Source organism: Maniola hyperantus, chromosome 25 (genome assembly GCF_902806685.2).
Source record: "Maniola hyperantus chromosome 25, iAphHyp1.2, whole genome shotgun sequence".
Taxonomy (NCBI): domain Eukaryota; kingdom Metazoa; phylum Arthropoda; class Insecta; order Lepidoptera; family Nymphalidae; genus Maniola; species Maniola hyperantus.
The window spans coordinates 1,170,370-1,314,548 of record NC_048560.1 but is presented as its reverse complement, the minus strand read 5'-3'; the positions used below and the strand labels follow the sequence as shown (position 1 = coordinate 1,314,548).

The 144,179-nt window shown below is 37.9% G+C and overlaps 4 protein-coding genes across 8 annotated transcripts in view; 2 read left to right on the top strand and 2 right to left on the bottom strand.

Annotated features, from left to right (window-relative positions):
- The window catches only part of LOC117993766 (thyroid receptor-interacting protein 11-like), a 71,247-nt gene extending 20,957 nt beyond the window's left edge, over positions 1–50,290 (bottom strand). Inside the window, exons 1-2 of one of the 2 annotated variants that reach the window (XM_034981590.2) lie at positions 49,971–50,290; positions 43,546–43,599 (exon numbers count right to left, since the gene is read on the bottom strand). In XM_034981590.2, coding sequence (XP_034837481.1) covers positions 43,546–43,599; positions 49,971–50,141 — 225 coding nt within the window. In that variant the 5' untranslated portion in view covers positions 50,142–50,290. Of the gene's footprint in view, positions 1–37,268; positions 37,411–43,545; positions 43,600–49,970 lie in introns of those variants that run through there. The other variant, XM_069507080.1, reaches the window with a different exon arrangement.
- A 1,550-nt stretch (positions 50,291–51,840) lies between these two features.
- Positions 51,841–62,132, top strand: LOC117993846 (zinc finger protein 699-like). Of its 2 annotated transcripts, XM_069507141.1 has the most exons (4): positions 51,841–52,254; positions 53,085–53,849; positions 54,613–56,081; positions 56,625–56,764. In XM_069507141.1, the coding sequence occupies exons 1-3, from the start codon at positions 51,958–51,960 to the stop codon at positions 56,065–56,067; spliced, it is 2,517 nt and encodes an 838-aa protein (XP_069363242.1). In that variant the 5' UTR covers positions 51,841–51,957; the 3' UTR covers positions 56,068–56,081; positions 56,625–56,764. The 2 variants fall into 2 exon arrangements, with proteins under 2 accessions (XP_069363242.1, XP_034837602.1); XM_034981711.2 differs by lacking the exon at positions 54,613–56,081 and having other exon boundaries at positions 51,847–52,254; positions 56,625–62,132.
- A 688-nt stretch (positions 62,133–62,820) lies between these two features.
- LOC117993801 (zinc finger protein 59-like) lies at positions 62,821–140,655 on the top strand. Of its 3 annotated transcripts, none has more exons than XR_011238185.1 (3): positions 62,821–63,080; positions 72,154–73,064; positions 140,620–140,655. XR_011238185.1 is itself a non-coding variant. In XM_034981665.2 (2 exons), exons 1-2 carry the CDS (start codon positions 62,910–62,912, stop codon positions 72,970–72,972), a joined length of 990 nt encoding a protein of 329 aa, XP_034837556.1. In that variant the 5' UTR covers positions 62,821–62,909; the 3' UTR covers positions 72,973–73,170. The 3 variants fall into 3 exon arrangements, 1 of the variants encoding a protein (XP_034837556.1); XR_011238184.1 differs by lacking the exon at positions 140,620–140,655 and adding an exon at positions 127,757–127,815; XM_034981665.2 differs by lacking the exon at positions 140,620–140,655 and having other exon boundaries at positions 72,154–73,170.
- On the bottom strand, positions 73,320–119,046 carry LOC117993876 (cuticle protein 21-like). Its single transcript, XM_034981749.2, has 6 exons — positions 118,973–119,046; positions 112,113–112,147; positions 96,191–96,310; positions 93,914–94,000; positions 75,307–75,528; positions 73,320–74,662 (listed from the first exon to the last, which is right to left on the bottom strand). The coding sequence occupies exons 2-6, from the start codon at positions 112,131–112,133 to the stop codon at positions 74,543–74,545; spliced, it is 570 nt and encodes a 189-aa protein (XP_034837640.1). The 5' UTR covers positions 112,134–112,147; positions 118,973–119,046; the 3' UTR covers positions 73,320–74,542.
- Positions 140,656–144,179: the final 3,524 nt, after the last annotated feature.

Below are 144,179 nucleotides of genomic sequence, written 5' to 3'. Positions count from 1 at the left end.
CATTTGTCCTTGCCGATTGTCGTTCACTCTTTGGAACCGATGTTAACTGTTACCTTCATACTTCGCTATGTTGCCAAGCTAAGGTTAATGCTAACATACTAGCATATTATTTCTTTTTATATGTTCTTCCTAGCTAGTTAACCCGGTCTGACTTCGCTCGGTTAGAATTTCTGAAAATCCTTTCTTAAGTGGAGGTCTTGCTAAAAAAAATTTACGAGACATTTCACCGCGGTTAATAGCCTCATCTGGTGACAGAAGGGCTGGCTCATTTTTTGCGCAACGGATAAGCCTGGCTGTCCAGCGCGGAAGTGCAGCCAGTATTCTTGGCACCATTCCACGCGGGCATAATTTGTATAGTAATTAGATAAGGCTAGCTTTAAGTTTTATTGTAATACTAGCTTATGCTCGCGACTTCGTCCGCGTGGACTACAAAATTTCAAAACCCTATTTCACCCCCTTAGGAGTTGAATTTTCAAAAATCCTTTCTTAGCGGATGCCTACGTCATAATAGCTATCTGCATGCCAAATTTCAGCCCGATCCGTCCAGTAGTTTGAGCTGTGCGTTGATAGATCAGTCAGTCAGTCAGTCAGTCAGTCATTCAGTCAGTCAGTCAGTCAGTCAGTCAGTCAGTCACCTTTTCCTTTTATATATATAGATTTTCATTTAAAAAAACCAAAATGAAAAAAAATGGAGGTTGTTCGTGAGAATCTTTTTTTATATAGAAGACTAAGATGAGATAATTTTGAAAGATACCTATATTAAAAGTGGACGGGAAAATTGATGTCAAAAAGGCATCCCATATATACCCACATGAACATTTTCATGTTTCCAGATCTATGATTTAAGTTGTATGTTGATATGTCAGTCAGTCAGTTTCTGTTAGATACAGCTTGGAGGAATCACACCTTGGATTATTGGCTAGCTACCTTGGCTACCAAGTGCCAACAAGAGATTGGTTCAAACATTAGTAGATAACATTATTTGATGGAGATTTTCTTTAGTTGACGATTTACACTTGACTGCAATCTACACATGACAACAAAGTTAAAACTTTCCAAAAATAAGTAATTAAAGTGAAATTAATTAGTAAAGATAAATAAATTACAAACCTAATGGGTAATGCAATACCTAATAAATTAAACAATTTGATAAAAATTTTTGTTAAGGCGAATGACATCAGCACACAATCTAACACCCCATATTACCACAGTTTACGACAGTTAGGTAACTTCTAACAAGGGGTGCCAGCCAGGTAACCTCCCAGTGTGCCTGGGTGCCGGTGGTCCCTTTTGGATGCATCGGGCATCCGAGGGGAAGAGCAGTATTCGGGCCGGTGCACCCCAGTGACAGGCTAATAATCTCTCTTCGGGGATATTGTTATCCATGGCTAATGGCCTGGCAGGGGGGGAGGTTTCTCCGCGTGTCCCTCTGACTAGCAGAGGGCACAGTGGACGAGGCGGAGGATGGCTGGCTGGTTAGCTGGCTGGCTTCCAGGAGAGAGGGATGCATAAACGCATTTCCCATCGTTAAAAAAAAGGTAACTTCTAACAAAACGTCGAGGCTTCGACGTCGCTGGCAGGCGTCAAATGTTAGTACATTTCACGTCATCATAGCCTAATATTTGACATATCGTCGATTCAAGATCAAACCGAGAGTTCCCTCACTCTAGTTTACTCTGATATTACTGAGAATGAGAAGAACGGTCTAGTCTTAACCACTGAACTATCACAGCTCTTTTTAAGAGATCTACAGAGCGTACTTTGACTTTGCTTAGACTTAAGACAGTTAAAACGGGACAGACGTATATTTCTCAGATAAATCTGTCTCGTTTTAACTCAATAACTTTGCTTTGCTCATACTTTGGTTAAGTCTGAGCAAAGTCAAAGTGCGGTCTAAAGATCTCAGCCTAAGTGCCTGCATAAGTGATAACTGAAAGTTCTCCATTATGTTCCCGGCGATATGTGAAGTCTGCCAATCCGAACTTGGCCAGCGTGGTAAGCTATGGCCTACGGCTGAAGACTAATTCTGAGAGAAGACCCGTACTCAGTAATTGGTTGAGGTGATGAAAGTATTGGGACGTTCGCCTTAAATGATATATTATGTATCATGTAGGTTTTTTTTTGGTTGCTAATTGATCGAGGTGACACTTTTTTTCATGGAAACGAGTTTTTTTAAATTCCTACTTAAGCTACCGATGCGTGAAACAACGATAAACCCGTTGGCAACAACTTGAGGTTAAATTTAACTCGAGTTTTTTTAGCCTTAATTGATAATAATGCTTCGGCATAATTAATCGAGCATGTATTTTAAACTAGCTGATGCCTGCGACTTCGTCCGCGTGGAATGAGGTTTTTAAAAATCCCGTAGGAACTCTTTGATTTTCCGGGATAAAAAGTAGCCTATGTCACTCTCCAGGTCTTTAACTATACCCATACAAGAAATCACGTCGACCCCTAGCTCCGTTGCGACGTGATTGAAGGACAAACCAACAAACAAACACACTTTTGCATTTATAATATAATATATATAATAGTGATGCTATGCTTGGAGTTTCTCTACGTGATCAAATCAGAATTGTCTCCTCTCAGAGTTAGAAGGGATTTGGCCATAGTCTACTATGCTGCGAATTACCATGTGCGGATTGGTAGACTTCACACACCTTTGAGAACATTATGGAGAACTCTCAGGCATGCAGGTTTCCTCACGATGTTTTCCTTCACCTTAAAGCAAGTGATATTTAATAAATTAAAACGCACATGACTCCAACAAGTTATAGGTGTGTGCCCGGGATCGAACCCCCGACCTCCGATTAGAAGGCAGACGTCCTAACCACTAGGCTATCACAGCTTGTCTATCTATTAGCAGACTATCAGTACCCATATTATAAATGCGATAGTGTGTATGTTTGTTGGTTTGTCATTCAATCACGTCGCAACAGAGGAACGGATCGACGTGATTTTTTGCATGGGTATATTTAAAGACCTGGAGAGTGACATAGGCTCCTTTTTAGGGTTCCGCACCTCAAAAGGAAAAACGGAACCCTTATAGGATCACTTTGTTGTCTGTCTGTCTGTCTGTCTGTCTGTCCGGCTTTCTGTCAAGAAACCTCCAGGGTACTTCCCGTTGACCTAGAATCATGAAATTTGGCAGGTACGTACATCTTATAGCTGACATTTGGGGAAAAATCTGAAAACCGTGAATTTAGGGTTAGATCACACAAAAAAAATTAAATTGTGGTCAATGGTGGAGCCTGACTCGCACTTGGCCGGTTTTTTTTTCGGAAAATCGAAAAGTTCTCACGGTATTTTTAGAAAGCTAAATCCACGCGTACGAAGTCGCGGGCATCAGCTAGTATTATAATAATGTGAAAGTGTGGATGTTTGGATGTTTAGATGTTTGTATGTTTGTTACTCAATCACGCAAAAACGGCTAAACGGATTTGGATAAAATTTGGAATGGAGATAGATTATACCCTAGATTAAGACATAGGCTACTTTTTATCCCGGAAATCAAAGAGTTCCACGCGGATTTTTTCCGACCTAATTCACATTATTTCAATTTCTCTAGGGATCTCTAATTTTTTGAGAATTAAACTATAGCTATAAACCTTCCTCTTGAATCACTCTATCTATTGGTGAAAACCGCATTAAAATTCGTTGCGTAGTTTAAAAGATCCACGCGTTCATACATACATACATACAGACGCGTGAAGCGAATGAAGTTTACTCTAGGAAGAGAAATATAACTTGAACTAAATGTGTGGATATTAGTTTTCATCTAGTTCTATAGTAGGTATGTACTAGAGTTGCAATAAAGCAGTACGTGCGTCAACAATGGCCTATAAAACGGCCTATAGCGACTGACGGATCAGGGTTCACTTCCTGGTTTAGGCATTTACGTGGAGACTGACCCCTAGGTCATCTAGGGTTATTTTCATTTAAAACTTCATTTAGAGCGACCTTCCTGGCGCAGTAGTCTTTGAGTGGAAGGTCTAGGGTGCTATTCTCGGTAGGAGTAATTTAGGAATTAGTTATTTCTATTAATTCTAAAAAAAAAAATCTAATCTAAACATCACTTGAAACCTGCACGCCTGAGAGTTTTTCACAATGAATGAATGAATTTTAGGGATTGAACTACTGTGAGTGATTTTCATTATAAACTAACGCTAACTAACGATTTTTATTGCACGATTGCAGGTACAATGATGGTGTTACAGTGGGTTATTTACAGCTACAATCCGCCATACAGTGGGCATGCAAAATTTATTTTCTTATTATCTATTATTAATAAGCTATTTTATAACTTTTTTTTTTAGAATCATAATGTTCAACAGTCACATATCACATAATAATTATCTACCTATAATATATTAACCAAGAAATAATTAAAAAAATAGTCAATATAATATAATCACATCAAGTCAACTCTAATTAAAATACCTTAAGATTACTATTATTAAAACTACATAATTATAAACACGTGAGTAAAGCCGGGACAGATATTATTTAGAATGAATGATTGATTTTTTTGCCACATTTCTTATGCCTAAAGTACAAAATTTTCTACTACATACTATTTCTTACATTTTTATTTTCTTAATACTAGCTAATGCCCGCGACTTCGTCCGCATCGAATGAGGTTTTTAAAAATCCCGTGGGAACTCTTTGATTTTCCGGGACAAAAAGTAGCCTGCGTCACTCTGCTGGTCTTTATCTATAATATATAATGCAAAAAATCACGTCGATCCGTAGCACCGTTGCGACGTGATTAAAGGACAAACCAACAAATAAACACACTTTCGCAGTTATAATACGGGTAATGATGTTTACGGGCGTTGCTTCACCCAGACCTGAGTTAAGCCAGCTAAACCCAGTTTGCCGAGCGGTCACCGATAACAGATAAGATAACCTCAGTTCAAATAATACTTCTACTTACGACCGTTATGAATGCGGTGTGTCGAATTAAAAACCGGCCAAGTGCGAGTCAGGCTCGCGCACCTAGGATTCCGCATTACAGTCGTTTTTTTTCGTCATTTTGCATCATAAATCAAAATCTATTATGCATAAAAATAAATAAAAATCTGCTTTAGAATGTACAGGTAAAGCCCTTTCATATGATACCCCATTTGGAATAGTAGTTTTACTTTGAAAGTTGAAAATAGCAATATTTTTTCATGAAAACATTTTAATTTTTTTCTTGTGATGCAACGACAAAATCACGGTTTTTAGATTTTTAACGTCAGATCTGCAATAAAACCTACCTTCCTGCCAAATTTCATGATTCTAGGTCAACGGGAAGTACTCTATAGGTTTCATGACAGACAGACAGACAGACCGACATACAGACACCAAAGTGATCCTGTAAGGGTTCCGTTTATCCTTTTGAGGTACGGCACCCTAAAAAGACAAAACGTATGGAGGTATACGCGCAACTTTGTCGTTATCTCATGAAATATTAGGGAAAGTACTTAACTGTCGTAGAAGTTAAAGACGCATTTGTATAACCATTTTGAACAGTAACAATTTGACACACGGTCGCGTCGCCGCGGACAATGCGCTTGCGCAACGCTAAACGGTGGCTGTCAATTATGGAGATCTGAAGAAACTACGGGAACCCGGTCAAGGTACTACAGATCAACCTGAACTGAAGTTAGGCAGTGCTCCGACCGCCGACGATGAACGAGAAACGAGTAGAACTAGAAACTATAAACGAGTTGGCGATCAGCGGGAAGCGACTTCTTCTTCGCTCTGGGCTGGTTTCCGCACTTAAACGTTTCCGTCTGTTGTGCGTGCGGGAAGCGACTGTGTAGTTTCGATAGTTTTGTCGCCGGGCTATAAGCGAGTGTGCAAGTGCAACGAGCGATTACCCGCGCCATTCGCCCGCGGTCGCGTCCTGTGCAAACCTGCGCGGGCGTTACACCCGAGCGAGCATCGCTGAATTTATATAATACTAGCTTATGCTCGCGACTTCGTCCGCGTGGACTACACAAATTTCAAACCCCTATTTCACCCCCTTAGGAGTTGAATTTCCAAAAATCCTTTCTTAGCGGATGCCTACGTCATAATAGCTATCTGCATGCCAAATTTCAGCCCGATCCGTCCAGTAGTTTGAGCTGTGCGTTGATAGATCAGTCAGTCAGTCAGTCAGTCAGTCAGTCAGTCAGTCAGTCAGTCAGTCAGTCACCTTTTCCTTTTATATATTTAGATATAAAATTTATATATAATTTAATTTAGAGCTTTCAAACCTCGTGACTTTAGCTGCCAGTCGCGAGCCTATTGTTTAAAGTAGCGTGCACTAAAATTTAGAGTATTCAAATGTAAAATTCATATTCCATCCTTTTTTAGCAATATCAAAAAGAAAAAGATGCAGATACTCTAAATTTTGTTTAGAGAAACTAAATATAAGGAGCCGCAGCAGAAACAGCTGAAAACGGCAAGCGGCGCAAGTATGCCTCTCTTATCGAGAGTTAGGTAGGTACATTTTTGTTCCGTTTGCCGTGGAAACCCTGGGGCCATGGAGTCTTAGTGCTAAAGAAAAATTACGAGACATTTCACCGCGATTAATAGCTCATCTAGTGACAGAATGGCTGGCTCATTTTTTGCGCAACGGTTGAATTTTTAAAATCCTTTCTTAGCGGATGTCTACGTCATAATAGCTATCTGCATGCCAAAATTCAGCCCGATCCGTCCAGTAGTTAGAGCTGTGCGTTGATAGATCAGTCAGTCACCTTTTCGTTTCATATATTTTTAAGTGGATAATGCAGTAGGTTCCCAGATCTTTATGATACAGATTTATGAGTAGGCTCTCATATTAACTGCACTCGCGATGTTGCATTTATATGACATACGCTAGTAATGTCAGTCAGTCAGTCAGCTTTTCTTTTATATACTATTTGAATTTTATATATACACATAGATATAGACTACCTCTGTGCTGGTTCGGAAAGCAGATCCTACTGAGAAGGGCTGTCAAGAAAAACATTTCTATTTCTATGAAGACGGCCTTGTTTATAGAGTTCACGCAATTACAACGTTGGTACTAGACCCTTCTAGGTATAAGTCCAAGAACAGGTTTATTTATAAACAAGCAATTAAAAAGTAACTAAGGTATAAAATATGTAATTACTAATGAGGAAGTTTCAGGGACAGCTTCAATAAAATTTTCATAGACGTCTCTTGAATATTTCGCATAGGGCGCCACGAAAGAGGAAAAATAATAGCTATATATCTATATTATGATCTATGCTTTAATGTTTAGGTCGTGTCAATCAATGACGTAGATGAAGAGGAAGAGCTAGCGTGCACTGCAATTTTCCTTACGTTTCTTCCCCACAAAATCTGTGAACTATAATAGAAGTAATTAATTAATTTCGCATCCGATTTAAATATAAAAATTTAAAGCATATATGATAGATATAGGTATTATTTTCTATGGTGGTAATATCGTATTCGTCTTCAGTGGTGGTAATATATCCAGCGCCATCAATTAAATTTTTTTCGAACGTTGCCTCGAAACCACCTCATTATTAAAATAGGTAATTAAAAATATACCTCGACATCTACGTAGTGCCAAGCCATGACAGCGGATATTTGCAGCATCTGGTACAGCCCAAGAATCACTTGCAGAGATTTCATTTTAGGATAATTTTCAGTATAAAAAAATCATCTTCATTTTAGTTTCAACGTTATCATAAATTGTTCACTAAATCTATGTATAGAAAAGTATAATCTGGTTTAGCTGACTGACTGACTGATACAGCTCAAACTACTGGACGGATCGGGCTCAAGTTTAGCATGCAGATAGCTATCATGACGTAGACATTCGCATAAAGGATAAAGGATTTTTGAAAATTCAATCCCTAAGGGGGTAAAATAAGGGTTCGAAATTGGTGTTCATTTATAGGTTTTAAACGTTTATTATATACCTCGAACGTTGTAAATAGGTATATCAGTTATTAACACGCTCTATAAACTATTGGTATTTTTAGGGTTCCGTAACTCAAAAGGAAAAACGGAACCCTTATAGGATCACTTGGTTGTCTGTCTGTCTGTTTGTCAAGAAACCTAGAGGGTACTTCCCGTTGACCTAGAAATTAGAATCATGAAATTTGACAGGTAGAGATCTTATAGCACACGTAAGGGAAAAATCTGAAAACCGTGAATTTGTGGTTATATCACGAAACAAAATTAAATTGTGTTCATGGACAAATAATTAGTATTTTCAACTTTCAAAGTACGATTACTATACCAAGTGGGGTATCATATGAAAAGCTCTTTCTTAACCTGTACATTCCAAAACAGATTTTTATTTATTTTTATGCTAAATAGTTTTTGATTTATCGTACAAAATGTCGAAAAAAATGTGACTGTAGTACGGAGCCCTTGGTGCGCGAGTCTGACTCGCACTTGGCCGGTTTTATAATTTACTAGCTAATGCTTGCGACTTCGTCCGCGTGGACTACACAAATCCCTATTTCACCCCCTTAGGAGTTGAATTTTCAAAAATCCTTTCTTCTGCATGCCAAATTTCAGCCCGATCCGTCCAATAGTTTGAGCTGTGCGTTGATAGATCAGTCAGTCAGTCAGTCAGTCAGTCAGTCAGTCAGTCAGTCAGTCAGTCAGTCAGTCAGTCAGTCAGTCAGTCAGTCAGTCACCTTTTCCTTGTATATAGGTATTTAGATGTAACGTATGGTCATTGCACGGGTTTTAGATTTCGAATGACACATTTTATCTGAACGCACCGCTTTATTCCAAAACATCATTAAAATCATTGTTCACTGATCATTTAACTACGTATTAATTGTATTCAATGCTGTAACAAATTCTTCAATTACACGATTATTTAGAAATCTTAATTAATTTTTATAATTATAACTATGTTTTTTTGTTGTAACATTAATTTGATTTATCAATTTGCTTTTTCTGGTATATTTATTATAATTTTTTTTTCTAGCTTATGCTCGCGACTTCGTCCGCGTGGACTTAACAAATTTCAACCCCCTATTTCACCCCCTTAGAGGTTGAATTTTAAAAAATCCTTTCTTAGCGGATGCCTACGTCATAATCGCTTTCTGCATGCCAAATTTCATCCCAACCCGTCCGGTAGTTTCATCTGTGCGTTGACCTTTTCCTTTTAATTTAGATTTACATAGTTCTTTTTAGCTTTAACCTTATCAAATTTTAAGTCAACTGCACGGAATTTTGATCATGTATACTGTGATAGGTTTTAGATAGAAAACGTTATCATAACATTTCCTAAAACTTTTACTGACGTTTACTAATTTTTAAACACTACACCACGTTTATTGTTATTCACATTTTTAGCTTAACTTATTTTAATCCTTCATTTTCTTTCTTTTAGTTTTAGTTCTTTTTAGTTATAGTTTCACTTGCACTTCACTTTTTGAAAGATCAAACACTGAACAATACTCGGTCTTTCGACGCACTCACCGCAGCTGTTCCCTTAGTACAAGTTTTCACATCGCGACAACGTTGACGGATTTCGACTATCGAAATTCGAAACACTATGACGTCAAGAGTAATATAGTAGGTCTACATTTAACTATCCGTTTTAGACTCAATAGATAAGTAAATTCAGTACGATAAAACGTTTTTGTTCAACTTTTCTGTTACGAACCCTAGCGGCAGCGGTATGGAACCTATTAGGTATACCTCGTAGCTTTTTTTGCTGATGGATGAAATCTTAAGATAGCTGATCTCTTGGAGAGATCGGGTTATGTGGGGTTCCCATCCACTAAAACCCTCTCGGTCGCCATCCCTGGCTCCGAGAACTCTAACGAACGTCCACCGGTTCTACTCTTGCGCAACGCCTATTGGGCTCATCCTTGATAGAGAGTCCATACCTTAGTATTGTCGACACGTTAAAGTATTTTGAAATCTATTTATTTATTTTTATTTATTGACACTTTATTGCACACAACACAAAGTAAACATTGAAAAAAAAAACACAATACAGGATCTTATTCTAATAGATGTAGCATGCAAAGGCGGCCTTATCGCTAAAGCGATCTCTTCCAGGCAACCTTTGACGAAAGGAATCACGAAAGCATGGGTTGGTGCGGCAGCCGAAAATGGCCCTAGTTATTATTATAAATTAGACTACATACACAGTACATTCTAATAATACACAAATATATATAATTATATATACCCATATACATGTATCTATAATATACTACATAATTCTGTTTACATAGATAAATAATAGTTCTTCAAACGATTTTTGAAGGTGTTTAAGGATTTCGCCTGACGTATTTCAGCTGGGAGAGAATTCCAGAGCTTGACACTGTTAGTGGTGAAAGAGTTACCATAGTATACCGTGCGGCTTTCTATCTATCTATCTAAGTTATGAACTTATGGAGACGTCATAGTATTTCCAAATCTATCAAAAGACAGCAAGAGAGTGGGCCCATTTTACTTCGACGTTGCTAGTATTTCGTTACTCGAAATCTACTAACGTTGTCGAGGCTTTATAGTTTCGAAATCTATTAACGTTGTCGAGTCGTTTCAACTCATGTTAAAACCACTGGTAGCAGCGGGTTTAGTTTTCATAACACTAGCCTTTGTAAACCCGATCGCATGTTGTGACTGGACTAAGATGAAAATAATAACTATTGTCTAAGCGATGTCGTAAGTGATATATCATATTCATGTTTTAGACATCATCATCATGACCAACCCATCGCCGGCTCACTACAGAGTACAGACCACGGACCCACGGGTCTCCTCTCAGAGCGAGAAGGGTTTGCCCATAGTCTACCACGCGGGCTAAGTGCGGATTGGCAGACACCAGTTTGAGATATAGCATATACATATTATTTAAGCAGTGATATGATAACTGATAGCCGCGTGGCTAAGGGTGAGATATATAGAGCGCACTCTGACTTAGCTTAGACTTAAGACAGAGTTAAAACGAGACAGAGCTATATCTCACATAAATCTGTCTCGTTTTAACTCAATCCTTTGTACCCGGAATCTAACTATTACTATAACTACATGCATACAGTTATTATAGACTAGCGACCCGCCCCGGCTTCGCATGGGTGCAACGCAGATACTAATGTAGTGCCATTGCCTCGGAAACTCTCAAATGAGAAGATTTTTTTCCGACCTAATTCACATTATTTCAATTTCTCTAGGGATCTCTAATTTTTTTTGAATTAAACTATAGCTATATAAACCTTCCTCTTGAATCACTCTATCTATTGGTGAAAACCGCATTAAAATCCGTTGCCTAGTTTAAAAGATCCACGCGTTCATACATACATACATACAGACGCGGGAAGCGACTTTATTTATACTATGTAGAGGTAATCAAATAGATTCAATTTCACATGACTTTGCGTCCTTCGCGACTGCAAAAGCGTAACGAGTCGCGTGCTAAGTAATCAACAATCTAAATACGACCTTAGCATCAGATATGTAAAGTTTAAATTTCAATAACGAAAAGGTAATGACGAATCTAATTGCCAATCGGATTTAAGCTCAATCGCATCAAATATAGAGTGCAGTTTTGATTATCAATAACCATAAGCAGATTGGTGTAAAATTAGATAAAGATTGTATGAATGCAGTTGTATTATAGGTTATTCTACGAGGTGTTCGCTCACTGTACATTGAAAACCTCTAATGACATGTTTGAAGGATTTGTCGAAGCGAAACGTCTTAAGTACATTATAGATGTTAATGATTCAAAATCTTAATGACATGAGGATAAGGTTGATAAGGGAAATATTTGGTTTAACGACATGACGTTTGCCGATGATTTAAAGCCCGGTCCATTCACAGTGCATGGGCCAATGTCACTTTGTCTAAAATAAAACTAAAATACATATTCGAACAGTGCGCGTTATAAGTCCCGCAAATTGCTAATGCGCGTGGCCGCCATTTTAGTGACGTCAGCACTAGACTGAAGTTTCGAGCTGATGGTATATTTTTATTTAAATATACGTCAAACGACGTCATTTCGATGTTAATGAGACATGGTTCCAGCGCTATAGCAATTTGCGGGACTTATAGCAGTGATGACATAATTATTATGACGTGGGATATCATAATATGAAAGGGTTTTACTTGAACATTCTAAAAGAGATTTTTATTTATTTTCATGCATAATAGTTTTTCATTAATTGTGCAAAATGTCGAAAAATACGACTGTAATCCGGAGTCGGACTTGCACTTGGCCGGTATTTTACTTTGCCGTCGATCTTCTCATAATCACACACGCACACCTAGTTAGGTAATTACAACCCTATACCCAATACCCATAGCGTGCGTAGCGGAAACTTGACAAGTCGGTCATGGCAACGTGTTTATGTTCACCACGAGTTATCATGAACAACCTTGGCGCTCGCCATCGGAGCCCATGGATGCATAATGCACGGCTGCAATTTGCGAATGCACGATAGATAGTTTTTATGCCGCATGAAAATAGTAATGCGTTATTCGTGTAATGACTGATGGTAATATTTTTATTATTTTCAAGTGTAGGCTAATAGTTTTAATAAAATTGTTTTATGTAGTCACGACTTCATCAACTCCTAATTTTCCCCCTTAGGGGTTGAATTTTCAAAAATCCTTTCTTTAGCGGACGTCTACGTCCTGGTGACTGGTGAACTATCAACGCACAGCTCAAATTACTGGATCGGGCTGAAATTTGGCATGCAGTTAGCTATTATGACGCAGGCATCCGCTAAGAAAGGATTTATGAAAATTCATTCCCTAAAGGGGTGAAATAGGGGTTTGAAATTTGTGTAGTCCACGCGGCCGAAGTCGCGAGCATAGCTAGTTAGTGATATGGTGGACCGAAGAGACGTCAATTCGACTGTATCAAGTCATCATCAACATGTGGTCACACTGCCCCTATCTGGTGTCTAACTAAAGGGACAGTTTAGACCTCAAACGCTAATGTTACAGACCAACTGACCTGATCACTAACCGCATGCTTAAAAATGCAGGGGCGAATGGTTTTTTAGGGTTCCCTACTGATTATTGACCCGATAAAAACCACAGTCCGCATTTATGAAAATGTGGGTACCAGCTTATTTTAGGATACCATATTTAAAAATCTCTTGGGAGCTCTTTGATTTTCCGAGATAAAAAGTAGCCTATGGTCCCTACTCGGGATGCAAGCTATCTCTGTACCATATAGGTAGTAATGCTTGCCGGGCGACTGCGTCGACGACGGCGTGGATTTAGATTTTTTTTAAAATCCCATGGGAACTCTTTGATTTTCCGAGACAAAAAGTCGCCTTTGATGATTTTGATTTTTGACTTTTTGACTATACCAAAAGACAAAATCAGTTAAACGGACAGCAGTAAAAAGCTAGCACAAAGACAGACACACATTTGCATTTACATTATTAGTATGGATTAGTATGGATTGACTGGTTGGAAGTTGGAACGTGTCGCTAGCCGATTATGTAAGGTCTTCATAACTTTGAAGGTGAAACATAACTATGCCACGATAACTATAATATTTAATATTATAGTTAGTCCTATACCTACTTGTTTGCGGTTCTGACATTGTAATATTGTGGTATTGAATAAAGTCCCTTTTTACCAGACTAAAAGCACCAGTCAAGTGCGAATCGGACTCGTACACGAAGGGTTCTGTACTATTGCACAGTGAAATAAAAAGTACACTTTTTATTTATTTTTCATTTTGCATGGCGACCATTTATTTTGCCATTTTATTTTTATTATGACTGACTGACTGATCTATCAACGCACAGCTCAAACTACTGGACAGATCGGGCTGAAATTTGGCATGCAGATTGCAAATCGCTATTACGTAGGCATCCGCTAAGAAAGGATTTTTGAAAATTCCTAAGGGGGTGAAATAGGGGTTTGAAATTTGTGTAGTCCACGCGGACGAAATGGCGAGCATAAGCTAGTTTGTTGATATAGCGGCAATACACACTCTGTGAAAACTTTAACTCTACCTATTACTCTCTCTATCATGAGATAGGTAGGTACATCCCGCTGAGAGACAGACGGACGGACAGAGGAGGCTTAGTAATAGGCTCCCGTTAGCACCCTTCGGGTATGGAACCCAAAAAAAGAGAAATTGCTGTTTCTCGCCGGCTTTTCTCGGTAGAATTTTCTTCCCGAACCGGTGGTAGGGTCTTGGCAAGTGGGACAGGCTGTGCTACATGAAATAAATAAATTCATTTCATTTAGTAAACTTTCACGATTGTATGAAAAAAAGGAAAGGTTAACTAACACCTAATAAGTAGGTACCTACCTAAAAACATAAATCGTGAGAGGTCAAAGATCTTTGTCAGCCCTAGCACAGATACGATCTATTTGGGCTGCAAATTGCAAACACCAGTCTCGGTTTTTATCTAGTGCTTTGGTCTAAAAGTGTGGTGTAAAATGTTCACTGTTCATTAAGTCTAAATAAAATTAAAATAAATAAATAAAATTTCCCATACAAGCAAGCACCTACTAGCGTAATAGCAAATGGTTTAAGGAAGTAATAACTCCCTCCAATAAAAACCTAACACCAAATAAACCGTGAACTATGCGCCCGCGCAGCCTTTATCGTTCAACAAACTCTACCCTCTCTCTCACTCACGTTCGTGCTATACAGGATGTTTCTTTAACCAACTTCTAAGTTTTTAAGTGCATTTTGTTAGGGTTTTGTACCCGAAGGCTGTCAATGGGACCCTATTACTAAGCCTCCACTGTCCGTTCACCTATCTGTCTGTCAGCGGGCTGTATCTCATGAACCGTAATAGGTAGAGAGTTGAAATTTTCACTGAATGTATAACAACAAATAATAAAAAATCAAAATGGCCGCTATATAAATTTTAAAAAGTACCTACAAAATTTTGTACGATTCTAAGGAACACTTCGTTTGCGAGGTATCAACTATACATACAATACAATTTTGGTCTGGTGGGAGGCTTCGGCCGTGGCTAGTTACCACCCTACCGGCAAAGCCGTGCCGTCAAGCGATTTAGCGTTCCGGTACGATGCCGTGTAGAAACCAAAGGGGTATGGGTTTAATAAAAACTGCCATACCCCTTCCAGGTTAGCCCGCTATCATCTTAGACTGCATCATCACTTACCATCAGGTGAGATTGCAGTCAAGGGCTAACTTGTATCAGAATAAAAAAAAATAAAAAAAAAATACGCCTTACTCACAACCCTGAATGGGAAGCTGGAAGAAATCTCTGTTTAGAGATAAGCATTTCCAATGTAACATAATTTATTATTACTTTGTAACTACAATTTTGGTACATGAATAATTAAAAAAAAATAAAAAACAATTCCGAACTATAAAAAACAGTTTTCATGTCATACTAGCTCTTGGAAAGGCCTATGTCCAGCAGTGGACGCAAACAGGCTGATGGATTGGATTGGATTGGATTGACTAGCTGCTACCCGCTACTCGTACGCGTGGATATAGGTTTCTTAAAAATCCCGCGGGAACTCATTGATTTTCCTGGATAAAAAGTAGTCTATGTGTTAATCCAGGGTATAATCTATCTCCATTCCAAAATTCAGCCGAATCCATCAAGTAATTTTTGCGTGAAAGAGTAACAAACATACACACAAACTTTCGCCTTTATCAGTGTGGTTAGTGTGAAGAATTGCAGTTTTGAGAATTCGCCATTATGTCCTACGCACCCTGTAGAGCATCGGGCTCTTTCGCAGCGGCCATGTTGGGTCGGTTGCTAGGCAACGCGTTTGTTTACACGGTGCGCCGGAGTTGAATGATCGATGGTGTATGCAAAAATGGAGTATAAAATATTGTTATGGTTTTCGCTTCAAGTTATTTTTTTAAAATCTATATTATAAAGAGGTACTAAACTTTGTAAGTTTGTTTGTAGGACGTAATCTCTGGAACTACTGAACCGATTGTGAATTTTTTTTCAGCAGTAAAACCACTAAAACACTACATTATTCCTAAGTGACATATATAAACTAAACTATACTATACTCACATACTATAAACTTTAATAAACGCCTCTCTTTCGTTACAAAAGTTTTTGTCAAGTTACAAGACGTTTTGTTACAAGTTTCGTAGTTATCGTGAACTGTGCCAGAGTGAAGGCTACCTAGGGCTACCTGCGTCAAATGTACTAACATTTGACGCCTGCCAGTGACGTCGAGGTCTCGACGTTTTGTTAGCAGTAGTTCCCTAAGTGTCTGTGCAATAAGTCCCGCAAATTGCTAATGGGCGTGGCCGCCATTTTAGTGTCTGCACTAGACTGAAGTTTCGAGCTGATGATTTTTATTTCGGCTGGCGTCAAAATGACGTCATTCTGATGTTAATGAGACATGGTTCCAGCGCAATAGCAATTTGCGAGAAAAATTGCATGCATCGTTTGTTTAACACGACGCGTCGTGAGATGAGTTCAGAAGTGCGAACCATGCGGGTGGGTGGGCCTTCACGTCTTTTTGCTTTTATACCTTTTTGACTTGCTCTGTTTACTCTTCGAACGTGTTTGCGAATGATAAGCCTTTGTCGGTGCTCGGATATTTCGGTATTGGTCTTATTAGGGTTCCGTACCTCAAAAGGAAAAAAAGGAACCCTTACAGCCCACTTCGTTGTCTGTCTGTCTGACAAGAAACCTACAGAGTACTTCCCGTTAACCTAGAATCATGCTATTTGGCTGGCAGGTAGGTCTTATAGCAGACGTTAAGGGAAAAATCCGAAAACCGTGAATTTGTGGTAACATCACAAAAAAAATTGTGTTCATGAACGAATCCATACTAATATTATAAACGCGACTTCGTCCGCGTGGAATTAGGTTTTTCAAAAATCCCGCGGGAACTCTTTGATTTTCCGGGATAAAAAGCTTGTAAAAGGATTAGCCTGTGTCACTCTCCAGGTCTTTATTTATACCCATGCAAAAAATCACGTCAATCCGTTGCGACGTGATTGAAGGACAAACCAACACACTTTCGCATTTATAATAAGGGTACTGATTCTAAACCAAAGTCCCATTCTGCGACTTAACCCCACGTAACCTGTAGCATATTACCAAGTTAATACCGTGTTATTGTAATTTAAATGAATTCAAATCGCCCCTAACTGTCACAAGTAACACATGCTCTAGAATATTCTGTACAATGTGATGTAATCTTTCACTTTTGTTGTTTATCTGTTCGCCATCGGTTTCTCATCTTTTGTGACAGTTACATAATTGCGGTAGGTCCACATTTGTTAAGGATCTGAACACCTATATGCCACAGTTCACGATAGTTATGAAACTTGTAACAAAACCGTTTGTCTTGTCCGCTTTCGACTACACAAATTTCAAACCCCTATTTCACCCCCATAGGGGTTGAATTTTCAAAAATCCTTTCTTAGCGCATGCTTACGGCATAATAGCTATCTGCATGCCAAATTTCAGCCCGATCCGTCCAGTAGTTTGAGCTGTGCGTTAATAGTTCAGTCAATCAGTCAGTCACCTTTTCCTTTTACATATTTAGATAGCGGATTTGTAGAGCATTGTCTGTGTCAAAATTTCATATAGGTACGAGTGACTGAGACAACGCTCTACAAAGCCGAAATGTCATTTTAAAGGCCGACGTACCTACATTATTTTCTGTCGCGTAAGGTATAAGTATTCGTTGTCCTATTTGACTTTCCTCTACATTCCTTAGTAGTTCATTCTACCGCTATCCGTATTTTGTCTGTGTCATCTCGGCTATTGTACTTTTTCGGTGGCTTTTTGTTCTGTCTCTTGGTTACTTATGATAATTTCATGTCCCTACTCCCTATCTACCCGCTTGTGACTTGTAGTTGTACATCTTTTTAAAGTTTCTTCGGAATATTTGTCTTCTTAACACTTTTACATTCATCATCATCATGATCAACCCATCGCCGGCTCACTGCAGAGCACGGGTCTCCTCTCAGAGTAAGAAGGGTCTGGCCATAGTCTACCACGCTGGCCATGTGCGGATTGGTAGACTTCACACACCTCTGAGAACATTATGGAGTACTCTCAGAGGCATGCAGGTTCTCTTACAATATTTTCCTTTGATATTTAATTAAGTGCATAAAACGCACATAGCTCCGAAAAGTTAGACGTGCCTGCACGGGATCGAACCCCCGACCTCCGATTAGAAGGCGGACGTCCTGACCACTAAGCTATCAGCAGCTTCACTTTTACATTATGACTAGCTTATGCTCTCGACTTCGTCCGCGTGGACTTCACAAATTTCAACCCCCTATTTTACCCCCTTAGGGGTTGAATTTTCAAAAATCCTTTCTTAGCGGATGCCTGCGTCATAAAAGCTAACTGCATGCCAAATTTCAGCCCGATCCGTCCAGTAGTTTGAGCTGTGCGTTGATAGATCAGTCAGTCGGTCAGGGTGGGAGGTCGTATTGTCTTTCCGGCCCAGAGCTTCTGTGTTTTTAAGCTGTGTCTAAAACTTGCTCGTTTTCACGAAAAGAAGTCTATTTGCTTTGTTATATATAGTTATATAGTTATAGTTATATATAGTTTCGCCATGTCCGTCCGTCTGTCCGTCCGTCCGTCCGTCCGTCCTCGGTTAATCTCAGAGACTACTAGTGTTAGAAATCTGTAATTTGGCATGGGTATAAATATTAATCATGCCGACAAAGTGGTGAAATAAAATTGTGATAAATATTTTTTTAGGGTAGCTCCGCTACATGTAAAGTGGGGATGAAGATTTTTTCTCGTCTACCGCATAGTGTGAGGTATTGAATAGCTCTTTTAAAAATACTGTGGGTGTGGGAACATCATTTTTCGATTTCTAGATCCGTTTGCAAAATATGATATTTTAAAGTGCTAATTTTATTAGATTCAAGTGTGTGTGTGTGTGTGTCCCTCCCTCCCTCCCTTTATCAGCCAAATGGTAGTATATAGGAACGTGAAAAAATTCACAGCAGTAGTATATATAATCATTTTTAAAGGAAAACTATCATGGCTAAGTTGTGACTACGGAACCCTACACTGCGCGTGGCCCGTCACGCACTTGGCCGGTTTTTGTGTCACTTTTACGTGCCACTTTTAATGGGTGTTTCTTACATTACGTGATCCGACTACAATTCCATTGATGGTTTGAGATGCGGGCTATTCTAACACCTGTCAAGTGTGAAGCCGTGGCTGTTTTTAGGGTTCCGAACCCGAAGGGTGCAGACGGGACTCTATTACTATAACTCCGCTGTCCGTCAGTCCGTCCGTCTGTCCGTCTAGCATCGGGCTGTATGAGTATAAGAGTGTAATGTTTTCATGTTTCATGTATGCTCCCGAGTGACACTGGCTATAAATTTTTGAAAAAATTCAATATGGCGGCTGTATGGCACAATTTTCAAGTGTGAAGCTTTTACTTTTTAGTTAGTTTTTTGCAGGACTGTCGTGTTTATTTTTACCCATGCGAAAAATCACGTCGATCCGTTGCTCCGTTGCGACGTGATTGAAGGACAAACCAACAAACAAACACACTTTCGCATTATTATAATATGGGTATTTGAAACTGGTTCGTATAAGTGAAACCGTGTGGTTTACTCAATGGATAGTACGCCCGAAAATAATTACAATTACGTAACTATTGCGTCCTTCAACTGTAAGTCCGTAAAGCGGTCTGCGCAGCATGTACGCCACTTATGTCAAAACGTTGACATAATAGCCCTCCAAGAAACGTGGCTGCTGCCACATGACATTAATTTCATAAATGAAATTGATAAAGATTTTAGCTGTTACTCGAAATCTTCGGTAGACACCTCTGCCGGCGTGTTGCGTGGCAGGCCGTACGGAGGGCTAGCGTTAATGTGGCGCAGATCGCTCTTTCCAGATGTCACTATAGTGGATTGTAACAGTGACCGATTAATTGCGGTTAAAATTAAGACCCATAATTGTGATATGTTAGTATTTAGTATTTATATGCCCTGTGATAGTGATAAAGTAGATGATTTAATTGAGTTTACGAGCTGTCTCGCGCAACTTAATGCCATTGTTAGTGACAGTAATATAGAAGTTGTGTTTGCTTTGGGCGACTTTAATGCGCACCCTTGCGCCCGCTTCGGACGGGAACTTTTTGAATTCTGTTCGGCCGAGTCTTGGGTGTGTGCGGATGTGGATCTATTGGGTTTGAACTCCAATACTTACACTTTTATGTGTGAGTCGAGTGGCTCAAGAAGATGGCTTGACCACTGTTTAGGCACGGAGGCGGCGTTTAAAATGATAAAAGGTATAAATGTTGTCAATGACGTACACTGGTCAGACCACTTTCCGCTACTGATAGATATTAATATTGACGTCATTGTAAAAAAAATAGAATGTAACATAGGCAATACCCGTAACAATAGCAAAATTCTCTGGAATAATAGAAATCTTGATCAGATTAATCAATACGGAGAATATTGTTTTAGAAAATTAAAACTAGTTAGTACTTATACTAGTCATTTCGATAGCTGTGATAAAAATAACTGTGATATTTTAGAGTGTAAGCTTACTATTGACAATATGTATAATGAAGTGGTAAGTATTTTACAGGCTGGAGCAGAGTTAAGTTGTTCTCGTAGCGGTGCAGGAAATAAGGGTAGACAGATCGCTGGCTGGAACTATCATGTAAAATTAAGCCACGAACAAGCTAGACTATATTTTAGTTGGTGGGTTGACGTTGGTAAACCGGATCATGGATATATATATGAAAATATGTTAAAATTTAGAAAAATATTTAAAAACAAATTAAAATGGTGCCAAAGAAACCAAGAAATGATAAAGATGGATAAAATAGCTGAAAATAGAGATAAGAAGAATTTTCCAAAATTTTGGAAGGCCACCAAAAACCTCCAACATAAGGATGTCCTACCCGTATCTGTGAATAATGAACAGGACCCGAATAGAATCGCGGACATGTTTGCTAACCATTTTAAAGTGCAACCTATGGAAGTGGGTAGTGAACAAAATGTTGAGACCATTGTGTCCGATACATCCTTGCAGCAGAACTCGTCTGTTGATCTGAATAATATTTTCACTCCAGATAACATTGCGCAAACTGTAAGATGTATAAAGCGTGGCAAGTCTCCGGGACACGATGGCCTCAGCATTGAGCACATACTCTATGCCAGTGATGAAGTTTATCGGGTCTTGTCCATTATATTCAAGTTATGCTTAAAGCACAGTTATTTACCACAGGGCCTTATGAAAACGGTAGTAGCCCCCATCGTAAAAAATAGAACCGGCGATCTGTCTAACCTTACCAACTATAGACCCATATCGTTAGGTACTGTGGTCGGAAAAATCTTGGAAAGGCTCTTACAACCCGAACTGACCAGGAATTTTAATATTGACGATGCTCAGTTTGGTTTTCGTGCCGGACTCTCCACAGATTCGGCTATTTTAAGTCTCAAATATACTGTAAACTATTATGTTAATAGAGATACTTCAGTATATGCATGTTTTCTAGATCTAAGCCGGGCATTTGACCTCGTTAATTACAAAATACTATGGCGTAAACTTGATAGACACGTACCAAAAGAATTAATGAATCTGTGGAGATTTTGGTACGAGAACCAAACTAACTACGTAAAATGGGGCGATGCACTCTCTAGTGAATACAGACTAGAGTGTGGCGTTCGTCAAGGAGGGCTAACGTCTCCGGACCTATTTAACCTTTATATGAATGACCTTATCGGGAGGCTGAGAAGTACCAAAGTCGGTTGCCATATTGGTAACATCTGTGTTAACAATTTGAGCTACGCTGATGACATGGTGCTCCTCAGCCCCTCAATAAATGGACTTAGGAAACTGCTCAATATTTGTGAGCAGTTTGCTACAGAACATGCTCTCAAATATAATGTAGCAAAAACTGAAATGCTCGTCTTCAAAGCGGGCAAGGGTCCGGAGACCGTTCCGCCGGTATATCTGAATGGGTCGTCGGTTCGGGTTGTCAAGAGCTTTAAATATTTGGGCCATATTTTATCAGAAGACATAAAAGATGACAGAGATATGGAGAGGGAGCGCAGGGCTCTTTCGGTACGGGCTAACATGATAGCGCGCAGATTCGCTCGTTGCTCCGATGATGTGAAGGTGACGTTATTTAAAGCTTTTTGTCAATGTTTCTACACATGTCAGCTGTGGACAAAGTTTACCAAGCGCAGCTATAATGCACTTAGGGTACAATATAACAACGCCTTCCGCATCCTAATGAAGCACCCGCGTTTCTGCAGTGCTAAAGCTATGTTTGCTGCTGCAAGAGTCCCTGACTTCTTCGCCATACTCCGAGCAAGGACGGCATCCTTCTGGAAAAGACTGACACACAGTACAAACGCTATCTTGTGTGCTGTTGTAGAGGACCTTAGTAATCCTTTTACAAAGCATTGGTCCAACCTGCATCGGTGCGACAATAACACCTTTACTTAGATTTATTTTTTTAAATTGTTAGCGCCATTTTTTTTTTTTTTTACATTTATATTATATTCTAATCAATTCTAATATTAATTTAATCCGCTTCATACTGTGTATATTGTTATGGGTTGTATTTTCATTGCCTGAAATAAAAATTATTATTTATTATTTACTTCAACAACAAATTAACTACATGCGGGTGAACTGGCAGCCTTAACAATGGTTTCTAGTATATTTAGATGAAAGATTGTAAATCCTTACATACGAGAATTGAATTTTAACGAGTGTTTTTTTTAAAATAACTAGTTCGATCTTTATCGTCAACTAGAAATGAAAAGGTGAAATTGTTATGTTAGTTTGTTATGTTCATGTTTGACATGTTATTATGAGGTAAGAATAATAAGTGGATCTTAAGAAAAGTGATCAAATCAGAAATGAGGAGATCCGTAGGAGAACTAGAGTAACCGACATAGCTCAACGGGTTGCGAAGCTGAAGTGGCAATGGGCAGGGCACATAGTTGGCGACCTCGCACCGGAACCAAAACGTCTCAATACTTAACAAATTAAAAATAAAAATGAGGCTATCTAACATACACACAGGTCACATCACAAGAAAGGACGCCAGCAATATTGAAAAACTCATGGTCACTGGGAAGATCGAAGGAAAGAGAGAAAGAAAGAAGAAAGGTCAGCCCAAATAAATGAACCGGTCGTGTCACCTATCTGCGATGCAATCCGCGCGGCAAGAAACAGAGGGAAATGGAGGGAAAAACATCGAAGCAAAAATTGTATCTAGGGGGAGCCACGATCTCAAAATTGAGCGAGCGATGTAGGAAATCGGTTGTTTCATATCTATAGTCGTATCTAAGCAAAACAATTCACGAGATTTCGCAATCTCGACGCAGAACCGGTTCAAAAAATCACAATAACAAAACGGGACGATTTGCAAATAGCAATTTATCAACAAAGATTTCATAACAATAAAAATGCGAAGAAAAAAATGGGCAGAAAAATCTTGGTCAATGTATCTGTAAACAGTTTTGAATTTAAATTTGGTGATACCATTTTTTAACTCGATGATATATCAAGTTAATGCTGAATAATTTGTCTAGTTTCTCTTCCAGGTTTATTTACATTTTTTGAAGATGGCGTAGCAAATTCTAACATTCGAAGTTTAGTTTCCTTTCGGAATTTTTATTTTATTTTTTTCATATAAACGTTGATTTCCTTAAGCCAGGATTAAAGTGAAAAAAATTAAACGTAAAAAAGTTTTTTTTAAAGTCAAAGCTTTTAGTTTTATTACCAAAAGTGAGATATCATATTGCTAGGTGGACATTAAACGAGTCGCAGGGAGCTGTTGCATTCAGGCGGCGCAAAACCGTGGCGTGTGGAAGTCCCAACAAGAGAAGAGACCTAGCAGTGGACATCTATAGGTTGATAATGATGATGATATCATAGACAACCGACATACACAACCGCTATGTTAGGATTTTAGAAAAATCAAGCCAAAAAGGGAGTTAAATAGGGGTTTGAAAATTGTGTAGTCCACACGGACGAAACCGCGGGCATGAGTTAGTTCTTTAATCAGTACCCTTATTATAAATGCGAAAGTGTGCTTGTTTGTTGGTTTATTGGTTTGTCTTTCAATCACGTCGCAACGGTGCAACGGATCGACGTGATTTTTTGCATGGGGATAGATAAAGACCTGGAGAGTGACATAGGCTACTTTTTATCCCGGAATATCAAAGAGTTTCCACGGGATTTTAAAAAACCTAATTCCAAGCGAACGAAGTCGTCAGCTAGTTATATTATATTATATTTCTTAGGGAGGCCTTTGCCTAGACGTGGAACAGTACAGGCTAATTTCGATTATATTTCTTAGATGATTTGTCGTGGTTAACAAAATCTGAAGAAAAAGCGATCTGAAAAAATCTTGGTCAACGTATCGTATAACAGTTCTTAGTTTTGAATATAAAATGGACACTTTGAAATTGTAATCGTATTTCAAAGTGGATGCATTAGCATATAATACGGGTCACACCGATGTTTTTTGACCCCTGTATTTGCGTCTGTAGTTATATTAAACTTCTAGGTATAGGTATGGTTAAGGTATAAGAGTCTGGCTAACGAAAGATGATACTGAAAAAGCGCTGCAAATTTAAAAAATATCAGTATTGCAGCCCCAAAATTAGTATGACAGACCTGAAATAACCTAATTTGACACTTTATAATTACTTAGGTTATTCCAGGTCTGTCACAAGCGCAATGATCACAAGCGAGACTTGTTGGACGGCAGTAGTGTCTTTCTGCGAGCAAGTGCTCGCATTAAAGGAGGCGGCTGAACGAGAAAGAGAGCTGGATCCCAATGATTGAGCCTCAATAGCTCAACAGGTAAAGGAGTGGACTGAAAACCGAAAGGTCGACGGTTCAAACCCCGCCCGTTGCACTATTGTCGTACCTACTCCTAGCACAAGCTTTACCCTTAGTTGGAGGGGAAAGGGGAATATTAGTCATTTAACATGGCTAATATTCTTTATAAAAAAAAATGCTCATCCCATACGCCGTAAACGTCAAGGGCAAAGGAGGCGCCGATATGCTCATTACCTCGGGCCGTAAACCCGAGGAGGAAGGCAGGGGCATCCTGTAGGGAAGCCCTGTGAGGTATCTGTACCGCTGAGACGGCATAGTAGTATGCAAACTGCGTTCCTGTGCCGCCTCATCATGGCGCTGACGGGTCCGCTGGGTTTTAGTGGGTATTCTGGGTTGACAGTGAGTCCCACATACCTCCCCGGAAGAAACGTGGTTCAGCTGCGTTTCTTCCGGGGAGGATGCGTAAAAGCATTTCCCAGCGAAAAAAAAAAAAAAAAAAGGTCTGTCATACTAATTTCAGATCTGCCATACTAGTGAGTGTGAGTTAGCAACCAAGTTTCGGAACCATAGGAGCCAAGTTTCACTGATAACACGGAAAGTTTTTTTTTTAAATTAAATACACTTGCGTACACTCATGATCATGATCAACCCATCGTCAGCTCACTACAGAGCACGGGTCTCCTCTGTGTGAGAAGGGGTTGGCTATAGTCTACCACGCCGGCCAAGTGCGGATTGGCAGACTGAACTTTATGGAGAACTCTCAGGCATTCTCAATTGTAATAAGCTACCCGTGCGAAGCCGAGGCGGGTTGTCAAGAGATATACTACTTTATAATATTGTTAAGGAAGAGCGGTCTTCTGACACAGGAGTAGTTCGCCTACTCCTAAAAGAAGGCTCCAACCTCCTACAGCTACTGTAAACTTAAGTTATTTGAAATAAACTATAAACTATTAACTACTATAATTTTATTGATTAAGATCAAAACGCACATAACTCCGAAAATGTAGAAGTATACCTACCAAGTTCCTTGGATCGAACCCTTTAGGTATCCCTCAAAAAGTAGATCAAAACATTTATTATTATTATTCAGATACAAGTTAGCCCTTGACTGCAATCTCCCCTGGTAGTACTTAGAGTTCTCCATAATGTTCTCAAAGGTAAGTGAAGTCTACCTATCCGCACTTAGCCAGCGTGGTGGACTATGGTTTAAACCGGCATACCGGTGGACCTAGAGATTTATTTGGAGGACATATTCCTTGTGTTTCCTAGGGGTGTACTGTACGAACGAAGTCATGGGAATAAGCTATAGTCTATAGTCTAAAAATATAAAAGGAAAAGGTGACTGACTGACTGACTGATCTATCAACGCACAGCTCAAACTACTGGACGGATCGGGCTGAAATTTGGCATGTAGATAGCTATTATGACGGAGGCATCCGCTAAGAAAGGGTTTTTGATGATTAAACCCCTAAGTGGGTGAAATAGGGGTTTGAAATTTGTGTAGTCCACGCGGACGAAGTCGCGAGCATCAGCTAATAGTGGATAAAATATATACTCTTTTACTGTATAAGGTAAAGTAAAAAAATATATTTAGCAGTTTTGTAAGTATAATCTATTACGAAGCTCGAATAAGGGATCAACAAACAAACATTCTCGGAAACCAGCGGTATCTTTGTACTTGACAACATTTATACTAAACTATACCTTATCACATTGGCTTAGGGTCTTAAATTAAATGCCGACTGGTAAACATGTGTATAAAATAGACGTGTTCGAAAAGAATCCTTATGTTACTTGATAATAGAGTCGTAACTTGAATGCTGACGGTTAATACATATATGGGACAGTTGAGTAAGCGGTGTTGTATGTCCGTATGATTCTCAGTTCTCACACCTCAGGTTTTCGCTGTTTATGGGATTTTGTAAATTCCTTACTTTCTGCTTTACCTAAATCCATGCTGATAATAAGCTGTGGTAGCCTAGTGGTTAGGACGTCCGCCTTCCAATCAGAGTTCGGAGGTTCGATCCCGGGCACGCACCTCTAACTTTTCGGCGTTATATGCGTTTTTATTTTTAAGTAATTTTTTTTTTTTTTCTTTTTTTTTTTTTAAAAAGAATATTAGCCATGTTAAATGACTAATATTCCCCTTTCCCCTCCAACTAAGCGTCAAGCTTGTGCTAGGAGTAGGTACGACAATAGTGCAACGGGCGGGGTTTGAACCGTCGACCATTCGGTTTTCAGTCCACTCCTTTACCCGTTGAGCTATTGAGGCTCTAATTAAATTATCACTAGCTTTAACGGTGAAGGAAAAAATCGTGAGGAAACCTGCATGCCTTAGAGTTCTCCATAATGCTCTCAAAGGTGTGTGAAGTCTGCCAAACCGCACTTGACCAGCGTGGTAGACTATGGCCAAAACCCTTCTCACTTTGAGAGGAGACCCGTTCTTTGTAGTGAGCCGGCGATGGGTTGATCATGATGATACTAATATTATAAATGTGTGAAAGTGTGTTTGTCTGTTTGTCTGTCTGTCTATTTGTCTGTCTGCTACTCTTTCACGGTCCTTCCGTTCAACCGAATTTGACGACATTTAGTACAAAGATAGCTTGCATACCGGGGAAGGACATGGCTTCTTTTTATCCCGGAAAATCAAAGAGTTCCCCCGGGATTACAAAAACCTAAATCCACGCGGACGAAGTCGCAGGCATCATCTAGTAGCCTCATAAGGTCAGAGACAAGTCTAGTGGAATTCTGCGGAAATTCGCGAAAATAAATCAAGCGGAAAACGCGCGCGAAAACTTTCTACGGTGTTTTTTCCGCGCTTGTGGCGCTCTCCAAGTTTTTCAAACTTCCCAAAATGTGTTTTGATCACCTCACTGGCGCAGTGGTGAGTACTGTGAAGCGGGAGGTTTCGGATTCAAAGCAAATCAAAATATTTTATCTATTTTAAATCTTCTTAAATATATAAAAGGAAAAGGTGACTGACTGACTGACTGACTGACTTATCAACGCACAGCTCAAACTACCGGACGGATCGGGCTGAAATTTGTCATGCAGATAGCAATTATGACGTAGGCATACGCTAAGAAAGGATTTTTGAAAATTCAGAGGGTGAAATAGGGGTTGAAATTTGTGAAGTTCACGCGGGCGAAGTCGCGGGAATATGCTAGTTTATAAAAAATCAACATGTAAAAAAAAATCCGCAGTAAATTTTATATCCATACTAATATTATAAATGCGAAAGTGTGTCTGTCTGTCTGCTAGCTTTTCACGGCTCAACCGTTCAACCGATTTTGACGAAATTTGGTACAGAGCTAGCTTGCATCCCGGAGAAGGACATAGGCTTTTTATCCCGGAAAATTAAAGAGTTCCCACGGGATTCTAAATCCACGCGGACGAAGTCGCGGGCATCATCTAGTTAGGTATATTGTAATTATGATAGATATTTACAATCCATATAATTGCAGTCACGATACTTTTCATGAATACATAAAAGCAGACACTTAACATTATCTACCCCTCCTTCTGTTCGAACGTGAGGCACTGATAAAATGGCGGTATCGCTGTAAAAAAAAACAAAATGGCGAATGCAAATGGTGGAACATTTGGCGGGAAATGAAATTGATAGTGACGCTTTATTGAGTAGGTCTGTAGTCTGTACCTATTGTGAAGTATGTTATTGATTAAACGTTCATTTATTGCAATTCAGTTGATTTGTTCTATAACTACCCTACCGGCAAAGCCGTGCCGCCAAGCGATTTAGCGTTCCGGTACGATGCCGTGTAGAAACCAAAGGGGTATGGGTTTAATAAAAACTGCCATACCCCTTCCAGGTTAGCCCGCTATCATCTTAGACTACATCATCACTTCCCACCAGGTGAGATTGCAGTCAAGGGCTAACTTGTATCTGAATAAAAAAAAATAAAAAAAATATATATATATATATAAAAGGACAAGCCCGCGACTTCGTCCGCGTAAAATTTCTGGTTTCTCATGAGATCTGAAATTTTCCCGCTGCAAAAGGTCTCACTTACCTATACTACTCACTCAGTCTCACCTTAAGGCACGGAACCCAGAATACCTAAATGCCAATTTTCACATCCCTACTTCAAAAACATAGGATTTTCATCTAACTTTTCAACCCCCAATTCACCCCCTTAGGGGGAGAATTTCATTATTTCTATTCTAGTCCATACTAATATTATAAATGCGAAAGTGTGTCTGTCTGTCTGCTAGCTTTTCACGGCTTAACTGTTCAACCGATTTTGACGAAATTTGGTATAGAGATAGCTTACATCCCGGGGAAGGACATAGGCTAATTTTTATCCCGGAAAATTGAAGAGTTCCCACAGGATTTTTAAAAAGCTAAATCCACGCGGACGAAGTCGCGGGCATCATCTAGTTTATAATAAAGTAATAAAAAAATTGGAGTCAAATACCTATCCTATATCAAATATGTATCCTATAGGTTTTGTTTCCCTTTTCTTGACAGACAGGCAGACAACGAAGTAATCCTACAAGGGTTTCTTTTACCTTTTAAGGTACGGAACCCTAAAAAGAAACAAAAAAAGTATAAACATAACAACCGTAGTCCATACGCGCCCTGACAGATAACAGATAAAACATAACGGGTCACAGCACATTAGTTTCCCGCCTTTTTTACCGTCACCTGTTATCGTTATTATCTGTGGTACGTGTAAACTCTATGCTCTATTTGTTCTTTCTAATTGCACTCGGAATTCGTGAAGCGTGAGCCGGCAAGTGATAATAGTTTGAAGTACTTTTTAAATGGCGCCGAGGTCGTAGTGATGGGACGAGTTTGAGTATCGATAAAAAACGACTCAGGCTCGTGCAACGAGGGTTCCGTACTACAGTCGTATTTTTTCGACATTTTGCACGATAGAGCTACCTACCTGCCAAATTTCATGATTCTAGGTCAACGGGAAGTACCCTGTAGGTTTCTTGACAGACCGACAGACAGACAGACAGACAACAAAGTGATCCTATAAGGGTTCCGTTTTTCCTTTTGAGGTACGGAACCCTAAAAATGAACTTATTGTAAAATAACACGAGTTTTTAATATTTTTTGAGAAAGCTGTCGAACTAAATAACTAAAGGTATTTCAGTAAGATAGATTTAACTTAACTTGTTTCTTTGTTTAGGAGATTACAGAAGATAGTAAATACAGACATCCATGACAAAATGTTGATGACTTTCCTGGCGCAGTGAGTACTATGGTCATAATATAAGTGGTATAACTTGGATACGAATCCCAGCAGAGGCAATTTAATTTTTAAATGGTCTCTAGTCTGGTGGAAGATTTCGGCTTTGACTTGTTATCACCCTACAGGCCAAAATTAATGGTGCTAAGCGATTTGGCGTTTTGGTATGGTGCCAATACGTTAATGGATAAATAAAATACTAGATGATGCCCGCGACTTCTTCCGCGTGGATTTAGGGTTTTTAAAAACGTGGGAACTCTTTTATTTTTCGGAATAAACGTAGCCTATGTCCTTTCCCGGGATGTAAGCTAACTCTGTACCAAATTTCATCAAAATCGGTTGAACTGTAGGGCCGTGAAAAGCTAGCAGACAGGCGGACTGACACACTTTCGGATTTTTAATATTAGTAAGTATAGGAAATATTATGGATTATTAACATTTACAGTATAGGGTGTGATACATCACTAGCGGCAATCATACGGTAAAAAAAAAAAAATTTGAGTACAGAACTGAGTAAGGTCGATATCCGCTATCGTTGTTCATAATATCGAGCGTGTGGTACAACACTAGCGGCACTCTTGCGATAAATAGGTTCGAATCGTTAATTACTTGCTGAATATGCATGAAGGTTTCACTTACAATTGTTTAGTTTGACAAAGTTATACTTTAAAATATTGCAGCTGCGCTACACGGACAGAATGGTAATACGTGTTTTACAGAATACCTATATAAGTCCCGCAAATTGCTATTGCGCTGGAACCATGTCTCATTTACACCGAAATGACGTCATTTTGACGCCAGCCGAAATAAAAATATACCATCAGCTCGAAACTTCAGTCTAGTGTAGGGCTGCCATAATTGTTGAAAGGACGACCGAGACATCTATCCATATGCATACTGATTTATTTTATTTTTATTTTTATTGAAAAGGTTCGCTAGCGATTTTTACAAAAATGATCTTAAATTACATAAAGTTAAATTACATGACGTTGTATGTAAAATCATTTGAAAGCAAACACTACATGCACATTCACACACTTTACATGGAACAATTATTAATCATATAAGTAAAATAATACAAAAAGTAGCTAAAACTTTCCGAAATAGTGAAAACACAAAAAACAAAAATTATTCAAGGTGCAATGGTAATTGAATAAATCTAAAACTATAGTAAAGTTAACCTAGGAGTAAGAATAGTTAAAAAATAAAAAAAAATGTTTAAAAAGTGATAGATATTTCTGCGATTAATAAGTAAGTACTTATTAATCGCAGAGAGAACGAATCGAACAGAGAACGTGTCTTAACCGTTTGATTGTCTAATTAAGTTACTAATAACTAGTTTTCTAAACGTGCCAGGTGGATTTATGTTGATATCGAGTGACTGACATTAGATCTAGCAAATCTCTTCTTTGGTCTAGTGTCATCATTTTAAAATAGGTTAGTCTTTTTTTATAAGAAATTACTGTTTTGTAGATCTTCGCTGAGTATGATAGGTGATACTGCAAATATCGAAAGTGTCAGTCTGTCTGTCTGCACTTGGAAACTTCTTTTTATCCCGGAATATTAAAGAGATCCCACGTGATTAAAAAAAAAACTAAATCAAAGTGGATGAAGTTGCAGGCATTATAACCAATGCTGGATAAAAGCGCGAGCGAAGTCAAAAGACCACAAGCAGAAGAAGCGCCGGAATAGACTATCTTGTCATTTATATCGATGTGGTGACCATAAGCTAGTCTATAATATAAAAATGAATCACTAAATGTGTTGCTGATCGCAAATCTCGAGAACAGCTGAACCGACTTCGCTAATTCTTTTTTTATAATATTCCTTGAAGTACGAGGATGGTTCTTACGGAGAGAAAATTTGAAAAAATTTAAATCGACTGTTAGGCGGAACGAAGTTCGCCAGGGCAGCTAGTTTGTAATAAAGACCGCTAAAGACGTTCAATATCAGACTGACATTGAACGAGGTAAAACTAGGTAAAACAATTCAATTACAAACCTCGCGAGCGGTTACCATTGAATTATAAATTATACTCAACTGTCTGCAGACACGCAATACCATTGTCTAGATGCGATTTGTGAAAAAAAGAGGGACACATTTAATTGTCTATGGCGTCCATTAGACTGTAGGTTCTGCATCAATCAATTACACAAGTTTAAAAAATGTGTTAAAAGTATGCTCCTAAAAAAAGCATATTATACAGTCGCAGACTATGTAAACGATAAAAAAGCTTGGATTTGACTCGCTCCAGCAATGCACGGGGCTGCAATGGCTTGTATAGTACGGTATAATAACATTGTAAATTGAAAAATTAAAAAGAGCAACCGCCGAGTTTCTTGCTGGTTCTTCTCGGTAGGAACGGCATTCCGAACCAGTGGTAAATTAAAACTACCTGACTATTCATAAGCACTTGTAAAAAGTTTATATAAATAAAAAACATTCTGTTCTATTCTATTCAATCAATTCAGTCAATTATGAGTGATTGATGGATCATCAAGGCGATTTCGTAAAACCTGCATCAATCAATATTATAATCTCAATTGTTGTGATTGGCTGAATTTGTGCTATTCTTGTTGCAATAGTAGCCAATAGTGAGCCAGCGTCAACCAATCAGAAGTGATTGCGATCGTGACATTTTAGCTGTCATTCTACCGCAATCACGCAGCAGGGCCTCGTTGCCCTGTGGCAAAACTGATAGCCAAAACTATCGTCTAAAGGACGCCTAATAGATGCCTTATAAAAAAGATGACGGGGCGAAGAGAATCATATTTTCACATTTATTTTTATTTTATATGTCTTTCTGCGAACCTTAACCTAGTGCGTGACCTGAGGGCAAACCCGGAACTTTGATCTACAATGCAAAAATTGCGTCTAGCCAATAGCAGGAGAATGTTAGCCAATCAGAGGTGTTTATGATTACCACGGTGTAGCTGGCAAAGTTGCAGTCAAACCTAGTGGCAAGTGATGATGCAGGCCAACGTGGAACGCGAAGAAGATATCTAGAAGATGCTTATCCTATTCACTATTGACTATGTAGATACTGTATTAAAAGTGTAGGGAAAACAGCAAGCTAGTCTTGTACAGTACGCGGCAGAAAGTAATGTACATCGGCTATTAACCGAGCCGAGTTTCTTGCTGGTTCTTCTCGGTAGGAAAGGCATTCCGAACCAGTGGTAGATGCATCCGACTATTCGAAAGTACTTGTAAAAGTTTATTTGAATAAAAAAGATTTTTATTTATTAGACTGACATTTCGACTTTGTAGAGCGTTGTCTCTGTCACTCATACCTATATGACGTTTCGTCGGACAAATCTGCTATCTCCTTCTAAAGGTCGATGTACATTACTTTCGGCCGCGTACTGTAGACTTTTATTTCGATATATCCATTACACAATCACTAAAACTGTGTAGGTACGTACTGTTTGTATTTCTCGGAGAATTATTAACAAGCTATACCTGCAATGTTGTATCAGGTGGTACACACCTCAGACCTCTGACCAGCTGATCAAACTGAGACCAGCTTTCAAATATCAACCTTATGTAAATCTTCCGAGGGTAGTAAATACCCTGATTAGTAAATGCAAGCCGTTGATATGGATTGTACAAATACAATTTTCATATTCTTTGAATGGGTCATAGCCTCATAATATGGAGACTCAACCATGGGCTTTATCTAATCTAAATATATATAAAAGGATTGACTGACTGACTGATCTATCAACGCACAGCTCAATCTACTGGACGGATCGGGCTGAAATTTAGCATGCAGATAGCTATTATGACGTAGACATTAGCTAAGACAGGATTTTCGAAAAGTCAGCCCCTGAGGGGGTAATATAGGGGTTTGAAATTTGTGTATGGGATACGCAGTGTGGGATAATCTCCAGCCCGCTGGACCGATGAGTGATGACCTGAAGAAGGTGGTGAGGAGCGGATGGATGAGGAAGGCGGATGACCGTGTTTGGTGGCGCGCTCTTGGAAAGGCCTATGTCCAGCAGTGGACGCAAACATTCTGATGGATTGGATTGGGTTGGACGGGTGCGGACCTTTCACCTTGGCGATGCCTTGCGGTAAGATAGTAGAAGGGTGAAGGAGGAACCAGGTTTAATAGATAAAGGTTTAAATCATAGACTTAACTGATAGCTAACCAAGGTTTATACCTACACGTAAAATTTATAAGACAATAAATAATTTTATTAAGCATTAAATATTAATATGGTATCGTGATTCTCGTAAAACGAAGGTTAATATTGTATTAGCTAAAGTCGCAAAAACATTAAAATTTGAATACTTACTTCAAGTAGAAATAACTAATAATAATCTTCTGTATATATAAAATTCAAAGTCCTGACTGACTTATATATCAACGCACAGCCTAAACCGCTGGTCCTAGAGACATGAAATTTGGAGGGTGTGTTCCTTGTAAAGAGTAGGTGTCCAGTAAGAAAGGATTTTTCGAAATGCCACCCCTAAGTGGGTTTAATGGGGGTTTGAAATTTATGTAGTGTAGTCCACGCGGACGAAGTCGCGAGCATAAGCTAGTCTATTAAGTTGCAATTGCGGAGGTCAAATTGCCAGTACGCTTCGGACAAACTTTAACAAAGTTAAAAAAACTAGCCAAGTGCGAGTCAGATTCGCGCACTGAGGGTTCCGTACTGCAGTCGTATTTTTCTACATTTTGCACGATAAATCAAAAACTATTATGCATAAAAATAAATAAAAATCTGTTTTAGAATGTAGGTATAGGTAAAGAAAGCCCTTTCATATGTTACCCCACTTGGTATAGTAATTTTACTTTAAAAGTTGAAAATACAAATTATTTGTCCAAAACACATTTTATTTTATTTTTAGGGTTCCGTACCTCAAAAGGAAAAACAGAACCCTTATAGGATCACTTTGTTGTCTGTCTGTCTGTCTGTCAAGAAACCTACAGGGTACTTCCCGTTGACCTAGAATCATGAAATTTGGCAGGTAAGTAGGTAGATCTTATAGCTGACATTTGGGGAAAAATCTGAAAACCGTGAATTTAGGGTTAGATCACACAAAAAAAATTAAATTGTGGTCATGAACTAATAATTAGTATTTTCAACTTTCGAAGTGAGTGTCTATATCAAGTGGGGTATCATATGAAAGGTCTTCACTTGTACATTCTAAAACAAATTTTTATTTATTTTTATGCATCATAGTTTTTGAATTATCGTGCAAAATGTCGAATAAAAACGACTAGTACGGAGCCCTCATTGCGCGAGCCTGACTCGCAGTTGGCCGGTTTTTTTTTTTAGTGTGATGTGACCACAAATTCGCACTTTTCAGATTTTTCCCCTTGAGACCTACCTACAGGTACGGAACCCTAAAAACATTTCAATTTTTCTGAAACACTCTTGGGCATCCATTAAACGTCTATAATGTTTTGCGTGGCAATAAAGAATTTATCTATCTAGGTATCAGTGGCGTGCACAGTGTTCGAAGCCAGGGTAGGTTTAGCCAGGGTTAGTGAGGTAGGAACCTATTTACTGGCAGGTCATAATGAAAAATATGCATTGAGCTATTACAACTGGGGTAAGCAGTGCATTTATGCCTCTATGACCTGCACGCCACTGCTTTTTTTTTTTTTTTTTTTTTTCTCTAGGAGGAGGAAAAATCCCTAATGGACTTCTGTCTATCGACAGGGTGTGTCCGACTCGCACGGACTAAAAAGACCTCCCCCTCTGCGAGATCAGCACGGAACCGTGTAACATTACTTCGTGCTGACCCTCTGGTTGCTCTCTCTCCTTTTTTCTTGTTTTTCTCTATCCTCCCTTCTCAACATTATGGCTCTCAGCATCTGACCGTATCTGTGCCACTCATGCACGCCACTGCTAGGTATAGATATATTTAGTTCTGCGGTTATACCTGTGTGCTGGCTGTACAATGGTGTCAAGGCGCGATAGCTCTGTGTATATAAGCATTGTTATTTTAACTACACCTCATATTTACAGTGCAACATGTCGTCACCTTACTTCCAGACGTGGTGTTCCACAAGGAAGGGTATTCGGACCAGATTATTATTTCTTATCTTTCTTATACCTACTCCGTCCCCCCAATGGTGTAAGAATAACTATTTCATGGCTATCGCAATCGTCAATAAATTCTTTCCTTTCTGCATTGGCTGTGAAAAAATGTAAACAGCTAATCAACCAATCAAAGAGCAGAATTTCTTGACGATTGCGATGAAATGGTTATTCTTACACAATCGGTGGGCTCATCTACCTATGTATCACCGTCATCATGATCAACCCATCGCCGGCTCACTACAGAGCACGGGTCTCCTCTCAGAGTGAAAAGGGTTTTGGCCATAGTCTAACACGCTGGCCATGTGCGGATTGGTAGACTTCACACACCTTTGGAGAACATTATGGAGAACTCTCAGGCATGCAGGTTTCCTCACGATGTTTTCCTTCACCGTTAAAGCAAATTATATTTAATTACTTAAAACACACATAACTCCGAAAAGTTAGAGGTGCGTGCCCGAGATCGAACCTCCGACCTCCGAACACCCTACCTATATATAATATGTACCTATCTATTGGATGACCCGCCTCGGCTACGCTCGAATTTAGCTATGAAAATTGGTGAGTGAAAAAAAAGTGAAATTTCCAAAAATCCTGAAACAGGTATTTCTGCCGTACCTACTCCTAGCACAAGCTTTACGCTTAATTGGATGGGAAAGGGGAATATTAGTCATGATTAGCATAGCTAATGCCTATTCTTTATAAGAAAGAAAAAAAAGTCTAATGTCATGATTGATGCATGGCAAATATTCGCTGCTCCATCAATCATTCATCACTCATGATTGACTAATTTAGAACCTATCGTATGACAGACTTTTTTAGTAGGGGAAGTACTAATCGTTTGGATTTCCCTCAATTCCCAAAACTAATAAGTAAGGGTAGTTTTAAATTAGCATTTAGCAGTAAAAACCTTGGCCCTTTAAGCCACAAATTTAAGATCATCAAGACCTAGCTAGAACCATATAGTTATAAAAAAATGTTTTACTACTGCATTTTAACTTTTTTTTGTTTTTGTTAAAATCTCACGTATTTCAAGAGTTAAAAGACACGAAGAAAGACGTAATGTACCGTAAAAATGATGTCACGACAAACTTACTGAACACCGTGACTCAACCTAAAGTAAGAATAAGTGAAAAATAAACAGCGAAAGAAAAAAAAGAATATCCCTAACTTAACCTGCGCAACTTCACACCGTTGCTAATAAAAAACAAACACGCGCTAAAAAAAACAAAAAAGGCGTGCGCAAACAAAAATTGAAGAAAACTCACCAAAAAATTCTTGCGGATATCCTACACTAGAAACCCGATAATCTTATTTGAACTAACACAAAAAGTTTATTAATATAATGTGAGTGGCGGACACGTCCGCACTCTGTGACGTCTACGGGTTAACTGAGCGTTAAGGCGGCGCCTGCGCGCGTGGTTTAACGCCTCCACCTAGACATGGACGTCTTCAGCATGTGTGCGTGGAGTAGAAAAGGCTTCATGAAAATGCAATGAGGTGCAACACGAGGTGATGTCGACAGTCAAACTTCAGCGATATCATGAAACTTTTGGTTATTGCATTGCGATCATCTTTTTGTGTCATTGGCTTTTATGGTACGAGCACCTAATGTTCTTTATAACCCACACGTGTTTTAACCTAATCGCGCGTTTTTAGGGTTCCGTACCTCAAAAGGAAAAACGGAACCCTTATAGGATCACTTTGTTGTCTGTCTGTCTGTCTTTCAAGAAACCTACACTACAGGGTACTCCCCGTTGACCTAGAATCATGAAATTTGGCAGGTAGGTAGATCTTATAGCATACATTCGGGAAAAAATCTGAAAACCGTGAATTTGTGGTTACATCATACAAAAAAAATTAAATTGTGGTCATGAACTAATAATTAGTATTTTCAATTTTCGAAGTAAGATAACTTTATCAAGTGGGGTATCATATGAAACTTGAAAGGTCTTCACGTGTGCATTCTAAAACAGATTTTTATTTATTTTTATGTATCATAGTTTTTGAATTATCGTAAAAATGACGAAAAAAAATTTTTACAAAAAAAATAAAAACCGACTTCGTTACACAAACACTAAAAATTGTAAAATAATTTAATTTATTACCGAATATATTATGTATACAAGAGTTAATATAGTTCCATAATAATATTTTTTGGGGTCGGTGCCAATGAGGTGCCATTGTGGAGTCCCATAAAAATATGAAGTCTAGACGATTCGCGCAGCTAAAGCTAATTCGGTTTTTATTTTTTTTGTAAAAAAAATTTATTTCACAATTTTTAGTGGCCCCATGGAATTATGCTATGACTGGTTAAAAATCTACTGTTTACTAAGCTATTACACTGATCGCGAGCAATTTACTCTTATCCGTTGAGGAGTTCCAGTATCTATCTTCGAAGATGTTCATCAGATCTTCACCAAATTGAAATGGGACCAACTTTGAAGTATACCCTTTCAAACAAAAAAAGAATTTTCAAAATCGGTCCAGGCGTTTTCGAGTAATCGGGGAACATACATAAAAAAAAAAAAAAAAAAAGATTCCGACGAATTGAGAACCTCCTCCTTTTTTTGAAGTCGGTTAAAAATGCGACTGTAGTACGAAACCCTCGTTGCGCGAGCCTGACTCGCACTTGGAAGGTTTTTTAACTATGAGTAGAGTTATACTTTATCTCTCTGTATGTATCTGTGTGGAGCTTAGCCTATATTGGAAGATACACGAAGTACCTACCTATTATGCCTGTGTGTCTAACAGAGTAAGATAAACCCCGCTTTTTATAACTTTAGGCAACTTGAATTTTCATTGACGTATTTTGTAATTTTATCTATTACAAAAGACAGACTCTTCAAAGTGCTTTTAATTTTAGGTATTTTTTTTTTATTTTTTTTAGAATAATATGTCAATGTAAATATGAAAGGAAAATTAAGCTATTTTATTTTATTTTTATTAAGATTTCCATGTAGGTATCTATCTATCTCTCGGCTAACTCAACCAATGCGAGCAAACCCCCAACTAGTCTATTATAAAAATGTACACAGAAACGTTTAGGTACAAAGCATACGATTTACATACAAAAATGTTTACATACACACAACTCGTTCTAACCTTTGCTCTGCCGTATAAATTAATGGGATTTTTATGGAGGAAACCCGATAATTTAATACAATAGGTACAAATGGTAATTGGTGACTGGTTACTACCCTGGAAAAAGGGGCAGGGTCACGACCTACCTTGACATTGGTCATGCAGTACCTAATTTGATGCCTTAAAGCACTTTAAAAACTTTAATTCATTTTATTTATTCATTTACTAAAGTACATAACTCGCCAACTTTATATATTCTATGTTTGGATAATATAAAAGGCGCTTACTGAAAAGCAGCGTTGGGGCGTCTGGTACCTCAGATATTTGCTATAGAGGTATGTGTCTAAGGGGCCCGACGAGCGACGTCTCAACACAAGCTGAGTGCCTAATGTGGGATAATGTGAGATAATGCCTAATGTGGTGTCAGTGAAGAGTGATTAATAATCCATACTTGCATACTAATATTATAAATGCGACAGTGTGTCTGTCTGTCTGTATACTAGTTTTTCACGGCCCATTGCGCATTAGTTTTAATTTTACGATATTTCACATTATTATTTTAATTTTGTGATATCTCCTAAGTTATAATGCTAAATTAAATGATGTAAAGGGTAATTTTGGTATTAATTGAATATTTCAGATGATCAACTATTTTATTTTGACAAGAATTAATAGTACGTCAGTAAAAACACTTTCGAAAGTAAGGCTTTGTTTCAGATCACATTTGAACATCATAAAATCGATTTTTGTGAGCCAACCTTAAAACATACATGTATGCTATGGCGGACTTTTTTGTAGCACTTTATAAGAGAAACAATTTCATCATACGTTTATTTCGTGTAACTTTGACGATTTAGGCGCAGAGCACGGCTCGGAAACTCTCAAATGAGAAGAATTTTTCCGACCTAATTCACATTATTTCAATTTCCCTAGGAATCGCTAATTTTTTGAGAATTAAACTATGCCTATAAACCTTCCTCTTGAATCACTCTATCTACTCGTGAAAACCGCATTAAAATCCGTTGCGTAGTTATAATATAGTATAGATCAATAAAATTTTGTCCATCTCGTTTCTCCATTTATAGTGTAACTAGCTTATGCTCGCGACTTCGTCCGCGTGGACTACACAAATTTCAAACCCCTATTTCACCCTCTTGGGGTTGAATTTTAAAAAATCTTTTCTTAGCGGATGCCTACGTCATAATAGCTATCTGCATGCCAAATTTCAGCCTGATCCTTCCAGTAGTTTCAGCTGTGTGTTGATAGATCAGTCAGTCAGTCAGTCAGTCACCTTTTCCTCTTATATATTTAGATGCTTAAAGCTAGTACATACCTCCGCCGCCCAGCCTCGGTGTCCACTAAACAAAGCCGTAAGTCTGTTATCTATTGCTTTTATATCCCCTTATCAACCCCGTTACAGATCGATCAATACATTTATCTCCCCGTAGGTACCTAGTACATGTACCGCTTTGTTCGGACCGGCTACAGTTCAGAACGATATACTCCATACTAATATTGTATGATTAACTAACAACCCGCCGCGGCTTCGCACGGGTGCAATATAGATACTAACTAGCTGATTCCTGCGACTTCGTCCGCGTGGATTTAAGTTTTTTAAAATCCCGCGGGAACTCTTTGATTTTTCGGGATTGTTGTCGTTGCTTGGTACCTACAATATGAATTCACTATGAACACTTCCTGAATCTTGATAACCCAGGCGGGCAGTAAACCTGCAGCATCAGGATTAAGGAGTTGAATCCAGAATTTTTTATGTGAGCACGACGTAAACTTTTTTTGTTGATTTAAAAAAAAATTTGCAAATCGGTCCAGAAACCTCGAAAAAATCGATGTAGAAAAAAGAACCACCTCCTTTTTGACAGTCGGTTAAAAACCGATGACCTTGAAATATTTACGGAACAATCTTTAAAATATCCCTTTTCTAACAAAAAAAGAATGAATGAAATCGGACTACGCGTTAATGAATTACAACTCAGTATACATTTTAACTTTCGTCCCCTCTCCTACGGGAACCATGCTGAATTTCGGGATAAAAAGTATCCTATATTCTTCCTCATAGTATGACCTCAAATCGTACCAAGTTTCATTGGAATCCATTCAGTAGTTTCAGCGTGATGCGCGGCCGTGATACAGACAGACAGACAGATAGACAAAAATGAAAAAAATTACAGTTTTGGGTTCAGTATCGATTATAGAGTGCCCTCGAAAAAAAATTTCAAAATATCTTCAATGTACAGAATTTGACCTGTTACAGTTTTATTATAAGTATTGATTGATGTGGTGACAGTGTGCAGATTATCTAAATACTAGCTGATGCACGCGACTTCGTCCGCGTGGAATTAGGTTTTTTAAAAATCCCGCGGGAACTCTTTGATTTTCCGGGATAAAAAGGAGCCAAAAAGGATGTCCGTCTACGGGATGCAAGCTATCTTCGCACGGATAGCGTTACATAAGTAGCTATAGCGTTTGTTTGTATCGTCATATCGGTTAAATGAATGACTGAAAACATGAAATTTGGCAGGTAGGTACGTCTGATAGCAGACATTCGGGGAAAAATCTGAAAACTGTGAATTTGTGGTTATATCACGCAAAAAAAATTAAATTGTGGTCATGAACTAACTAATTATTAGTATTTTGAATTTACGAAGTAAGATACTATATGAAGTGGGGTATCATATGAAAGAGCTTCACTTGTGCATTCTAAAACAGATTTTTATTTATTTTTATGTATCATAGTTTTTGAATTATCGTGCAATATGCCGAAAAAATACGACTGTGTACGCAACCCTCGTTGCGCGAGCCGGACTCGCTCTTGGCCGGTCTTTTTTCTTTTTATTACGGAAAATTGAAGAGTTACCTGGGATTTTCAAAAAATTTAATTCACGGCAACGAAGTCGTCGGCTTTAGCTTGTTGATGATAATAATTAGAGACCATAATTTTAAGTGAAGCACGGGTGGCCCTAAAAATTCAAAATAACTAATTTTGATCGTAAAAAAGGGACTCTCGGGAAGTAGTTAATATTAATGTCTTTTAAATGTTATGTAAATGAAATGTTGTCAAATAGTTTAAAAAAACCTATGCGCTGATTAATATCGATACATTTACAAGTTCAGAATATTTACAAAAGGCTCTGATTTTGTATAATTTGTTACATTTTTTTGGTGATAAAATCAATAGATTTGTTAGGACGGATGGTCTTACGTCAAAGGTCGAGTATTTAAACTTTTAAAGTGACTGAGCTTTTTAACCGACCTCAAAAAAAGAGATCACGTCGATCCGTTGCTCCATTGCGACGTGAATGAAGGACAAACCAACAAACAAACACACATAATACTAGATGATGCCCGCGACTTCATTTGCATGGATTTAGGTTTCTGAAAATCCCGTGGGAACTCTTTGATTTTCCGGGATAAAAAGTAGCTTATGTCCTTTCCCCGGATGCAAGCTATCTCTATACCAAATTTCGTCAAAATCGGTTGAACGGTTGAGCCGTGAAAGGCTAGCAGACAGACAGACACACTTTCGCATTTATAATATTGGTATGGAACACGTAGAAATGGAAGTATGGATTAGTATGGAAGTGTGGATGGGCAGTACCTACTAGTGAATGTATCTCTATAATATAAAAACGAATCACTAAATGTGTTGCTCATCGCAAATCTCGAGAACAGCTGAACCGATTTCGCTAATTCTTTTTTTTAAATATTCCTTGAAGTACGAGGATGGTTCTTACGGAGAGAAAAATTTAATTCAACTTCCCCCTCAATTTTCTAAACTCCACCCGAGCGATGCCGGGGCGTGTCAGCTAGTCTATGTATATACAAAAAATAAAAATGAATCGCTGAATGTGTTGTTGCTCATCGCAAATCTCGAGAACAGCTGAACCGATTTCGCTAATTCTTTCTTTATAATATTCCTTGAAGTACGAGGATGGTTCTTACGGAGAGAAAAATTTAAAAAAATTGAATCGACTGTTAGGCGGAACGAAGTTCGTCGGGGCTGCTAGTACATGATATTTAGAAAAGTTTAAAATTAAAGTTACATCGGCCATAAACAAGCACTCTGCACTTGCTTAAAAGCTTCAGCTTCGGCCAAAACTTAGGCCCATTTTGGCCGAAGTCGACGGTTTGGCCGAAGCCGAAGGTTCATTCGAACACTATTGAAGTATGGAAAAGTCTAACCGTTGGTTTGTAATGATATGTATTAAGACTAGCTTATGCTCGCGACTTCGTCCGCGTGGACTACACAAATTTCAAACCTCTATTTCACCCGTTTACGGGTTGAATTTTCAAAAATCCTTTCTTCATAATAGCTATCTGAATACCGAATTTCGGCCCGATCCGTCCAGTAGTTTGAGCTGTAAGTTGATAGATCAGTCAGTCAGTCAGTCAGTCAGTCACCTTTTGCTTTTATATATTTAGAAGAATACAAAAAAAACTTACCTCGGATTGCAATGTCGTTTGCAATTCATCATTCAGTATCTTCAATGCTGCAATCTGAAAAGACAAATATTACATTTTAAAAATAGCCCGTACCCCTTCGTGTTCATCCGACTCGCACTTGACTGGTTTTTAGGGTTCAACCCCAAAAGGAAAAACGGAACCCTTATAGGATCACTTTGTTGTCTGTCTGTCTGTCTGTCGGTCTGTCAAGAAACCTACAGGGTACTTCCCGTTAACCTAGAACCTAGAAATTTGGCAGGTAGGTAGGTCTTATAGCTGACATGAGGGGAAAAATCTGAAAACCGTGAATTTGTGATTTACAATTTACATCACACAAAAAAAATTAAATTGTGGTCAAGAACTAAAAATTAGTATTTTTAATTTTCGAAGTAAGATAACGAAGTATATCAAGTGGGGTATCATATGAAAGGGCTTCACCTGTGCATTCTAAAACAGATTTTTCTTTATTTTTATGCATCATAGTTTTTGAATTATCGTGCAAAATATCAAAAAAATACTACTGTAGTACGGAACCCTCGTTGCGCGAGCCTGACTCTCACTTGGCCGGTTTTTTTAAATGGCAAGCCGTTATTTAATACGGCGAACTCTACAATTCGACGCGTATTTTATTTGCAACTAGCTGATGGCCGCGACTTCGTACGTGGATGTGGATTTAGGTTTTTAAAAATCATGCAAAAAATCACGTCGATCCGTTGCTCCCTTGCAACGTGATTGAAGGACAAACCGACAAACAAACTCATTTTCGCATGTGTGCGAAATAATGATTTTATACCAAATAGCGATCGCTTGACGACCAACGTAACGCGACAGGTCGAGATAGCAATCGGGTTGCGAACGCCCCGCACACCCCCATAGCCCCTGCGCTAACCGGATGCGGGCGAGCGCGAGTGACGTGCGAGTGTGCGGGGCGTCCCCCCACCTCATACCCCGATTGCCATCTCAACCTGTCGCGAACTATACCTAGCCTACTTCTCTTATCAGTTTAGCAGAATTAGTGCTATTTTAGGAGTATTCACGTCACCTTTTTACCATTTACGGAGTACGTCAGGTTTAGAGCATACAGGAAGATCGTTTGATAGTAATAGCTCTTGAATAAGCTATGGAGTAGGAAACGCGTCATCAAACTATGCACATAAATTGGGGGTTGTCGAGAAAAAAGTTTTTGAAACCAAAGATCTATAAATCATCATCATCATCATCATCAACCGATAGACGTCCACTGCTGGACATAGGTCTCTTGTAGGGACTTCCACACGCCACCCGCTCCCTGCGACTCGTCTGATGTCGTCCGTCCACCTAGCGGGGAGGTCTTCCAACACTGCGTCTTCCAGCACCTTGGGACCCCAACGTCTGTCGGTTATACGAACTATGTGCCCTGCCCATTGCCACTTCAGCTTCGCAACCCATTGAGCTATGGGTGTTACTCTAGTTCTCTTACTGATCTCATTTCTGATTTGATCACGTAGAGAAACTTCAAGCATAGCTCTCTCCATCGCCCGCTGAGTGACTCTGAGTTTTCTTATGAGGCCCTGATCTTTAAATATTAAAGGAGAAACAGACTGATTTATAATGTCCAATCGAACCGAGCCGAAACCACCTTCGGTTTTCGCCAAAATGCGCAAAAATTAGCCAAAGCCAAAGTGATTTTTTGTAGGTATAGCGGCAGTTTGTGCGACTAGAATTCATTATTAATCATGTTTTTTTGTTTTTTGTTTTAAATAGATATAGCGAGCAAACGAGCAGGCGGGTCACCTGATGTTAAGTGATTACCGCCGCCCATGAACATTTGCAGCACCAGAGGAGCCGCCGATGCGTTGCCGGCCTTTTAGGAATTTGTTGGTCCGCCCCTTGAATAACCCCACGTTATAATCTAGTGGGAACACCGCCGATGGGAGTTGGTTCCACAGTTTGCACGTGCGTGGAAAGAAGGATCTGGCGCAGCGGACGGTCGAAGTGCACCAGACACCCAGATGGTGAGGGTGAAATTCCTTACGGTGGCGCGCGGTGCGGTTGTAGAAAAAAGAGGGTGGAATGAGGTCAAAAAGCTCATGATTTTTATTTATTACGCATAGTTAGCTTACTTCCCGGGGAAGGACATAGGCTACTTTTTATCCCGAAAAAGAAAAGAGTTCCCGCGGGATTTTTTAAAAACCTAAATCCACGCGGACGAAGTCGCGGGCATTACCTAGTTTGAAATAAACTTATTGGCTGAAATTTTCGGGCGGCATTTGAAGCACTTATTTCAATTCTTGAGCAATTGTATTTCTATGGTACAGCCCTATCCATCACTGAATAGCAGTATCAAGAAGCAAACAAAGTAAAGAGGCAGAATTATGCGAATACATTCCACTTTGACCTATTGGCGGTTCGCATAAGCAATTCCAAATTTAAATCCATTCCAGATTTAAAATTCAAAATAACCGCGTCCACATTTACTTCGATTTTTATGAAAATCGGTCTTTTTTCGATGATAATATTGTAATTTGAAAACAGTACTTAAATTATTGAAACTAATACGTAGATCAATTAGGTACCTACTTAAACTTATATTCCTAATTTTACCAAAAAAAATTGTCTACGATTGTAAATTGTAATTATTATTACAACTATAAGTCCCGCAAATTGATAATGCGCGTGGCCGCCATCTTAGTGACGTCAGCACTAGACTGAAGTATCGAGCTAATGGTATATTTTTATTTCGGCTGACATGACGTCATTTCGATGTTAATGAGACATGGTTTCAGCGCAATAGCAACTTGCGGGAGGTTCTATGTTAGAGTAGAAAAACATAACACATAGAACTTTTTTAGTGATTGAAAAGCCAAATTCCCAGGTAGCTAGAAATTGGCGCTAAAATTCTTTAACATAAATAATCGATTTACATTGAATAAAGACAATATGGATCGGAATCACAGATTACATCTTGAATGATATTGATAAATTGTATAGACAAGGGAACAGGGCATTGTCCTAAATATAAATAAAAAATAGGACGCATAATTTGCGAATTAAAACGTATTACATATTTCCATGTCAATGTGATAAACTAAATCATTTTTCAGCGATTTTTTTTGGAGTTTAGTCTAAAACAGGTATAGAGAATGCCTGTTTTAGACTAAACTCCAAAAAAAAATCTATTTTATACTATTTATTATTTATTAGCTGTTATCATCATCATCAACAACCCAAATATGTCTCAGAATGAGATGGCCATAGCCATAGTCTACCACGCCGGCCAAGTGGGGATTGGCAGACTTCAATCTTCACACACCTTTGAGAAAATTATTGGGAACTCTCAGGCATGCAGGTTTCGTCACAATATTTTCTTTTTTCACTGTCTAATCCTAAATGCTTAAACACTCATAACTCCGAAAAGTTGGAGGTACGTGCCCAGGATCAAACTCCCGACCTCCCGACGACGACGATGACGGAAGACGATGTCTTAACCACTAGGCTATCAAGGCTTAAAAATACTGGTGAAGTGCGAGTCGGAGTCGCACACGAAGGGTTCCGTAACATCGTACAAGAATAACACTTTTTTAAAACGAAAAGGTGACTGACTGACTGATCTATCAACGCACAGTTAAAACTTTTGGACGGAACGCGCTGAAATTTGGCATGACGTAGACATCCGCTAAGGATTTTTGAAAATTCAAGCACTAAGGGGGTAAAATAGGGGTTCGTGTAGTCTACGTGGACGAAGTCGCGGGCATAAGCTAGTTTGTGCTACAAGGCCTTTATGCTACCTGTTTAGTTTAGTTTAGTTTAATATTCTTTATTGTACACCGAAAAGAAGACACAAAAAAAAACCATGTAAAAGAAGAACATACAATTACCGGCCTTATCGCTGTGAAGCGATTCGAGCCGCAATAGCTCAACCGGTATAGGAGTGGACTGAAAACCGAAAGGTCGACGGTTCAAACCCCGCCCGTTGCACTATTGTCGTACCTACTCCTAGCACAAGCTTTGAGGCTTAGTTGGAGAGGAAAGAGGAATATTAGTCATTTAACATGGCTAATATTCTTTTTAAAGAAAAAAAAAAAAAAATCTCTACCAGGCAACTAGGTTGAAGAGGATTTAAAGGCTAGTGAAACTGGGTTTAAGGTGTACGTAAGTTGTTAGGGAACCTGTCATTCTTGGTCAACGGGAGATACCCTATAGATTTTGATTCTCTTCCCGGGTCTCTACAAACAACGAAGTGATCCTATGAGGGTTTTCTTTTTTCTCTGAATATACGGAACCGTAAAAATAGAACCATAACATTTTAAGCAGGGTACTCACTAGCCGTGTAGCATGTAACGTATCTGATACTGTATCAACTTGCAAGTATCGCCAGTCGGCGGGTCACTGCGAACTTACCGCGCTCCACGCGCGAGCGGCTCGCAGCAGGCTTGTGCCTATGTAGTACGTACTCACTTGATACAGTATCAGATACGTTACATGCTACACTGCTAGGTGAGCACCTCAGACCACAGAAGATATAATAGTATGCAGACTAAGAATTAAGGAGACTTGGCATTAAAATAATAATACCTTGTTAGTGCAAGCTAGGTGTATAGAAAAGCTCTGAAGAGTGATAAACATAAAAACAGTTTTTTGTCTTTGTCATAGTTTTGCTTTGTCACATTGTCGTTTGTGCCCAACAAACCTCTGTGATAGTAATTTATTGCGAATATTACGATTTTTTATTTAGTTTTCTGTTTTAAATTTAGTATTGAAGGTGTGTAGAAGCCATTTATGGTGCATTGCTGTGTAAAAGTTGTAGCGAACGCAAATTATGAAACATAACCTTTCATACGTCAGTATGATTTCTTTTGTTGTTTTGTCCCTTTCGGGTGTACCTACGTGTCTGACAAGTCTTCTTGGTTCTTAGTCTGAGGTGAGCACCCTGCTTTATAGCGACGCTAACGACTCGCAGCAGGTTTTCAATCCCAAAGCTAATTCTCTTATCTGGTGGTTATCAGTGCAAACATAGATACCCTATCTACCCTATGTACCAACGGCCATTCCGGACCAAAGGTGGTTCACTGGTAACTGTACAATGTAGGTACTTACCTACATCTAGGGTTATTACCTTTGCCTTATTAATAAACTAGGTGATGCCCGCGACTTTGTCCGCGTGGGTTTACGTTTTTCAAAATCCCGCGGGAACTCTTTGAGTTTCCGGGATAAAAAGTACCACTAGGCTATCACAGCTTTTAAGCAGGTATTAAGTATTAACTGATGCCCATGACTGTGTTTGCATGGATTTAGGTATTCTTTATTTTATAGGATAAAAACTTTGTCACTCTCCAGGTCTGTAACTAAAAAAAAAACTAAAACTAAAAAAAGCAAAATATCGCTTCAATCGGTTGCTCCGTGATTAAAGAATAAACCAGCAAACAAACACACTTTCGCATTTATAATATGGATATTCTGAGCAATATTGGAGTGTGGATTGTAAAAGTTTTATCATAGTATGTTTTATAGTTTATTAGTTGATGCATCACACAAAATATACGGCCACACAACTATACGGCCACACATTGGTGCTAACTCTCGTACCAATGTTGGTCAGTTATTTTCGTGAGGCATCCACACATGTTGACTATTAATTCATGTTTGTCCCATCAAAGCCATCGTGAAGATGTATGATACAGAAGTCGAAGTTGCTCTAACCTCTTTTACAGTACCAAGTGCATATAGTTTGTATTTGTTTAAAGAAGAAAAAAAGGAAATGCCACATCAAAGAAGATGGTGGACGTACGCACTTGATGTGTATTGCAACAAGACTGATGTTGGCGCCAATGTGTGGATGTATCGCGAACGTTGGTGCAGATTCCTTTGAAAAAACCGACATAGAATGGCCAACGTTTGCGGGAGTGTTGGGGCCAATGCTTATTTCCTGATCCACACGTTGGACAAGCAGTGTTGGGGCCCGCATTGGGGCCAACATTGGGTAAGGTAAGTGAAGAAGAGATATTAGATAAGTAATTTAATAAACTAAAATACTTATGTACTTAATATATTGTTTTTCTTAGATGTCTAGTGTTTATCTTATCAAAAGTATTTATATCTACATTTAAAAAATATAACTAATCTGTTAATTACTGTTGTAATAAGTGATTTGGAACCCCTAACACTCCTTAGATGTTTACATGAGAAAATTGAGAAATGATATCAAAAAATGTTTTACGTTGAGTAGTTATGAACTCAGAAATCAGAAGACAGTATTGAAGACTTCTAGTCACAATAAAATAGCTATTACGGTATACTGGAATGGTAATTGATAGTTATAGAATCAGCCGATGTTATAAAATTGATTGAATAATGAGAAAAACATAACCTTCAAGTCAGCTGTCAAACTCAAATTACATGTTTACTTTACAGCCATTTTACAGCATTATTTAACATAGAAAACTCACCTCAAGTTCTTGGTTTTGGCATTTTTCTTCAAGTTCCTTAACTGAGGATTCCGTTCTAGAAGATTCTGCTTCGGTATCCTGCGCGGATCCTTCAGATAACACTTCCGTAGCAAAATTCGTAATCTGCCCTTTCAGGCTGCTTAAACTCTGGTTCAGATTAAGCCACGACATTTTTAACACGCGAAATTAAAAGTTCACATATCAAAGGCAAACGTTTAGCATCAAAATATTATGGAAATACCGATGTAAACAGTAAATAAATAGCATTATTTTGCCATTGACACAGTACCTACTTTGTCTAGTTGGCAAAAGTCAAAACAAGTCGCGCCATTTGTCATTTTTTTGAATTTTAGTCTAGAATCTAGATAGTTTTTGTTTTAACTCCAAATCTTTAACTTATTTTTATATTACTGATTATTTAGGATAATAATTAACCACTAATTAACACAATAATTTTCAATAATTAATAATTTTATTATAATCATAATATGTATATCTATTATTTTAAATTTTTATCTACATTTTTAAACATGGCCGGCTGCTTGACGCTTGACATTTGTCAAATGTCAGTCGTAACTCTAAATTATATTTTACTAATCTATATTTTACTCTATGCTCGTAATCCTTTTGATCCTTTTCATTTTTTTGGTCGGTGGTCGAAAGTTTGTATCACATCACAGAGTACATTATATATACCTACCTACTGCAATCGAGATGTCAGCTAATCTTTCGTAGTGGCGCCATCTGTTTCTAATTGCAGTAAGTATTGTATATAATTTATTTTTAAATTTTTCCGGCCTTGGATACTAGTTTTTTAGGTCAACTATATAGCTATACGTACAATACGTGTGCAGGTTTGATTCATATATATTATTTTTATAGGTACCTAGTGACTTCAAAGAATATACGAATCAAAAATTATAATCCCGCTTAGGTACACGTCGCAATATTGCAGAAATTCAGTCTTATTCTTAGTTCGGCCGCATTGTTTATTATTTTATACATTGAAAGAAGTACTTTCAGTACCAAAAGTTGAGCTAATAAAACAAAACCTGTAATTTATTATTTAAAACTAAATTTTATTTTTTTCTATACACATGATTTTTGTACTGCATCCTCTATATTATTATGTTGAATTTAGCATAAATTTATAAGTGAATATCCCAGCAGTACACTTCTACAAAGGTTGAATGGATGGATCACGAATGCAGTTACACTGCGTAAACTAAAATGTAGCACAAACATGGATGTCAAGGTTGCTATAGTACCCTTATTATAAATGCGGAAGTGTGTTTGTTTGTTGGTTTGTCCTTCAATCAAGTCGCAACGTGCAACGGATTGACGTGATTTTTGCATGGGTATACTATAGACTATACGTACAGTCTATGGGTATAGATATAGACCTGGAGAGTGAAATAGGCTACTTTTTATCCCGGAAAATCAAAGAATTCCCTCAGTATTTTTAAAATCCACGCGGACGAAGTCGCGGGCTTCAGCTAGTAGCATAGGAGTAATAGTGTTCTGTGGCTAGTTCTAGCACCTAGTAAACTTTTTGAAATCGTAGAGATACCAGCCAGACTACAGTGCGACAAGGCTCTCTTGCCAGTTGCCACTTGATTAAAATTGACAGGTGGGCGCTGTTGGAGAACAAAGGCGAATAGGTACCTATTCAAACAAGTACAAAGGGGACACTTGATGGCACCGTTAGTTCCGAATTTCGCCACGCGCCAAGATAGCCTTGTCGCACCCAGTCGCACCGTAATTTATTTTTTGATAAAACGCCATCTAGTTCTAATTGCACAAACTAAAATTATAGAGATTCGTTCTATCTGTTAAGAGCCGGTTTATATCTGTGGTTTATATTTTAGAAATAATTCTGCGATTTTTTAATAATTAAATGTTCGTACTTCATACATAAGATTTATTAATAAATTCTATTTAAAATAACTTGCTTCCGGGTTTCATATCGTTATTTGTGGCCGAGAAGATGAACCACAAATCCCCTAACAGTAGTAAAGAGTTAAAAACTTACACTAGACGAGCGAAAAAAACGTATCCAGTTGGCGGCCAAGAAGCCAAGCAAGATGATTTAGAAGAGCCTCTAACCACTCTAAATGCTGTGAAGTATCTTCTGCAAGGGACTCTGAGGTTAAGAGTTTGTAGGTACTGCCTGAACGTCACAAATAATTTGTCTGAATTCGACGAGGTGCTAACTTTGGCGGTAAGCGGCGGGTTACATGAGGTTACTATACGAGATATAGTTGCAAGCTTTCATCCGTATAAGGTAATTTTTTAAATTTTTAGTTATTCCTCATTGGTAGGTTTATTTATTTTATTTATTCCATTAATTTAGCTGTTAACTACAATCTCACTTGGTGGTAAGCGATGATGCAGTCTAAGAAGGAAGTGGGCTAACTCCCGCTGTTGTTGTTTGCTCCCGCGAGTTGTTTATGCTACAGAACCATGAGTAGAACTTGTTAGTACTCCAACAACAATGGTGATTGCTAAAACCCTTGTATTATTGTGCTGCAGTGTAAGAAATCCTTTATATAGTTTCCTGTATTATTAATTAATATTCAGAGTCAGATTCAATCAATGGGATATCCAGATGGGTCCCACTTATGGTACACATATGACGAGCTGTGATAGTTACACATGGCCACATGCCAGCATTGCCTCACTATCAATGGACAGCTACGTCTAAGTACGGAAAAGAGACCAGCAAGAAAGAAAAGCCACATGCAATGAAGAAATCTCTGTTTAGAGATAAGCATTTCCAATGGTTACTTGGTTCACTATTACTTTGTAACTACAATTTTGGTACATGAAACATAAAAATAAATAAATAAATAAAATTTATACCCCTGCCTTCTAATCAAAGGTTCGATCCCGGCACACACCTCGAACTTTTGGAGGTATGTGCATTTTAATTAATTGAATATCACTTGCTTTAACAGTGAAAGAAAACTACCAATCTGCACATGACCAGCGTAGAAGACTATGGCCAAAACCTTCTTCACTCTGAGAGGAGACATGTGCTCTGTAGTGAGCCGGCGATAACTTGATCATGATGATGATGATGAAATAAATAAAAATATGTTTAATTCATTCCAGGTAGCGGAAGACCCAAACTTTCCAAATAAAATATGCAATGAATGTGTAAACCGAGCGATCAGCTGTTATTTATTCTCTCAGCAATGTGACCAAGCAGAGAGAGCTTTACGTAACTGTCTTGATGACATATATGACAAATTTGAAAAGCTGGACCCTATAGAACCAGTCAAAAAGAGAGGCAAACGGAAACTACATCCAAATCATAACATTATCTATGCAGAACACAACGATGTTATGGGTTACGCTGAACCCGTTATCAATATTGTTAACGTAACAAATCATTTTACCGTTGAGCAAAGCAATGACAAAATAAGTGAACTCGAATGCAAAAAGTGTTGGCAAATCCTACCCGACGTGGAGGCATTGATGAATCACGAGACTTCCCATCCGAAAAGCATGTGGTTTAATTGCAGATTGTGTGGCAAATCATTTGTCAAATGTTCCCACTTACGGAGACATATCAAAGAAACACATCAGTACATTGAAGACAATTCTGAAGAGATAACGATTGACGATTTCAAATGCAACGAATGTGGCTCCGCTAATAAAACGCTTGGAGAACATCTGCAGCATAACGAGAAGCATAAATTCAAATCGTTGTTCAAATGTTTGGTTGAACGGAAGGTTGATTCGTTGTGTACAGTTTGCTTGGATAAGAGTTCTCGTTTGACGAGTTTGAATGATGTTGTTCATCTTCACGGAGGATATACTGGGTTGACTGGTGATAAAAGACTTGAGAATATTTTGATGGCTGCTATTCCGGGAGTGAGTATATTTTTATTATTATTAACTGATCTAGCCTGGTTATTATGAAAACCCTTTTTTAGTTGGAGTTTACATTATAGAGAGAACTTACATGCAAAATTTCAATTTTCTACACATAGTGGCTGATATATTAGCTCCAATCGTTGTTTTACATAGATATATTATATACTAGGTGATGCCCGCGACATCGTGAAAAGCTAGCAGACAGACAGACACACTTTTGCATTTATAATATAAGTTTAGATTAATTTTAATAGCATAAGAGAGAAAGATAGAGGTGGCTTAGATCCAGCCGTGATATTATTTAGGCTGAAATTGTTTTTATTTTTTGCTGTATCATCAACTCTTTGTTTATTGTATATGTTCACATTTTTAAGTCTTCAGTAAGTAATACAATGGTACTGATTCTGAGCACAACTAAATTTTAGAGCTTTCACATCCTCTTCTTACTAATATAATATGAAAAGGACAGATAGTTTGACAGTTTTAAGTTTAGAGCCGTCAAACCGCATGACTTTAGCTGCCAGTTGCGAGCATATTGTTTAAATTAATTGTAGCGTGCACTAAAATTTAGAGTCTTTAAATGTAAAATTCATGTTCGTCCTTTTTTAGCAATATTAGAAAGAAAAGGATGCAGATACTCTAAATTAAGTTTTGCGAAAAACAACAGAATCAGCTCCAATGTAATAAATAATTAGTAACAATGCTTACAACAGTTTTTTATCTTATTGGTGTTAAAGACTGAATATGTTGGGTGTTCTAGCCAAACCAACACAAATATGATGAACTATTGGTCCCACACCAGGCTAAAGTCCTAAAACTGAAAAAGAGAAAGTTGAATCATGAAGAAAAAGATTTGGTTTCTCAAGAAATTAACAAGAAATTTGTCTATGCTGCTCCAGTTTTGGTGAAGAAAACTGATTTTGAATTCACAAGTTCCATAAGATACACTTTTTCGAAACCTTTCTTATTTATTCTTGTTAAAGATTCGAATGAACTAAAAGTTCTGAAGTGTTCCATTACTGAAAATAAATTTGAAGATTTTAATATTGAGCATTCATCAAAAGAACAGAAACATAGTACAGTTCATCCTGAATTTAAAAAAGAAATAACTTGTAAAACATGTTGGATGTTTAAAAATCTTAATTGCGAGAATTGCCTTAAAAATAAATCTGCAGTTTCAATTGGTGAAAAACCTAATGAAGCTATAACAAAAGATGTCTGTAAATTTTGTTGGATTTTTGAAAAATCAGGAAAATGTGATTATTGCAACAAATATGTCGCTTGTAATGACGAAATATGTACTGATGGTACTACAAATGTTATAGTACAAAATATGCATGAAACTTTAAATGGAAAAGAAATCAAAAAAGTTTCCATAAATGTTAAAGAAAAAAAAATATGGCAATGTGATGTTTGTTTAACTACTAATTCTAAAAATAGATTAAGATGCATTTGTTGTGATAAAGAAAATAATACACAGAATGAAAGCTCTAATTTAGGAAATTGGAATTCATTCAATTCTGATCCGAAAAATCTTATAATTTTCTACAGTAATGACAATGTTCATTCTGAAACGAATACCACAAATAAAATTACTGTTCAAGTTGATATGAAAACTGCCAATGATAAATTGGTTAATAATAATACAGAAAAAGACATAACTACGCTGACAGATGTGAAAGATAAAAATAATAATTCACCAGAAACTAATACCAAAGACGGAAATGAAGTCCTTTCTTACAATACAAAAAACTATATTTTTCTACCAGATGCAAAAGATACTACAAATTTCAATTCACAAGTTATTATTAAAGAAAACACACAAATAAATTCTACCAATAGAGAAAATAGAATGTGTTTACCAGATTTTGAAGAAGTAAGAGAGGATTCAAAAATGGATGTTGAAACAATAAATTTTATAGAAAAGGACTTAAAACATTCTATAGACAATAATAAGAGCATAGATATAGAACAACGTGCTATGGACTCGAATATTGAAGATATGGATGTAGTTCTTGATAATATTCTTACAACAAATTCTACCTCAGACTTTTCAAGCACACAAAAGCCAGCTAACGAAAAACCTTCAATGGAAACCAATATAAATAATTTCCCATCCTTTACATTTAACTTAGGAGCAAGCGGCCCTAAAGATTGTAAAAATAGGTGCACTAAAAAAGCTATAAAACGGAGTGCTACTAAATCTTATAAATAAGATTGTTTCATAATGTAAGCTTATATTTTTGTAGTAAAAGATGTGACTAGAGATTTGCTAAAAATTAGTTTGAAAGTGCCTAGTAAGTTAAGTGAAATAGTTAAATACCGATAAAAGATTCAAAGCTTAACGATAAGTATCATAGTTTTGTAAGAGATTTAACGAAAATAAGAAAACTGCTTTTAAAATGGTTATCGAAATATTTTACGAATCCCTAGTACATTTGGATTTCAATATAGTATTGTTGTAAATTATAATTGATATTTAATATATATGTATGAAAATATTTATAGTATAATAAACTAGTACTAGTAGTATAATAGTATTATAAATCATATACATATTATGCATAATATAATGTTTTTTACATATTGATGTTAAAATTATTGTAATCCAATGTGCATGTTGTAGAGGTACAACCTCTACCTCTACAATGTCTCATCCAAAATATACATAGCATTACTAGAATTATTATGTATGTATTTTTTATACTTTATACACCAACTATTTGCCGCTTTTTTCTATTTATTTTAACCGCCATTTTTGTTTTGTTGCAGATCAACTTTGACACGTACACAGGAACAAAAATATGCGATAAATGTTATAACCACGCCATATCTTCCTACATTTTCATTGTAAAAATACAATATGTTCATAGTCGGTTAAATGCTTGTGTTAGCAGCATGCTAGATAGACTTAGTAGTGTAGGTGCTGCTAATGAGAATCTTATGGTGGAAATATCAAAGGATACTATTCTACCAATGTTAGAATTAGACGAAATTTATGAATCATCACCAAAAGATGATGATGATGAATTAAAAGTTGAGGTATTAGAAGATGAATTTAGAATATCTGAATCTGAAAGTTCTGAAAGTGATAAGTCTATTGAATCTGATGATCTGCCTTTACATAACCCGGCTAAAAATATAACGAAAACGTACACTAAAAAGAAATTAGTCAATGGTTATCAGAATGATTGTGAAGATACCATTTTCAGAGATGTTTGTAGCGAATTCTTAACGTTCAGAAAGAAATTTGAAAGACCAAAGCATACGCCTAAATATAGATACACATGTCCGTTTTGCAATAAACATTTCATATCAGACTATTTCCTTAAAAAACATATTTTGAAACACGTCCAAAGTAAAGTTCAATGCAATATTTGCCTGAATAACTTCAAATCGAAGTTCTATCTATTTGAACATAAAAAAACGAGTCATGTACTAAAAACGAAAGATTTTATCACATGCAAAATTTGCGGCAGGACTTTTATCAGTCGGAAGAAAATGAAATCGCATCACAAAAGTCACAGAATAAAAGAGTGCCAACTCTGCGAAAAACTTTTCATTTCCCAAAAGCATTACGACGTCCACATGCAAAGACATGCTGTAAAATTCAAAGCGTACATGAATAAACAAGTTCAAACATGTAGTTTCTGTGAGAAGGCGTGTTCGAATGAAAATGAGCTTTCTCTACATGTGAATAAGACGCATCTTCAAATAAAACCGTACAGTTGTGACATGTGTGATAAACAGTTTTACACCGAAACCAATCTGTTAAGTCATAAAAAACTTCACAGCTTGTTCTCTAAAGAGACATGTGCTTTTTGTAGTAAAAATTTCAAATGCCGTAAAAGTTTAGTTATCCATGTTAGAAAGCATATAGGTATGAAACCTCACGTTTGTCCTGTATGCAAACAATCATTCTATTCAGACTATAGGTTGAAGAAACATATGAAAATCTTCCATGGCGGTATATATTCTTGTAGGTTATGTAGAACGGTGCTGCCTAGTCAACTAGACCTAAAATCACATATAAATCTTATGCATAGTTCTATGTAGCATTAACTACAGTTATTATTAAGTGACGGGCCTTAAAAATATTTAGGTTGTAGTTGATTCGATTTAAGAAAATAGTGGCTCAATGAGCTGACAGTAAATTAAAAATGACCAATGAACTTATATTTACTTATTAAAGTGACGAAAATGTACTGACCATAACCGTTGAAACCTGACCAATGAATTGACAGCTACTCACGAAACTAACCAATGAAATGACTTCAATTCATGAAATTGACCAATAAATAAATCTTTATGTTAAATTGAGACATTTTAATGTTAATCCATACGGATACAAAAATGAGTCGCTATTTTCAAAAACATAAGGCTCAAGTTACATTGAAACGGAATGGAAACGCATTTCTGAAATAATGTATTGACTTCTATCTCCACTATCCACACTCCACACACTCCACAATTTCTGCCGAGAAAGAAAAATCCCGTGAATTCGTGGGAATTCCCGCGATTTTTTCACTTAGACAAGAAATTTGTTTTCCGTGGTGGAGATAAGAGTCACTAAGCTATGTTATATTTTAGAAATTCGCATCCATTCCTTTTCAGTGTAAATTGAGCCTTATGTTTTTGAAAATAGCGACTCATTTTTGTATCTAATTTCAATTCAGAAAATGAAAGATCTAATTTAGGAAATTGGAATTCATTCAATTCTGAAAAATCTTATAATTTTCTGCAGTAACGACAATGTTCATTCTGAAACAAATATCACAAATAAAACTACTGATCAAGTAGATATGAAAACTGCCGATGAAAAGTTGAAATTGCTTAAGAATAACGCAGAACAAGGCATAACTACACTAACAGATGTAAAAGATTAAAAAAAAACACCAGAAACTAATACCAAAGATAGAGAAGAAGTCCTTGCTTACAATACAAAAAACTACATTTTTCTACCAGATGCAAAAGATACTACAAATGTAAATTCACAAGTTATTATTAAAGAAAACACTGAAACAAATTCTACCAATAGAGAAAATAGAATGTGTTTACCAGATATTGAAAAAGTAAGCGAGGATTCAAAAATGGATGTTGAAGCAATACATTTTATAGAAAAGGACTTTAAAACATTCTATAGACAATAATAAGAGCATAGATATAGAACAACGTGCTATGGACTCAAATATTGAAAATATGGATGCAGTTCTTGATAATATTCTTACAATAAATTCTACCTCAGACTTTTCAAGCACACAAAAGCCAGCTAATGAAAAACCTTCAATGGAAACCAATCTAAATATTTTCCCATCCTTTACATTTAACTTAGGAGCAAGCGGTCCTAAAGATTGTAAAAATAGGTGCACTAAAAAAGCTATAAAACGGAGTGCTACTAAATCTTATAAATAAGATTGTTTCATAATGTAAGCTTACATTTTTGCAGTAAAAGATGTGACTAGGGATTTGCTAAAAATTTGTTTGAAAGTGTCTAGTAAGTTAAGAGAAATAGTTAAATACCGATAAAAGATTCAAAGCTTGTTGATAATTATCGCAGTATTGAAAAAGATTTGAGTAAGTTTTAAAAGTAACAAATAAGTAGGTACATAAAAAGTAAGAAAACTGCTTTTAAAATAGTTAGGTATCGAAATATTTTACGAATCCCTAGTACATTTGGATCAACTTTGTCACGTACACAGGAACAAAAATATGCGATAAATGTTATAACCACGCCATATCTTGCTATGACGAAAATGTACTGACCATAACCGTTGAAACCTGACCAATGAGTTGACAGCTACTCACGAAACTAACCAATGAAATGACTTCAATTCATGAAATTGACCAATAAATAAATCTTTATGTTAAATTGAGACAGTTTAATGATTATCCATACGGATACAAAAATGAGTCGCTATTTTCAAAACCATAAGGCTCGAGTTACATTGAAACGGAATGGAAACGCATTTCTGAAATAATATATTGACTTCTATCTCCACTATCCACACCCCACACACTCCACAATTTCTGCCGGCAAAGAAAAATGCCGTGAATTCGTGGAAATTCCCGCGATTTTTTCACTTAGACGAGAAATTTGTATTCCGTGGTGGAGTCACTAAGCTATGTTATATTTTAGAAATTCGCGTCCATTCCTTTTCAGTGTATATTGAGCCTAACAGCCCAGTCCCACTTGTCGGCTGTCGGGCCCGGATTTTAATCGGCTGCGCGATTGCGGGAGAATGACAGCTACAATGTCACGATCGCAATCATCTCTGATTGGTTAACGCTCGATCACTATTGGCTACAATGCATTGTTGCAACAAGAATCGCACAAATTAAGCCAATCAGAACAATTGAGATTGTAATAATGATTGATGCAGGTTTTAGACAATCGCCCTACTGATGTTCCAGTGGTGGTAGAACATTTTGACACAAAATCAGTTTCCGACAATTGTGAATATGTAGCTTCATGTAGTGTTGTGCTACTGGAACATCCGAGTAAAATCCGCGCCCGACAAATGACAAGTGGGAACCGGATCTTAAGAGTTTATTTTGATTTTTCTATATATATAAATATTATAATATATAATAGTTTACATTGGTAAAACATAAGTGGTTTGTCCCAAGAAGTTGCTATTTTTTTTTACAAAACAAGAGTTTATTTTGATTTTTTTGATATTTTACTTATTTCGTAAAACATAAGTTTTTTTTATATTCATATTTTTACTTATTTCTGAAAATAAGTAATTATTTTACTCTGTTATCTACCAAACTTGATTGAGATAGATAGATATATAGAAAGATTAATTATTATTTAGTTTAGTTAATCTAACTTGTATTTAGTTTTAAGTAGATGAAAAAGATGATGAAATGCATTCGAACTATGAAAATGACAGATGATAAAGGTTCAATATGGCACATGTCGTCTGATGGTCCTCTAAAGAAGCTCCTATCAATTAACAGATATAGGACCGTATGTATGGCTTTGCTATTCTGAGTTCGGACGCATTATAAAATTAATTTACTTTTTTATTTTTAAGTTATACTCAGTGTTGATTTAGGCATATACAACATTACCTTTAAGTACCTATAGTGGCTTAGTTATATTTCCAAATGTAAGGCCCGGTATTCAACAAAGCGGAGATGTGTTTAGCCCTAGTCTGTTGTTCTTGTGTTTAAAATTCTAAATGGTACGATTAGACCTACCGAGTAGTTAAGCGAGACAGTAAAATGACACTCGGCCGAGACAGCGTTGTGGCTGAGAAATTGGCGAAATTGCATTGCTTAAAGTGTTTATACCAACCGAGTACTCGGCCGAGGACACTGACTCGCCACTGTACTCGTTAGGTGTAATCGTACCAAACGGGCTGATTACACATACCGAGTAGTGAAGCGAGACAGTAAAATGTCACTCGGCCGAGACAGTGCTGTGGCCGGTGTTTATACGTATTTCGAAATTGCGGCGAGCACTCGTTAACGTGTTTATACCAACCGAGTACTCGGCCGAGGACACTGACTCGCCACTATACTCGTTAGGTGTAATCAACCCATAAAGTCAAGTAATAAGGTCTGTATTTCATTGGTTGCGCTTTTCTGCGCAAACGAAAGCCGATGCGACTTAAAAAAGCGGTAGTAGGTACTGAACCTGAAAGGCATGCCTCCAACATTCAATGTACCTACAGTACGCCGTGTACTGTGAAGGTGAACATCGATCTTTAGAAGGAGGCAGCAAATTGTAGAACACTGTCTCGGTCGTTTAGACCGACAAATGGGTATGAGTGACAGAGACAACGCTCTACAAAGATGAAATGTCATTCTAAAAGCCGATGTTCATCACTTTCGGCCGCGTACTGTACTCTGTGGTTAAGTATTCTGTGCCTATGCGCAGACCTCTCTATTGCCTACTGATTCGCTAGCTCAGTGTCTAACATACACTGAATGATAGCCACTGAAACTCATTTATTTGACATTTATTTTTAATCCATTTAAAAATAATATAATTATTTAATTTACATGTCAATATAAAAAAAAACTATATATAGTATATACATACAGAAAAATTTATTCATTTAATCCATTTAAAGGTTTTCTATAAAAAATATTTTAATATCACTTAAGCAACTGTAGAACCAACCAATGTCAAATGAGCTCAGTGACTTTCATTCAGTGTTATACACTGAGTTAGCGAATCTACCCGCAGAGCTCTTTTTACCTGACGCCAATTGCTCTATCTTTCTTTAAAGCACAATTTATAATGTTGCAAAAGTGTAATAATAAACGCTATCTATAATCTCATTGTTTTCATTATTATTGTGAGGGCAGAGCTTTCTTATTTTAGGAGATTTTTAACCTTTAATTTTGCAACCGATCCAAACTTCATATTCGCTGATCGTTGCTCCCTGTGTTGTAAACAATGCGCAAAGAAACTTTCAGCTTTTATAAAATAACGAAGGTCTGGCCCTCACGGTCTCTTAGTCCAATACAATATGTCGAAAGAAAAATCCGGACTTACTTTACTGACTGATTCATCAACGGCCAGCGCAAACCCATTACAGCGCTGAAATTTTGTGCAGAGGTTCCCTTTATGTAGACTAGACAAAGAATAGGGTCTTTCTCTATAAGATACCTAAAAAAATGTCCGGATGTCCGCCGCAGCAGACCAGTCAGTGGGGCACTACGTGCGCCCAAACACCGATAGAGGCATGCTGGAACCACAGTACGCCAACCAACTCGAGGACCACACTGTGAGCGACGCACCGCCCCATGTCTGTCATCCACAGGTCCTCCCGAGGGCTAGGGCCAGCACGGCTAGCATGGGCCGGAGATAAAAATGTTATGGGGCTATGCCACATGGGTGCGTCTACTGCGCCCTCTGCTCGGGACACAAACAAAACATCTGACCATGACATTTCATTGCTGTTTTAGTCTGTGCCCTGTGCCAAAATAAATATTACTTGTCTGTGGTCATAAGTTTGTTTGTAAACAAAAAGTGTTTCGTGAAAACTTTAATTAAGTACATTTTTCTCCCTTCTACAATCAGTCTTAATTAAATACAGAATGGACTTAATACATCTTTTAATAAACTCAGAGAAAGGCGATATGTGCTTTTTATGTTACAGACAAAGTTTGAAAACGCAAAATATTAATTCTAACCTAGAAGTGAAGAGCCAACTTTTTGACGTAACTTTAAGCTTAGCTAATATGATTATGTCCTTATTTCCTTCATTCGTAAGTATACTACATCGCTGCGCTGTCCAGTACGAGGTCGCCATTCTAGCAGCTTTTTTGTGTAATGGCAAATTTGAATATTGATGTGCCTCCGGAAAACATACAGCATTTATGTATGAAGAAGCAATTATGTACTCACCGCATATATGCGCGCTTCATCCATAAACATGTATATTCCTATGCAACAATGTAGTTTACCTTACCGGATATAGGGGCGCTAGTGTCTCACCCAGCAAGGCCGCTGCCATCTTGGATGTCATAGCGTTGTGTACTTTCGCCGCGTGCGCGTCGAATCTAAAATTATATCGTTAATCCGTCTTCCTTTGCAAAAAAATTATTTTCAATAAGTGCAATAAATGTGATAATACGGTGATCATGATATATATTTTCTTATTATTTCGTAATATTACCGTGGGGACATTTTGGTTGGACCCCACGTGCGCGAACAATGTCGATAGGCTACGTAAGCTAATCGATCTGGTGTTTCGCGCTTATTGGTGCCTGAGAGGGCTCTTGAAAAAGGGGATACCTCGACATCCAGCAGCGATTCAAGCAACGAGCAGGATTGAGAGTGACTCCCGAGAGAAACGGCGAGAAATTACCAGGTAACGATCGATCCTCGGATCGATACGTTATACAACCAGGTGAGTTTTCTTACATATCTTATAATGCATTTACCATATTGTGTATCTAATGCAAATGAGATGCTAATTGAGAAACCAAAAACAAATGGCGATTTGGTTGACGAACGTGTCGACACCGACACCGAAATCTAAATCTGGATCTAGGTTTCTTTAATACAAATTTTGGCGAGGAAAAGTCCCAATGGTTACCTATAATCGGTTATTGAATCTATTTATTTTATGTACAAAGTTAATTGAGTGCAATTTAAATTTTACGCCAGTGAATCGAATGATAACATTTTATCTCGCCCACGTGGCGAGATGTTGGTTATAACAAGACATTGGTTAAATTGCTCATTTAAAGGGGTTTCGTAAACTGAAAATAACGGAGAACTGTACTCACTAAACAATAGCTAACACTTATTTGGCCCCACTGAGGACATCATGGCCGTCACCACCAATGCTTTATTATACCAAACAGAACTCAGTTAAGAATCCAGATACCCCCTTTAATAAATGACTGAAACATTCAGATGATAAAGTCGCCCTTTGGTCTAAGTATCTCCTGCATTTTTATTCTTTTGAATATAATGATTAGCAATAAAGATGGTTAAATAAATAAATAACATTCAGCAAATCATCTTTGTCTTAAAAATTATCAGAACAAACTTTACAAATTGTTTGGGTAACAGGCGAATGTATAGCATAATATATTATGTAAGGCGCAGGAGATGAATATCAGACAGAATTTTCATGGAGATGTTTATTTTAAATACTCTAAGGAAATTTTGGATACGGTATTTGCATATGTCAAAAGTGAATGGTTTCTCAGTGATGGCTGAATGGAGGGTCTTCCACTGGAAGCCTCTCGGACCTCACATATCTGATATGTGAGGTCCGCACCCTTTGTTAGTTTTGGGTGTGATAACCATTTTAAATTATTGATTAAGCTGGAAAAGTACGTCAAATCATTGTGAGGTCACATGCCAGTGTTTCATGGGGCCTCGCGTGCTGAGCGTGTGTTTTGACGCTTTATAGGATACTGATTTGACTAGTTGTCAAATACCGGATTGGCTTTTAACAATAGTGACGAGGTTCTTTTTGGATAAAGCAACACTCACTGCGTTTATGCAATCCCCTGGTGGCCCATATTTATAAATATTACAGCTATAAATGCCTACAATTGAAAAACCTATCCAACACAATATGTTACAGGTTATGTAATGACATTCTAATATCGTTGGCAAGCTTTTGGTGCAAACAGTTTTTGTAAATGTCAATTACGGTATTTCGAATACCCTAATACAAGAAACTACCCCCGGTAATGCCCACAAAACAAATAATGCAACATGCAACCTGGTCACCTGTCACGACTTAAATGACACAAGAATTACTGGACCAAAACTAGTAGAAGTGGTTCACAAGGAAATGCCCAGTTTTATCCCCGAGCTTTTTCTGCGGAAGGAAAACGTTGGATCGATGCGTCTGATTTTCGACCCTCGAGAACGAAACAAATTTGTGAAACAAAACTATCCCGTCTGATTTGTCATACCGGTTCGTAGCTTTCTACAACAAAAGTTGGACAACCTGTCTAATTTTTGGGTCTGGCGGCAGCGCCCCACCTGTAACATGCTCGGTTGCGGAAACCTTGCATGCGAAGGAATGTCGAGTGCTAGTCTACCTAGACGACTTCCTTCTGGTCAATCAAGACCAATCCAAGTTATGTCTTCAGGCTGCGGAAGCCGTGAGGCACTTGGAACTTCTGGGCTGGCAATTGTGGTCAACTAAGACCAATCCAGGTTATGCCTTCACGCTGCGGAAGCGTGAGGTCCTTGGAACTTCGGGGCAGGGGGATCAATTACCAAAAGCCAACGTCCATACCATGTTGAAGACACCAGTTCTCGTCCGATCACCGAAGTTAAGCAACATCGGGATCAATTACTAAAAGTCAATTCTAACACTCACACAAGACCTACAATACCTGGGTATTCGTTGGCAGACTATAAGAAAATTCAATGTTCTTGCCCATAATAAAGAGTAAAAAACTATCAACGAGACCTTTGAGAGAATTATTACTGAAAATATCTGAAATCACTCTTCACGAAATGCAACGGTTGCTAGGACAGTCAGACTTCGCCAGTTTAGTAACTCCCAGAAGCAGACTACATTCTGATCAGATCCAAATACGCCTCAAACGTTTCGATAATATGTTTTAGACTGCTGAATCCACAATCGTGGAACAGGGAATGACATGGCGGCGCGGAACCACATGTCTCAGGCTGCCAATATGTACACCTAAAACCTGCCATCCACTGCTTGGCGAATAATGCCTCTGATTGGCTTTTAGTGCCCAATTAAACGGGAAATTAATGCCAGAAACTTGGTGAGTGCATCAAAAATGATAGCACAGCAATAGAAGGAACTTTATGCAGTTATAGTGGCAATTGAAGACAGCACAAGAACTCTGTAAAAATCGCAAGTCTTAGTTCAATCGAACACTCATTCGTTCACTCAATCGTTCGTTCTAACGTTTATTTTAATGAACAAAGTCGTGGGTTTTACTGATTCTAACAATCGAACTCCCGCACATAACAGATTACATTATTGGCTCAAGGCTGTCACGAGGAAAACCTCCCACAGAGTGTCATCTTTTCCCTCAAGCGCCGTCCGAGATCGATTTGGTTGCAGCACAACAGATTACTGTAGTAGGGAATAAAGATGGTGTGATGTCTTTATCGACTGCAAAGATTGATCAGCAAGTTATAGATGCTTTCAACAGGTCATTGAGACATCAATTTAGCATGGGTGTTTTCTTCTCCAAACTAATTGCCAAAAGTACTGACTTACTTGAACAAGTGCAGCTGGGGTGTACTTAAATGTGGCACGTGAAAGACCTTTGGGCTTCAAGATTTGAAAGCAGAGCTCAAATGAACTATAGAACCTATCAGGGACTCTGATAGATGTCACGACATTACAGTGTCCACCAGACATTTACACGGAAGCTGAAAAAATTGAGGATGGGTGCCCAAATAAAGGAGTAGTCTATACGAGAAGTAAAGAACAGGTGCTTGTTGGAAGCAATTTTTGTCCTACCTACCTACCAGACATTAAAAATGGTTAAACTGGTGCGAAACCTGGTGGCGGTTAACTTTCTATGATCCACATGTGGACACTAGGCAATTATTGACGTGGCTAAACTCAAAATCACTAAACCATTTATCATACAGGACCTTAAGGTAGAGCTCAAGCGCTAACTACAGAAGCTCTCATTTAAGCACACACTTCCCGAGATATCTAGACGAACCTATATGGACAATTGTTGCCCTGGAACGAAGGGTTGACAACTGAAAGTCTGTGTCACCGGGAAAAATATATTATATACTTTATTTGGCCCAAAGACTGACACTCACTCTTAACATAAATACGGATGGACACTTTCAAAACATAATAGTATAACAGAAAACATAATTCTCTATTAATGTACTAGTATACTACAGTAGTACTACATGTATGTCTTTGACACAGGAAAATAGGTCAAGCAGAATGAAGTTAAGAATTTAAATATATTGTAATCTTTTTATCACCAACTGTAATGAAACTGAAGCCGCATCACGTACTGTAATAGATCACTGGAACAGTTCAGTTCTTAAGCAATGTGGCAGCATTCCTGTATCCCCAGGGATTTATCAGTGGATCAACAGTAGTTTCTTTGGGGACAGATAACCAATCAATGGACGATATACTCGTATCTCGTGGTAACTGGAGATTACCAGACACTCTTGTTGAAATTATTATTGCCCGGAGGAGATCTCAAAATAACTGAAGCTTATTTTTCAATATAATCATTATATGGTCCGGTTTGAGTTTTAGTAATCCTTATCAAAATTACAGACATAAATCATTTAAATTGTTTGTCTTTTAGACATTATATTTTAACTTATTAACCCTGGTTAGAAATAACAATAACTTTAATAGGTGACAATGAATGAAGGGGACGTGGTTATTTGATCTAACTTAACGATTAATATTTTTGTTATTCAATTGACAGATTAACTCCCTTTGATTCATCATAGCGTTGTGGGTAATACATTTCACCAGCAGATAACAAACACGTCTTCATACATAAATGCTGTATGTTTTCCGGAGGCACATCAATATGACGGTTTTACATTACAATAAAACCGATATTATGTGCCGAGAGGGAAAACATACAGCATTGCAGGAACTTCTTCCTGGTGAAGACTATGACATCCAAGATGGCAGCGGCTCACTGCCTTGCTGGGTGAGACACTAGCGCCCCTATATCCGGTAAGGTAAACTACATTGTTGCATAGGAATATACATGTTTATGGATGAAGCGCGCATATATGCGGTGAGTACATAATTGCTTCTTCATACATAAATGCTGTATGTTTTCCCTCTCGGCACATAATGGCGCTAATTCTGTTGTACTCTAACCTAAACCTAAACTAAATTTTAGATTCTTTAATTTTAGGATTTCTATTTCTAAACTGCATTCGCTTTTTTGCTTCAACTAAATTTAAACATCCTAAATGGCCGTCTAAAATGACGTTTGAATTGAATAGTAAGTGTTGCTATTTAAGATAACAAGAACTGCACTAAATTTGTGTTTGATTTTCCCCTTTAATCTTAAAACTATTTTTTGCGAAAAATATCGAACGATGTTACTTGAAATACAAAAATAATAACTTTACTTGATTTATTTAGGTCGAATCACAATAAAAGTGTCGAAAATTGAAGTTTTGTTCATTTTATCGTGTGAAGTAGGCTTAAGTCTTTGATCAAAAGTGCTAGAACCCAGAGCCGTAAAACTAGTTAAAAAACAGATCTATTATTTTTGTTGCAAATATAATTTCTAACCTAATTTCTTTGTGTTTTGTGGTTAAAGAATCTTAGTTTTTGTTACAAAACTTTGTGAAAATAGTGGTTATGTGCATAAAATAGATAAAAGCAAAGAATTTTGCTTGGAATCTTACCTACCTACCTTACCTTGAAATCACCGAGGTACCTAATTGTCAAACTCTTGCTAGGAAATCAATGCAAACAGATGAAAAGCAATCATCCTAAATAACTGACTGCCACAGAGTACATTGAATATACAGGTAAAGGAATATACAGCGAGGAAGTTCTGAAACTTGGCGGTATACTTACAAATCTGGCGTGCAAGGACGTGGAACGAGGTATCCATGAATTCTGCTATGAATTCAACAAACTAAGGCGGTAATGTGATTTAAGGCATGAAAGTACCTACAAGATCAAGATTGAATGTATATACCTACGTGTATAATAATAATAATAACAGGTAACAGCTGGTATCATCATAATGATCAACTCATTGCCAGCTCACCTCTCAAAATGTAGTTTGGCCATAGTCCAAGTGCAGATTGACAGACTTCACACACCTTTGAGAACACTATGGAGAACTCTCAGGCATGTAGGTTTCCTCACAATGTTTTCCTTCACGGTTAAAGAAAGTGATACTTAATTGCATAGTAAACAGCTAGTATGCATAGCAAAAAATTGAAGTGTAGGATACATTACACCTTTCAACACATCATCATAACAAACTTTCAACGTTGATAATTTTTATTTCAGCCCATTTCATGAAACCAAGTATATGGAGTCTGCGAGTTAAAAAGATGTTCCGTCACTCATCTACCAAAAATGAACAGTTGTTTCCTAAACTTAATTTTTATTTAAATGTTATTGAAATAAATATTAATTATGTACAGTACAGAATGAAACATATGTATATATTTTATTATTTTATTTAATAAAAGTAATTGTTAATTAAGTATCTGATTGAAGTTTTCTTGCTTTTGTTAGGAAATTCTTGCCTTCATCATACTGAGCAGCTGTAGTATGACTTAGTTGTACTAGTACTACCTGAAAAATGAAATTTATAATCTATAGGTATAAATAGTTCAAAATTAGTTTTCAGTCCCTATTTATATCAATTTCAATGCAGTCTTCACCATAACAATTATAAAATCATTTTTTGAGGTTTGCATATTCTTTGGCTAAAATCTATAGAGTACTTATACTTTGAATTAGCTCAGACTAGACATAGTTAAAACATAATACTTTAAGCACAGATATGTATAGAGAGCATACTTTGACTTTGCTCTGACGTAAGTTTCAGTTAAAACGAGACAGATTTATGCCAATGATATAACTCTGTCTCTTTTATCAGTATCTTAAGTCTATGCAAAGTCAGAGATCTATAGATTTCAAACTAAATAAAGGTTGAGTCTATAGATTTCTGTATTAATTTGTAAAATTATAGGAATGTGTAGAAAACTTTAGTCCGCTTTCAATAAAATAGATCTAGAAAAGATAAAAGAAATCAAATTATTTTTTGACGTTATTTCTCTTCTAACTATGGGTTCCATACCTCAAAAGGAACCATTATAGGATCACTTTAGGTACTAGAAGTACCCTATATACTTCTTGTGACCTAAAGGCAGGTAGCTAGGTCAGTACATCATCATCATCATCATCATTATCAATCCATCGCCGGGTCACTACTACTGAGCACGGGTCACCTCTCCGAATAAGGTGTTTTGGCCATAATCTACCACACTGACCAAGTGCGGATTGGCAGACTTCACACATTTTTGAGGATGTTATGGAGAAGTCCTAGCTTTTCTCTCTCTCTTCTGTACATATTATGTAAATGTAAAAATATAAACTGACTGACTGACATCAGCATATAAGCTGCTGACTCCTGAGTCTAGTAATTTATTAAGCTGCTGAGTTTAAAAACTTGAGAATTTGCATGTAAGGAACGTTTACTTTAAGTACCTATATAGACCACTACGACATAATTTTCAGATACTTACATAGGTACTTATTCCACCCGAACAAAGCTGGGGCAGGTACAACTCAGGCAGGTCAGCTAGTTAACCTGAAATGTGATACCCATATGGGTATGGGTATACCTATATAGGTATACCCATATGGGTATGGGTATACCTATATAGGTAAACTCAACAAGATCCTATCATGATATGTTTAGGAATTACAAGATGTATCTACTAGGTACTTCTCAACTAAAACTTATCAGATGATTAAAGTGAACCCAGGCTATGTCAGTTAGTTGTAGTTATCTATACTGTACTGTAGCTAGTATAAGTACCTACTTATGCATGTAATAGGTAGTCTTTCAAGCAGGTATCTACTGAGTTGAAAATAAAGAAGTAACTGGGTACTACTCAAGTACTTAGTTCAATACTAGGGGTATGTAAGTATAAGACATAACTAAATGTAAAATCTGTTAATTTAGCCTATAAATAAACCTTTAGGTGAACTCATTAAGATTTTAGAACTTAAACTTTATTATAAGTACCTACTCTACCACCACACTTATTCTGCTTTATTTTTGATATGTTTAGCAATAAGTAGTAGGTAGTAGGAATTAATCTCATTGATAATGATAACAATGCATCAAGTTTTACCTTGGCATACCTAATTGGCAAAGATTTATGTTCACACTAATATTTAGGTAGCTACCTATGCAAGTTTTTGTCTCTGGGTATGTTCCTTTATGCATCTAACCTAGTTGGGCACAGAGATTTTTCACAAGGACACATACTAGTGAAGGATATACTTATAGGCTACTTTTATTAGGTAGGTAGGTAAGCTAAGTACCTACAGAAAAGTATCCTAGTCCCACAGGATTTTCGAACAGCTGCCACTTGCTAGTTAAGAAATAAGGAGACTTAAGGATCTTAGGTTTGCCTTGCTGAAGCCGCCAGGATGTCTGTGGAGGTGTCTGATACTCTTAGACAACAAAGTAGATAACCAACCTAATTATTTTTTGTGAATTAACGACGAGCCAGAGAAACCACGTATATTTCCATTTTATAAAGTTTAAATTAAATTAAAACACTTAAAAGATACTTTTTTTATCTTAAATATAACAATTCTAAACTCAAATAAAAATATTTCTTTCAAAACACGTCCATTTTGCCATTTAAGCAGACTCTTTAAATTTAGTGGGCACCTCGCGAGGTCCACTCTAATTTTAGAAAATTTTAGGTTGACGTTTCTTAATTTAGGCATTTAGTTCGTGCAACAGAATAACTTTTGCTCTTTAAAATCTAAATTGAATAGTTTAGTGCTGTCAAATTCAATTTTAGGTTAGACCTGTCATTTAAGTGGGTTTTCAGAATAACACACCTTTCTAAGTCTAATATTAGACATTTTAAAATTAGAAAACCGCCTAGAGAATCGGCCCCAATATCGGTTTTATTGTAATGTAAAACCGTCATATTCTTTTAAAAGTAGTATAAAAGCTACTTACTTACCTTTTATGTGAGGCTTGTTGTCCCTAACACAGAGATATAAAATCTACCAAGGACAACCACTTTTGATCTCAAATGCCATTCTATTTCTTTTAATAAAAAAATCTTTTTTACCTTTTTTAGGAGCTGACTTTAACCAAATCGTGTGACGAGTGCGCAGACCTGATCATTAAGATGTACATTACAATGCACAGAAATAATGTCCGAAAAACAATTCTTAAGAATATTATTGACTCCATTAATAAAGAAATTAACAATAATAACATTTCGAGCTTTGGAAAATTAGACATTAACATTAATTTAACTAAAGTTATGGATATTAGGAAACAGCAGATAAAAGCCTCTGATAAATGTGACTTTTTTAATACAACTGATGAAAATTATGATGAAATTTTAACAAACAAATTGGAAGAACAAAGTCTCACTCAAGAAAATCAATGTCCAAACTGCTACAAATTGTTTGACAGCGTTAAAAAGTTTAAAACGCATATGAAAAGTCATAAACGAAGTCGAAAAAAAATTTATTACAGCTGTAATCACTGCAATTACAAAAGCCTATGCAAAGAGTCATTGCAAGGACATACAAATAAGAAGCATTTGAAAATCAGACCGCATGTTTGTAATATATGCTTCAAAGACTTTTATCACAGAAAAAATTTAGTGGAGCATAATAAAAGGCATTTGGAAGTTAGGAATGAAGTTTGCGAGGTCTGCGGCGATAGGTTTATTCATAAAAAGAATTTGCTGGAACACTTGAAGCTACATTCAGGGGAAAAGCCGTACCTTTGCGAAGTTTGCGACAGAAGGTTTATAACTTCTGGACGTAGATTGGAACATATAAAGAGGGTTCATAGTGAAAAAAATGAATGTTGCCTACTTTGTAACAAGAAGTTTAGTTTATGTAAGGAATTGACAAGGCATATTAAGGCTGTTCATTCATAGAAGTCTATTTCATAAAAATCTAATCATCATCATCATGATCAACCCATCGCCGGTTCACTACTGAGCACGAGTCTTTTCTCAGAGAGAAAAGGGTTTTGGCCATGTGCCGGTAGACTTCACACACCTTTGAAAACATTATGGAGAACTCTCAGGCATGCAGGTTTCCTCACGATGTTTTCCTTCACCGTTAAAGCAAGTGATATTTAATTACATAAAACGCACATAACTCCGAAAAGTTATAGGTGCGTGGCCGGGAACGAACCCGCGACCTCCGCTTAGAAGGCGGGCGTCTCAACCACTAGGCTATCACAGAGTTAGTTTCATAAGAAAACAAAACACGGGATTGATTTTGTATAAAAAGTTTTATTTACTAAAAAAAGTTAAGGTATGTAAAGGGAAATTTATCTCCATTCCAATAAATATCCATAAGTAGTTACATTATTTGTATATCAAGTATAACTATACAATAAATACACTTAAGGGCAGTGAAAAATGAGTATTTTACAAATTACTTAACAGTAACTTTAATATTAAAGAACCTTAGAAATTAAGTGGCAGTATGAGTTAACATTTTATTTAGAAAAATCGGATTAGTAGGTACAAATTATTACCTCTGGGGCGTATGTCCATTCATCCGTGATTTTACGGATCCGTGAAAAAAATACGAATCGAATACGGATGAGTGTACAAACGCCCTAATAGTACTTACTTAATTTATTTAACTTATTCATGTCATTACAATCAGATGGTGTACTGCTAGACAGTTCGTGAGGTAGCTTAGGGTGCGGGTTGCGGGAGCTTTTTTTTTATTCAGATACAAGTTAGCCCTTGATTGCAATCTCACCTGGTGGTAAGTGATGATGCAATCTATGATTGATGCGGGCTAACGTAGTGACAGTGATAATGATTCCCTTGATTTTTGCGTCAACACTCCCTATCCCGCACTTTACGAGCCGTGCTCGTAAGCAGCGAAACGGTATAGCTTTAGATTGGTTTTTAATTTGAAATAGCAATTTTTTTTTTAAATACTATCGTTTATTTATTCAGAAATCTATTAGCGAACAATAAAGATGATAAATAAAAAAAATGTTTTTTATTTATTTAAATCCTTCCTATTCAATAGTAACTTAAAAGCACTCATAAAACTGTGCTTTATGTAGCTAAAAAATTAGTTGGAAAATTGTTAAGGATTTAGCTGTCCAATTAAAATTAAATAATACTCCTATTTTACTAACCAATTAAAATAACTTAAAAGTAGGTTTAATGTGTACATGGAATCTGATTTTTTACACAATTTATGAAGCATGACAAAATTAAAAAAAACGATATTAAAAGACCTCCTATTAGAAGCTATCTATTAGCGAGATAAACAGATATTTTAATACTTCTTACCGCCATCTATCGGTGAGAGAAAATATTACATTGTTAGCGCCATCTATTGCTGAGTGTTTTAAACATTTTTGACATTCAGAGCAAAATATGTAATTTTAAAAATACTTTCAACACATTTTTGAACAAAAAGTCGTGATAAATTATTCTAAGTGGCGTTCCTTGGTCATATTTTTGGATTCTAATAGTGATAGCCTTCACCCTGGTTTGGTGGAATGTAGGACTGTCCAGGTCCCGAGGGATAACCACCTCCCTGCTGGCTAGGCTGGTCGGGGTACCGCGCTTCGCCTTCGTAGATCACCTGAAAAAAAGGACAAATAATTTTTACTTAGAATAACCTTCTATATTTTACCTTTTACTAGGTTTGAATGGCCAGCTGTTTTTTAAATGCTACATAATAGAGGCAGAGTGATCTTGTACTCCGATTTGGCGTTGTTGAAGAGTGGTTGCCGTTTTCTGCCAGGTTTACCAGTTTAAAATGTAGTGTATCTACCCTCTACTAGATGGCGTTACTAGTAACAACGCGTATGAATACCTTTTCCAATCTAAACATTCTAGTATCTGACGATATTATGTTCCGTCCGTTTGTACCGTGTATTTGTATTTGAACCGTAACAACTGTCAACTTGTATATACTTTTAACATGGTTAAGAAAAAAACCCCACATAGGTAGGTTTTAGAAATATTTTCATACCTCAGCATTGAATCCGTTCTTCCAATCAGCAGTGTATATTCTGACGATCTGTGTGCGACCGTCAGGCAGAGCGATCCTGTACTCTCCCCTGGTCACATCACCATCAAGATTTGGCGTTGTGTCTGGTCAGTCGTCTTCACTGATAGCACTGACACGACCGTTAAAATGTAGTGCTTCTACTCACCACTGCGCTACTGGTAACAATAATTTTCACACGGCTGAAATAAAAAAGTGTAGAACTATTTTCATACCTCAGCATTGAATCCGTTCTTCCAATCAGCAGTATATCTGACGATCTGTGTGCGTCCGTCGGGCAGAGCGATCCTGTACTCTCCCCTGGTCACATCACCATCAGATTTGGCGTTGTGACTGAAGTCGTTGCCGTCTTCGTTGACAGCGTAGGCAAAGTCGAAGGGCATGCCGGGCTCGTGGTGGTGGTGGTGGTCATGCTCTTCGTGGTGATGGTGATCATGCTGGAATGAGATAAGGGGAAAATTATAATCACGCTAAGTCACATTCTAATCCTCAAAATATTTCTAAGACCTAAGCCTTCGAATAGTGCATGTGGCTATCGAGACAATAATATGGTCGCGAACTGACTCTTCATCAACCCATCGCCAGCCCACTACTAAGCACGGGTCTCCTTTCAGAATGAAGAAGGTTTAGGCCATAGTTCGCTACACTGGCTAAGTGTTCCTCGCGATGATGTAGTAGCAAGTGTTACTTATCCAAAAAGTTAGATGCCCGGAACCCTCGACCTCTCGAATAAGAGGCGGACGTTAATCGCTAGGCTCCAGGGCTTCTAAGACCGATACCCCAAGTTATATAGGGTGCAAATTCTTTTTGCCCTCATAGCCCTCACGGCTATGGAAACAAAGTAAATACCTAAATTAGAACCTTCAAAGATTCTAAAGGCAAACCTTCTCTAAAATATAATCAGACACATTCTAAAAAATATTGTAGCACAAGTAAAATACATCGTAAACTTGAATTCAATTCGCAAATATAATATTTTATGCGCGTTAAGCTTAGGCAATTTTATCGTAGCATAAAATTTGATGCTCGTAGCGACCTTGTTCTGAAGTTTCACAACACAATAGTGTATATTTTACGTAGTAAGGGAATGAGAATTATGCTGGACAATTGTATCGTTAAAAATGGATTTGAAACGCGGACGAAGGTTTTGCTTTATGTTTTGGTAACTTTTTATTTTAACTGCAATTTGGTACGTTTTGACGACATTCTTTATCAACGTAAAAAATCTAACGTAGATTTCATCATAATCATCACTAAATACCGAGGAGTGGATAAATAGTATCTGTCATCAACCGATAGGTCTCGTGTAGGGACTTCCACACGCCACGGTCTTGCGCCGCCGCCATCCAGCGGCTCCCTGCGATTTATTAAGTACCTACCTACCTACTAGGTTATGCCCACGACTTCGTCGGCGTAGATTACACAAATTTTAAAGACCTGTTTACCCCCTTAGGGGTTGAATTTTCAAAAATCCTTTTTTAGTGAATGCCTACGTTATAATAGCTATCTGTATGCCTTTCAGCCCGATCTGTCCAGTGGTTTGAGCTGTGCGTTGATAGATCAGTCAGTCAGTTAGCTTTTCCTTTAACTTATATTATAATATTAATTTTGTTAACTATCACCGTCACAAATAGGTACCTAATTTGTGTAAATGACTACTATCAAAGTGAATTATCATCTAAGGGCCTAAGGCCGTAAATGAATTTAAAAACTGAGTTTTATAATTATGGTAAACAGCTGATGGACCAATCGAAACTAATATATTTTTCGAAAATTAATGTCTTCTGATATAATAACTACATGTATCTCTTTTACAGCTACATTTATCAAATTTAGCGATTTACAAATGTATGAATATAACTTTTAAAGGTTAGTTTTTTTTATTAGGTACCTACTTAGGTATTTGTATTTTAAATTACACTAAATTTAGTTTAATTTTTTTTTCTTAATTAGGTGTAGAAAGTCAACGTAGACATTGTAAGTACTTTAGTAGTATTACGAAATTATTTCATTTTTTTAATTAATTTAAATTTATATTTAAAGTTATTAGACTTGTGAAAGTTATGAAAATGATTATTTTGTTTCAAAAGAAAATTAAAGTTTTCTGCTATTCGATACTAGATGGCAGTAAAAGCGTTTCATTTATTTAAGTCTTAGGAGGATCAAATTAATTAAGTACCATAAGTATTTACTTACTTTTATATTAATTAAAATTAATAAATTATTCCTTTTTTTAGATCCTAGTAAGTTTTTTTTTGTATAATTACCTTGTGACTTATGAACGCAGGCAGGTAGGCAGGTAGGTACAGCCTTTTTGATTTTTTTTCAAATTAAGTAGGTATACAGGTAATTTTTATTCATTAATTTGTAATTTTTCAGTGTATGGAGAAAGATTATCAAGTCAGTAAAAATATTATTAATTTATTCTTGTGTATAACAACCTTTTAAAGATCAGTACCCGTAGTACAAGATTTTACGTCTCACCAAACCAAACCAAATTCGAGAGTCGAAATACTTCCGCGTTACAGTAAACTGGATTTTAAATGCCTTGTTTTAAAGCTCAAGTTTGTCTACACTTCTACAGCCAGCGCTCCAAGTGGAAACATTGCGAAATTAAAATCAGTGGCATTGAATATTTGACTTCAATTCAAGGCTTTTTAGGTCCATTTTACTGTAACGCGGAAATATTTCGACTCTCGAATTTGGTTTCGTTTGGTGAGACGTAAAATCTTGTACTACGAGTACTGGCTATATTAATATTTTAAAATAATATTTTGAAAATCCTTTTAGGTATTGAAGCTATGGGTAAGTATACTTAACTAATTCGATAACATTTAGCCTTTAACTGAGATTGCCATCTCGACCTATCGCGAACTATACTTCTAATATTTTTAACCGCAGTCCTAGACAAGTTAGCCACAGGCTGCGATCCTAAATATGATTTTATTGTAGAAATTATAATTGCCCAAATTACCCCTGTCGGGAATAGAACCTCAGACCTCGCACTTATAATGCCACAGCATTCACCACTACGCCAGGGAGGCTAAGAACTATTTCCATATAACAACGTGTTCAAAAATGATTTACAGAGTTGCATGGTGCGTTAAAAATGAGTAAGTATTATTGACTACCTAGTACCGACTACCGAGTGGCGTGCACAGGTGTTGAAGTCAATATGAGATATTTAAATTAAGGTAAGCAGCGCTTTTATGCCTCTAAGAGCTGCACGCCACTGTAGTGCCTACCTGGGCACTTCATCATGATCAACCCATCGCCGGCTCACTACAGAGCACGGGTCTCCTCTTACGAGTGAGAAGGGTTTTGGCCATAATCTACCACGCTGACCAAGTGCGGATTGGCAGACCACAATTTGGCCTATTTTTTCAGTTAGCCCTTGACTGCAATCTCACCTGGTGGTAAGTGATGATGCAGTCTAAGATGATAGCGGGCTAACCTGGACGGGTTATGGCAGTTTTTATTAAACCCATACCCCTTTGGTTCCTACACGGCATCGTACCGGAACGCTAAATCGCTTGGCGGCACGGCTTTGCCGGTAGGGTGGTAACTAGCCACGGCCGAAGCCTCCCACCAGACCAGACCAGAAATTTAGAAATTATAAAATTCCAAACCCCTGCCAGGAATCGAACCCGGGACCTACCACTATTAAGACCACAGCGCTCACCACTGCGCCAGGGAGGTCGTCAAAAAATTATAAAATAAATACATTTGAATGTAGCTGCTTAATTAAACTTTTTTTTAAATAATAATATTATTTACTAAAAATACTATTCACTATCTACGCGAAGCTCCGTCAAGTGATTGCAGTGTGTTACATTTTAGTTCTAGGTATAAATATAGATATAAATTTAAATTATCGAAATTATTTACTTTACTTTTTTTATCCAGATACAAGTTAGCCCTTGACTGCAATCTCACCTGGTGGTAAGTGATGATGCAGTTTAAGATGGAAGCGGGCTAACCTGGCTGGAAGGGATATAGAAGTTTTTATTAAACCCACGCCCCTTCGTATCTCGCGCCCCTAGGCACCTGCCTAGTTTGCCTTAGGGGTAGTCTGCCTCTGTGTAGTTGTAATGTTTCTATGGTTTGCAGGCTACAATGGCACAGATAGCAGTGAAGGCACCAATGATAACAACATTACTAAGTCTACTAGGTGTACCACTGATGGACCTATCAAAAGTGAGTTTTATCATTTAGAAACACTAGGATTTAGCCACAAGGTTATTTTTCAGTGAAAAGTGAAAAGTTCGTTATCTAATTATATAAAAGAAAAAGATGAATAGAATAGAATAGAATAAATTTTATTGCATTAACTGTGTAGGTACATTAGGTGTTATACTTGTTATAAAGTTCTAACAGTTTGCCACTTTGTGGCGTGCAATACTGGTTATATACAATATTTTTTAAATATTACAATTTTTAACTATTTTGTTTACTAAACTAAAAAACACTACCTACTTACATACTATACTTACATCAATAATTTTCATAAAAATACTCACTTATAATACCACAAGAGCTTCAAAATTATCGGGTATTTCCCGATAGGTTCGTTGCAAACAAATGAAGGAGTCAAGTTTTTCAGGTTAGGTTCCTGAAAAACTTGACGACTTTATTTGTTTGCAGGGAACCTTGAGGGAAATGCCAGATAATTTTGAAGCTCGTGTGGTATTCGGGGGATTATTTTTCCGTCCCAAATGTCGGCCAAAATCTCCAATTTTCACAATTGAATTCAACCTGTCAGTTTGACGTGTGGTTAATTTGACTGGATCATGTTTGTTTTTTATATATAGCAACTACCAGAGAAAATTTTCAAAAAATTATCAGTATAATACCATGTAGGTTGTACCACGTGACGTCGAATGGTGCAATTCTATTGGTCGACATTTGGGTCGGAAAAATAATCATTAATATTATAAAAGGCCTTACTAATTGACCAATTTCTTAATTTATTTTTAAACATATTGCCTTCTGTTTTTTTTATATTGAGTGGTAAATGATTAAAAATTTTAACACCAAATGCTAATGCGCTTTTCGAGAAAGTGTAGCAGTTATTTTGTACGCAAGTTGTCTCTTTTTGATAAGTGACTGACTGACTGATCTATCAACGCACAGCTCAAAGTAGTTTTTGAGGCTAAAACTTGATTCTTTGAACATCCGAAATGTGTCTCAACACAGCTTTTAGGACAAATATCGCTTTAGTACTTGTAATATTCTTTTATTTATGCAAAACTAGCTGCCCCGGCGAACTTCGTACCGCATAACGTCTTCGTATAGTGGACTCTTTTTCAGGAATTTTTAAAATTTTTCTTTCCGTAAGATCCTTCCCCGTACTTCAAGGAATATTATGAAAAAAGAATTAGCAAAATCGTTTCAGCTGTTCTCGATATTTACGATCAGCAACACATTCAGCGATTCATTTTTATAATATACTAGCTGCCCTGGCGAACTTCGTTCCGCCTAACAGTCGATTCAAATTTTTTAAATTTTTCTCTCCGTAAGAACCATCCTCGTACTTCAAGGAATATAAAAAAAAAAGAATTAGCGAAATCGGTTCAGCTGTTCTCGAGATTTGCGATCAGCAACATATTTAGTGATTCATTTTTATATTATAGAAGAGATATAAAATGAGTAGGTAAGTAAAAAATGGTTTAAGAATATTACAATTTGAATTTATTTCAGTTGGCAGTTATATTCCTACTAGCAGTAAGCGCATTTAAAATACAAATCCATACTAATATAATAAATGCGAAAGTGTCTGTCTGTCTGTCCGTTAGCGTTTTACGGCCCCACAGTTTAACCGATTTTGATGAAATTTGTTACAGAGTTAGCTTACATCCCGGGGAAGGACATAAGCTACTTTTCATCCCGGAAAATCAAAGAGTTCTCACCGGGTTTTTAAAAACTAAATCCACACGGACGAAGTCGCGGGTATCATCTAGTATTTAAAATAAATATTCTTTCAAAAGAAACAAAGTTGCTAAACAATGGTGCTACCTTGTCGACCTCTCTAGCTCAGTGGTGAGCGCTGTGGTTTTAAGTGGGAGGTCCCGGGTTCGAGTCCTGGCAGGGGCAATTTGGAAATTTATAATTTCTAAATTGTCTTTGGTCTGGTCTGGTGGGAGACTTCGGCCGTGGCTAGTTACTACCCTACCGACAAAGCCGTGCCGCCTAGCGATTTAGCGTTTCAGTACGATGATGCATAGAAACCGATCAGGAGTATGGGTTTAATGAAACTGCCATACTGCTTAGACTGCATCATCACTTACCACCAGGTGAGATCACAGCCAAGGACTAACTTGTATCAGAATAAAAAAAGTATAACTCTTTAAACAGAGTTCAGAAGAACGTAAAGGTGAAAATAATAAAAAAAATATATAACTTCCAACCCTCATTTAATTCTTCAAAAAATTCTTTCTTAGTGGATAGTGTCAAGTGCGGATTGGTAGACTTTCTTTGTAAAGAGTAGCTTTACAAAGAAAGTCTACCAATCCGCACTTGACCAGCGTGGTAGACTACGGCCAAACCCTTCTCACTCTGAGAAGAGACTCGTGCTCTGTAGTGGGCCGGCGATGGGTTGATTATTAGTCAGTCAGTCAGTCAGTCATTCAGGACTTCGAATTTTATATTATACAGATGAGGAAGATCTGGATCAGGAAAATGTGGAAGATCCAGAACAAGAATATGAGGAATATCCAGAACAAGAAAATGTGGAAGATCCCGAACAAGAATATGAGGAATATCCGGAACAAGAATATGAGGAATATCCAGAACAAGAATATGAGGAATATCCAGAAGAAGAAAATGTGGAAAATGCAGACCAAGAATATGAGGAATATCCGGAACAAGAATATGAGGTATGTCCAGAAGAAGAAAATGACGAAGATATACAAGAAGAAAAAGGTCCAGATATAGAAAATGAGGAAAACCAGGGTGAGGGTAATAAGGAAGACTCAGATAATGGAAATGAAGAAACTCAAGACATTGAACAAAGTACATTCGAGGAAGACGAGGAGAATGAAATAGACCAAGAATATGTGGAAGGGGCAGATCTATGGTATGAAGGGACTCGTGAAAAAAAAGAAACCCAGGAGGAGAAGGATGGTGAAGGAAACGGTGATCTTCTTATTTTAAGTTAGTTTAGCGACCAATTTGCGGAGGTAGCTACCTAGATTGAAATCTAAGAAGTTAAATTCTTGAACTATTGTTGTTAAGAGAATGGACACACTTTCGAATTAATACAAGAATAGCTTATGTCCGCGACCTCGTCCGCCAAATTTTAAACTCATATTTTACCCCTTTAGTAGTTGAATTTTGAGGGGGGTTTGGGTTGTGTCTTCCAATGCTGCGTCTTCTGGTGCGAGGTCGCCATTCTAGCATTTTGGGACTCCAACGTCGATCGGTTTTACGAACTATAATATGCTCTGCCTATTGCCAATTCAGCTTAGTAACCTGTTGAGCTATGTCGGTTACTCTAGTTCTCCTACCTCATCTTTATTTTCAACTAGCTGATGCCCGTAACTTCGTACGCGTGGATTTAGGTTTTAAAAAATCCCGTGGAAACTTTTTGATTTTCCGTGATAAAAAGTAGCCTAATGTCGCTCTCCAGGTATTAAAATATAATCATGCAAAAAATTACGTCGGTCCGTTGCTCTGTTGCGATGTGATTGAAGGACAAACCAACCAACCAACAAACTCACACACTTTCGCGTTTATAATAAGGGTACTGATAACAACATGCAATTTTTATGTATCTTTTCAATGCCTAACCAAAATATATTTTGAGGCAGTTGAACAGTTCACAGATATGAACTTTTTGTTTACAGAAACAACGCCAGTGACTAAATACATCACACCGAAACCACGAAAAATGCCCGACCATTACATAGATGATGTTTGATATAAATTAAGTTATTAATAAATCATTATTTGGATAGTAAATTTTTTAAGACTTCTTTTATTTACCTACAGGAAGTTTTAACAGTTTTCATTTAGTTATTTCGCTCTTCCAGAAAATAAATATTTATATCCTAAGGCTCAATATTACACCGTGTAACCGTGGAATTTTACCACCTGGGTGTCTGGTGCACTTCGACCGTCCGCTGTGCCAGATCCTTCTTTACACGCACATGCAAACTGTGGAACCAACTCCCATCGGCGGTGTTCCCACTAGATTACAACATGTGGTTATTCAAGGGGCGGACCAACAGATTCCTAAAAGGCCGGCAACGCATCGGCGATTCCTCTGGTGCTGCAAATGTTCATGGGCGGCGGTAATCACTTAACATCAGGTGACCCGCCTGCTCGTTTGCTCGCTATCTCTAATTAAAAAAAAAGCGACTGTTACGGACAAGCTAAACTGCGCGGGAGACGCTCGGTAACCATAGCAACGGACCGACACGAGATCAGCCGAATCTGAGACAGTATCTCGGTAGAGAGAGAAAGTAAGTAATTGTCAGAAAGAGAAGGCATGCCTCGTGTCGGAAAATGCATGGAATGTGCCAAGGGCGAGTCGAAATAAAGCGGCAACGTCGCATAATCTATGCATAATTGGTTAGTACAATTTATTGGCTCATTAGAGGAGGTACTTACTAAGGCAAAATATGTAAATATTAAGGCGTGATTTTTACGCATTATTCGTTCTCAAGTTTTCGGTCTCAGTGTAATACAAGTGAAAGTGCTAGAATAGGGCAGTGATAGGGAAAGTACCTCTTCTAAATAGCTAAGTAGCTAGGTAAAGATCAGCTTAGGCTGGTCAGTGGCCTCTCTTCAAAACCGAGGCAAGTGACACCAGCTGCGGTCAGCTGGTAGCCCAGGTCATTGACCCTAAATGGTCAGCTGGTAGCCCAGGTCATTGACCTTACATGGTCAGCTGGTAGCCAGGTCATCAAACCCCAGCTGTGATCAGCTGAACTACTGCGAAGGGTGAGTGAACCGAGTCAGCCGGTACCTGTTCTTGTTGTAGCATAGCAAGCAACAGCTGACATCTACAGCATCTTTCCTCACCGTAATAGCCCTCCAATAGCAACCATCTCACAGCTGAGCCGTGATCCTTACCACCCACGGTCAGCTACAGTGCAGCAGCGTGCAGGTGCACGGCGCATGCCCATGCAACCACAAGCAGCCAACCAACCATCTGGCCTAAGGGTCATCGTGGAAGGTCCTCGGCCACAGCGGGCGGAACACGGTGGACAGCAGCAACGACGTCGAGAGTTGAACCTGCCACTTATCTTAAGGATAACAGTGGTGAGGGGTTCGCAACAGCGACGGGTGGAGTGCTTCAGGTATCCGCTACGACCAAAAGGTTTTAAAAAACCATATAGCCCCCAAGTGTAATAAGTTCAGTGTCTCTTAGTGAGTTACAAGTAAATTTTTCCGACGGCCATTTTTAAATGAACTTTTCCGGCGGCCATTTTGAATTGAACTTTTCCGTCGGCCATTTTGAAGTCATGTAGTGAGAAGTACTACATATCTATATAACTTTAATGTGATGGCTTATGTATTAACCATTATGTATTAACCATTATGTATTAACCATTATGTGTTAACCTTTATGTACTAACCTTTATTTGCATTTGTTCTAGCTAATGTTTAGTATTGTGTAACTAATGCTTACGTACTAATCTTTATGTGCTAACCCTTATGTACTAACCATTATGTGTATTGGTTTTTAGTTGATAAACTAATCATACTTTATTCCACAGGCAGTGTGTTTATAAAAGTGTAGCGACAGTCGAGTTAATTAAATTAAAAGTGAAACGTTGTAAAGAAGGCTGCGGCACAGGCCTTGTGTTAGCAGTATAGGCTCTAAGATTCCGTATTCAGACCGGCTGATGCGGTGGAACAGTGTTCTATGTTTTTTTTATGTATCGACTGTCGGTCAACATTTATATCAAGCCTGTTACCATTTCGAGTGAATAATAAGCGTCGGTTCCCAACCTTTTTCGTTCAGTCGTCGTTTAAACTGAGTGTTAACATTCGAGTGAACGATAATCGTGTCGTACATAACCGATGTTTACTATTTAGTCTTTGTTAAACCAGGTAGGTTTTTTATATGACTTAATAACTTACAACTATTAGGTCTAAAGTTTAATTGTACGATCGTGTCCTATGAGATCCAACTACTTTAGGTTGTATTAATGTCCGTATTCATAATCTGAAAGCTTACAACTATTCAGTTATGAAAATTATACGAACTTGCGTATATGAGAACTTAATAGTAAGTGATCATTTCTAACGTATGTGTGTTGTATATAATTATTAAGATAACTCGTGTACCTATACTTTGTTTATAATTTTAAAACTGTATTACCCTGCCATTAGTAATACTATTGTGTTTTTGTGTAATTTATTCATAATGTTGTCATTTATAAATTGATATAATAAGTTGTGTCACTTATTTATATAATATAATTGTGTCTTATGTTCATTTGTCTAACGGACAGTGTTTTGTCAGTTGTCATACGTGTGACTGATTTTTATTTTTCATAATAAATACGTATTGTGTTCTTAAGAATGATGTTTGATTCGAGATTAGTCTCGTGTGTAAACCCGTGAAAACTACTATCCTTTTAAAACCTTAAGTAGCGATTACTCCTGTAGTTCAGTCTGAACTGGCAGTGCGTAAAGCTCAAATTGAGTTGAGCACCTCTAGATTTTTTTACTAGTTCCTATCTAACCATACGGAACATCAAATGGTCCTTCGAACCGGATCTCTGGACACAAAAAGGATAGTTTTGTTTCACGTGTTTATTTTCAGGATAGAATGGTCGTCACGCGCGGTCAAGCCGGAGAAGAGAAGGGGCCTGGGCACGAAATCGACGAGATGCGTACTGAGGACGCACCAACCATTTCTGGAACTATGGAGCAAAGAACGAGGCCAGAAGATGAGCCGTCCACTGAGGGTGGACAGACTCCGGCACCTACAGGACTGGGTAAGCAAAGATTAGATTTACCTTCCGTTAGCAGGTTGCCAGCTCCAGAACAGACCGCCGTGATGAAGAAACCATGTCAGCGAGCTACGAAGGAAGGGGTACGTATTACTGAGACCGAAAACTTGGAACCACTTCGGGAGGGGATAAGGCAACCCCCCCTTTCAACGCCGCCGGCATCACTGCAGTCTGAGGCAACTGCAATGAGTAAACAGGAAGCCGATTGGGCTTTTGAAGAAGGACGATTGGAGATTGAAAAAAGGTACGAAATAGAATTATTACGTAAACGACTGGCTCGTCGTGTATCTACATTCAATGGAGAAGACGCTGCTGGGGACGGGCCCAACACGGAGGCGGCGCCGACAGCACCGGTGCTAAGGCGCGTACAAGAATGGCTAAATCAAACAGAGCAGCGTCAAGGAGCACCGCCTGAAGTGGGAGCAGTGGCATCGCCTGCAACGTTGAGGTTTCTCGGCGACACGAGACGCGTACAGCAGTGCACCTGCCGGTTAGGACAAAACCGGACAGGAAAGTGGAGTGGGATCAGCCAAGGATCCTGCCCACGTGTTCCCCACACCCGGCACCGGCCGAGGAGCAGCCGAAGACCGATATTGATCGGTTAGCTGCTTCAATAAACAAGGTAGCGACCAGAAGGCCGCTACTCCGTGAGTTGACGGAATTACCCAAGTTCTCTGGTGAAGCAAACGAATGGAATGGCTTCAAAAATCGCGATGATGCATAGCACCGAACACTTCAAGTTCTCAGCAATAGAGAACGTTACGAGATTAAGAAACAGCTTACAAGGTAAGGCTCGGGATGCTGTATCAAGTTTGTTGAATTCTAGAGATCCAGATCCTGAGCGCATTATGAGGTCGTTAGATTCGACTTTTGGCAGACCCGACGCGATCGCCAGACAGGCAGTGGTAAAAATTCGCAAACTTAAAGCACCAACAACAGCCATGGAGTTGGAGGACTTCTCCATTGCGCTGACGAACATAATAGCTGCACTCCGGGAGGCGGATATTCGGCGGGAACATCTGTTTAACCCCCAACTGGTAGTGGAGGTTCTCAACAAGCTAGACGAGATTACCAGAAGCAGGTTTGCACCATATGCGCATGAGTACGGCGGTATAGGTGAACCAGAGATCTTAGTGCTGACCAGGTTCATTGAATTGGACGCCGACAAAGAATGAAGCATTTAGCTTATAACTCAACACGAATAGTCACTCATCGGAGACGTTTAGTAGGGGAGCGAGGTATACATCGCGAGGAAGAGGCGCATCCGCGACAAAGAGGGTATACTTCGCTGCCAAGGCCACGGCTAAGCAGCATCCCGCTAAGCCGTCGTGTGTCGCATGTGGAGGGGAGCACCACTTACCGACTTGTCCCCGACTTATAACTAAGGACATAGGTGATCGATGGAAGTTTGCAAGGGAAGCGCAGGTATGCTTTCAGTGCCTACGAGCTAACCACCGTCGCGAGGGATGCAAGGCCAGTAGGTGTGGGGTTAATGGGTGTCAACAACCCCATCACCACCTCTGCACAAAAATACAAGGGCCGTCGGGGGAGCCGCCACAGCTTCAGTGATGAACACAATGGCAAGTCAAAGCACGGTGCTACTGAAGATATGCCCCGTCACCATTAGAGGTCCCAAGGGAACGTTGGATACGTATGCTCTATTGGATGAGGGATCAACCATAACCTTGGTAGACGGGAAAGTGGCGGCCGTCGTAGGTGCAGAAGGGCCGACGAGAAAGCTCAAACTCCATGGGATCAATGCGGTAAGTGATGAAATCAGCAGCCAAACAGTGGGACTACTGATAAAATCAAGCACTTAATTGTCACAAGGACATTACGTGAAGGAAGTAGAGAGGCACCTAAAGCTTGCCTCACGAGCCTCGGGTGGGTAATTATGGGACCCAACCCGGGTGCAAAGGATGAACCGAGAGAGGCGGTTCATCATCTTCATCACCGTAGTCAGAACAGCGAGGATGAAGCGCTTCATGGCTTAGTGAAAAGCCACTTCGACTTAGATGCGTTGGGAGTGAGCTTGGCCAAGAAGGAAAAGCCGGAAAACGAACGGGCCGTCGAGTTGTTTAAGGTTACAGCCCGACGAAATGGACCAAGATTCGAAGTTGGACTAACGTGGCGATCAAACAAGGTAAGGATGCCACCCAGCTTTTTCAATGCCTTTAAGCGCTTGAAAGGCATTGAAAAGAAAATGGACCGCGATGCAGCGTTCGGAGAAGGCTACATGGAACAAGTGGGAAACCTGCTGCAGAAGGGATATGCGACGGAATGTAGCGGCACCGAAGAAGAAGAGTGTAACGCCTGGTTCTACCTCACTTTGGAGTTAGAAACCCTAACAAACCAGGAAAACTCAGGTTAGTGTTGATCGCCCGCCGCATGCAGCCAGGGAGTAGCTTGAATGACATGTTACTGGAAGGACCGGACCTCCTACAGTCCCTGCCAGGAATATTGTACAGATTCCGGGAAGAGCCTGTAGCAGTAACGGCAGACATTCAAGAGATGTTCTTACAGATCAAGGTGAGGTCTGAAGATCAGCCATCTCAGATGTTTTTATGGAGGGGTAACAATAGAAGTGAGCCGCCGAAAAGGTATAAGATGACATCTTTAATATTCGGGGCTACATGTTCCCCATTTTTAGCACACAGTGTCCGCAACCTGAACGCTGAGGAGTTCAGAGAGACACATCCTGCAGCATTCGCCGCCATAACTACAAGTCATTACATGGACGACTTCGTAGATAGCTTCCCGAGTAAGGAGGAAGCCATAAAAGCGGTGCAGGAGGTGGACTACGTGCACCAACAAGCCAGCTTCATTCTGCGAGATTGGAGCTCCAATGAACAAGGTATATTAAATAGCTTTCCGGTTGAGTTGCGATCGCGAGCGCATACTCAACTAATGATAGGAAAAGAAAGCGAGGAGCGAACGTTAGGGCTTGTCTGGGATGCCCAGCAGGATGAACTGGGTTTTAACACAAGGATGCCAAGAGTGCCGAAGGAGGTTAAGGAAACAGTAAGAGCTCCTTCGAAACGGGAAACGCTAAGCGCGGTCATGTCAATCTACGACCCGCTCGGGTTCTTGAGTCCGTATACTATAGTAGCAAAGATTATGCTACAGTCACTCTGGCGTCTGGACATCGGATGGGACGAGCCTATCCCAAAGGAACAAGCAGGTGAGTTCGTCACATGGATGCAAGGTCTACACAACATTGAACAGCTGCGGTTGCCACGATGCTACGATAAGCACAAGGAGGGCCAGAAGCGACATCTTCACATATTCTGCGATGCCAGCGAGCTGGCATATGCAGCCGTGGCATATTGGCAGATAGAAGGACCAGAGGACGCCGTGATCGTACGGCTGGCATCGGCAAAAGCCAAGGTAGCACCACTAAAGGTATAGTATTCCCCGGATGGAATTACAAGCAGCTGTTATCGGTGCACGACTTGCAGAGGCAGTGAAAAGTGGACAATCGCTGGGAGGCAGCCAGTACCACATTCTGGTCGGAATTCCAGAACAGTCTCATATGGGTGAGAACCAATGCTAAACGTTATACACCATTTGTAGCACATCGGCTAGGAGAGATAGCCGAACTGACTAAACCAGAACAATGGCGTTGGGTGCCAACGAAAAGCAACCCAGCGGACGACGCGACGCGTTCAGAGTACGCAGCGGGGCCCGGTCGGAGTGGCTGGAGGGACCGCAGTTTCTACAGCAGCCATCATCCGAGTGGCCGAAAGAACCAACCCCTGAGCGGGGGGAGCCCGAGGAGGAAGTCCTCGTGTATCATGTAAGCCAGTCAAGACCGCCACATTGGGACGCTATGCAGGATATTAACCGGATTAGCAAATGGAACGTGCTGATAGGAGCTACGGCACGAGTAATCTACATTGCAGCAAAATGGAGAAAGATGAGCAAACAACTAGAGGTACGTGATCTTCAAATGGCGGAAAAGCTATGGCTGGAAAGAGCCCAAGTAGACAGCTTCGCCTCTGAGATACAGCTGCTGAAACGGGGGGAGAAGATACCCCGTTCCAGCCGCCTATATAAACTGGACCCAGAGTATGGGTCAGATCGACTGCTAAGGCTGCGCGGGCGGATTAACGCCGCACCGGTAACACAAGATCAAAAGCAGCCGATCATTTTAGACGGACGGCATCAGCTCACACGAATGCTGATCCAAAAGGAACACGAGGCTGCAGGCCACGCAGGCAATGAAAGAGTCGTGAACGATCTAAGGCAACGTTATTGGATCTTACAGCTACGACCTTCCGTACGAGCAGTCGCCCACAGTTGTCAACGATGCAGAGTAAGAAAAGCCGCTGTCGAGGAGTGGGCAGAGCCACTCAGGGAGTTCTGCCTAAGTAAGATGATATCATGGAAATTTATAACACCAGGTACCCCAAACCAAGGAGGAGCATGGGAGAGACTGGTGCGCTCGGTGAAAACAGCCCTAAGTGCCACCTTGAACGAGAAGTCTCCAAAGGAGGAGACACTGCAGACTCTGCTGGTGGAAGCCGAGTATTCAGTGAATGCTCGTCCCCTAACACATGTGTCGGTAAGTCATAAAGACCCAGAGGCATTGACTCCGAACCATTTCCTCATTGGATCGTCATCAGGGTTACCCGTAGTGGGCCCATGTCAGCAAGCAGACAAGAGGACTTGGCGAGCAGCTCAGGCGCTAGCAGACGAGTTCTGGAGGCGTTGGATACGTGAGTATTTACCAACGTTAGTCCCGCGCGGCAGTGCCGCTCAAAGCTTACGACAACTCCAGCAAGGAGACCTCGTCGTCGTTGTAGACGACAAGTTGCCGCGCAACGTGTGGCCTAGAGGGATAATAGAGCAGGTGTACCCCGGGCCCGACGGCGAAGTCCGATGTGCAGACATAAGAACATCAGGAGGCGTGTTTCGTAGGCCAACACGTAAGTTAGCTGTCCTCCCAATTATAGAAGGGGCTGCGGCTCCCACGTAGGGAGGGAGCCTGCGCCGGGGGGAGGATGTTACGGACAAGCTAAACTGCGCGGGAGACGCTCGGTAACCATAGCAACGGACCGACACGAGATCAGCCGAATCTGAGACAGTATCTCGGTAGAGAGAGAAAGTAAGTAATTGTCAGAAAGAGAAGGCATGCCTCGTGTCGGAAAATGCATGGAATGTGCCAAGGGCGAGTCGAAATAAAGCGGCAACGTCGCATAATCTATGCATAATTGGTTAGTACAATTTATTGGCTCATTAGAGGAGGTACTTACTAAGGCAAAATATGTAAATATTAAGGCGTGATTTTTACGCATTATTCGTTCTCAAGTTTTCGGTCTCAGTGTAATACAAGTGAAAGTGCTAGAATAGGGCAGTGATAGGGAAAGTACCTCTTCTAAATAGCTAAGTAGCTAGGTAAAGATCAGCTTAGGCTGGTCAGTGGCCTCTCTTCAAAACCGAGGCAAGTGACACCAGCTGCGGTCAGCTGGTAGCCCAGGTCATTGACCCTAAATGGTCAGCTGGTAGCCCAGGTCATTGACCTTACATGGTCAGCTGGTAGCCAGGTCATCAAACCCCAGCTGTGATCAGCTGAACTACTGCGAAGGGTGAGTGAACCGAGTCAGCCGGTACCTGTTCTTGTTGTAGCATAGCAAGCAACAGCTGACATCTACAGCATCTTTCCTCACCGTAATAGCCCTCCAATAGCAACCATCTCACAGCTGAGCCGTGATCCTTACCACCCACGGTCAGCTACAGTGCAGCAGCGTGCAGGTGCACGGCGCATGCCCATGCAACCACAAGCAGCCAACCAACCATCTGGCCTAAGGGTCATCGTGGAAGGTCCTCGGCCACAGCGGGCGGAACACGGTGGACAGCAGCAACGACGTCGAGAGTTGAACCTGCCACTTATCTTAAGGATAACAGTGGTGAGGGGTTCGCAACAGCGACGGGTGGAGTGCTTCAGGTATCCGCTACGACCAAAAGGTTTTTAAAAAACCATATAGCCCCCCAAGTGTTAATAAGTTCAGTGTCTCTTAGTGAGTTACAAGTAAATTTTTCCGACGGCCATTTTTAAATGAACTTTTCCGGCGGCCATTTTGAATTGAACTTTTCCGTCGGCCATTTTGAAGTCATGTAGTGAGAAGTACTACATATCTATATAACTTTAATGTGATGGCTTATGTATTAACCATTATGTATTAACCATTATGTATTAACCATTATGTATTAACCATTATGTGTTAACCTTTATGTACTAACCTTTATTTGCATTTGTTCTAGCTAATGTTTAGTATTGTGTAACTAATGCTTACGTACTAATCTTTATGTGCTAACCCTTATGTACTAACCATTATGTGTATTGGTTTTTAGTTGATAAACTAATCATACTTTATTCCACAGGCAGTGTGTTTATAAAAGTGTAGCGACAGTCGAGTTAATTAAATTAAAAGTGAAACGTTGTAAAGAAGGCTGCGGCACAGGCCTTGTGTTAGCAGTATAGGCTCTAAGATTCCGTATTCAGACCGGCTGATGCGGTGGAACAGTGTTCTATGTTTTTTTTATGTATCGACTGTCGGTCAACATTTATATCAAGCCTGTTACCATTTCGAGTGAATAATAAGCGTCGGTTCCCAACCTTTTTCGTTCAGTCGTCGTTTAAACTGAGTGTTAACATTCGAGTGAACGATAATCGTGTCGTACATAACCGATGTTTACTATTTAGTCTTTGTTAAACCAGGTAGGTTTTTTATATGACTTAATAACTTACAACTATTAGGTCTAAAGTTTAATTGTACGATCGTGTCCTATGAGATCCAACTACTTTAGGTTGTATTAATGTCCGTATTCATAATCTGAAAGCTTACAACTATTCAGTTATGAAAATTATACGAACTTGCGTATATGAGAACTTAATAGTAAGTGATCATTTCTAACGTATGTGTGTTGTATATAATTATTAAGATAACTCGTGTACCTATACTTTGTTTATAATTTTAAAACTGTATTACCCTGCCATTAGTAATACTATTGTGTTTTTGTGTAATTTATTCATAATGTTGTCATTTATAAATTGATATAATAAGTTGTGTCACTTATTTATATAATATAATTGTGTCTTATGTTCATTTGTCTAACGGACAGTGTTTTGTCAGTTGTCATACGTGTGACTGATTTTTATTTTTTCATAATAAATACGTAATGATGTTTGATTCGAGATTAGTCTCGTGTGTAAACCCGTGAAAACTACTATCCTTTTAAAACCTTAAGTAGCGATTACTCCTGTAGTTCAGTCTGAACTGGCAGTGCGTAAAGCTCAAATTGAGTTGAGCACCTCTAGATTTTTTTACTAGTTCCTATCTAACCATACGGAACAGCGACTTTTTGCAACGAAATTGTACACAGCATAATGAACTTTATGCCAATTGTATAACATACAAACTAAATAGGAGCCAAAAAAAGGTCGCAAGTCTTACGGGGAATCCTCGCGCATTCTCGAGAATTCCCCAAGCTACTGTGGGCGGCGTCTGTGGAATCCGCGGGAAATGCACGGGGAGTCTGTTGGGTCGGTCACAGGTCTTCCTTTTCTCATCACTTTCTTCTTCTTCTGCCTCACAAATGAGCGATATAAAAACAAGATCCAAGTCAACCACTCTTATCACGTAATAGATCTAGACTGAAGGCGCAGTCGCGCCTTCTCGCATCATGAGGCGAAATTGACGCTTCCATTCCATTCCGCGGCGGTGTAAATTGAGCCTAAGACGACTTATACTTGACACGGACGGTACTGCTGGGTTTTAGTGGGTATGCTATAGCAGCGCCAGTGAGTCCCACATACCCGCTTTTGTGCGGGAGGCGTAAAATAGTTACTTACATCAGTCGGTGTTGGAGGTGGTGGTACATAGGTGTTGGGCCGCGTCGGCGGCGGCGGGGTCGGCCTTATAGGCGGGGGTGGAGGGGTCTGTAATAAAACACATCCAATTAGATTTTTGCACGTAAAACTTCTTTACTAGGGTTAGGCGTAGGTATACAGGGTGTAACCAGAACTTCTTCCTTGCCTTATCCCACGCTACGTGAGGTCGGCACAACATGTCTTCTTCTTCCATTCACTTCTGTCATTCGTCAACGTATTATCCACTACTTTTTCACGCATATCCTCTTTCAACGCAATCTATCCTTCTCTTTGGTCGTCCTCTCCTCTTTTTTCCTTCCACATAGGGTGTACTTAACATAGGATGTAACCAGAACGCTAGCAAAAACTTATTGTTATACTACCTAAATACAATCCAATATCGATAACAATATCCCTCATTTTGTAGTTTTAGTGATTTAGTATTTTGTAACCCCGCAATGTATTGCGTGCAAAACTCAGGTCAATGCCCCACCTACGACGTGGCATGAACTCTGACGACGACGTTGCATTGGTCAGGTAGCAATGTCTTATAGCACTAAGTAAAGAAAAAAATCCGGAAACCGTGAATTTGTGGTTACATCCTGACCTATGCTTCTGTGGTGAGCCAGCGTTGGATTGATAATGACGGTGATGATGATGATTATGATGATGATGATAAGACAATAACGCTCGCCACTACACCAGGAGGTCGTCAAACCTGTCAACAAAGACTCTACAGCCTCTTACACCCTAATCACCAATAATGATTAGCAATACAATCGATTGTTAGCAAAAATATCTATATAGGTAAAAAGAGGCCGATTGTCTTATAGCGCCATTATAAAACATTGTGTAGAAACAATGCTTGGGACAGCCTTGGGTGAACACCCATTCATACGGCGAAACTGTTTCAAAGGACCCGCGATTTATTGACCGTGAATGTGGATTTGGTGTCTTATGTGAACTAAATATTAAGTACCTACTCATATTGTCTATCTAAATAGGTATATAATAAAAAGAAAAAGCTGACTGATTGACTGCTAAATTGCGGGAAAACTGCATCAATCATTATTAAAATCGCAATCGTTGTGATTGGCTGAAATATGGAATTCTTTTGGTAGGGCGATTTCGTAAAACCTGTATCAATCATTATTACAATCTCAAATGTTGTGATTGGCTGAATTTGTGCTGTTCTTGTTGCAACAATGCGTTGTAGCCAATAGTGAGCGAGCGTCAACCAATCAGAGGTGATTGCGATCGTGACATTGTAGCTGTCTTTCTACCGCAATCGAGCAGCTAAGCAACCTGACACAGACAGTCTCAATTTTAATTCCCGGTGCGCTCGGTGTGGCGCTTCGAAAACAAAACACAAATCTACACTATAATATTATAAAGAGGAAAACTTTGTTTGTTTGTTTGTTTGTTTGTTTGTTTGTTTGTTTGTTTGTTTGTACTGAATAGGCTCAAAAACTACTGGACCGATTTTAAAAATTCTTTCACCATTCGAAAGCTACATTATCCACGAGTAACATAGGCTATATTTTATTTTGGAAAAAAATAGGGTTCCGTAAGATATTTGGGTTTTTCGGACACAAGGTGTAAAAAATCAACCAGAAAAGTTACTTATTTTGCGTACGCTGCCTAAACTATAAAAGATAGAACCATAAAATGTTCTAATTAATTGTAGATCTTATAAATATCTACAAAAAAGTCCGCGACACACTATACCCATCTATGTCGAGTGAGGCACAGCAACCATTTTTTTATTTAAAAATCTTGAATTTTTTTTGGACTACATTTAAACGCGTTTATTTTACTCATGCTATTAATCCTTATCAAAATAAATTTCATCACTAAGAACAGTTTATGGAGATAATATTTGGTCTTTGAATGATTAAAATTGGACGTTTGGTTTTGAAGTTATGGCGAAATTAAAATATTACGATTTCTGCTGCACGGCCCGTTGTATTATATAAAGAGGTAATGTCGTTAAGTTTGTTTGTAGGGGGTAATCTTTAGAACTACTGAACCGATTTTAAAAATTCTTTCACCAGTAGAAAGCTACATTATTCCTGAGTGACATAGGCTATACGGGATCTTTAAAAACCTAAATCTACGCGGGCGAAGCCGCGGGGATCAGCTAGTATAATATATAGTGTCATTTTGTATGGCATACGATACGTCCTTATCTAGTGTACTTTATCCATATCTGTGCTGTGGGTTATCTAGTTAAGAGAAACAAAGATAGATAGAACTCACCCTAGAAGGAAAAGGTATTTTGGGTACATCGTAGTTGTAACCTTTGCTGGGCGGAAGGTACTCATTTGCGGCTAGTGCTATGCTTAACAAACAGCTGGCGACTAAGCAGGACAGCCACATCTGGAATGAGACAAAAAAAAACATTAAAATAATAATACTAATTCATGTCACACTAGATTACCTATCTTGTAAAGCGCGCGAAGATGATTCTTCGTGTGGATTCGGATTTTTAAGAATACGACCTCCCTGGCGCAGTGGTAAACGCTGTGGTCTTATTAGTTCCCGAGTTAGATACACTTTCCAGACAGGCAGATACACTTTCGCATCTATAATGGATTCTAAACTGTCGAAATGCCTCTGCTGGTAATCTATAATATAAAAATGAATCACTAAATGTGTTGCTTATCGCAAATCTCGAGAACAACTGAACCGATTTCGCTAATTCTTTTTTTTATAATATTCCTTGAAATACGAGGATGGCTCTTACGGAGAGAAAAATTTAATTCAACCTCCCCCTCAATTTTCTAAACTCCACCCGAGCGTAGCCAGGGCAGGTCAGCTAGTCTAAATATATAAAAGGAAAAGGTGACTGACTGACTGATCTATCAACGCACAGCTCAAACTACTGGACGGATCGGGCTGAAATTTGGCATGCAGATAGCTATTATGACGTAGGCATCCGCTAAGAAAGGATTTTTGAAAATTCAACCCCTAAGGGGGTAAAATAGGGGTTTGAAATTTTGTAGTCCACGCGGACGAAGTCGCGAGCATAAGCTAGTTGAATATAAAAGCCGAGGTTTCAAGAAGACATCACTTCTTTGTAAGGCTGTATCAGGTAGGTATTCAAAAATGTGCCAAGAAAGATAGGCGTGAAATGTCTGAATCATTCTTGAAAACCAATCAAGAATTTAGGTATCATAAGAGCTACATAAACAAAATATGTATATAATGTACGGAGGAACGTACGACCTTGAACTATCGATCGTGCATTGTTCAAACTATAATGCATTCCATGTAGCGATAGCAAATAAAACGCTCTGTTACTTTTATCATAAAGATTGTGATTAATATTTGATAAAGTTCAAGGGTTTTGGGCGTGGTACCTTTACATTTAAGTTTATTGAAAAAAACCGGCCAAGTGCGAGTCAGGCTTGCGCAATGAGGGTTCCGTACTACAGTCGTATTTTTTCGACATTTTGCACGATAATTCAAAAACTATGATGCATAAAAATAAATAAAAATCTGTTTTAGAATGTACAGGTGAAGACCTTTCATATGATACCCCCCACTTGATATATTCACTCACTTCGAAAGTTGAAAATACTAATTATTAGTTCATGACCACAATTTAATTTTTTGTGTGTGTTCTAACCCTAAATTCACGGTTTTCAGATTTTTCCCCAAATGTCAGCTATACGATCTACCTACCTGCCAAATTTCATGATTCTAGGTCAACGGGAAGTACCCTGTAGGTTTCTTGACAGACAGACAGACAGACAGACAGACAACAAAGTGATCCTATCCTAGTGACCCTTAAAATAATAGAAGATAAATAAGTATTTTTTTTCTACCATAACACACCATATACAATGGCAGCTTTATTCCTACTATTATCTTGCCTATGCCTCGTAGCTTTAGTTTTAAGTTTGCGTAAAAATTATCACCACTATATGTTACAAATCCAACAACTGACTATCGAAAAGTGTAATTTAATACCTACTAGATGATGCCCGCGACTTCGTCCGCGTGGATTTAGGTTTTCAAAAATTCCGTGGGGACTCTTTGATTTCCCGGGATAAAAAGTAGCCTATGTCCTCCCCCGGGATGCAAGCTATATCTGTACCAAATTTCATCAAAATCGGTTGAACGGATGGGCCGTGAAAGGCTAGCAGACAGACAGACAGACACACTTTCGCATTTATAATATTAGTATGGATATGGATTTTGAATAAAATATTTGATGTTGATTTTTTTAATTTTATGCAACTATGGGGTAATTTAGGAATTCATATTTTCTAAACTGTCTTTACCGCCGTAAAGCCGTGCTGCCAAGCGTTCCGGTACGATGCCGTGTAGAAAGCGATAAGGAATATAACCCATATTCCTAAGTAAAAAACTTCCATATACCGTCCAGTTAGGCTGCATCACCATCGATCATTTAGCACGAGGTATATAAGATCGCAGTGAAGGGCTAACTTGTAATGGAATCCTACTAATATTATAAATGTGAAAGTGTGGATGTTTGGATGTTTGTTACTCAATAACGCAAAAACTGCTGGACGGATTTGGCTGAAATTTGGAATGGAGATAGATTATACCCTGGATTAACACATAGGCTACTTTTTATCCCGGAAAATCAAAGAGTTCCCGCGGGATTTTGAAAAACGTAAATCCACGCGGACGACGTCGCTGGCATCAGCTAGTAAAAAATAAAATTTAAGAAATTTAAAACAATGTCATCTGCTGTCGCTACATTTCCCAAGTATTGTATTCTGAGATTGTCCGGCGTTCTGTGTCGCGCCTCCTTACCTACTGAATGGGAAAACGTAAACAAAAGAATTGTTTGAATACCTGCACAACTATTATAATATGTACATATACTGATACGCGTATTAACGTTTCGGCTATTTCAAATATTCCACGCTTAATGTCGCAGATTGAGTATTTAAATTGAGATGTCATGGTAGAGCATGCGTAAGGCCATGGAGCTACAAACGTCATAGGCTAGGCGTCGAAAAAGCGTCCGAAAATTTGAATAATTGGTTCCGAATAATTATTATATTTACTTATCAGTACCCTTATTATAAATGTCAAAGTTTAATAATATATTTTAGTTATAATTTTTTTTTTTTTAAGGTTTTAGTTTTAGTTAAAATTATTAATTAATTAACTTTTAATTTGAATATATTATTGTTATATTTAATATAGAAGAAAACATTATTTAAGATAATGTCAAAGTGTGTTTGTTTGTTGGTTTGTTGGTTTGTCCTTCAATCACGTCACAACGGAGTAACGGATTGACGTAATTTTTTGCATGAGTATAGATAAAGACCTGGAGAGTGACATATAGGCTACTTTTTTATCCCGGGAAATCAAAGAGTTCTCACGGGATTTTTGAAAACCTAAATCCATGCGTACGAAGTCGCGACCATCAGCTAGTTAATAATAAAAGGGAAAGGTGACTGACTGACGGACTGATCTATCAACGCTCAGCTCAAACTACTGGAGAAATAATTTATTTTTGATGTAGTCAAATACCCAATTGCTTACCTAACACTTCTATAAAATGAACTATTGTATTCGGTGGTCATAAGCATAACCCTTCCGCAGTCGAGTAAAAAAGGTGTTAAATTGCCTCAATTATGTCCCACTATTCAAATACCTAACACATAAATCAGCCCTGATGCAAGTTGAGACAGCGTTTACCTACTTTCATACAGACAGACAGTGGGAATTTACATTATTATGGACTGTTTCACGCCATTTTGTGTCTCGGACGGCATTACCTAATGTTAACCTGAGAGATCGTTCAGTTCGGAAAACGTGTTACAAATATGTTTCACAGACTAGAACAATGGATTTGGAAATGAAATATTCTCCACATTGTAGATAATATTTTTGATTAAGTTGGTAGTTGTACCTATCACTCAACGGCCAATGGTGAGAGCTATGCTTGGAGTTTGTGACCGAAAACGCAAATACCAATTTTCATGCAAATAACTTGAAATCTGACGGACTTTCGTACAAACTTTAATCCCCTATTTGACGCCCTTGGTAGTAGAATTTTCAAAAACCGTGAAATACATATTTTTATGGTTCCGTACCTCAAAAGGAAAAACGGAACCCTTATAGGATCACTTTGTTGTCTGTCTGTCTGTCTGTCTGTCTGTCTGTCTGTCTGTCTGTCTGTCTGTCTGTCCGTCTGTCTGTCAAGAAACCTACAGGGTACTTCCCGTTGACGTAGAATCATGAAATTTGGCAGGTAGGTAGATCTTATAGCTGACATTTGGGGAAAAATCTGAAAACCGTGAATTTAGGGTTAGATCACACAAAACAAAATTAAATTGTGTTCATGAACTAATAATTAGTATTTTCAACTTTCGAAGTGAGTGACTATATCAAGTGGGGTATCATATGAAAGGTCTTCACGTGTACATTCTAAAACAGATTTTTATTTATTTTTATGCATCATAATTTTTGAATTATCGTGCAGAATGTCGAAAAAATACGACTGTAGTACGGAACCCTCATTGCGCGAGCCTGACTCGCACTTGGCCGGTTTTTTTATTTTTATTTGAAAGCTTAAATACCAATTTTCATCGATGCAACTTTAAAAATGACGGACTTTCATATAAACTCCCCATTTAACCCACTCAGGGGTGGAATTTCGAAAAATCCTTTCTTACTGGATACCTAGCTCTTTACAAAGAATACACCCTCGAAATTTCATGTCTCTAGGACCAGCGGTATAGGCTGTGCGTTGATATATTATAAGTCAGTCAGGACTTTGAATTTTATATATAGAGATTTATAGTAGGTACATCTACTGTGGGATAGGATGGTACCATTGCATTGTAAGTATTCAATGATATAGTGATTATTATCTGCATAAAATAAACGTCGCAGTGTGATTCAAATTCAATTATGAAGTACGAATTTGCGTGAGAAATCAAGATGGCCGACCCAAGATAATAAATTAGTGAAAAATAACGACTTTTTCGGCAATTGTTAGGTAATGGAATGGTGCCAACGGGGCCGTATTACTAAGCCTCCGCTGTCCGTCCGTCATCCGTCTATTTGTCTGTCAGCCCTGTATCACATGATTCATGAACCGTAATAGGTAGAGAGTTAAAATTTTCAAAGAATTTGTATTTCTATTGCCCGCTATAACGACAAAATGATAAGAATTTATAAATGACCGCCATGAAAAAAAGTGGTTTTTCTCATACGGTGGTACGGAACTTTTCGTGTGCGAGTCCTAAAATTCAAAGTCCTGACCGACTGACTGACTTATATTATATCAACGCACAGCCTAAGCCGCTGGTCCTAGAAACATGAAATTTGGTGTGTTCTTTATAAAGAGTAGGTATCCACTAAGAAAGGATTTTTTGAAATTCCACCCCTAAGTGGGTTAAATGGGGGATGGAAATTTGTATGAAAGTCCGTCATTTTTGGAGTTATATCGGTGAAAATTGGTACTTAGCTTTCGGTTAAAAATAAAAAAATAAACGTAGGTATTTCATGATTTTTGGAAATTCTTCTACCAAGGGGGTTATTAAGTCCGTCTATTTCAAGTTACTTGCATGAAAATTGGTATTTGGGTTTTCGGTAACAAATGAAGAAATAATATGTATTTCAGGATTTTTGGAAACTCAACCCTCACCTCGATTTTCTAAATTCCATCCAAGCGAAGGCGGGGCGGGTCAGCTAGTTTAGGCATATTGATGTTGCAAACTACCCTCTCCAATTCAATAAAAGCAATTATGATGGCTCAAATAACATTTCGCGTTGGCATCGTGAACGACCACGCCTGCTGGAATCCGATTGCGACAATCGTGATTCGCATTCCGCGGTTAGCGACGCGAAATGTCAAAATGTCCCCTAAACTATGAGAAATCTAGATTGGTATTTAATTACGAGTACTTATTTGCTATTCCAACCGATTACTGGGAATGTATTTTAATACTATTTTTAGTTCTTCTTTGTATGGTGTGGTGTGACAAGGATGGATAAGACAAGGAATGAATATAAATAAGGGGAAGTTTGAAAGTTGCGCTGATGACTATTAGTGTTGATGACTATGGACCATGTCAATACTAAGAAATCTAAATTGTATAAAAGAAAAGGGTGACTGACTGACTGATCTACCAACACACAGCTCAAACTACAAGGATCTGGCAGAAATTTGGCCGCAGCTATTATGACGTGGGCATCCGCATTCCGCTTTGAAAGGATTTTTGAAAATTCAACCCCTAAATAGGGGTGAAATATAGCATAGCTATAGCGAGCATAAGCTAGTATTATATAGGTACGACTAGCTTATGCTCGCAACTTCTCTACTATTTCACCCCCTTAGGGGTTGAATTTCCAAAAATCCTTTCTTAGCGGATGCCTACGCCATAATAGCTATTTGATGCCAAATTTCCGCCCGATCCGTCCAGTAGTACCTTTCCCTTTTATATATTTAAGATATAATAGACCATCTTCCGGAAACAACAGGATACCTAGTACCTACATAGCTTGGGAAAAATCTTCTAGCGGGTTATATAAGCTGGTTGTGCGTACGATTGTTAATGTTTAGTTATGCAAGCCGGTAATGTAAACAAATCAGCTAATGTCGGTCAGTCAGGGCGCAATTATGGTAATGATCGGTCATTGTGACGGAATCGCCGGGGGTCGTGATGTACGGTACCGTCAGCACGGAAACGCGAAACAGAGAGATTTGAAAAAACACATGTGAGCAGTTCAGGTAGAATTAGAAATAGAATGAAACAGGGAATGAGATGAATGGCAGAGTATAAGGAGTAGGATGACTAAAATTGTACTTAGAGTTTATTTTTTACAATATTGTTATTTGTTACCAAGTTTTAAAATATTTGACATTTTATTCTACAAATTACATTAGGTAGGTTCATGTTATATTACAGAGAGGGCCAGCGAGATCTTCATTATTTTGTAAAAGTTTCCCCGTATTGTCCGCAACACAAGGAGGAATGATCTGTGACTATGAAGTTTGGATCGTGTTGACTTTGGGAGATAACAGGTAATAAAGGTGTAAGAAAACCTTAAGTCAAAGTACCTCTATTTTTTATATTTTCTTCGGAATTGTATTATAAATCACGTTACGAATTGCCAGACACTTAGTGACGTTGCAGACGTTGTTTAAGGGTGCCAGACAGCCTTAAAACTTAAATAAATGGTCAAACTTTAAGGGCATCTGGCAGGGGGTTGCCACGGTACTAAGTACCTGGTAATGCATGATGTGATTTCTAATACTATTCCGAAGAAAATATAAAAAAATTAGACTATACATTTTGACGTACGAGTTTTTACACCTTTATTATCTGTTATCTCCAATGCCACCATGATCCAAACTTCATAGTCGCTGATCGTTCCTCCCTGTGTTACGGGAAAATGGACAGAGAAACTTTCAGCTTTGATAAAATAACGAAGGTATGGCCCTCACCAGGGTCTTCATTATAAATTGTGTTCATAACTCCCTCTAGTGCCTACACTTTTATGCAATTACTAATTTAATGGGTGATTATGATTCTAAAACTAAATTTAAAAAAAATCCAGATAATATGGTTAGAACAATAATTATCTACCTACAGATAGGCAGAAAAATATTAAAATCTAAATATGGTTTTACTGTAACCATGATCTAAAATAAGTTTAAATGGAATAAATTGTTGTCTGTGACTCAGACCTTTAAAAAATCTAATCTTTTCATGATCACAGCTCGGAATATTACTATATTTTTTATTTTAAGGTAAGTAGGTACATATATAAAACTTTTATCAAATCGTAAAGTATTTTTTGTTGATTGTACAAGTAAACATTCAAAGAGCTAAATAGCTTTACTTTATAGTTATTTTCCTTCTAACCTTACATTTTCTGAGACGTTTTTTTATAGATTTTCATGTAGAAGCGACCTACATAAGGAATCCATTAGACGACTTTGTTTTGGTATATCCAATAAAAAAGTTTGCATTGTAACTTAATTAAAACATTTTTTCTAGGTACCTAAGTACTAGTTTTTTCTTTCAGATTATTATTTTAGCTATAATAATATTACTATTACATTATAATATTCTATATAATATAAAATATTTACTGACTGACGGACAGATCTATTAACGCACACCTCTAACTACCTACTGGACGGATCGGCCTGAAATTTGACATGCACATAACTATTATGACGTAGACATCCGCTAAGAAAAGGTTTTTGAAATTCAACCCCTAATGGTGTAAAATAGGTGTTGGGTAATCCACGCGGACGAAGTCGCTAGTCTTATATAATCTAGTAGTTGATACAATACATTGCTTCTATACAATGTCAGTCGGATGTTACACCTAGCACAACATGTTACCTTGACCTGTGTTTTTGTTCTACCCATTATAATTGGTATTTAGGTTATGATAATGTTATATAATCAATTTTAACTTGCAGTACAATATATTGTATGCTAAATCACTATCCATTAAGGTCTTACGGATTTGGCATTGATAGAGTGACCTAGTTTAAAAAGTCCTATAAGTAGACTATGGAAAAAAGTTATATTAATCTTCGAACTTGGAACCCTTTACAAAAACCGGCCAAGTGCATGTCAGACTCGCGCACTGAGGGTTCCGTAGCGTAGTACAGTCGTATTTTTCCGACATTTTGCACGATAAAGCAAAACTATTATACATTAAAATAAATAAAAATCTGTTTTAGAATATACACGTAAAGCCTTTTCATATGATACCCCTCCTTGGTATATAGTAATGTTACTTTAAAAGTTGAAAATGCTATTTATTTGTTCAGGAACACATTTTAATATATTTTTTTTGTAATGTTAAAAAAATTCACGGTTTTCAGATTTTTCCCCTAATGTTTTGTATAAGACCTATAGGTATATGGTAGGTAGTACCAAACTTCATGATTCTAGGTCAACGGGAAGTACCCTCTAGGTTTCTTGACAGACAGACAACGAAATGGTCCTATAAGGGTTCCGTTTTTCCTTTTGAGGCAAGGAACCCTAAAAATCGAATAAGTATAGATCTTTTGGATTATTTAAAAAGAAAGGTTTTTATTTAATTACCTACTAATAATTTTACTATATTTTATAGTTTCATCATACATATTAAGTAGTATTAAGTAAAAGTTGTCTTTCTCTAAACTAAATTTAGAGTATCTGCATCCTTTTCTTTTTAACAATGCTAAAAAGGGACAGAACATGAACTTTACATTTAAAGACTCTAAATTAAAGTGTACGCTACAAATTTAAACAGTAGGCTCGCGACTGTGCGCTTAAATCACGGGTTTACCATCTAAAAATAAAATTTAAAACAGTCAAACTGCGTCTGTTACTACTAGAAACTACTGTAAAGTAGAAACAAAAATAAGCTAGCTACTCCTGCGCTCCGCCTCTGGAAGGTGCGAAAGTCATTTGTGGGAATGAGTGTAATATTTTATAATAAAATTCCACAAGCAATTTTAGACTTGCCTTTACACAAGTTTAAAAAATGTGTTAAAAATATGCTCCTAAAAAAAAGCATATTATACAGTCGCAGACTATGTAAACGATAAAAAAGCTTGGATTTGACTCGCTCCAGCAATGCACGGGGCTGCAATGGCTTGTATAGTACGGTATAATAACATTGTAAATTGAAAAATTAAAAACAGCAACCGCCGAGTTTCTTGCTGGTTCTTCTCGGTAGGAACGGCGTTCCGAACCAGTGGTAAATTAAATCTACCTGACTATTCATAAGCACTTTTAAAAAGTTTACATGAATAAAAAAAACATTCTATTCTATTCTATTCTATTCTATTCTATTCTGTTCTTTTCATATTACATTAGTAAGAAGAGGATGCGAATACTCTTAAATTAGGTTGTGCTCAGAATCAGTACCAATGTCCAGTAAATCAGACTTTTGTGGCACTGAGTGACCCATTTCTGTCCTCCGCGGACAATAGTCCTTGTCTGCGGAATTTTTATCTTTATGAGTTTGCGTATCCGTAACGGCCTGTTATGGATACGCAAACTCATAAAGATAAAAATTCATTAGTACATACGCAAACCATTATTCAAATATCACTAATTAAAGTTATATAATTATGTCACATAAATATCACGCAGTAAAAAAAAAACAAAGCAAAGATTATAATCATTTCAAAGCCCAAAGGTCAGTTCTACTAAATAAACTGTTTTGAAAATGGTAGATAATTCACCGTGAGAGTTTCGTTGCGTTAGTATTATAAAAAGTAATGATTATTTAATTATAGGTTGTAGGCTGAACGGATGCATGCGTTTGCCTATGAACCACTGACCTCTAAAGTACGCTAGACTTGCGATTGCTGACCTGTTTTTGAAGTACATAACTTGATTTTCGCTCTTTTGGCTCTGATAGCAGCAGTGAGCGTCAAGTGAGCGTACCTACTCGGTACTAAATGTTAGAGACATGTGACATCTGTCAATATAGTGTCAACACAAAGACCATTAGTAATGATTATTTAATGAGGAGGTTTCCAGGCAACGTTCGAGAAAATTTTCATAGATGGCGCTGAAAACTTCCACCACTAAAGGTGAAAAATAATACCTATATCCATATCATCTATGTTTTAAATTTTTAAATTTAAATCGGATGCGAAATTAATTAATTACTTCTATTATAGTTCACAGATTTTGTGGGGAAGAAACGTAAGGAAAATTGCACTGCACGCTAGCTCTTACTCTTCATATCTATGTCATTGATTGACACGACCTAAACATTAAAGCATAGATCATATAGATATAGGTACTATTTTTCATCTTTAGTGGTTGTAAAATTCAGCGCCATCTATGAAAATTTTCTCGAACGTTGCCTGGAAACCTCCTCATTATAGGTTGTAGGCTGAATGCGTTTGCCTATGAACCACTGACCTCTACGAATACAAGTTCGCTGGACTTGAGATTGATGACCTGTTTTTGATGTATCAACGCACAGCTCAAACCACAGAACGGATCGGGCTGAAATTTTGCATGCAGATAACTATTATGACGTAGACATCCAATAAGAAAGAATTTTTAAAAATTCAACCCCTAGGGGATAAGATAGGGGTTCGAAATTTGTGTGGGCCACGCGGACGAAGTCGCTGGAATAAGCTAATACAAACTAAGTATTTATGTGAGGTAGCAAGTGTTATACATAATTTTTTTTTCTACCATAAAGCACCATTATAAAATGGCAGCTTTATTACTACTACCATCTAGCCTATGGGCTAATAAGTAATATTATTCTAGCTTAAACTTCTACTTATTAATTTTTAAATCTAATTTACAGAATACATATATGAAAAAGCTTTTTACATGATTTTCGATACATTCACACGGATCGTGGCCACGATTAAGGCGTCATTACATAATTGTAAAAAAGAACCTTTTTTGATTGCTTATTTTTGAAAAATGTTTTTTAAACATTTTAACCTAAAGACCTACTTTGCTATTCTCAGCTACCTAATGTCCAGGAAAAGTATTCGTAATCGTAATAGGTATTATGAGACTACATACATTATGGAGATAATGATTACTATGAATGGTGTTTCATTATTTATAGATTAAGTTAACATAGGCAAGACATTAAGGTAGCTCAGTTCAGTGCTTTCTCCATACAAACGTAGGAGGGAAAATACAACAATATTCGATAATTGTACGCACAAAACTAAGAATTATATCGATTTATCTCGTCATTATCTAGGTTTATTGATAAAAATATATAAAATATTGAAAAAATATTGATTTAAAAGTTACGAGGCTCAAAAGATTCCTATTTTAACACTAAATTAATGACAACTTTGGGCGTAAATAAATAAGATTAGGGATATGAAAATTCTAAAACAATTTATCATTAGACGTTGTTTATTTATTTATTAGTTGAAATAACTTTACTTTGCAAACATAAATTCAGCAGTTTTTTCTCAAAAATACTTTTCCTAAACCCTTTTCGCGCGCTTGATTTCAGTGAAAATCATCGTGCCTCTCAACTTTCTCATACAATGTCAAGTGAAAAGCAAACATGTTACCCACGTGCGCTGCCAATTTCGGTCGAGCGTCCTGCGTCACCTTAATACCTAAGTTAAAATTGCTCTTTCTATACTATAGAATCTAGAGTAACCTCCTGAACTGAAAAAAGTACTTTTTTTAAGTTTTATCATGATTTTTGCTTGACTTCGATTTGCAATCAATGAGTCGAAAATAGTGAGAAAATTCCAATTTTCTATCAACAGAATTATATTTTACTAGCTTAGCCAAATTTTAGCTCGATCCGTCCAGTAGTTTGAGCTGTGCGTTGATCAGTCAGTTAGTCAGTCACCTTTTCCTTTTATATATTCAGATTTATTTATTATTTCGATAATATTAAAAAAATGTAATTAGTTTTTATTATTAGGTAAATAAAATATTTGCATTGCAAAATAATTTAGTGTCTGTTTAAACTTTAAACGAAATGTAATATCTTTTTGACGTGCATTTAAATAAAGTGATTGATTGATCATCTAGTAATAAATATTCTTTTATTACCATCCAAATACCTTCTACCTAACTAAACTACCTTCTAAATAAATGTTAAAAAAAACATAATAACTATAGACAACTAAAAATATTGCTTCGAGTTAACATCTATTTATTTTGTACAAGTAACTTTTTTTTTTAAAAAAAGTACATCAGCCATGTTAAATGACTAATATTCCCCTTTTTCCTCTCCAACTAAGCGTGAAGCTTGTGCTAGGAGTAGGTACGACAATAGTGCAACGGGCGGGGTTTGAACCGTCGACCTTTCGGTTTTCAGTCCACTCCTTTACCAGTTGAGCTATTGAGGCACATGCACATTGTGTACTGCCTACATATAATTTTTTTTACTCCCTTTTCTTAAATAAAATCTTTCTCTTTTATGTAATATAAGTAGGTACTTGCTTGATTTTAATAACCAAATATGACGCTCTCAACCACTTATTTAGTATTTTATGACCATCATTAAAAACATGAAAATACTTATCTTTTTATTTGCGTAAGTCCGAACTTTGTGCCCGTAAATTGTCGCCATTTCGCTTTTTTTTAATAAAACCTTTATTTCACAACTTTCCTCGGATACCAAAATAATATAAAGTTTAATCAACATTCTGAGATAACATTTAGCCGTTTAGTACATTTGAATCCGGTTTATTTTGTACCTTTTGTACCTACTAGAGGATGCCCGCGACTTCGTCCGTGTGGATTTAGGTTTTTAAAAATCCCGTGGGAACTCTTTGATTTCCCGTGATAAAAAGTTACCTATGTCATTTTCCGGGATGCAAGCTACCTCTGTACCAAATTTCAAAATAATTGTTTAAGCGGATGCTTTAAGAATCCCGTGGGAACTCCTTGATTTTTCCGGGATAAAAACCTATGTCCTTCCCTGGGATGTAAGCTAACTCTGTACCAAATTTCATCAAAATCGGTTAAACTGTTGGGCCGTAAAAAGCTAGCAGACAGACAGACAGACACACTTTCGCATTTATAATATTAGAATGGAGTATAGATTAAGATTATCCTTCCGACTTGTTTGAGTGCTTGTCGGACTTTCACATACATACATACATACGAATAATCTACAAATTAATAAAATTACTATTGCAAAAGTTTTCTCTGAGTTTGTCTGGATTGAGTCTGTTTAAAGCCTGACGAGAAAAATACATAATCTCTATATATAAAAATGAATCACTGAATGTGTTGCTGATCGCAAATCTCGAGAACAGCTCAACCGATTTCGCTAATTTTTTTTTAATAATATTCCTTGAAGTACGAGGATGGTTCGAGAAAACTTAAAAAAATTGCCTGAAAAAGAATCGACTGTTAGGCGGTATGAAGTTCGCCGGGGCAGCTAGTATACCTAATATAAAAACGATATTGCGGCTATAAAAAGTATATATAAAATCAATAATGTTCGTCCGTCATAATTCCCATGTAACGAAATATGTAATAATTATCTTGTCATAACAAACGCGTATTCAATCTTAGAGATGATTTGTGCGATGTTATTTATTAAAGTGTTTTTATTTATATTGCGAAAAAGCAGAATGGCGAAATATCTAAACTGAACTGCGATTAGAACACTCTTTGTAAGCATCAGAAAAAACTCGGTCAAGTGCGAGTCGGAATCACACACGAAGGGTTCCGTGCCATCGTAGGTACAAGGAAATAAAACTTTATTATTTTTTTAAAGCTTCATGGCCTCCATTTTGTCAATTTTTAGTAGGTATTTATTGTTATAGTGTCAATAGAAAGACACGTTCTGTGAAAATTTCAACTCTCTAACTAACTAACGGTACACGAAATACAGCCTGCTGACAGACAGACGGACGGACCTGTGTTACTAGATGATGGCCGCGACTTGTCCGCATGGTTTTTTCTTTAATTCCATGGGAATTCTTTAATTTTCCTGAATATAAAGTAGGATGGATGGATTCAGGATGCAAGCTATCTCTATATACCAAGTAGATGGTGCCCACTGCCCACTGCCCACAATTTCGTCCAAAGGGACATAAGTTTTTTTTGGGATCAAAAGTAGCCTATGTCAATCCCTGGGATGCAAATTTCGTCAATCTCATTAAATGGATGGGCCGCGAAAAGCAAGCTGACAGACAGACACGCTTTTTCATTTATAATATTAGTATGGATATCAGTATGTCGTAAGAGTAAAGCAATAACATAGACCTTAAAAATAAGTGGCCCGTAACCAAAAATTATCTCAAAATCTGCTCAATTACATACCAAAGGAGATGCATCTTAATAGAGGCGTATGTTTCAAATATGGAATACATTATGTTATGTAATGTCTACAGGTCAAGTACATTAGATTACCTACATTTATTTTAATAAAAATAGCGAGCAAACGAGCAGGCGGGTCACCTGATGTTAAGTGATTAGATTATCGCCGCCGCCCATGAACATTTGCAGCACCAGAGGAACCGCCGAATTTGTTGGTCCGCATGGATAACACAACACAAATTTGAAACCCCTATTTTACCCCCTTAGGGGTTGAATTTTCCAAAATCCTTTCTTAGCGGATGTCTACGTCATAATACTTAGTTATGCATGCCAGCAAATTTCAGCCCGATCCGTCCAGTAGTTTGAACTGTGCGTTGATAGATCAGTCAGTCAGTCACCTTTTCCTTTTATATATTTTAGACGAAGATGTACCAAAATGGTTCAGTTACAGTTTTATTATAATACTAGAGGATACCCGCGATTTCGTCTGCGTAGATTTAATATTTTAAAAATCCCGTGGGAACTTTTTGATTTTCCGGGATAAAAAGTAGCTCTTGTCCTTTCCAGGGATGCAAGCTATCTCTATACCAAATTTCGTTAAAATCGGCTGAACGGATGAGCCGTGAAAAGTTAGCAGACAGACAGACAAACTATAGTATGGATAAGTATAGATAAAGTCTCAAATTGATCCACCTTGAAATAGAATCTGGGACCTCACACTTATCACGGCGCGCACCAGGGAAGTCCTAATAGGTCGAATAATTATTATAAATTTTAAAATTACTTTCGCTCCACAAATCCGCAAAAGTTAATCCACTATAATTCAGGCTTACTTCAACAATAACGTTTAAAAAATCACATAAAATTCACAATATTTTTAAGTGACAAAGGAGCAAAACGTCGCGTCGTAAAAATATAAAAAAGTGAAATGTATTTTGTAATAGGCTCAGGTTTTTTGGAGGTTATATGAGGAAAAATAATACTTAAAAAGTAAATAAATAAGATCTGCATCTTTGCGATTTAAAGTTGACTATAACGATCAAGATCTTACATGTAATTAGTATTTTCAACTTTCAAAGTAAGATAACTGTACCAAGTGGGGTATCATAATTTGAAAGGGCTTTCTTTATTTATATTATGCATTATAGTTTTTGAATTATTGTGCAAAATGTCGAAAAAATACAACTGTAATGCAGTTGCATTTTTTCGAACCCTCGGTGCGCAAGTCTGACTCTCACTTGGCCGGGTATCTTTTACAAAGATTGTACTGTCAGGCAAGTTTAATGTATTTTAAGATTTGATGATTAGCTTCGGTGATGGAGGACGGAACTTCTCAACGGGTAGCAGGCCGAAGTTCCGGTAGTAGTAGTATGATACTGTATCACAATATAAGACTGACTGTCTCGTAAAATAGAAATAGAGTTTCTTACCTTTCTTGATGAGTTGTTCATTTTCTATGTTAAACCTGAAAAAGACAAAAATTGAATTTAAATTAACAAAACAAATATTAATTAAATATTTAATTACGAAACCAAATAATATTTATCTAATTAAATAATGCTAATTAAGTAATGGTTTTCTTTACTGCAATCTCAACTGGTGGTAAGTGATGTACCGTCTAAGATGGAAGCGGGCTACACTGGAAGGCGTATGGCAGTTTGTATTAATCCACACTCCTTTGGTTTCTACACGGCATTGTACCGGAACGCTAAATCGCTTGGCGGCATGGCTTTGCTGGTATGGTGGTAACTAGCCACGGCCAAAGCATCCCACCAGACCGGACCAGAAATTAGAAATTGTAAAATTCCAAACCCTTGCCAGGAATCGAACCCGGGACCTCCTACTAATAAGACCACAGCGCTTACCACTGCGCCAGGTTGTATGAATAAGCAGAAAAATATCCATATCTACTTTTTATTTGAGGGCAATAATTAATATTACGCATTAATAATTAACATTCCGTTAATGATTAACATTCTAATAGTTTTTGCCACACATAATAAATCATTTAATTAACTGGCAGACTATAAAACTATAACCATTTAATAAAAACTGATCTATTGATGTTCTTTATGTCTATACAACTATTTCTAATTTTTGAAACCTAAAGTTTAGAATTTGTGTAATTTTATAACACGATGGCAACAGGCATTTTTGAGTAACTTTTAGTATAATAATAACAAAGTTTTTTGCCCAATGTCGATTATAAACTCTCTCTCATCGTAGGTCAAAATTATCGTCATCGTAGGGCTTAGAAATAAATAAAAATCTTTTTTTGAATTTATTAATGAAGCTACTTATATTAATATTTTTTGAATACTTTAACGTTACGGTTGCAACTCGCAAACGAAATTTTACTTAGCGGTCGAAATTTAAAAAAAAAAAAAAAAATTGATAGCCAATCAGTAGGTATGTAATCTGTTGATAAGTAACTTAGCGACGTTGTTATTTGTCAAAAAAGACCATAGGTACAATCTTTACCAAATAACAGCGCGTGCTAAGTAACTTATCGACAAATTACAGAGAGGACTGACTATTAATTTTGGCCGTACAAATATTCCAAAGATATTGATGGTGTGACAGATGAACGGACTTGGTCGCACCATAGGGGTCCCTTTTTACCATTTTCGGAATCCCTTAAAAAACTGCTATAATACGGTATTTGACAACTAGTCAAATCAATAACTTTTTATCAAACGTCAAAACGCGCACGGGAACGAAACTGGAATGTGACGTCACATCATAATGACGTACTTTTTAGTTTAATCGATAATTTAAATTAATGGTTATTACACTTAGAACTAACAAGGACGTGGATTTTACGTATTTTGGAAGACCCTCTATTTAAAAATCACTGAGAAATAATTTATTCTGATGTAGTCCAATACCCAATTGTCGGGTAAGAATAAAATAAACTTTTTTACGAATTTCATACCATATATTTATAGTTTTGTACTTAAGTAAAGGGCAAAGTGCATTTAATTCAATTTAAACCACTTTGACTTTACGATAATTCGATCGTAAAGTTAATTAATGCTCTTACGAAAATTACTTGCCGTTTTCAAGTTAAAATTCCTTTGTACCTATCTAAATAAAACGTGAACATTTATGTAGGTGAGTTTAATACTAATATTACCTATAAATGCGAAAGTGTGTCTGTCTGTCTGTCGGTCTGCTAGCTTTTCACGGCTCAACCGTTCAACCGATTTTGACGAAATTTGGTACAGAGGTAGCTTGCAACCCAGGGAGGAAGGACATAGGCTACTTTTTATCCCGGAAAATTTAAGAGTTCCCACAGGATTTTTATCATCATCAGCTAGTTTAGGATAAGTACCTACTGTTTGTGAAAGAAAAATAAAGATATTTTTGTTTTATTTTATAGCTGTGATAGCCTAGTGGTTAGGACGTCCGCCTTCTAATCCGAGGTCAGGGGTTCGATACCGGGCACGCACCTCTAACTTTTCGGAGTTATGTTAATTTTAATTAATTAAATATCATTCGCTTTAACGGTGAAGGAAAACATCGTGAGGAAACCTGCATGCCTGAGAGTTCTCCATAATGTTCTCAAAGGTGTGTGAAGTCTACCAATCCGCACATGGCCAGCGTGGTAGACTATGGCCAAAAACCCTTCTCACTCTGAGAGGAGACCCGCGCTCTGTAGTGAGCCGGTGATGGGTTGATCATGATGATGATGATGATGAGTCTTAATAAAGTAAGTACATTAAGCTAGTTCAAGCCAGCAGTTAGTAAAGTTAACTGCAAGTTACATTGCAGTTGATATGCCGAACTCGTGATGCGCTGGTAGAGGAAGGTCGTTTGCAGGCATGCGGCGTGTAATTGCTCTAGGCTAGTCTGGGATTTAGACCTTACCTAGGTTCTAAATCAGAACTGTTTTCAATTAACTAGTTTCTCACATAATATTATCCCAAAAAGGACGTGTGGCCCAGTTGTTTCGACAACCTCTCTGGCGCAGTGGTAAGCGCTGTTGTCTTATTAGTGGGAAGAGGTATGGGTTTAATAAAAACCGGTCAAGTGCGAGTCAGACTCGCTCACTGAGGGTTCCGTATACTACCGTCGTATTTTTTCGACATTTTGCACGATAAATCAAAAACAAGCATAAAAATGATTAAAAATAAAAATTAATCTGGTTTGGAACGTGCAGGAAAACCCTTTCATATGATACCCCACTTGCTATACTATCTTACTTTGAAAGTTGAAAATACTAATCATTTGTTCATGAACACATTTTTGTTTGTAATGTAACCACATATTTACAGTTTTCGGATTTTTCCCCTTAAGTGTGCTATGAGACCTGCCTACCTGCCAAATTTCATGATTCTACGTCAATGGGAAGCAATCCTATAGGTTTCTTGACAGACACGACAGACAGACAGACAAAGAAGTGATCCTATAAGGCTTCCTTTTTTCGTCTCGAGGTACGGATACGGAACCCTAAAAATGAATGACTTGTTTCGATGCATCGTGAGTGCCCTTGAACTTAAATGTCAAAGACCTTGCGATAACAGTAGTGCAGAAGATTTACTTGTTAACGCTATTTTATACAGCTTTTGTTAATATTATCTAAATATCTAAAAACGCTGTGAGAGCCTAGTGGTTAGGACGTCCGCTTTCCAATCGGAGGTCGGGGGTTCGATCCCGGGCACGCACCTCTAATTTTTCGGAATTATGTGCGTTTTAATTAATTAAATATCACTTGCTTTAACGGTGAAGGAAAACATCGTGAGGAAACCTGCATGCCTGAGAGTTTTCCATAATGTTCTCAAAGGTGTGTGAGAGACCCGTGCTCTGTAGTGAGCCGGCGATGGGTTGATCATGATGATGATGATAATGATCTAAAAGGAAAAATGACTGACTGACTGAATGACTGACTTACTGACTGAAATCAGTAAGTCAGTCACCAAAAAAATCTTTGAAAAAATTGAAAATTCAACCCCCTAAGGGGTAAAATTGGGGTTTGAAATTTGTATAGGTAGTCCACGCGAACAAAGTCGCGAGCATAAGCTAGTTAAATCATACGTATTACTTAAGAGATTTTTTTATTTATTTAAGAGAGAAAAAAAGGGTGAGATTTTCAATGCGATGCATATTTACCATTTTTGATAGTTGTTTTGTTTGGTAAGGATCTGATTAATATCATATTATCAGAGCGTAGCGAGACCACTTATTATAAGTTGGAAGAATCGACTTTCAACCAAATAGGTATAGTAGACAGAGTAGATGAAATCCCGGGAGAGCTTTTTGATTTTCCGGGATGAAGTAAGTATGGATGATGAAAGAAGAAAGTGAAGAAGGTGATAAGTGAAGTATGGATGATGAAAGTATGGATCTATATTGCAATATTAAAAGACCAGTCAAGTGCGACTCGGACTTGAGGGGTTCTATCGTACAAGATATAATTGAAATTTTATATCTTGTACCTACCTATCCTCTCTACCTATTACCGTTCATGAGGTACAGCCCGCTGACACACAGACAGGCAGACGGATGGACGGACAGTAGTTATATAGTAATAGGGTCCCGTTGGAACTCTTCGGGTACGGAACCCTAAAAATTGTTGTTTATCTCAGTCAAGTCAATGAATGGCATCTATCACCAGATAGAAAAGCTTTCTTGCCCAAATATGTATAACAAAAACATAATTTTGCTCATACGTTTGACAACAATAAACCAATTATTTACTTTGATAATAAGAGTCGTGAATCGTGACTTTGTAAATTAAGCATTAAATTGATTATTTAATATTATATAATTAGATAGGTATGTTAATTGTTGAATTCTTCGTTTTTTATTATTACATTTTTTCCTCTTGAATGTAGGTAAATTTTTAAGTAAACAACCATCCATCCATACATCATTCCATCCACCATTCCATCCATCCATCATAGCATTCATAGCCGATCATAGAGACGGCCGACCACAGATTAGAGAAGCTCTAATCTCAAAGGGGTCCGAAATCCGAAAGGGGTTAAAATAAATAAGGAGTAGATAACCAGTAAATACTGACATAATAATATGAGTAAATATTTAGCGATAATCTAGAGCCAAAAGAGCCCTCATTTGTACTAATTCCCATATTAAGTAAAAGAAAATATAAAAAATTCCATAAGCTTGTTCAAAGTTTATGAATAGAGCGAGAATTCTGAACACGTGGGAAAACGCATGCGAATTTTAATATTTTGCATAATATAATTTATGCACAACGCCCTATCTTTAACGTGTGGCCAGGCTGATCCGTTGCGCAAAAAATGGGCCAGCCCTTCTGTCACCAGATGAGGCTATTAATCGCGGTGAAATGTCTCGTAATTTTTTTAGCACTAAGACTCCATGGCCCCAGGGTCTCCACGGCAAACGGAACAAAAATGTTAACCTCGATAAGATGTAGCCAAATATTAGCGATAATCTAGAGGCAATAGAGCCTTTATTTTTACTAATTCCCATATTAAGTAAAAGAAAATATAAAAAATTCCATAAGCTTGTTCAAAGTTTATGAATAGAGCGAGAATTCTGAACACGTGGGAAAACGCATGCGAATTTTAATATTTTGCATAATATAATTTATGCACAACGCCCTATCTTTAACGTCGGGTAAACAAAGCATAATTTGCGAACCATCTCGTTTTGAAATAGTCCCACGCTGTTAGATTACCTACGTTATGTTTGTTGTAATTTAACTTATATACTAACTAGCTGACCCGCCCAGGCTTCGCTCGAGTTGAATTTAGAAAATCGACGTGGGGGTTGAATTTCCAAAAATCCTGGAACATGTATTTCTTCATTTGTGACCGAAAACCCAAACACCAATTTTCATGCAAATAACTTGAAAAATGACGGACTTTCATACAAACTTTCAACCCCTAGTTAACCCACTTAGGGGTGGAATTTCGAAAAATCCTTTCTAGTGGATACCTACTCTTTACAAAAACATACCCTCAAAATTTCATGTCTCTAGGACCAGCGGTTTAGGCTGTGCGTTGATATATAAGTCAGTCAGTCAGGACTTTGAATTTTTATATACATAGAAGAAAGATATTATAAAGAGGTAAAGTTTTGTAAGTTATTTTGTAGGGGGCAATCTCTGGAACTACTGAACTGATTTTGAAAATTCTTTCACAAGTAGAAAGCTACATTATTCCTGAATGACTTCTTTCTTTCTTTCTTCAAACAAATTAGAGATCCTTACGAAAATTGTAAATAAGCTACCTAGCTAATTTAAGAAATTATTATGGGAGGCCGAAATCTTAACCACTGTAAAGACTTTGGCTCCATATTCGGAGGGTTCGGAAGAAAGGTTAAAATTTTGACTTTCAAAATCGGTCAGCAATCCAGTGACCGAGTTGGGTCAACGTTTCTTAACCAGCACAGTCAACTGATATTGACGCACTGACATAATTAGGTCAAATAAATACTAATACTTGTGTGATAAATAACATACTAAAATACTGGGAGTTTTAAAAGAGATAAAACTTTTCTTTCTTCATAAGATCGAACATTATAGAATGCCCTTCTTATTAATTATAATGTTTTGTAAATTCATAAAAATACTTTATTGTAGTTTTAAAATCATAATGATTATGTTTAACCACGATTTCAGTTGCTTAACTGTGTTTAAAACTTTAAATTAAACTGTGACGAGCCGCACGCGCGTTGAACTTTTGGCAAATAGGGCAGATTTGAGTGGACACTTTTTTAGTACATTTACAAAATTGAGAATTAGGTTTTTTTCTTTGTTTATTAAAGAATTTTATATCTATGTACATGTCAGCCCTATTATAATCTAAAAAAATCCGCCTGTAGTGGGCGGATTTTTCAGTCGTTAAACAACTCAATTCAAATTATGTACTAAACCTGTCAAAAGTCATTTATTTCTCAGTTAAAGATTTATTTACAAAAAAATCTAAATAGTATTTAAATACATATCAAAAATTGCGGAAACGGCAGGATTCGAACCTGCGTCTCCTTGGCTTAGAGATCAAATCGTTGGGCGCGATCCCAGGAGACGCAGATTCGAATCCTGCCGGTTCCGCAATATTTGATATGTATTTAAAAATAATTTGGAAATGTCCTTGAAGTATAAGTTAATAAGTTAATAACACTATCATAAAAAAATATAAATATTTAAAAAAATTGCGCAAAATTAATGACATTTTTCAGATACACTTTTTCATGACGTTTCTTTCTTTCATTCATTTTGGCACCACATCTTTACATCTCAGGCACAAATCCTTTCTTTCACTAAACACTCTAAAGAAAATAAAAAAAAAACAATCACCTCTACACAAAGTTCGTCACTAACCACTAAACACACGCACTAGACTGTACGGTATACTACGGCGGTAAATTCGCGCGACTGGTGGTGTGAAAGGCAGGCAGATCTTTTATACTATAGTCCTTAGCCTACAAGGATGTTCAGAGGGGCCGCTTCCGGGGTTTTTTGATCGCGTTTCTCACTAAAGAGGATCACGAAAATAGGTTTTACCTACAAGGGAAGGCTTTAAAGTTTAAAAGAAAAAACATTAAATTTTACTTGTATTTATTTCTCTTAGAAAAAGCATTAAGATCTAGTAATTATCTTTGTTAGATCATAGATCCTAATAAATGATACAACTTGCATACATAAATAATATTCTGTATGAATACTAGGTGATGCCTGGGAGTTTGTCCACGTGGATTTAGGTGTTTAAAAATCCCGTAGAAACTCTGTAATTTTCCGGGATAAAAAGTAGCCCTGCGCCAGGGAGGTCGTCAGTCGATGAACAAACAAACAAAAAAACAAACTTTAAGATCTATAATAATATTAGTAGGATGATTAAATTAAATGCAAGCTTAAACACATACCTACGCAATAAAATAATATAATCTAGTAATAATTAAACGTAATTATTTATGCAGATAATTGTACGCATCCGACGATAAATGTTAATATAATTATTAATTATATCATCTATTATTATATCTTTATATTAATTATAAATAATTTATTAGGTATTTATCTTTTCTTATCTTAAATAGGTAATAACCTATTAGGTAGGGTGCGCAAATGTGAGCTAAAAATTTAACCGGCATGTTTCCTAGGTTTTATTTAACCGTCATCATAATCAAGCTATCGCTGGCTCACTACTAAGCACGAGTCTCCTCTCAGAATGGAATGGGTTTGACTATCGCTGGTCAAGTGCAGATTGGCAAACTTCACAGACCTTAGAGAACATTATGAAGAACTCTCAGGCATACAGGTTTCCTCACAATATTTTCCTTCATTGTCAAAGCACGTGATATTTGATTCCTTAAAACGCACATAACTCCGAAAAGATAATATCACGTGCCCGGAATCGAACCCCCGACCCCCTGAATAGGAGGCCGACGTTTTTACCACTAGGCTATCACCGCTTACCCATGCTTAAACCAATAATTTGTACTTACAAATGACTCCTCGCGCGCCATTTTAACTCTATGGATTGACTGTCGTATCAAAAGTACGGTTCACTTTTAAAATAAGGACTAAAAAAATTGACACAAAAAGTTAAAATAGCCCGTGAGCAGTTAAATTTTACGCGTTATACTCATTCTTACTTTTTTTTTCGCTGGGAAATGCTTTTACGCATCCCCTCCGGAAGTAACGCAATTGACCACGTTTCTTCCGGGGAGGTATGTGGGACTCACTGTAACACACCAGAATACCCACTAAAACCCAGCGGACACGGCAACGCCATGATGAGGCGGCACAGGAACGCAGTTTGTGTACTACTATGCCGTCTCAGTGGTACAGTCACCTCTATAATCATATATACAACTAGGTTAACCGATCTCAACAAATTCTAATTCAAAGTTTAGCAAGTGTTTTCTGAATTATAATTTCTAATGTGCTCACACCGTCATAACCGCATAACCATCTCAACAGCTGTAATTATAATACTGCTATAAACAATTCAACATCTACTAATCTTTGCCCAGAAATTACCGGCTTACGTAAAGAAACTTGTAATAGGTAACAATTCAGTTTTATTGTAATGTTAATGTTAAAAACCCTACGCCACGATGAGTTTATTTTGATTTGAGTTTAGCTAATCAGACCCTATAAACCAAATCCATTTTTTGGCGCGGTTAGGGTGACACATAAATAATAACCCTTATGTGATATGACCCTGTACCTTTTAGCGTTTAAGCTATTAATAATAATAATTATATCTTGTACTTGAACAACAAATAATAAAATTAAATAAACATAATATTATAATGAAACGAAATTATATAAAAATATTGAAATTACATAATGATAATAATTCTAACCTTCTTAAATAAGACCTTGATGATTCAGACAGATTTTCTGATACCTAGGATACCTATGATGTAAGGTGCGAATACGTGTTTTTGTTCTAACTAGAGGTCTAGGACAAAATCATTTGGAAAACGGTGTTATGCGATAGATATAAAGTAACTTCACAATAATTACCATCTTATTGATACGTACGTATCCAATTTTGTATACAGCATCATAATATTAATAAACCTTCATTAGACAAAGATAAATATTGTTACAAGACAGAAATAAGTAAGAGTAAAAACGAAACAAACTCTATTTATTATTTAAAGGTAATAAGAACTTTACTGTTTTTTTAATTGGTCATGTAAACCTTTCGTAATTCGAAAACATAATATGCTTACTTAGTCAATATTTACTAAGTACATCAATTTGATTAAAAATCGGACCATTAACTAAATCGTAAGGTGCAGCGAATAAAGCAGAATGTACATTATTTTGTAGATTTTTCTTTAATTTATAATAACAAACTTAATTATCACATACGTAATAACATAACATAAATAATAATACTACTTAGTTGTTTACAACAGAAATTATTGATGAAATTCAAACAGAAATCGATTTTTTTAAATCAAATATATTTTACAAGCGCTTGTGAATCGTCACCGAATCTACTGAGATTTTTGAAGAACTATCAAAAAGAATAAGCAAGTCTACTTGGGATTGACCTGTTAGCTCTATTAATGAGTGCCTACAGCCTACGTTATAAAAGAAACCTACTGTCAAAATTTTAAGATATTTACCCCAGCGGTTTAGGTTAATCTTTTTATTACAAACGTTTAACCAGCGTTTAACTGACTGATATCTATTAGTGCACATCACTAATAGATATCAGTCAGTTGGTCCGGAAAAGTCTTTTTATATTATGTATAGAACATTATAATGTATTTTTTAACGTAAGTATAATGTAATAGTTACCTAATTAATTATTTCAGAGTAAATCAAATTGTGAGTTTAAATTGTGGTTGTCTCTAGAATAACACCGTCCTAATCGTTGACCGATAATGATAAATGATGATAATATTAAATTAATATCACCACCCGTTTGCCATCCATCACCATTGCCACTTATGTTGTGTCATAATGGCGGGACCAGTGGCTGATGAGGGATCGGGGAGGAAACGGGGAGGCAGGGCGCACATCCGCACAGCCCCCGCGCCAAAGTCTGAGCAAAGTCAAAGTGCGCTCTATAGATCTCAGTCTTTTACCCCCTTAAAGAGGGTGGTTCAGTTCAAATACCTAGGGCATGTGGTGTCTTTTGACCTGAAAGATGATGCCGACATAGAGAGAGAACGCAGGGCATTGTCTATTAGAGCGAACATGATCGCTCGCAGGTTTGCTCGTTGTACTATTCCTGTAAAAGTAACGCTCTTTAGAGCTTATTGCACTTCTTTTTACACGAGTAGCCTGTGGGTGGACTACACGCAGAAACAGTACAATGCCCTGCGTGTTCAGTACAATAATGCATTCAGGATGCTAATGGGTCTGCCTCGTTACTGCAGCGCGTCGGGTATGTTCGCGGATGCGCATGTGGATTGTTTTTACACTACCATGCGTAAACGGTGCACATCCCTGGTGCGCAGGGTACGGGCTAGCCCCAATGGCATCCTGAGGGCATTTGCTGACAAGTTTGATTGTCAGTACCTGAACCATTGTCATATGGTGCACGTGCTGACTAATCAAGCCTGTCTTAGATATAGTATTAGGATTGGGTAAATAGTTATAAGATTACTAACAATAGTTTTTAAGGCGTGTGTACTAACAAATTATGATCGTGTTTTATGGTCGAAATAAAGGATTTTTATTTTATTTTATTTTTATTTTTTTAGTGTCTGGCAATACATGACGTGATTTCTAATACTATTCTAAAGAAAATGAAAAGAAAATTAGACTTCATACTTTGACATAAAAAATGTGTTTTTATAAAATAAAGGTCTGGCACGCGCTGGCTCTCTCTCTATATGTAAATCTCATCAAATACCTACGCATTGGTAGCTACATTCTATCTTTGATGTATAACTTCAACAATAGTTTAATTCATCAAACGGATGATTGACAGGCAAAGGTCGTGGATTCGTTCCCAGGCGAGCTACTTTGATAGAAGGACGCGCGGCGTTTAGAGCGTAGGAATGTCATATTGATTGTTCCATTATGATAGCACCTTCTACCTATGAGAGTCTAATGCAAGTAGGTATAAAAACCAGCCAAGTGCGAGTCAGGCTCGAGCACCGAGGGTTCCGTACTACAGTATTATTATTTCGACATTTTGCACGATAAATCAAAAACTATAATCATCATGATCACGGGTCTCCTCTCAGAGTGAGAAGGGTTTTGGCCATAGTCTACCACGCTGCCCAAGTGCGGATTGGCAGACTTCACACACTTTAGAGAACATTTATGGAGAACTCTCAGGCATGCTGGTTACCAGTGGCGTGCACAGGAGATCAAGCCAGGGTATGCATTTAGGTATGAACTTGTTTTACGGCAGGTTATAATGAAAAAGTAAGCATTGATTTCTTACAATGAGGGTAAGCAGTGCGTTTATGCTTCTATGAGCTGCACGCCACTGCTGGTTACCCGGTACTGGTTTTCCTTCACCGTTAAAGCAAGTGATATTTTAATTACTTAAAAACGCACATAACTCCGAAAAGTTAGAGGTGCGTGCCCGGGATCGAACCCCCGACTTCCGATCGGAGGGCGGAAGTCCTAACCACTAGGCTACGACAGCTTAACTCAAAAACTATAATGCATAAAAATAAACGAAAATCTGTTTTAGAATGCTGCTTTCATTTCGCTGCAGTTCTGTCGTAGAACGGTGAAGGAGCAACGGATTGTGGAGCGCCACAGCACACTCTCCAAAATATACCCACAGAGTACATTATATATACTGGTAAATATACCCAACAGAAGAAGGCAGGCTACATTGCGACAGTCTACAAGACTGGGCAATTTCGCCTAAGTTGTGAATGAGTATACTGAGAATTCCTTGAGAAAATTCAATACTTTATTGTGGGTACTTAGTACTTTATAGTATTTTTTTATAGAAAAATGGCGAGCAAACCAGTAGGCGGGTCACTTGATGTAAAGTGATTACTGCCCCACCGCCCATGAACAGTTGCAGTACCAGAGGAACCAATGCGTTGCCGGCTTTTAGGAATTTTTTGATCCGCCCCTTGAATAACCCCATGTTGTAATCTAATGGGAACATTGGCGAAGGGAGTTGATTCCACAGTTTGCATGTGCGTGGAAAAAAGATCTGGCGCAACGGGCGGTCGAAGTGCACCAGACACCTATGTGGTGAGGGTGAAATTGTTTGCGGTGGCGTGCGGTGCGGTTGTCGAAAATGGCGGGTGGAAAGAGAGCAAACAACTCTTCAGAGCACTCCCCATTATAGAGGCGATAGAACACCCAAAGAGAGCTTATATCTCTGCGATGCGTTGATTCCAACGAGCCGGTTAGTTTTAGATCGTCCAAAAGTCGAACAGCAGAATTATTTTTGACTAAGATAAGCCGGGAAATGAATCGGGCTTCGATATCGGCAGTTCAGACTTCAGCATACTAACAACTCATTTGATTAGACTATTTAATTTTGCTATGGTTTTTCCGTTACATTCTTACTTATGTAATATAGAGCGCGCGTACATCTAATTATAAGAATATAAATAATTAACATATTTATGCTAAGCCAGTGCGTATGTAAGTTATTGCAGTGTTACAGATGATGTAGTGTAATCACAAAGGTTATGTTACAGTGAATCAGTGCATTCCAATGAGAGTGAATTGCGTAAAGGTTGTGGTGGGTGAATTGCGTAGAGAATAATAATATTATAATGAATTGTTGTTTGTATATTATAATGAATTGTTTAAGGCGGCCATTTTGGAATTTACAATTTTATCAAAGATTATTTATTCTATTAAATATACTTAAATCTAAATTAAAAGTAAAACTAAAATAAATTTAATTTAATCTAAAACCTCTTCGAGACCACCACAGCGAGGCATTGTACCCAAGATGCTGGCAGCATTACCCCTTTGGAAGTAGACAACTTTTTTATTTCGGAAAATCAAAGAACTAGACTGCATCATCACATACCAGGTGAAATTGCGCTCAAATGCTAATTTGTATCTGAATAAAAAAAAGCTAAGATTCCATGTCGGAAGACACTGAGGCGTTAAAATGGCTACCAAAGACGCAACTTGAATGTAATTGTTTTTAAACTAACAAATCGTAAATTGTAAACCTTCTGAAAAATAAAGTCTTATTTATTTATTTATTTATAAGATTTCATTTAGCCTTCGAGATGAACTACCCACAAGTATGTATATATTATGTGAGTAATGCACGTAATTTTTCTATTCATCCTCTAATGATCCATCAGCGATCATAGTACTTAAGTAATGATCGTCAGTGATCATAATTGAATGATTAACTAAATAAATTACATTTATTAACATCGTGAGAATTTTTATAAATAATTTATTGCATTCCTAGTATAGTCCTTACTCGTATGAATTATTTTTTACAAAATATTTCGTTTCATTAGTTAGGTAGTTAATTATTTCGGGTGCAACGATTTCTGCTTATTTAGTTAATTATGACTCACCTATATGTGATAAATCCATACTAATATTATATTATAAATGCGAAAGTGTGTCTGTCTGTCTGGCTGTCTGTCTGTCAGCGTGTTGTATCTCGTACCTATATAACCTAGTAGACAGTGGCGTGCAGGTCAAAGAGGCATAAATGCACTGCTTACCCCAGTTGTAATAGCTCAATGCATATTTTTCATTATGACCTGCCAGTAAACAGGTTCCTACCTAACTAATGCATACCCAGGCTTCTAACTTCGTGCGCACGCCACTGCTAGTAGATACAGAGTTGAAATTTTCACAGAATGTGTATTTCTTTTGCCGCTATAACAGTAAAATTATAGAAATTTCAAGATGGCTGCCATGAATTAAAAAAAGTGTTATTTCTTGTACGGTTTTACGAACTATGTGCCCTGCCCATTGCCACTTCAGCTTCGTAACCCATTGAGCTATATCTATGGGTTTATGAGTCATAAACTTCCAAAAACTACTTCTATGTCAGACGTCATCACACAGTATAATGTTCGCGTGTTTGTACAAATGCTATTAATCTTGATACTTGAATGCAATTATGACAAATGCAGTGGGTAGAGATTGTTTTGAGCCCTATTGTAACTACACGACCATAGAATACGAAATAAGCCAATAGAAATGATATCTGATATTGCATTCTAATATCGTTACACGTGTCGCCGGTTTTATGATACCCTAAAATCCAAAGTCCAAAGTTTTCGAACAGAGCATGTTCCCAGTGATGACATCATGGGTCCGAGACATGGTCGCTAACTATTAGGTAGGTACTTAGTTCACTTTGCTATGAGTCTCATAAGAAAGCTCAGAGTCACTCAAATATTATGTAGGAGTTTCTTTACGCGATCAAGGCAGAAATAAGGAGATCCGTAGGAGAACTAAAGTAACCGACATAGCTAAGCGAGTTGCGAATTTCAGCGATGATGAAACATACAAATATCGTTAGCATCTATAGTAAACTAAACTGTAAGGGCGTTTATGCACTCATTCGTGTTCGTTTTCGTAAAAATACGTTTGTGCACTAATTTGGTGGTATTTTGACGGATCCGTATAAATATGAACCAAATTAGTGTTTATCAGCAGGCAAGGTTAATTAGTGCACAAGCGTATTTTTACGAAAACGAATACGAATCGAATACGAATGAGTGCACACACGCCGTAACACGGTCACATCGTATCTGATATGGCTCTAACGGCGTTTGTGCAATCATCCGTGATTTGACGGATCCGTGAAAAAATACGAATCGAATCTACGAATTTGTATGATTGCTACTTCGCAGACAGTGGCGTGCAGGTCATAGAGGCATTAATGCACTGCTTACCCCAGTTGTAATAGCTCAATGCATATTTTTCATTATGACCTACCAGTAAACAGGTTCCTACCTAACTAATGCCTACCCTGGCTTCAAACCCTATGCACGCCACTGTTCGCAGAGTAACGGATACGAGTCGAATACGGATGAGTGTACAAACGCCCTAATTGCTTAAAACTCACTTATAACTCCATTTCTGAAACTATTCCGAATTCTATGTACACATCTTAAATCTTAATAGCACTTTACTGCCCACACGGTGTAAGAATTTAAGTTAACAATTACGTCTAGCCTTGACTTCATGAAAACTATTTCGAAATCAAAAAGAATAGAGGAATCCGAAATTTTGTGGGCTCTATTCATATGACTCATTTTGCTCACTATAAAGAGTGAATTATAATCTACAAACCACTATGTAGGATTTGGCCATAGTCCACCACGCTGGTCATGTGCGGATTGGTAGACTTCACACACCTTTGAGAACATTATGGAGAACTCTCAGACATGTAGGTTTCCTCAGGATGTTTTCCTTCACCGTTAAGCTAGTGACATAACTTCGAAAAGTTAGAGGTGCGTGCCCGGGATCGAAACCCCTAGAATTACCCCTATATTAGAAGGCGGACGTCCTAACCACTAGACTATCAGAGCTTTTTGAATTTGTATACATTCTAAAATAAAATATTTACATACTAATACACTACTAATACACCTATAACTTTTACATCATCATCATGATCAACTCATCGCCGGCTCACTACAGAGCACGGGTCTCCTCTCAGACTGAGAAGGGTTTTGGCCATAGTCTACCACGCTGGCCATGTGCGGATTGGTAGACTTCACACACCTTTGAGAACATTATGGAGAACTCTCAGATATGCTGGTTTCCTCACGATGTTTTCCTTCACCGTTAAAGCAAGTGATATTTAATTAATTAAAATGCACATAACTCCGAAAAGTCAGAGGTGCATGCCCGGGATCGAACCCCCGACCTCCGAATAGAAGGCGGACGTCCTAACCACTAGGCTATCACAGCTTCGTTTTTACTTTTACATGATGACATCATAATATTTTAAGAAGGTGAGATGAGATGCTGGGTTCAATTAATTTAGCACGCCATGCTTGGCAGGATATGTGACTGATGACCTAATTTTTAAAACCCCATGTAAATAATATACATGTACCTACCATATCTGAGCAAAATAAATAAATGATTATGATTAACTAGAGGATGCCCGGGACTTCGTCCGCATGGATTTGAGTTTTATAAAAATCCCGTGGGAACTATGTCGTTCCCCGGGATGTAAGCTAACTCTGTACAAAATTTCATCAAAATCGGTTAAACTGTTGGGCCGTGAAAAGCTAGCAGCTAGACAGACAGACAGACACATTTTCGCATTTATAATATTAGTATGGATAGTATGGATTTCTCAAATATTTTTCCAACTATACGATTGCTACACCCACCCCACTGGTGGTGGTGGTAGACCCAATTATCTGTGTATTTCTTACCGTACTGTACGGTTGCTATACTATGGTAGCTAAGTAAGCAGTCAGCTATAATTTAGCATAACGCGTCGATGTCCTAGGTATGTGAGACCTACTGTATCAAAGTACTAGATATTTACTAGATTTATCTAGGATTTATCGTCTTCCTTTACAAGTCAATTTGACCTTTGCGTATAATATGTGTGTGTTACAATGTAATATGTACCTACTAAGTACCTACTCAGAAATGATTCCTAAGACTTTAAGTATAGCATAGTGATCGTACTTACCGTTATATCCTTTAGAATGTCATTTTTCTGCTTTGTAGAGCGTTGTCTCTGTCACTAATATGACGTTTTGTCGGTCTCAACGACAGAGACAACGCTCTACAAACCTGCTATCTTCTTCTAAGGTCGATGTACATTACTTTCTGCCGCTTACTGTACATAGAAGAAAAAAAACTTTTTTTATTTGATCGCTACATCACAATGAACAACTACGTAATAAACCTAAATCCACGCGGACGAAGTCGCGGGCATCATCTAGTTTAGAATATTTTTACCTTTAAGTTTATGTAGTTAATCAAATTAGTTTTAAGGTTTATTGTAGTGTTCACAGTGACGTGATCAAATCAAAAAGTTTTCTTTCTTTCTTGTGTAGTTTTAAATAAGTTTATAGGTTTTTGAAGTCCAAGTTTTGACGACCTCCCTGGCGCAGTGGTGAGCGCTGTGGTCTTATTAGTGGGACGTCCCGGGTTCGATTCCTGGCAGGGGTTTGGAATTTTATAATTTCTAAATTTCTGGTCTGGTCTGGTGGGAGGCTTCGGCCGTGGCTTGTTACCACCCTACCGGCAAAGCCGTGCCGCCAAGCGATTTAGCGTTCCGGTACGATGCCGTGTAGAAACCAAAGGGGTATGGGTTTACTAAAAACTGCCATACCCCTTCCAGGTTAGCCCGCTATCATCTTAGACTGCATCATCACTTACCACCAGGTGAGATCGCAGTCAAGGGCTAACTTGTATGTGAATAAAAAAAAATAAAAAAAAATCTGCCGGTGTGCTTTGCGCTTAACTTTTTATCCAGCGCCCAACACTCAGCTATATGTATGATTATATTATGCAATTATACGTAATTATACGGATATACATCGCATTGTGTTTGAATAACTAACAGTTAGAAGTCATTTTTATTGACCTTTCGTGAACTTCCGATTATTATACATACTTTGTAGTTAATAATGAAATTATAATAATAGGTGCCATAATACACATACTTCGCATCCATAATGCATCTGATTATTTGCTTATTATGATAATGAAACTAAAAAATTGGTCAAGTGTGAATTGAACTCCGTGAAGTTGGTTCCGTACCATGCTACCAAGAATAAATCATTTTAATTTTTTAATTTTTTATGATGGCAATTTTTAATCTTTTAGTAGGTATTTGTTGTTAATAGCGCCAATAGAAATACACATAAATCAAAAACTATTATGCATAAAAATAAATGAAAATTTGTTTTAGAATGTAAGTACAGGTAAAGGTACCTATAGTAATCTTACTTTATAAGTTGAAAATACTAATTATTTTTTCAATACACTTTTTATTTTATTTTTGTGATATAACCACAAATTCACGGTTTTCAGATTGTTTCCCTAATGTCTGCTATAAGACCTACCTACCTGCCAAATTTCATGATTCTAGGTCAACGGGAAGTACCCTGTAGGTTTCTTGATAGACAGATAGACAGACATACAGACAACAAAGTGATCCTATAAGGGTTCCGTATTCCCTTTTGAGGTACGGAACCCTAAAAATTGAAAAATATTTGTCGTTTACCCATTGTGACGTCATTATTTAGAACTTTCCGTACAGCGTGACGTTAAAAATTATTTAAGTATGATTTTTTAAAATACCTAGGTAGTCTCCTTAATAATGAAATCTAGCCCCATAAACTACCGTTATACAAAAAGTCATATCATTTTATTACTACAGTCCAAGACCCTATTGAATTGATGGTAAGTAATTTGATTTAAATTACAAACCAATTTTGCTTCTAAACTTATTGTACCTAACCAAGATGATGTGTCGGTATAAAGTTCAATCAGTTCAAGCCTATGTTAGATATTATTTGCTACTTATGAACAATTTTTGCCATTTTACGATTTCACACGAGTATCATATTTTATTCATTTGAGATAGTATCACACATCAATTTGAAATGCTATTTTTTTTTTTTTAAGAATATTAGCCATGTTAAATGACTAATATTCCCCTTTCCTCTCCAACTAAGCGTCAGGCTTGTGCTAGGAGTAGGTACGACAATAGTGCAACGGGCGGGGTTTGAACCGTCGACCTTTCGGTTTTCAGTCCACTCCTTTACCGGTTGAGCTATTGAGGCTTCAATTTATAACTTTTTACCACCTATTATTACCTTTTTACCACGTATTACAAAGATGTAAAAGTGTGTTTGTTTGTCCTTCAATCACGTACAACTGAGCACAGCCTGACGTGATATAGTTAAAAATCTATTTTTAACCGACTTAAAAAAAAGGAGGAGATTATCAACTGACTGTAAGTTTTTTTTTGGAGTCGGTACCAATGAGGTGCCAATGTGGAGTCACAAAACAATATGAAGAGTAGGTAGATGGTTCGTGCGGCTAATTGGCACCGGCTCCAAAAAATATTACTATAGAACTACAATAACTCTTGTGTATATAATATATTGGGTAATAATTTTTTTTTTTTACAAAGGTGACACAAATGAAAATACAATAAACAAAAATACCAAACTTATTCTAGAACATAAAAATTACAGATCGAAAATATCATCTAAACCACCGCAACGTGCCAGGGTGCCCAGAACGCTGGCAGCGTTACCTCGTTGAATGGCCAGACTAATATGCTGACCGAGGTAACTGCCAGCCCTCCGGTCTCCCGTGGATTCCGCGAGTCGGGATGAAAGGTCCTTAAGAAAAGATCTAGCATCCTCGCCCCACGAACCCATGGTCTCCAGCCCAAAAGGCACAAATATGAAACTATTTTCTATATTCTCATATTTGCGCCTCTTGGCCCTTTCTGCCTTAGTAGCCGCCGCTCCGGCCGCCTGTAGGTCGGAGGTCGCCTGTACGTGTGACAGCGCCAGTTGTATCCACACACGTGGCATCCCACACAAGCGACCTACCTTGCTTCCACGGGACAAGAGTCATACCATCTGGTCTCTTGCCATCGCTACGTGCCAAACCTGCAGGTTCCAATACTGCAGGCACATTAGCCGTGACAAGAGACCTACGTATGACTCCGTTCAAGGAAGCATAGGTAATAAATTAAATTATTTTTATATATTTTCGTTTATTTTTTATTTTTTTATTTGAATAACAATGGCGAGCAAGCGAGCAGGTGAGTCACTTGATGTTTCGTGATTACCGCGGCCTATGTACATTTGCAGTACCAGAGGAACTACCAATGCGTTGCCACTTGCCAGCCTTTCAGGAATTTGTTGGTGCGCCCCTTGAATAACCCCATGTTGTAATCTAATGGGAACACCGCCGAAGGGAGTTGATTCCACAGTTTGCATGTGCGTGGAAAATTGGCACAACGGACGGTCACAGGCATCACCTAGTCCTTTCTTCCTTTCAGTCCAAGTTTCCTAGTCCTCAGCAATACCCAAGAGGAACTCATATATGATCTCCACGATACAGGTTACCTAGTGTGGAGACCACTGGGAAAAGACACCGAAATAACCTTTTTTGTAAATAAAGATATTTTTTATTTATTGTTTTTTATCTAGTTTATAATACTAGCAAGATCCTTAGGCTATAGACTAGGGCGAAGAAGTTACTAAGTAAATAATATTACAATTAATTAATTATCATCCAGCCACGTTTCTGAATCAACATATTCTAGCGCTTGACATAAAAGGTCGTGATGTATCATTCGCAGGCGACATATTTATGTGTGTTTTGAAAGCGTACAAAGTTAATAATTATGTTATTATTAAATCAATATGAACATCTTTTAATAGGTATGTATCTATAGAATAATCTATGAATTAGTAAAACCCGAATCACACCTAGTAAGGACTTAAAGAAGTAGAAAAAAAATCTAAGTAATCCTTCAAATACTTTTTAATGCATATAAATAAAACATTTTATGAGTAGAGTGTAACCCAGTTGCACTGGCCTCGAGGTCGCGAGGTAATGATGATGTACAGACTGACAAAAAACACTTTAAAAATCTTCTCATTTTGATAATTATCTCATCTAATGTAAGGTCAACGTTGCCATATAATACAGTACTTATTACATATTTTAATCGAAGTTAAATAAAATTTTTCTCAGTTTTCTTACAAAATACCTACTCAAAGATATAAAAAAAAAAACCATAACTATTTGGAGAAATAAACTTTAACATTTTTTTTGCTTTATATTTTCTTTTAAAAGAAAATGTGTTATTACCAGTAGATCGATTTCGTAAAACCTGCATCAATCATTATTACAATCTCAATTGTTGTGATTGGCTGAATTTGTGCGATTCTTGTTGCAACAATGCATTGTAGTCAATAGTGAGCGAGCGTCAACCAATCAAAGGTGATTGCGATCGTGACATTGTAGCTGTCATTCTATCACAATCGAGCAGCACCTTTCCAAGTTTCCATAATATTTTATCTGTCAACCATACATAGGATTGACAACTCATTAGTTCATCCTGAACTTTGGGTGCAATATAAATCATGTTCTTCATTAATATAACAGAACCAAACAAATTATCTTTAGACTGACGTCCAATTACTACCTAATTCTGCACCTTTTAGTAGGACATTTATTATTATTATTATGTAGTACACACAACAAAAAAACGGCCAAGTGCGAGTCGGATTCGTGCAGCGAGGGTTTCGTACTACAGAAGAAATAAAACGGTAATCTGGATCACTTTTTATTAACGAACCTTTAAACTTTGTTTGTAGATGTTTATTGTTATTATCAAAAAACTATGATGAAGCGTTAGTTATAATATTTTTTCTGTAAAATATACTTACATGAATTTCTGTTGAGCATAATTATTATTTCAGAGGTTTCGATTGGTAAACTTCGGAGACAAGGGGAGGAACGCTATTTTTCGGGGCTACGTGCGTTTTAAGCAAATAAATAAGGAAAATATTGTGCCGATACCTGCATGTCTGAGAGTTCTCCATATTGCTCACAAAGATGCGAGAAATCTGCCAATACGCACTGGGCCAGCGTGGCAGACTACGGCCTAAACCCTTCTCATTCTGAGAGGAGACTCGTGCGCAGTAGGTGATGGGTAGATGATGATGATTTTAATCGTGAGTGATTTCGATTACCTAATATCTCTCACCCGGCTATACTCACGTGTTTAGTCGACGTTAGCCCGACTAGTTTCGAACCCATCCGGGGTCCTTTTTCACAGGGAGTCAGTTCGCGCACGCGTCGCGGTTAAGACTGCGCGCTCCCTTTGAAAAAGGACCCCGGATGGGTTCGAAACTAGTCGGGCTAACGTCGACTAAACACGTGACTATAGCCGGGTGAGAGAAATTATAATATATGATGATTTTATTATTTCAAAAATTTACAATGTAGGGGAAGTCTCCCAACAAACAAATCTGACGAGAGACAAATTAGAAATTGTCAGTTCCGAAATCAGAAATCGAGTTCAAGACATCCTACTTTTAAAACGACAAGGAAGCCATCAAAATTGCTTACAATCAGTCAGTAATAATTTTTAATTGGTCTATTTTACATTAAAAAAAAACCGGCCAAGTGCGAGCCAGGCTCGCACAAAGAGGGTTCCGGACTACAGTCGTATTTTTTCGACATTTTGCACGTTAAATCAAAAACTAAGTATTATGCATAAAAATAAATAAAAATCTGTTTTAGAATGTACAAATAAAGTTTATATGATACACCATTTGGTATAGTTATATTTGAAAATTGGAAACACTAATTATTAGTTCATGACCACAATTTAAATTTTTTTGTGTGATGTAACCACAAATTCACGGTTTTCAGATTTTTTTCCCCCTATGTCTGATATATAAGACCTACCTACCTGCCAAATTTTATGATTCTAGGTCAACGGGAAGTACCCTGTAGGTTTCTTGACAGACACGACAAACAGACAACAAAGTGATCCTATAAGCTTTCTTTTTTCCTTTTGAGGTACGGAACCCTAAAAAACGGATAAATACAGTTCCGGGGTCAGACCCGGACATATCATCCCAACTAAGGGAAAAAAGGTACAACTGGTACATCGTAGATATGCGTAGGTCGCCCACCACGCCTCACTTATTTCCTGTCGGGCAAAACGGCACATTAACATGCAGGAAAGATGACAAGGTGATGATTGTATAAATATTTAATAGGTCATCGCCATTTTGAAATGACCTGTCTGTAGATTTTATTTCCACTTTAGGTTATATGGAAGACAGGTGCGTTGTAGATATGACGTAAGTACGTACACGGCCAAAAGTGATGAACAACGACCTTTTTTTTTTTTATAAATAACTAGCTAATGCTCGCGACTTCGTCCGCGTGGACTACACAAATTATAAACCCCTGTTTCACCCCTTTAGGGGTTGAATTTTCAAAAATCTTTTCCTAGCGGATGCCTACGTCATAATAGCTATCTGCATGCAAAATCTCAGCCCGATCCGTCCAGTAGTTTGAGCTGTGCGTTGATAGATCAGTCAGTCAGTCAGTCATTCAGTCATTCAGTCAGTCAGTCAGACACCTTTTCCTTTTATATATTTAGATATTAGCCATGTTAAATGACTAATATTCCCCTTTCCTCTCCAACTAAGCGTCAGGCTTGTGCTAGGAGTAGGTACGACAATAGTGCAACGGGCGGGGTTTGAACCGTCGACCTTTCGGTTTCAGTCCACTCCTTTACCCGTTGAGCTATTGAGGCTCTATCTTTAGAAGGAGATTTGTAGAGCACTGTCTCGGTCGTTGAGACCGACAAAACGTCATATGGGTATGAGTGACAGAGACAACGCTCTACAATACTGAAATGTCATTCTAAAGGCCGATGTTCCTCACTTTCGGCCGTGTACTGTAAGTACTTTTACTATCCAAGTATAGTCCGAGACAGTTTGAGATGGCAATCGGGGTATGAGGCGGGGGAACGCCCCGCACACCCGCATGTCACCCGTGCTTGCCCGCACCGGGTTAGCACGGGGCCTTTGTGGGTGTGCGGGGCGTTTCCTCCCCGATTGCCATCTCAACCTGTACGCAAAACTATAGGTATGTTACTGTCGCGTACTTTAAGAGCATTTTAGAGAACGTTTAGACATACAGGTTTCCTCATTAAGTTTTCCTTCCCCGTTAAAGCAAGTAATATTTAATTTCTTAAAACGCATAATAACTCCGGAAAGTTAGAGGTGCGTGCCCGGGATCGAACCCACAATCTCCTGAATAGAAAACCGACGTCTCAAACTCAAACTCAAACTCAAATTATTTATTTAGAATTTGTAAAATTCTACGCTTCCTGATTGTCAATTTTTTTTATTTGTAACATGATTTTTTTTTATTTATTCAGATACAAGTTAGCCCTTGACTGCAATCTCACCTGATGGTAAGTGATGATGCAGTCTAAGATGATAGCGGGCTAACCTGGAAGGGATAAGGCAGTTTTTATTAAACCCGTACCCCTTTGGTTTCTACACGGCATCGTACCGGAACGCTAAATCGCTTGGCGGCACGGCTTTGCCGGTAGGGTGGTAACTAGCCACGGCCGAAGCCTCCCACCAGACCAGACCAGAAATTTAGAAATTATAAAATTCCAAACCCCTGCCAGGAATCGAACCCGGGACCTCCCAGTAATAAGACCGCTCACGAGTGCGCCAGGGAGGTCGTCAAAATGATATGATATAGTGGTGATAATTAATACGTACTTAAAACTAAAGCTACGAGGGTTCCAAACGCGCCCAGGTCTGAGAAGAGCCCACAACAAACTCAGCCGGGTATTCTTTTTATTATCACCACTTTTTACATCACCATCCTTAACCATTAAGCTATAATCGCTATTTATGCACATTTATGATCGAATCTCGATCAATATATAAAGTACTGAATAAATCGTCCGTTCCTTGACCATTACATTATGTAACTTATTAGTCCATTCCGATACAATACTGGACTTTCTCACGCACTCACCTAAAACAAAATTAAACTATATATTCTATATCATAAGAGCTAGATTTGCGTAAAATGAATTAGATTGGCAGGTCAAATGATGGTGGTTAGTAGGAAACGAATTGGTACCGATGTATAAGATAAGTTGCCTTTAGAGACATCTTGAGATTACCATTGCGACTTGTCGCACGGCAAAAAGTTGCAACAATTGTTTTGAAAAACACACATTAGTATAACGATCAATGTAAGACAACGCAGCGCACCATACTGCAGCGCACCGCACCACAGAGCACCGCACCGCACCTCACCGCAGCGCACCGTACCACAGCGCACCGCACCACACCGTAGCATACTGCATCGCACAGCACCGCACCGCACAATTTGTGCAAAGTTAAAGTTAACTTTGAATAAAGCTGTACTATTATAGATGGGTTTTTTTGCGTTTGCTTCTATTTATGCGCATGTGCGCGATTCGTGCATGTGCAGTTGTTTAAAATTGAAGCAAATGTCACTTGTCAGAGTCTTTGACAAGTAGAGAAGCAAACGAACCCGACTTATGTACTGCGTAATGGGTCTAGGCGTGAAATCTATAGAGCGCACTCTGACTTAGCTTAGACTTAAGACACAGTTAAAACAAGACAGAGCTCTAGAAGTATATCTCTCACGTTTTAACTCAATCTTAATGCTGAGCAAAGTCAAAGTGCATAGGTCTCAGCCATCTATGCAGCTAGGCGACAAGACAAAAAGTCTATAGTGTGTTTATATTCTTATTCGAGATTCGAGAATGGATGGTTAATGGATGAGATTTGTTCCGATAGGTGGCATTAAAATTGCGCCCCTCGAGCACTTGTTATACCTAAGGTGTTATTGTCATTATGTACCATTAGATTCCTTTATATAACCTTTACAAGACTACTTATTTCATGATTTATCTTCTCTAGAATGCTTTTGTTTTGCGGGCCTTAATTTTTTTTAAATTTATTTATTTATTTGACAACTTAAAACTATCATTACAGGCTAACCTAATGCGATAGCTAAGTTAATTTAAATTATTTATATCTACTTATTATTAGGTACATACTTTTAGTTGATTTCACTCTGATATTCGACAAACTCTATGCAATGATTCCAAGCTAGTCCGCTTCATCTTAAACTGCATTATCACTTACCATTGCGTGAGATCGCAGTCAAGGGCTAACTTGTTTCAGAATTAAAAATAATGAGATGAGTTTCATCACTGCTTTCGTGAGTTCCGCTGAGTATGTTGTGGGTTCTTCTGAGGCCTGGGCGCGTTTGGAACCCTCGTAGCTTTAGTTTTAAGTTCGCGTAATAATTATCACCACTATTTCATCTTACAAATCCAACATCCGACCATCAAAAAGTGTAATTTATCACCAATTTTGAATAAATTATTTGACTTTGACTTTGAGTCCATTTTTATCGTCCGTCTGTCGGTCTGTGAGCAAGCTGTATCTCATCAACTGTATGTAAAAAAGTTGAAATTTTGCAGTGTGTATACATATTTCTATTGCCGCTATAAACAAATAATGAAAATTTCAAAATGGCCGCCATGTAGGTACTTAAATTAAAAATTTAGAAGTACATGACCTTGTACTATGGTACGGAACCCTTCGTGTACGAGTCCGACTCGCACTTGACCACCTGTTTTAGTTTCATTTTATACTAGCGACCCGCCCCGGCTTCGCATGGGTGCAATGTGAATACTAATGTGGTGTGAGTGAGGAGTGATTCTTCCGACATTTTGTTCAAATTTTGTCATATTTCAACAAATTAACACAAACCAATATTAAACTATACCTATAAACCTTCCTCTTGAATCACTCTATCTATTGGTGAAAACCGCATTACAATCCGTTGCGTAGTTTAAAAGATCTACGCGTTCATACATACAGACAGCGGGAAGCGACTTTTTTATACTATGTAGAGATAGATCCCATAATATGCCAAAATATACCTACCTGTTAACACAAAGTGAACTACATAGTTAAAGGCTTCACTAAAAAACCGGCCAAGTGCGAGTCAGGCTCGCGCAATGAGGGTTCCGTACTACAGTCGTATTTTTTCGACATTTTGCACGATAATTCAAAAACTTTGATGCATAAAAATAAATAAAAATCTGTTTTAGAATGTACAGGTGAAGACCTTTCATACGATACCCCACTTGATATAGTCACTCACTTCGAAAGTTGAAAATACTAATTATTAGTTCATGACCACAATTTAATTTTTTTTGTGTGATCTAACCCTAAATTCACGGTTTTCAGATTTTTCCCCAAATGTCAGCTATAAGATCTACCTACCTGCCAAATTTCATGATTCTAGGTCAACGGGAAGTACCCTGTAGGTTTCTTGACAGACGGAAAGACAGACAGACAGACAGACAGACAACAAAGTGATCCTATAAGGGTTCCGTTTTTCCTTTTGAGGTACGGAACCCTAAAAAATACATAACAACAACATTAAGTGCAAACCTCTGACCTCCCTAATCATTTGTATGTATCGCTCTATAAATCACGAAATAATAATAGTCTAAGAGATGGCAGCTGATAGTACGATGTCACTGTTCACGACAGTCAGGGAACTTCTAACAAATCGTCGAAGCTTCGACATCACTGGCAGAGGTATTTTTTTTGTTTTTTATTCAGTTACAAACCGCCCTTGCAATATCACCAGGTGGTTAAGTGACGATGCAATCTAAGATAGAAGCGGGCTAACATGGAAGGGGTATGGCAGTTTTTATTAAACCCATGCCCCTTTGGTTTCTACACGGCATCGTACCAGAACGCTAAATCGCTTGGCGGCACGGCTTTGCCGGTAAGGTGGTAACTAGCCATGGCCGAAGCCTCCCACCAGACCAGACCAGCAAACGCTTATTTTATCCTTTACGGATTGAATTAACAAAATCCTCTCTTTTTTTAATTGATGCCTTTTTTTATTTTTTATTCATTATAGCACGCTTGACCACAATCAAACCTGATGGAAAGTGATGATGTGGCCTAAGATGGGACGCGTTTACCTAGAAGATGCCTATTCACTCTTGTTTTAAAGATACCCGGGTTGTAATTGGTAGGAAACACATATCGTGCCTACGGCATAATAGAAGAAGAAGAAAGACGTTTATTTATACAACTGTGCCACATATCACAACTTAAAGGTAAGAGCTGGTTGTTCCGGCGCTTCTTCCACCTGAGAACAAGCAAAAGAAGCGCCGGAACAAACTGTCATGTGTGGCACAACCCGAAAAAAGGGTCCCAGCTCAGCATTATGCTGTATGCCTTGTTGCACAAGAACATACAGCGCTGATTTTCAGCTGGTACCCTGAATAGCTATCTGCATGCCAAATTTCAGCCCGATCGGTCCAGTAGTTTGAGCTGTGCGTTGATAGATCAGTCAGTCAGTCAGTCACCTTTTCCTTTTATATATTTAGTTACACGGAACAAACCGTCGACTATCTCTGAGCCTATAATCCGATTTGCCCCAAATTAAACAATGCATTCATTTCTTTCAGCGCATCCCGATACAGTTCTTGACCCGTCGTCGGTTGCGACACTACAATGGCACAGACAAACATACATATCGGTCCATTGTCTCGAAAAACAATACCTCCTTTCTATGCCCTTGAATTGTCGTTCAAGATATTTAATGGCGCATCAGTGCAAATGGTTGTATTAAGTTTGATTGCAATTCATTATCGTCATTATCAACCCATTGCCAGCTCACTCTTGAGAACGGGTATCTTACAATGAGAAGGGTTTGGCCATAGCCTACCACGCTGGCCAAGTGCAGATTGGCAGACTTCATACACCTTTGAGAACATTATGAAGAACTTTCAAGAACTGTAAGTTTCCTCACGATGCTTTGTGAAGGAAAAACATCGTGAGGAAACCAGCTGGGACCCTGAACCGAGTGACGCCGCATAATGCCACATCATCATCATCATGATCAACCCATCGCCGGCTCATTACAGAGCACGGGTCTCCTCTCAGAATGATGAAGGATTTCGGCCATAGTCTACCACGCTGGGCAAGTGAGGATTGGTAGACTTCACACACCTTTGAGAACATTATGGACAACTCACAGGTTCCCTCACGATGTTTTTTGCAAACACTTATTATTTTTGCCTTACTAAATTGCAAACGATATCCCATACACGCAATAGTGGTATTTTGAAATCATCCTTGTCTCTAAATTCTCAAACTAAGTTTTTTTTTAGTGAACCAGTTTTGTAATTGACACAAAAAACAATTAATAATTAATCCAAGAAGACTTGGAGAGTTACATCAGGCTACTTTAAATGCCGCAAAATTAAAGTTCCCACGAGGTTTTTAAAACCCTAGGTAATTCCACGCGGATGAAGTCACGGGCATCATCTCTATGCATCTAAGTATAACTATTGTGCAATTTTGACCTCTCATATTTTTGATTTGTAAAATGCGATGGATCTGAACCTTGGACTGTCTTATTAGGCCGTGTAATCACCAGGTTAACGCGTAATTTGCTTTCTGAGTTATTAGGTATCTGATGTGCAGGTCAATGTCATATACTAAATGTAGCTTTTATAGTGTAATAAGTAATTATTTATAATTGTTTTGAGTGGAACCACTCTATAGGTAGGTACATGGTACACTACGAATTTTTAATTCATCATGATTGACGCCGTCGCCGGCCCACTATACCTACATATTGAGCAAGGATCTCCTCTCAGAATTTAGGAAATAGTCCGCCATGCTGGCCAAATACAGATTAGCAGACTTCACTCACCTTTGAGAACATGATGGAGAACTCTCAGTTTTCCCCACGATGCAATGTTTTCCTTCACTGTTTTAAAGCAAGTGATATACAGGAAAGCTGGCAAAAACCAAGACGGGTGATAGTACCTACTGATGATTACTGATATGATACCACAAAAACCGGCCAAGTGCGAGTCAGGCTCGCGCAATGAGGGTTCCGTACTACAGTCGTATTTTTTCGACATTTTGCACGATAATTCAAAAACTATGATGCATAAAAATAAATTAAAATCTGTCTTATAATGTACAGGTACCTTTCATATGATACCCCACTTGATATAGTCACTCACTTCGAAAATTGAAAATACTAATTGTTAGTACATGACCACAATTTAATTTTTTTTGTGTGATCTAACCCTAAATTCACAGTTTTCAGATTTTTCCCCAAATGTCAGCTATAAGGTCTACCTACTTGCCAAATTTCATGATTCTAGGTCAACGGGAAGTACCCTGTAGGTTTCTTGACAGACAGACGAACAGACAGACAGACAGACAGACAGACAGACAGACAGACAACAAAGTGATCCTATAAGGGTTCTGTTTTTCCTTTTGAGGTACGGAACCCTAAAAACGCGAAGAAAATATAAAAAAATCCTATAATTTTGTAAAAGTTTACGATATATTTCAAATAAAACATTTGACTGTCGCTAGAGGTCAACGAACGTTGTGTACGTAGGCCACTCGGAGTCAATGCCGCGTCGTAGGCGGAGCATTGACCCGAGTTTTGCACGCTATACATTATGGGTTCGAAAAATACTAAATCAGTAAAACTACAAAATGAGGCAAATAGTTATGGTATTAGATTGTGTTTAGGTAGTATAACAATAACGCTAAGTTTTTGCTCGAGTTCTGATTATACCAGCTATGGAGCTATTTTAGCTGCTTAAAACGCCCGATTATTAAGTCCGAAAAGTTAGAGGTGCCCGTGATTCAACCCCCGACCCTATATCCTATCGATAGTCGATATCCTAGTCAGTAACCACTAGGCTATCACAGTTTCTACGATAATCTAAGAGTCCATAAATTATTATGTTTTCTTGACCTAAAGCCCTTGTGTCCATATATTATTATTAGTTAATAGTAATTAGAAAGACGCCACGTATTACATGCAAGATGGTGTTAAATGAGTTTATTACATGCAATTAGCCACCTCTTCCAAAAGACATTAGGGAAATCAATCATTAAGGAAAATGTAGTAAGGCAAGCGGTGATATTTAATGATGGCAGATTGGAAATTATGAAAATTCTATAAATAGGTTAATTACAATGCAAAAAATCACGTTGATTTGTTGATCCGTTTTTTGCGAACTTTTTTGCGCTTTATTTGAACGTAAAGCTGCTGTATAATAAAATGAAGTAAACACCAAGAGGTAGCGGATTTGTAGAGCATTGCGCCTCTGTCATTGAGACCAACAAATCGTCAAATAGGTATGAGTGACAGAGACAACGCTCTATAAAACCGAAATGTCAGTCTAAAGGCCGATGTACATTACTTTCTGCCACGCACTGTAGGTACCCATATTATCACTACCCATATTATAAATGCGAAAGTGTGTTAGTTTATTGGTTTGTCCTTCAATCACGTCACAACGGAGCAATGGATCGACGTGATTTTTTGCATGGGTATAGTTAAAGACCTGGAGATTGAGATTGCTACCCAGTTGCTACGGGATTTTTAAAACCTAAATCCATGCGGACGAAGCCCGCATGGATCAGCTAGTAATAAATAATAATATAATACTACAATACTAGACTAGATACTGCTCGCGACGTCATCCACTTGGATTTAGGTTTTTAAATCCCGTGGGAAATCTTTGATTTTTTTTTAATATTTTTAGGGTTCCGTACCTCAAAAGGAAAAACGGTACCCTTATAGGATCACTTTGTTGTCTGTCTGTCTGTCTGTCTGTCCGTCTGTCTCTCAAGAAACCTACAGGGTACTTCCCGTTGACCTAGAATCATGAAATTTGGCAGGAAGGTGGGTCTTATAGCTGAAATTTGGGGAAAAATCTGAAAACCGTGAATTTAGGGTTAGATCACACAAAAAAAATTAAATTGTGGTCATGAACTAATAATTAGTATTTTCAACTTTCGAAGTGAGTGACTATATCAAGTGGGGTATCATATGAAAGGTCTTCACCTGTACATTCTAAAACAGATTTTTATTTATTTTTATGCATCATAGTTTTTGAATTATCGTGCAAAATGTCGAAAAAATACGACTGTAGTACGGAACCATCATTGCGCGAGACTGACTCGCACTTGGCCGGTTTTTTTTATTTAGGCACCAGTTAGCCCTTGACTGCAGTCTCACCTGGAGGTAAGTGATGATACAGTCAAAGATGGAAGCAGGCTAACCAGGAAGGGGTATGGCAGTTTTTATTAAACCCGCATGGGTTTGATAAAAACTGCCACACGCCTTTGGTTTCTACACGGCATCGTACCGGAACGCTATATCGCTTGGTGGCACGGCTTTGCCGGTAGGGTGGTAACTAGTGACGGCTGAAGCCTCCCATCAGACCAGACCAGAGACCATTTAGAAATTATAAATTCCCAATTTTGCCCCTACCGGGATTCCTATCCCATCCTATGACCCCCTACGATTCGTTTGAAGTCGGCTATTCACCTATACGTCTTCCAACGTTGCAATTTCCGGTGCGAGGTCGCCATTTTAGCACCTTTCAGCAAAGGGCATGCCACGTAGCTCGATAATAATAATGATAACATAATTCAATTATTAAGATCCAATAGATCTACATCCTTTTCGGTTATTAAAATTC

What these genes read in the sequence shown, in the direction of transcription:
- LOC117993846 (XM_069507141.1), top strand. Translation starts at nt 51,958, where the DNA reads ATGAACCACAAATCCCCTAACAGTAGTAAAGAGTTAAAAACTTACACT. An exon ending in CAAGCTTTCATCCGTATAAG is followed by an intron (nt 52,255 to 53,084) that starts GTAATTTTTTAA and finishes AATTCATTCCAG; the next exon opens with GTAGCGGAAGACCCAAACTT. An exon ending in TGATGGCTGCTATTCCGGGA is followed by an intron (nt 53,850 to 54,612) that starts GTGAGTATATTT and finishes TGGGTGTTCTAG; the next exon opens with CCAAACCAACACAAATATGA.
- LOC117993801 (XM_034981665.2), top strand. Translation starts at nt 62,910, where the DNA reads ATGGACTTAATACATCTTTTAATAAACTCAGAGAAAGGCGATATGTGC. An exon ending in TGTCCTTATTTCCTTCATTC is followed by an intron (nt 63,081 to 72,153) that starts GTAAGTATACTA and finishes TACCTTTTTTAG; the next exon opens with GAGCTGACTTTAACCAAATC.
- LOC117993876 (XM_034981749.2), bottom strand. Translation starts at nt 112,133, where the DNA reads ATGAACAACTCATCAAGAAAG. An exon ending in TGAACAACTCATCAAGAAAG is followed by an intron (nt 96,311 to 112,112) that starts GTAAGAAACTCT and finishes GTCTCATTCCAG; the next exon opens with ATGTGGCTGTCCTGCTTAGT. An exon ending in AGAACGGATTCAATGCTGAG is followed by an intron (nt 74,663 to 75,306) that starts GTATGAAAATAG and finishes CCTTTTTTTCAG; the next exon opens with GTGATCTACGAAGGCGAAGC.